This window comes from Stigmatopora nigra, chromosome 10, assembly GCF_051989575.1.
Source record: "Stigmatopora nigra isolate UIUO_SnigA chromosome 10, RoL_Snig_1.1, whole genome shotgun sequence".
Taxonomy (NCBI): domain Eukaryota; kingdom Metazoa; phylum Chordata; class Actinopteri; order Syngnathiformes; family Syngnathidae; genus Stigmatopora; species Stigmatopora nigra.
Genome location: NC_135517.1, coordinates 9,661,713 through 9,783,608, shown reverse-complemented (window position 1 = coordinate 9,783,608; position 121,896 = coordinate 9,661,713). Strand labels below are relative to the sequence as shown.

The 121,896-nt window shown below is 38.7% G+C and overlaps 7 protein-coding genes and 1 long non-coding RNA gene across 14 annotated transcripts; 6 read left to right on the top strand and 2 right to left on the bottom strand.

The window, feature by feature from the left end:
* The first annotated feature begins 2,298 nt into the window (after positions 1–2,298).
* LOC144203080 (RNA-binding protein Musashi homolog 1-like) lies at positions 2,299–23,151 on the top strand. 2 transcript variants are annotated; one of them, XM_077726337.1, is made up of 14 exons: positions 2,302–2,495; positions 2,988–3,028; positions 3,573–3,654; positions 3,773–3,857; positions 11,502–11,543; positions 12,285–12,377; positions 17,002–17,050; positions 17,815–17,897; positions 18,324–18,441; positions 18,849–18,929; positions 19,509–19,565; positions 19,917–19,973; positions 20,304–20,458; positions 20,961–23,151. In XM_077726337.1, exons 1-14 carry the CDS (start codon positions 2,431–2,433, stop codon positions 21,000–21,002), a joined length of 1,050 nt encoding a protein of 349 aa, XP_077582463.1. In that variant the 5' UTR covers positions 2,302–2,430; the 3' UTR covers positions 21,003–23,151. The 2 variants fall into 2 exon arrangements, with proteins under 2 accessions (XP_077582464.1, XP_077582463.1); XM_077726338.1 differs by lacking the exon at positions 19,509–19,565 and having other exon boundaries at positions 2,299–2,495.
* Positions 23,152–23,478: 327 nt separating this feature from the next.
* Positions 23,479–24,828, top strand: LOC144203081 (transmembrane protein 233-like). The gene is made up of 3 exons (XM_077726339.1): positions 23,479–23,658; positions 24,310–24,444; positions 24,535–24,828. Exons 1-3 carry the CDS (start codon positions 23,479–23,481, stop codon positions 24,550–24,552), a joined length of 333 nt encoding a protein of 110 aa, XP_077582465.1. The 3' UTR covers positions 24,553–24,828.
* A 2,081-nt stretch (positions 24,829–26,909) lies between these two features.
* Positions 26,910–32,845, top strand: LOC144203077 (dynein axonemal intermediate chain 1-like). 2 transcript variants are annotated; one of them, XM_077726327.1, is made up of 20 exons: positions 26,910–27,004; positions 27,376–27,414; positions 27,488–27,547; positions 27,640–27,720; positions 27,810–27,939; positions 28,106–28,137; positions 28,209–28,361; positions 28,490–28,549; positions 28,630–28,743; positions 28,898–28,982; positions 29,089–29,206; positions 29,563–29,606; positions 29,695–29,942; positions 30,381–30,461; positions 30,620–30,707; positions 31,105–31,184; positions 31,364–31,512; positions 31,855–31,954; positions 32,411–32,596; positions 32,679–32,845. In XM_077726327.1, exons 1-20 carry the CDS (start codon positions 26,990–26,992, stop codon positions 32,778–32,780), a joined length of 1,965 nt encoding a protein of 654 aa, XP_077582453.1. In that variant the 5' UTR covers positions 26,910–26,989; the 3' UTR covers positions 32,781–32,845. The 2 variants fall into 2 exon arrangements, with proteins under 2 accessions (XP_077582453.1, XP_077582454.1); XM_077726328.1 differs by lacking the exons at positions 26,910–27,004; positions 27,376–27,414; positions 27,488–27,547; positions 28,106–28,137.
* A 3,782-nt stretch (positions 32,846–36,627) lies between these two features.
* On the bottom strand, positions 36,628–43,338 carry dnai1.2 (dynein, axonemal, intermediate chain 1, paralog 2). Its single transcript, XM_077726340.1, has 20 exons — positions 43,219–43,338; positions 43,015–43,059; positions 42,816–42,908; positions 42,631–42,711; positions 41,893–42,019; positions 41,625–41,680; positions 41,338–41,490; positions 41,157–41,216; positions 40,957–41,085; positions 40,657–40,741; positions 40,449–40,566; positions 40,324–40,367; positions 39,982–40,229; positions 39,395–39,484; positions 38,924–39,011; positions 38,721–38,800; positions 38,445–38,593; positions 38,268–38,367; positions 37,286–37,471; positions 36,628–36,850 (listed from the first exon to the last, which is right to left on the bottom strand). The coding sequence occupies exons 1-20, from the start codon at positions 43,252–43,254 to the stop codon at positions 36,746–36,748; spliced, it is 2,073 nt and encodes a 690-aa protein (XP_077582466.1). The 5' UTR covers positions 43,255–43,338; the 3' UTR covers positions 36,628–36,745.
* Positions 43,339–44,039: 701 nt separating this feature from the next.
* fam219aa (family with sequence similarity 219 member Aa) lies at positions 44,040–52,561 on the top strand. 2 transcript variants are annotated; one of them, XM_077726700.1, is made up of 6 exons: positions 44,040–44,290; positions 47,150–47,246; positions 47,474–47,567; positions 48,560–48,640; positions 49,715–49,790; positions 50,172–52,561. In XM_077726700.1, the coding sequence occupies exons 1-6, from the start codon at positions 44,231–44,233 to the stop codon at positions 50,328–50,330; spliced, it is 567 nt and encodes a 188-aa protein (XP_077582826.1). In that variant the 5' UTR covers positions 44,040–44,230; the 3' UTR covers positions 50,331–52,561. The 2 variants fall into 2 exon arrangements, with proteins under 2 accessions (XP_077582826.1, XP_077582827.1); XM_077726701.1 differs by having other exon boundaries at positions 44,044–44,290; positions 49,715–49,769.
* A 382-nt stretch (positions 52,562–52,943) lies between these two features.
* Positions 52,944–57,710, top strand: LOC144203305 (BOS complex subunit ncln). The gene is made up of 16 exons (XM_077726702.1): positions 52,944–53,048; positions 53,212–53,362; positions 53,481–53,671; positions 53,789–53,933; positions 54,022–54,119; positions 54,233–54,310; positions 54,688–54,791; positions 54,870–54,958; positions 55,060–55,199; positions 55,330–55,508; positions 55,674–55,761; positions 56,013–56,051; positions 56,202–56,374; positions 56,456–56,509; positions 56,606–56,684; positions 57,112–57,710. Exons 2-16 carry the CDS (start codon positions 53,218–53,220, stop codon positions 57,166–57,168), a joined length of 1,659 nt encoding a protein of 552 aa, XP_077582828.1. The 5' UTR covers positions 52,944–53,048; positions 53,212–53,217; the 3' UTR covers positions 57,169–57,710.
* A 435-nt stretch (positions 57,711–58,145) lies between these two features.
* Positions 58,146–63,423, top strand: myorg (myogenesis regulating glycosidase). Of its 4 annotated transcripts, none has more exons than XM_077726324.1 (4): positions 58,146–58,263; positions 59,427–59,534; positions 60,936–61,300; positions 61,510–63,423. In XM_077726324.1, the coding sequence occupies exons 3-4, from the start codon at positions 61,038–61,040 to the stop codon at positions 63,299–63,301; spliced, it is 2,055 nt and encodes a 684-aa protein (XP_077582450.1). In that variant the 5' UTR covers positions 58,146–58,263; positions 59,427–59,534; positions 60,936–61,037; the 3' UTR covers positions 63,302–63,423. The 4 variants fall into 4 exon arrangements, with proteins under 4 accessions (XP_077582450.1, XP_077582449.1, XP_077582452.1 ...); XM_077726325.1 differs by lacking the exon at positions 58,146–58,263 and adding an exon at positions 58,968–59,334; XM_077726323.1 differs by lacking the exon at positions 59,427–59,534.
* A 6,896-nt stretch (positions 63,424–70,319) lies between these two features.
* Positions 70,320–79,611, bottom strand: LOC144203576 (uncharacterized). Its single transcript, XR_013327719.1, has 3 exons — positions 79,537–79,611; positions 78,611–78,743; positions 70,320–71,534 (listed from the first exon to the last, which is right to left on the bottom strand). It is a non-coding gene; the product is annotated as an uncharacterized LOC144203576 (long non-coding RNA).
* Positions 79,612–121,896: the final 42,285 nt, after the last annotated feature.

Sequence of the window (121,896 nt, the reverse complement as noted above, 5' to 3'; positions counted from 1 at the left end):
TCTCAGGAATGATGCTAATCCTCACTAAGTGTGGTTAAAAATACCAGTAAATATATCTATTGGAATGAGTTTCTGCTTTAATTAACTTGCTCGTATCCTTCTAACCTGCTCATGCCGCTCCACCACCCTGCTGACTTTCCCTCTTTCCCCCCTCTTTTTTTAATCCAGTACCATTGATCATGCATGCAGAAATTGAGCACGCCCAGCCAACAGGATAGGTTAGCTGCATGGTGCAAGGCCCTGTCCTACATACTGTTTCCTCGCTATGCTCCACCAGGCCACAGTCCCCCCCAATTTGCCTCATACACACACAAACATGCACACACTCACATATTGCAGTGGGTGCTCTGTACGGAGATGATTTTTCTCAAACATTTCTAGAGAAGTGAACAGTGCATCTGCCTTTATAATTTTTTTCTATGAATAAAATTGTGTCGAAGGCAAAATTATTTCAACATGTTTGTTTGGATTTGTTCCTAGCAGATGAGATATAAAGTAACTATGCTCAGTTGATCAAGAGGTCCCTGTTAGAGAGAGTAGCTGACGTTGAGGTAATGCTGCTAATCTTCTATTTAGCTGGTTAGGTCTGCCTGTCACATGTCACATTACTGTTTTATTTTTATTAAATTAGGCACAAACTAAGAATCAGTGTCACAACATTACACTAATATATGGCTGTATGTATAGTATATCAATACAGACCATATATCCTCAATTTCAAGTCACATGGGTCACACAATGAACCACTTTTCCAAAGAATGCTCTTTTATTCATCATTATACTAACAATTTACACCTCCACTAAGGAAGGTGGAGGTTAAGTATTCGGTTCCATATGTCTATTAACTCTTACTTTGCGATGGATTATATGTGGGTTAAATATGCAACAGCACAGGCCAAAAAGTTCCTTACAGATAAGCCCTTTCTAATCAAACCCTTGCTTAATAAAACTTGGATCAATACACAGTATTTGGTATCTGAGGTTAGCAGCAACTCCTCCCTTTAATAAGATGAGTGGGACACAGATAAGTGCACACTATAGAGAAACTCTGAAATGACAGTTCATTGCAAAAAGCAACTGAAATCCGCAAGGCAACCTCATTGGCTGATCCCAATCAGGTGGGCTGTGTCAAGTGAAAAATATGTGTCTGTTTCTATATCATAGCAGTGAAATACAAAACATTAATTATAGTTAATGTAGAATTGCACTGAGTTTTTTTCTCTTGTGAAGCTAATCCATAAAAATATAAGTATGTCATTAATGTATAAATTGTTAAATTAAGACGGTACAATAATTTTAATTAAACATAGGAGTGTTTCATCCAGTACACGTGTTAGCTGTCGTTATTAGGAAGAAGCACGTAATGTGTGTAACCAGTCAACTATTCCAGGCCAGCTGACTTTGTAAGGGACCTTGGGACAATTTAAGTCTTCAATTAACAAGGGAGGGGTGAGCAAAAAATAAAGACATAGATACAGAAACAAGGTCACTCAGAAAGTGTAGCGCTCTACCAAGCTTTTGGAGTCACTGTGTAAGAATTAGAAAACCATAACTTTCATTTTCCATAGTGGTATTGCACATTGGGGTTCATGGCATTTTCTAGCTATCTCCAAAGGCACTTATTAAAACAGCCACTGTTAACTCACATTTGTGTATATTTATATTTTTTAAATAGTTAACCAAACAGGAATGTTTTGGGAACACTAGACCCCAGTCTTTATTTATTTTAAATAAAGGTCAACATAATGGAACGCTAAACAAGGTGGAAAAAGGACTCTATCTGCCATCAATTGTAAAAAGAAAGACCCCTTTCAGTCCTCTGGACGCATAAAGGCTGACTTCATATCCCGAGCTGATGTTTTCCTTTGGCGTAATGTCGTCTTTGAGTACAAACTCCACACTGGAGAAGCATCAATCCCGTTTGTGCATGACCTTGAAATACAGGAAACCCACATTTTCCACCAATAACGCATCAAAACAAACACCTAACTGCTTCAACTGTTCTTCTGCATAGCCCCAAGATTATTTTGGCATAATGCAGTGAATGATGGCCCCTTCTTGGTGATAATGATGCACAGTTGCACGAAGAGGGAGCAAAATAGAGGCTGGGGTATTAGATAGAGGGGAAATATTCAAAAACGCCTTCATAGGCCGTCATGTGGTGAAGGACCAACCAGATGAGCGGAGGGAAACACTAGTGCGAGCGGGCCAATGGCAGCGCGAGGCCGGCTGGAGGCGAGGCTTCTCCCCCCCCTTGCTTGTGTGTGCCAGTGTGTGCGTGTGTGTGACGCTCAACCCTCCTCCCATGAAGCACCCCACCCCCAACTCCCCTCGGTTTTGCCCGCCCCTGAGTCTGGAGCTGCAAGCGGCGGAGCTTCACTGGCTCTCCTCGCCTCCTCTCAGTGCGGGAATACAGCAGCGGAGAGCGGCATGGACACGGAAGGGAGCCCGAGCAGCCTGTCGTCCGTCACGGACAACTCCCCCCACGATCCCTGGTAAAAAAAAATTCCGCCGTCTTTGCCCGGCCTTTTCGTCTCGTTTCGAGTTCACCTTGGACTTTTAAGTTGAGTTGAGTGCGGGAGCGGAGCCGAGACAAAAGACAAGCACGCCGTGTTTGTGCGTGTCTCTCCGTGTGGGATGCATCCACCAAGCGGAGGAGACGCTCGCTTTTATTTTCACATCCATCCCCCCCACCCCCATCACGGGAGGCCACATTTTGCTCCAACTTCTGCAGCAGCAGCAGCAAGGGGAAAAAAATCGCTCGCTTTTTTTTAGCCCCCCTTCTCGTCCTCTTGGGGATTATAACGGCCCCACTGGCCCATCGGTGACTTCTCAACATGGCCGATGCGTTCGTCTTACTTTAATGATGCTACGGTGCACGCACCGAGCCCACTTTTCACTCTTCATTTCGCTGCTTGTGTTGTTGTGCTTTTCCAGAACACGCGTGCTACCCTCTGTGACTTACCGCTTGTGTTTCTCCCATTCAGCAAAATGTTCATCGGGGGTCTGAGTTGGCAGACGACACAAGGTGAGCTGTCCCGCACTCTACTTTACACGCACACGCACGCGCACGCACGCACGCGATGGTATATTCCACGGAGTTGCAAATAGACTGTAAACAGTTTGAATGCATGCCTTTCTGTTCGACGAGGATCGGCTTTTAGGATTTCGTCTAGCCGAGACGCGAGGAGATTAACGCTGCACAACACATGCAGACATTCTGAGGGACTTGTGTGTCCTCTCATATCCAGAAAACAGCATCTAATATGTCATGGTCGATGGACTATGCCTTCCCAAGTTTACAGCGATGGGCACACTGGCGAGTTGTTTTGCTTGCCGCAGCTATCGGTGCACCCCCAAAGGAGCCATGCGCTCGGCACTCTTGTTTATTCCCTCTACTATGCAACCCCCCCATCTTAATATCATCACACCGATTGCGATGGTGTCCAAACAACGATTACCATCACGTGCTTGCTGTTTTGTTGGTGCTCGTCCGTCAAGAGCCACCGTAGGCCGAACGCTTACTTGAACAAATCGCCCATTTCACGAATAAAAACATGACTGTGTTACAGAGGGCCTGAAGGATTACTTCTGCAAATTTGGAGAAGTGAAGGAGTGTACAGTAATGCGTGATCCCATCACCAAGAGGTCGAGGTAAGCAGGAGGCGTGTGCTCCACAGCGTCCAATCGCTGAATGGGACCCATGCGTTTGTTGTTCTTGTACTTGAGGGGGATACAAGTCTGAGTTACGTTCTTTGTTATGCCCTCCCAGGGGGTTTGGGTTCGTCACATACGCAGACCAGGCCGGTGTGGAAAAGGTGCTGGCCCAAAACAGACATGAGCTGGACTCCAAAACAGTGAGTCCCACCCACCTCTTTTACTTACGGTGCCACTCGCAGTTGTAACTTTTCCAAATGTGTGTTGAGTGTTTTCCCCCTCATTACATCTAGCAACCCACCGTATGGCTTGTAAAGTTGAGGAGTAGGTTTTGGAGCAGAACCCCCACCACCTCTCTCCCTCCTTCTCCCCCTCCTCTTCATCCCCTCTCTCTGTGCTCATTTCCCCCTCGAAATCCTGGTTCAGACCGCCAACATGAAAGCGTTCTTTCTTGGTCTTCATTGCCATGGTTACCTGGGGGACCTGAATAGGGTCGGAGCCCCCCTGCAAACCCCTCACCGTGTTTATGCATTTTTTCTTTGCTAGAAAAGGTTTTCTTGTGGTCCTCTAAGAAGAGGGAAAAAAATAAGAAAACTGTTGTATAGAGTGACTGTTCAGCGTGACGCTCATGAATGCCTGCTAGTTGAATTTTAATTAACGACACTTCATGTAATTTCTCCTCCTACACGTTTAACATGTGGGCACTCAACAGTGTTCAGAAATATGTCTCACACACCCTACATATGTGACGCTGTGTGACACTCTCATTCAAATCACTATGTAGGTGTGAATGTTGCTTTCTTGGTCATGTAGATTTGGTGTTGTCAAGTTGTGGGCTTTCCTAACCACATGCACAAACATAACAATGGCCTGATTTGAGAGTAAAAATGAGTGGCACAGCATGGGCCTTAAGGTGGAGAAAGGTAGTGTTGGTTAGTTGCTAGAGCAAGACTGTTGCCGGGGGTGACGCCATCCACTAGAGACCGTGCTGTAAGTACACAGCCTGTTGGGAACTATGTCGCCACGACAACTTTAGAGCAATAATGTATTAATTAAAGGAAAACTCTGTGTGTGTTTGTGTCGTTTGGCTATGGATGGACAAACTGTAATTTTGGCTCTTGCTAGTGTGTGACTTAAAGATATCAAAGAAGGACAAGGTAGTTGAATTGCAATGCAAAAATAGAGATCAGGGTTTCACAGTGCTGGAGCCTATCCCAAGTGACTGCGAGGCGAAAGGCGGATGACACCTTAAACTGAAACTAACATAAAATTCAGTTGTAGGGTGCAAAAAGAAAATAGGCATTCAAGCATACAATCCAAACGCCACAGAGTGGGAATCGATACCATGCTATATACTACACTATGATGGATTTTTGTTTAGACAGAAATACATATAGAAGGCAATACAATAACTCTGTTCATGATATATATACCTAGCCTCAAAAAGCTCCGTTTGAATGAGTGAAAACACTCATTAGGTAAGGATGTTAGCTCTCAGTTTTGCCTTTATTGTAATGTTAAAATCACATTTGATTATCTGTGTTTCACCATAATCTCTAATCTGCAAATGATATTTAAATATAGTAAGTGTTACATCTCATTATAAATGTAACACTTTAAGAACAAAATTTAAAAACTACACACCATAGTAGATTATCTAGTTAACATTGTTTACAATTTTTAATCCACAGTTTTCATGTCTCAAGAGCAGCTATTTACAATGTGATGTCAAGTTTTGAGAGGTAAACATTCCTTTTTGGAATGGATGAAAAATATGTCAAGTTAGGGCATCTTTAACCAAGGCCAAACATTTAGTGCGTGAGAAAACATGTTTGTAAGGTACAAAATATGACAAGAATAGGAGATATCGTCAGGGTACCGCTTCCTTTGTAAGACAGCTTGGTTAACAGGTGCAAGGTCCGTAAAAATGCAGGCACAACCATTTGTGTCCGATATTAAACATTTACAGTTTTGTTAACATTTGACGGGCAAAATGTCTAATTCTGATTAAGAACCAAAACTGTCCCACAAAATGAGAACATAATATATAGCAGATCATCCATTTTTTTTCTTCTGTAAGCTTGTTGCTGGTTAGATTTCCTGCCAGGGCAGAAATTGGCCTCGGGGCAGTGCTGTGCTGTTTTCTGGACGCAGGAGAAGGGCACAATTTGTATTTGTTTTCTCGGGAGGAGAAGTACTTGACTGGAAGCAGTTAAGTAAAAGGAGGATTGGTGGGATAAGAATCCCCCCTACTTTTCCTTAATGTGAATTTTGTCAACACTATTTTAGAATTCATGCCCTTACTACTGATAGTCGACTTATAAAGATATATGGATGTTAAAATGGGTAACTTGTGTGAGGTTCCTGGTGCAGTTTACTCTTAATAGAAAAGTCTATATGACAAAATATATTTATTTAAAAAGAAAAATGACTAGGCCACTCAGCATCAATCATAAAAGAGCCTTAAACTTAATCTCTAAAAAGGAAGTTCTTAAGTTACATTCACACTGCAGGTCGTAAAGCCCTGTACTGATTTTGTTTTTGTAAATGTTGACATTTTTGTGTAGGAATTAATATTGCACATATGCAACTCGCAGTGTGACAACCGTCACTTGACAGGCGTGGGGACTGCGACACGAGTGACACTTCGTCACGTCGCAGTGTTAACGGAACTAAATATGATCCCTTCGGGAAGTCTCAGCTGTCTCACGCCTTGTGGCAATTTTTTAAAGATTTTATGCCACCAGATCCAACATTTATTTTTAACCTGATAGCTTCACATGCTGTATCAAGAAGGAAAATGCATTTTTCATCCAAAATGGCTTGTTCGTGTCTCTTGTTTGTTATGTTGAACCATGTCGGTGTATTTCATTTAGTAATGTCGTATAGGTCGCATGGTATTGGTGTTAAAAGTGCCAGTATCTGATATATATCTGATTTATATCCACATATGAAAAAATGGAATTTGACTCCTACTGATTGACCTGTGCTGTGATGTTAACCTTATTATGTTGCAAAAAAAAATATTGATGATTGATTTGATTGAGTTTGAAGCAAACTATATAAGTGCAAGTGACTAAAACACAGTATCATTAGCAATATGACATTTTGGACATTTAATAGACTCCGCAGTGCAAACAAAGCACTATAAATAAATACAACTTGAGCGTAAAACAATACAACATTCCGTTATTTCGAATCAAACCGAAATTGCACAGTGTAATTAAATGAATTATTGACTGAGTGAGTGAATGGACAAAGATAAATACTTTTAAATGTTAGAAACAAAAACTGCATCGGGAGTTTAGGAATAAAATTTGGTTTTCAGGCTGCTTGTTTGATGTATGAACTCACTTTAAACCAACTGTGATGCATTGTTGTTGATAATATTTTGTGCTTTTGTGCGTATGGCACAAATGCTTTCATCAGGAGCCACACACAGAAACTGCATATGCTTCAAGCAGCTGCTGTATACTGATGGCACTTCACTTGACTACTGGTCTAACACCTGGTTAGTGGAGCCTGGCTGTTGGCCTAAGTTGGAGATTAGTGGTTAATGCTGACGTAGTCAAGACTCGAACAAGGGGGATATAGAAGGTGGCAGAGAAGTGGAGGGTGGGAGGATTTCTGTAATTAGTATAGATCTGAAAAGCAACTAATCGGATTGAGGGAAACAAACTGGATTGGGCTTCCGAGGTCCATGCTCGGCCTCGGATATCTGCAGATAAAGTCTGGACCTGCTCTGTAGGCGGATCCAGCCGCTACATGTGCACGCCATCTTTTGCACGCATGCCTGATTACCAATTCCTGCAAAGCAAAGCTTTCATTGGTTTGCATTGACATAGGGGTACAATTTGCTCGATTCAGGGTGGAAGCCCTCATTAGTCAGCTTCGTTATCATTATTTACGCCATTGTCGAGGTGTGTGGGCTCAACCTTTCTGTAGCCGAACCCAGTCTCTCTCCACTTTTGTCTTATTGTGCTCATAGGTTTTTGTTGATCCCGGTGTGATAATTCCGCTGGAAGTGGTGGCTTTTGTTTGTTTACTATTTTGTTGCAAGAAGGTCTGAGTAGGTTGCTTACAATGTACTTTTGGAAGTGGAGTAATGAGCAAGTCAAAGCAAGGGTATTTATGTTAGTGTTTATGTTGGTGCTACATTATTGCGACGCTTGTGTACAGTATGTGAGGAAGTGTGTGTAACACAGGAGCCCCAGTTCCTCAATGGGCCCATCTGTTTTGTACTCTTTGTCCTGTTAATTAATGAAATCAGAGGGGCTGCCTGCTGGGACGGCCCCGCTGCACTGGACAGGCCCACTTTCTCTTGAGCTGACTTTCTTTTTCAAATCAATGCTTTCTCTTTATTTGGTACGTTTTCTTCTCTACTCTATCACCTTCTCTATTTACCTATCAAGGTATCGGATAGAAGTTGTTTTTTGTGGTGCATCGGGTATTTTGTATGTGGGTTTGACGCTCTTTGTTTTCAATTTTCTTTCAGCCTATTATGCTGGTGAACACGCTGAGCCATGTGAGGTGACTATTGGTGATAGATTAGTCTTCAAGCCAAGCTACTAAAAAAAAATCATATTGCCTTCACTTTGTTGCATAGCTGCAGCACAGGTTGGATGTTATGAAGCAGGATGTTAGTCAGACCATTACAAGAACACTCAGTTATAACTCTGGTTCAGGAAGAATTGCTTACTTCTGTCATGGCAGACAATTAGACACATTTTCACTAGTTGACTGTTACATGGTGGAGACACTTCTCAAATGTCAAGCCTCCATTGAAGATGTGAAGAGCTATTTCTGAGTGTTGCAAACAGTGACCTGGCTAAGCCATTTTACTTGTGCTTTTGTGGCCTGTCTGTCTTCCTCAAGGCTAATCCAGCAGTCTTAATAGATGCTTTAGTCTGCATTTGTCATAGCCTGCCTCTCAGTAGGACCAGTAGTAGAAATTACATGTAAGTTACATTCTGTTTTTTCGCTGAAGTGGAATGATGTTTTAACAGCATGGCATGACTGTAGCCATAGTAGCACTACAATAAGATGCATTAGGCCTAACCTAGTCATAGTTTGTAACCATCTTTATTGTAGGCTGTTTTTATGAAGTCCTTATGGTTGAAGATAGTTTCAATAGCTTGTATATTCTGCTCAAAATTAAAATCACATGGTAACAGGAGTATACATAAAAAATGTTGTTTTATTTACTTTAACTAATTCAAATGATCAGTAATTCCAATTTGGTAAATGTAGTCTAATGTTCATTTGGAATAAAATATTTAGTTTTCTTACAGTATCACAATTACATTTTAAAAAATAGACATGTCTCTTACTCCCTCTTCTTCACTTCATAGCAGCCTGTAATGAGTTCATTTTAAAATGTTAAATTTTGCACTCCGGTCACTGAAAAATATTGCCATGTGAGCTGTTCTTATTCCAATTTATGTCAGTCTTAGACACAGGTGAACAGTTTACTTATTCTGCTATTGTGTTAAAAGCTTTATGTGACCTTTGTTCTAAGTGGTTACATATTGAATTTGGGACATTTCGGTCAACCCATTCATATCGCGTAGAAGGCTTTTTATTTAGCCATAATGTCTTTTGCAATTTAAGGGTTTTTGCTGGCACCTGCACTTTATGAGATGACAATTCTTTCTTAAATATTGGATTGAAATATCGGAAAAAATACTGTGTGTCCGGTTGTCCCAATCATTTATCTTTGCACTCACCGCCGAGTCACGTGATTTTGAGAAACTGCCATCTCAAGCATTAATCGGATATTTCATCAATCAAAAAAAATAACCCAATCCAATCTAAATGTAAACTATTTCCATACTACAAAAAAAGATTACTCTTACACGACAATATTGTACCATTATATTACTATTTTGCTGCGTTATGACATTTCATAGTACAAAAACTTCCCCCCGGCAATATCTTTGTACATTTTGACTAGTCTGTTACTTTGTAGTATTAACAAATAAAAAATAAAATTGAGGGAATTAAATGCAACTTTTTTCACTCGATTCCGATCGATGGAAAATCACGTGATCGAATGAGGGACATCCCAAGGCGTGTGGTCACTTCTCGTCCCACTGCTCTCACCAATAGTGCATGACCTTGTCACCTTGGTTCACACCGTATCTAGAGTCGGACCAGCTGGAGGTGACAAGGCTTCTTGTCTTTGTCCTACTTGACGCTGCAAAGTCGCCCAGCAATCCCTCCCAAGGGCACTGCTGCTGCATGGTAGTTACCCAGCAGCCCTCTGCTCACCAAGCGGCCGCAAAGACACTTAAAGGTCCTCCAAGGATATTTTAGTCTGAAGAGTTGTCATCAGAAGCCGGAAATTATCGCGGGGGAAAGATGAATAGATTAAATGAACATTGAGGAAAAGCTTGCTCACTCTTGTGTGGTGTACATTGCTGGCTTTTCGAGTGCATGTTGCCTGGCTGTTTGATAGGCTCCCTTTGGTTGCCAATATAAATTCGACGCTTGTGTAAGACACTTGGGGTTTCTCTTCACACATCCAATTATTAGAACAAAGATGGAAGCCTAAGACCTTAATACACTACAAGGTTCTGTGACCTAAATCATCTCATGTTGGCTAGAGTGGGAATAACACAAGATTCCAGAGAAATTTAAAATGCCAGACTGGGCTTTGCATATTTAGCATTTTTACACACCAACTCATTCAAAACTCATTTATTTCTAATTTTATCTCTAACCTTGACCACTGCTCAGACATTCCATGGGGGCAAAATATGGATACATCAAATCTGGATAATCCTAAATAGAGGTTGTCTGGATTTGTTAGTGTGAGCAATCCTTTTGAAAATTTGAATGTTAGATGCGTATTCATTTACACTTGTAAAAATAATACAGACATTTAAACCAATGTATTCATCCCCCCCCCCCCCCCCCCCCCCAATGTGTATCTTGTTCACCATGCCCATGTGTTTGTATGTTTAGGGGGCTTGCAACAACAAGGGTTTACTATACTTGAGCATTAGCATATCGTCTATTTTTGGACGTGTTGCCCTTCATTTGCGCTCAGTGACTTAACTGCAGCATGATCTTAGAGAAGTGATCAGTCTTGTTGGATAAATTCATTTTCATATTTAGGCCAAATTGAAAATTTAGTTATTGTTCTTTTATTGTCCTAAAACTATATGGTTATTGTATCACATATTCAGGCACAATAGAATAGAAACGTGTAACCATTTTTGCTATATTTTTTTTATTTTATTTGTTAAGATTGTTGTAGTTGTAATTGGCAAGACATGGTAAAAAATTCAGTGAAAAGGTGTGCTAAGGTATATCTATGTGAAAAACATTTCTATTCATATGAGAACGGGATGGGAATTATTGCATTTTGTTCTTCCTGCTCATATGTATATATGTGCATATTATATACTTTTTTTTATTCACTAATGGCTCAACACACGTACTTTTGGTCCCCAAAATTATGACCTTATAAAAAAAAAAAATAGCACTAGACATAAAATGTGTAAATAGAGGTTTACAAAATAAATTATTGCTTTTAGTTATGTTTTGTAATGTTTTAAAATGATGTACACAAAGTAAGAGTAAACAAATGTTTTACAATTAGGTCACTTATAGAAATTAGTGGAAAACAATTTTATAAAGGATCACGTGGTTACTCCAATGCTCGTGTACAGAATATCACCATCAAAATATTGTCTTTTCTGCAAACATCAAATACACTAGTATGCTGCTTGATTAAAACTGTAGCTTTCATGTTTTTCTCATTAGTTAATACTACAATTAGTATTCTCACTATACATATGACTAAATGCAAACCATCTTCCTTCATGTCTCCCTTACAGATTGACCCAAAAGTTGCTTTTCCCCGCCGGGCTCAGCCTAAGGTGAGTTTACATTGAAGGAAGGAGAGTGATGTCATTCATGTGTCAACCCAGCTCTGGTTGGTCAGGATTAGTGTTGGCCACATGGCAGAAAAGGGACAGCAATCCACTTGACCAGCTTGACATTGTGGCCCTGTCACCCTGACCTTACCTATCCCAACCTGACCATAAGCTACCCCACACACACTGACTAGTTTGTGTCCTTAGACCAGGGGTCAGCAACAAGGGCTATGTTGAAAGAGCCATATTGGACAAAAAAAAATTCAAAGCATTATATATAAGCCTCATAATAAAAGCATGTATCCACTGTAAATTGTTAAGAATGTTTGTCATGTCTGTCTACAGAACCCATATTAAAACAAAATATATATTTCTGTCCCCCATTTTTGAACATTTTATAAAAAGCTCCAGGGAGCCACCAGGGCAGCACTAAAAAGCCACATGCGGCTCCAGAACCTATGGTTGCCAACCCCCGCCTAAGACAAATGGATAATCACAGCATGTGTTCACCTGCGCACGCACGCACCCACGCACGCGCACACACACACACACACACACACACACACACACACACACACACACACACACACACACACACACACACACACACACACACACACACATCTAAAATTTAAAGCCTAGTTTCAACGTGAAATACATCCCTAAGAGGTTGATAAAACAATAAATAAAGTTGGATAAACAGTGATATAAAAACTGTGCTCCGCTCCTTTTCTGTGATTCCAGTTGGTCACACGGACAAAGAAGATCTTTGTCGGAGGGCTGTCAGTCAACACCACCATTGAAGACGTGAAGCAATACTTTGACCAATTCGGAAAGGTACTAAAAATTCTTTCAAATTCCAATTTCTGTTCTGTACACCTGTGAGAGACACTGTAACATCCTTTTGTATTGTTCTGGTTCTGTGTTCAACCTTTTCTCAGTCCTACAAAACTGACAGTCATATTGAATTTCTTTGCTTCCCTCACTCGTCCATCTGTCACTAGTTGTAATAAATAGTGAGAAAGTTAGGAATCTCTTACAAAAGAGAAAGAAACCTGGCTATTAGGGGTTCTTGTAAAATGGTTTGACTGATCTTGTGCAATAATTTGCTTGTTTAAATGGAAATTTGGTGCAAGACAAACACATGCTGTGGAGACAGATGCATGGCTAGGGAGAGGAAAGACAAGAGAAACAAGCAGTGAGAGGAGGGGAAAGGGTGAGGGAGATGGCGGGGGACTGAAAGGGAAGAAGCAACCCCCCATAGAGCGAGAGGGAGGGGAACTCGGAAGGGTTGAAGGGCAGAGAAAAGGAGGAATGTTGGGATGGTAAGGAAGAAATGTGAATTTGAATGGGGGAAAACACCAACCTGATAGGCTCTAAACTTGAACATAAAAACACTTTGTAGTTGACTACAGTTGAGATGAGGTTAAGGGACAGAAACTCGTTAAGGATCTTAAGATTTTGTCTATTAACTAAGCAAGTGCAGCAGCTGCTCAGATTCAACTACCCCCCTCGGCACCAAACATGCATCATATATTACCCCAAAAAATCACCACCACAGATGCCTTGTCAATTCTCATTCACCCTCCCTATAACCGTTCGACCCCGCACACACACACACACACACACACACACACACACACACACACACACACACACACACACACACACACACACACACACACACACACACACACACACACACACACACACACACACACACACACACACACACACACACACACACACACACTCACACTCACACACACACTCATACACACACGCACACACTGATAAGGTCCCATAGCTTGTTGCTGTGGTGACCTGCTTTTGCCTATTGTCTCACAGTAATCCAGTGTTGTTTTTTTGGTTGTGTATTTGCATGAATGGAAAAAGAGATGTGTGTGACAGTGGCACAGTTTTTGCTCTGAGGAAAGGTGAGCTTGCATACATTTGTGTAGACAAAGAGGGCAGAACTGGCTGGCAGTCAGTGATTCAACAAATGGAATTGAGTTCTGTTGTCAAAGTAACTAAATATAGACATTTCTTTGTGTTAAAGGCCTAATATGATCGTCACACTTGGCCTATGAGTCAGGACACTAAGCATATTTTTTGACATTGATTTGATTCAAATTAAGTTATTTTTAGCCTATTTACCACCAAAGAGTTCTTTACAGCTAATGTCTAACCAGCAAAGTACAACTGTCTATTACTAAGTACTATTATTAACAGTAATTTAGTTTGACATTACAATTTGAGTCAGGAAAAATGTCCCTCTGCTTTGTATTACATTGTTGGTATTATATCTGTGAATTGCAATCAATGCTGGATTGCATGTGATGCATCCTTTACCCGTTTTAGAAGTGGTTGTGTTGTGCGTCATGCTTTTTGTGTACGTTCTCCAAAATTTCTGCAGTTGTGAGAAGAATTACTTTTTGCCGGTGGTTATATTCTCTCATGTGACAGACAGCTCTGACTCTACAGAATAAGGGAATATTTCAACGGTTTGGACACATGAGACTGAAGCTGTATCATGCGTAGCGCCAATCCCACAGTGCATTCCTGCTGAGCAGGAGGTATTTCTTGTTTATTATGTGAGCTTGGCTACAAGGTGCAGGTTGGGATGGAGTAGGACTCAGTGTCCTGTTTATTTTCATACCGTGGCACCGCCTCAAAACCAAAACACAGAATGCAGTGCATTTTCTGCAACGCTTTGATGCACACTAACGTTTGTTTCTTTAAGCATACTTCTGAAAGCACTTTGCTTCATCAGACTGGACGGAAATGGCTACTCACCTACTACGTCAGATGCTTTCACCAAGTCAAGGTGTGACTTGGTTTGGGGTTTTTAAACTGAACAAATGTGTCAAATTCATGTACGAGCATTAAAGGCCATGCATGTGGAGTGGGAATCCCTGGGCCTCAACTCAAAGGAGCTGAGACCACACCCCCTTCCTTTTGCCAAATGTGATTTGAGTTTAGTTGAACTAAAATTCACAAGTTAAGTAATTCTATCATTAGCGTTTTATGCAGCCCGTTGCGGTCCAAAGGAAATCCCCATTTCAGGCTTTTCATCATTCCTCTCTGAACTCTAAAGCACCGCAGAGGGGAAAGTGCCTGCTAAAATCCTTGAGTAGAAAACATAGCCACTGCTAAAGAAATACTGAACCCTGGATACGCATTAGTTATGGATGGAGAACAGAGTGGCAGAGATAAAAAAAAAAAAATGCAGCATGGACAGGGCAGACGGGAAAAGTTGGGACTCCACTCACCCATGTGAGCCAGCAATTAGGAGGCTTGACTGAACACTTTGTCTGCTGCCCTGTTTAGAGAGCTGTCCGGCGAGAGAGTGCAAGGATGAAAGCGGGAGATGTGAGGAGAGAGCGGTAGAAAAAAATGTGACCACCAACCTTTCTAATTTACTAAGTTTAATGTGTGCTTTTCACACAAATAGCCGCATGTAAAAACCTGGTTGCTTTTTAAAATCCAATGATCTCAGGTGAACTTCAGTCGGACAATGGTGGTCACATCTCTATTTTCTTCAGAATAATGACACTCTTGCTACTCTGAGTCGTTTGTTAGTAACATCGCTGCTGCTAAGTCTACCTTAGTCCTCTCACAGAAATCCAATCATATTGTCTTACAGCACCCTGGGTAGTAGACATCTGAGATCGCCATCTTATTGGGTTTGGCAAGTGTAAGAGGCCGGTGTGCGACAGCAGCGTAAGATCATACATGTGACAAGCTCATTTAACACTATCTTCCATAGGAATTTGATGCAGTGAATCTTTGTAGTCATTATAATCATGCTGTTGTTCCTTACATTGCATGCAGTACATGAAAAAAAAATTAAATGTACACGTGATGGTAACCTGGGATCAATCGTTCGGATGCTAACAGGGGCTCCAACTACTCATGTAACTCAAGTCTTGACATAACATGTTGGCTTGCAGCTGTCTACTTACTGTCCTGTTCCCTGAGCTCTTTGCTGTGTCATTGAGTTTGGAAGATTGGAGAGTCGAGGAGGACAGAATAAACTCAATGAAGGACTGCAGGAGGAGGAGGTGCTGTGTGTGTGTTCGTGTTAGTAGGGGGTGCTATATGACGAGATGGATGGGAGTCAAAAGGGTCATGGAGAGTGAATAGGCAACCTTGGTCCTCTCCATTTCTATCATCACCATATCTAGCTTTCAGTTTTTTTTTTTCCAACTTGTGTTGGGACAAACACACAGAGACATTCTCAATTAGCGAATATCTTGATCAAAAGTAAGGGTTAGAAATCATCTGGCCTGGTTATCCTAAGCTCTCTGCCACTCATGTTACATTGGTTTGAGTTTCAGTGCTGCTGCAGCATAATGAAAATAGTTATATAGTCATTCCCCACTTGTGCCACCATGTATGACAGTGTCGGGCCACGTCTTTGGATTTCACCATTTCTGTTGACACAGACCTGTAAAAACAATTCAAAACATTAATATGCTTTGAGACATGTGCCAATAGTTTCCATATACTTGGTAGGGAAGAACACTCCTCTGAGTAAAGTCACTATACATTCAAAATGTGTGTTGGCAATGTATTAGAAGCTCAAATACTATTGTCGTGGTGCCTTTTGTAATCAGTCTCGTTGGTATTTTAAAAATGGTGTTGTTTTGCTCTGGATTTTGCAAAAACAGGTAATCAATTAAAATTTGAATGTGTGCAACATGTCCTTAACTTCAGATTCCTGCCACCCTTCGAGCTTGAGCAGAAGCTTACAAACTTTCATCCTAGCAAAGGGCAGGCAGACTGGGGGAGGTGGCTTGGAGAGTTTGCTGGTGAAAAGGGGGAGGAGGAGGTGGTGGAATATGAATAGGGCAGTGGCGTGAGTGTGAATAGGAAAGTAGAAAGAGAAGAAAAGGAGTCCATGTTGACAAAGACCCTTGTTCACTTTGTTCACTGGCTTTCAAATGCAAAGTGTCAGCAGATTTTTCATGTTCAGTCAAAACTTTCTCTTCTCTTGATCACCACGTTTTTCAACATTACAGTTCCCCGTTTTTGCTCCCTTCTTCTCTTCTATTGAAATGAGCTTAGAAGAGCCTATGTTCTTCTAATTGAAATTCTTTACAACATCTCCAAGGCAATTGTAAACTTTGTGGGGAAAGACAAACAGCGATTGAATGAAAGGGAGGATAAACCAGTGAAGAATTTCCTGCAATCTCTTGCCATTATTTGTGGTTCTTCCTGATTGTCACATAAAGAGTGTGCATTTCAAGTTACTCAAACACAGCACTTATCACTTTTTGGACCTCATTCTGTCTGTGCGCCTTTGTCACCTGTCACCCCTCCGCAAGCTTCCACCCTTTCCATCTGTTTGCCCCTCTTGCGCCAATGCTTAAGAGGGACAATGGCACCCCATGCTGTGTAAAGATGTGTGTATGTGTTGATGTCGTATCCCATCCCAATCTTTGCTTTGTTCTCACAGGTCGACGATGCCATGCTTATGTTCGACAAAACAACCAACCGACACAGAGGTGCGTGCTGAGAGTATCACACATCCACACACACACACATGCACAAATTAAAGTAATTGGTGTGTGAGACCTTATGAGATGTCTTCCAGGGAGTATAGAAGGGAGAAAAAAATAGCCAGGCATATTCATGTGCCGTTTTACCCTCTACTCCCCCCGCTTCATTTATCTCTGTCCTTTACCCGCAAGGACGAGGCGTTGTGCCTGCTGAGGGTCGCAATAAAGGGTCAGAGTGGTTCCCGGAGAGGATGGAACTTAATGAGATGAACGAGGAATAAGAGGGAAGGAAAGAAGCAAGGAGTAATATACAGTAGATGTTATTATACGGTGGCTGTAATGTCAGTGGGGAAGAAGGGGGTGTTACCGGCAAAGGTTAATTCAGGTGTGGAAGAATCAACATATCCACAACAGCTGATTGACAGGGGAGCAATGTGACGATGGTTTCATGTTGCTGCCTCCCCTCCTTAGAAAAGTGCTATGATGAAGGGTGAGGACAGCTTTAATGGACGGCCGTCACTCCTGCCCAGTCTATTCCTGTCTGCATGTCATCAGCCTATAATAGTCTTGTTCCTTCTTACAATCAAAAAAATGAGCCCCATTTCTTTTACTGATTGCTTCAATCTGTTCAGCAGACCTGGGGTATATAACACTCATATTTGAGCTTCATTGTGTACATTATGTTTTACAGAAGCCTATCAAGCAGTAAAAGTCGTGTTTTCGTTTTAATAGTCAATAGGGCATTTCATGGCTGTTTTTATGTCTTTCAGGCTTTGGTTTTGTCACCTTCGAGAATGAAGATGTTGTTGAGAAAGTGTGCGAGATTCACTTTCACGAGATCAACAATAAAATGGTAGGCAAGCAGAACGACTACGTACCTAAACACTTGCATTTACACAACATTACCTGCCACTACACAAATTGACAAAAAGCCACTACTGGAACCTTAGTTCTAATTTCACCTCGTTAATAATCATTCTTGAGTTTCTTTGTTTTTAAAAAAAAAAGTGGACTGTATATTCCTCAATGTAAGTATCTGTGTTAATACTGTTCTTCTTAATTAGCTCAATAGACCCAGAACAACAGCAAACATAATTCTAACAAACATAAGCCAGACAACATCAACCAAACCTTCCCATGATTCAACACCAAAATCTAGCATATGCCAAATATTATGCTCAAAAGAGTGATTGTAATTTCTTTATTTATTGCCGTAATCAAGCTGGTTTCATCATTTTGTTTATGTAAGAGTGAACCTATCTTCCCTGTGTGCGTATAGGTAGAGTGTAAGAAAGCACAGCCAAAGGAGGTGATGACGCCAACAAGTTCAGCCAGAGGTCGATCCAGAGTGATGCCCTATGGGATGGACGCCTTCATGCTGGGCATTGGCATGCTTGGTAAGACTAACATCTTGAATTACCTTGAGTCTATTTTGCTTGTACGCCCTGAAGAGGATAAGTAGTGTACAAAATGGACGGCTGGCTCTTTTGCATTACGTTATGACCTTGTCTGATGCTAATTTTGTTGGTGCTTTATATTAATGTGCACGTTTAGTTTAACAATATGGTCTCATAATATTAATGAAGAGCATAGTCTCTTTTGCATGCTAATTTGAAAGGAAAAACAAAAACCATACAATGCACCTTGAGGTCACAAACGTGTTGTTCGACTAAAAATATTAAGCTGTTGTTTAGTTCCCTCTAGTGGAAAGTTGTAGTAGTTGTAATGCCATCCGCAATAATTGAGCAAAAGTTGGTTAGGCATAACATCTTCATCTTTACTCTGTTTCTTTTTTGGCTGACAGGCTATCCAGGCTTCCAGACTACCACCTATACCAGCCGTAGCTACTCTGGAATTACGCCTGGTTACGCCTACCAGTTCCCAGGTGAGTGTGCAGTACACTCTTTTTCTCTTTGCACAGGCGGCTAGCTGAGAAGAAAAGCCAAAAGATGCGGGTTGTGGCATGCAGTTGATTCAGCTGCGAACAGATTTGAGGTCATCAAAAGTGTTGGAACTGCAAACTACAAAGGCCATGTGCTCTCTTTCTCTCTCACATAAACATGCTCCAGTTTAATACAAACATGCCTCCAGCAGAGTTTGTGTTTTTTTTTCTCCAATATTTTGGAGCTAAAACTTTTTGCACTTTAAAAAAAGTCATTTTGTAATGGTAACTTCAAATAGGAATACCCTCATTTTGCCTGAATATGCTAAAGTCTTTAGTCACGTTTATTTTATTGACTTCTGTAACCTTATGTTGTGTTGGATAAGTGACGCCTCCTTTCCTCTATTCCCATCATCCTGCCTTTACCCCACAATAGATATTTTCATGTGAAACGTTGTACTTTGAGCTCTTGCCTTCATGTTAGTGTGCTGTTGTGGCTTAAGTCTGTTTTGTGACTTTTTAGTTTGGCTTGTGGATGGTGACTGTATTTACGGAGCGCTTTCTCTTGACCTCTGTTTCTAGAATTCCATTTAGAGAGGACCCCCCTCCTGACATCTTCCCATCCCCCTGAGCTGACAGGTCAGTAGGAACCGGATATATTCAACAACTCAAAGTCAAATCCAAACATTTGCCTTCCTGAAACGGACTTTGTCAAGAATCCCATTCCACAAAGCTTTCTATGAGAAAGAAGAATAGTCCTGTAGATCTATGCAATATGTTTAGTTTATGGTAATTTTCACGACCACCAGAATGTTACAGTGTTGTTAATGTTAGGCTGATGTTGTCTTGTTGACTTCAAGAATCTAAAGAAATATACATATATTTTGTTGCCTGATTTGACAACTTTAAATTTTTTTCATTGGGTACTAATCTGTTTGCAACTCTTATATTAAATTGTTTTTTTTTCTCCCTTTTTCTGCTTCCTTTTAGCCATTCCCCTGACTGCATATGGACCAATGGCAGCAGCGGCAGCAGCAGTTGTTAGAGGTGCGTACGTGACACACAATATGGTTGCAAAAGAAAATGTAGCAATCCTTTGGGATCGCTTGGGCCTTCATTTAAGTCACATTACTAGACAAACACATTCTACGGCATTTACACTAAAGTTTATACACAAAATGGAAGCATTTGCAGTTTAGGGTGGAAAGAGAATGATCAGATTAGACAGAAAGCATTCCCAATGGTACACATGTTTTTCTCGTAAGTGTACATTTGGAATAACATGGATGAAGGGGGGCTTCGAAAGAAATATTGTATTTGCAAATGTGTACAGTAGATTGTAACGTTCAACCTTCATTTATCTCCCCTAATACCAAGGCGCTACCCCTTCTCGCACGGCTGGGTTTTTGAGTACCACTAGCCCTGGACCAATGGCTGACTTGTATGCCGCAGCAAATCAGGACTCAGGAGTAGGCAGCTACATCACCGCGGCTAGCCCCGCCCCCAGCACAGGGTTCAGCCATGGTCTTGGGGTACGTCAATACTTCTGCACACTCTCCACACTTAGTGGACATAAAAAAAGTCTTCTGTCCAAATTCCGGGTCTAGACGATACGAAGTATAATGCGGTGGTCTTGATAAATAATATGCACTTACATGAAGTCGTGGTACTGTTAGTTTATAAACTGTATCATTCAATTGAAAACGAATGAATGTTCAAGGGAAGACCTGGTTGGTATACAATATATACGCACTTGATGTGCACACTTGTGTAACCACAATGTGGGCGTAGGTTTATTTTTACGTTTTCCCAGTAAAATATACGATATATTTCATTGGAATGTGACAGTGAACATAGTTCATCTTATTGGTAGGACAAGTCTTGATTTATCTGGGTTTCATTTTAATGTGCATTATAAAAACGGGTATTTGACCAGGCTTGTGTCAAATTTTTATATTTACTCTGCATTGATGTACGCTAATGCTTATTTGTAATGCTAAAAGGTATGTCTTCCTTGGTTATGTGTGTCCTCAGGGTCCTCTGATTGCTACTGCGTTCACTAATGGCTACCACTGAGATGACTCTAGTCATAGGTGATTTGGTGGCTTTTCTTCTGCTGTTGAGCCAATCAAATGCTGAGTGTCCATTGGCGGCACAACCTGATTGGCTGGCTGCAGCTCTGCCTGGCTGTCCTGTGGCTCTACCCACCGACGGAATATCTTTTTAAAAAACGTAAACTCTTTTTGCTGTACTAATCTCACATGAACATAATATCCCAGTGGTTCCTCACGTGGATCGTCATTAAACCCCCCAATGTCTATTGCTTTTTTCTGAAACTGAGAAAACTGCAGAAAAGACTGGTAAAAAAAACTTTGCCATTTTTGACAAAGCCACAAAGGACAATTTTTTTCAAATTTTTACCGTATCTGTCTGTTACATTGCCATCTGAAATCCCCGAGAGCTGTTTCTGATAAAACACACACTGGAGACGAAGGGCGTTTCCTTCAAAAACTCTTTTCAACATCCATACAAAGAACAAATCCAATGACAAGTCATTTTTCTAAGCATCATTGAAACATCGGGGGGAAAAATGTATATTTTGATAGACTTTAAAATAAAAACAAGCATTTGTAATATTATTAATTATGACATAATATCATAATCAATCAATGAGGTATTTTATTCTGTCATCGGTTTGAAAGCAATGTTTTTATGTCTTCCTGTAAGATATTGTACATATATGTACTTTGGGAGTCAGGTGAGGGACTACTGAACCAGCTGGCATGTTATTGGTTGGTTTGAAGAGGGTCAACTTCTATTTCACTGGAAGTCATGTACATGAAATGATATGTGGTCATTTCTCTACTTATTACATAAGAGTAATCGTAAGGCTCTTATGTATGTTTTTGGCCATTCCTCTCCTGCTTGACGCAGTGTGGCACTGTCGATGATAAGACAACTACTTCCATGAGTTTGTCTGGCATTCACCTTCTTTTACGAAGTCATATTTTTAATGTTTCTCTGGAAGCAGCAGCTGTTTTTTCCCCCATTTTTTTTTCTTTAGCTGCTCGAGAGCGACTTTCGATTAAGATGATGGAATTTGTTGATGGAGTCATTTCAAATTCAAACCGGAGAAATCAGGGCTTTATTGAGGGATTAGGCTGACATGGGTTTTATTTGATTATATATATATATATATATATATTTTATAAGACATTCACTTCTTTAATTTTGGAGAAACACTGTGAAAATACATGAAGGATGTTCTCTAAGAAACAAGGGTCGGGGGGAAAAAATGATCTGAATTTACTGTTATTTTATCAATATTCAAGGTGCATGTGAATGTGGCTCACATGTACGTGAGCGACTGTTAGTGCGCTTACATCAAAATCTACTTTTTGCAACCCGCCCAGTTTTCTGGTGGCCTGTATTTGGTACTGATATGATCTCCTCGTTCCATTTTGATTTACTCATCGCTTTTATTTTGTATCCATGGCTTTATGCTCCTCCACATAATTGTTGATTATACACAGTTGCTGCTCCGTGTAATCTTGGGTAGGGGGGATTTGGGGAGGGAACTTGAAATGTAACAGGGTCTGGTCCTAGTCGGCTCAGATAAGGGGTCTCGATGGAGAAAAACGCTGGCTGGAAGGCAAAGTCAAATGCTGAACAAATTCAGTGTGTGCAAAAAATATAAACAAGTGACCTGGATGTTCAGCCTTGTTTTATGTTGAGAGGATGAACATACACACTTGAAGATACTTCCTCAGCCAGCCAGTGGTTCCTCTGTCAGATCATCTGAGACACGGCACAAAACTACTGCTGGACACCTACACTGTAACTTTTTAACCTACAATAAAGCAATAAGTTATTTTGTACCTTGCAAATGAAAATAGTGCTGATAGTGGAAAAAAGGAGGACAATTTTGCGGCATTAAGACTTTATTTTCAGATTAAAAGAATATATTTTTCTGTGTTGAGACCTTGTTCTCCATTGTACATTGATTTCAATGAAGGTTCTTTCTTGTGTTCATGTCAAAAACAAAAGGGCCAATGCTTTGAAATGCATATGTAGCGCCTTATACATTATGGTAAAAAAACAAAAAAAATTGGGATGATCCCCACCAAGCTTTACAGCAATTTTCTTTTTTTGTGTGTCGTTTTTCAAGTCCTCCTACACCCCAAATAATTTCAAATTTAAAATCTTAATAAATTATTCTACTGTATGCCTTGGTGTGTTTTCTTCCCTCCTGCCATCGATATTTCACTTGATGCAAACCCTAAGCTAAAGTGCCATTTTGACAGTGTGAAATTGAAAAAAAAAAAGCTATAGTATGAGGGGGGGACAATTTTATTAAGATACTGCCGCTCAGTGTAAGGTCCTGCTGATTCATTTAACTGTTGGAACTAAACTGGTCAGAGGCCAAATGCCAATAGAGTTAGTGATCTCTACTAACATCATGTTACAAGATGACTCGAGTCATCAACACACGACTTGGATATGCGGATTTGAAGCTTTTCTTCTAGGGACTTACTGAAAAGTGGGTGGCAAAATGGCCTTGGGAGAACTTAACACGCAAGTGACCTGTTCGCTGAACGAGGGTAACTTTTGTGATGACATTTCTACAGAGGAAAAGGAACCTCCACTTCAAAGTTATCTTATTCTAACTATGCTTACCTGTTTTTGTCCTGCATATCCCATCAACGTTGTTGCTTTGGTCTACTCTATTATGGTATGTTTGCTGGAAAAATGTGTTAGCGTCATTAAAGCAGGTTTATTTCTGTTTTCAGTAGGAGTTGTATATTTTCGAAAGGATGTAGAGAAGTTTATTTGTGGATACAAAAGTGTCTTTGAGACAGAAATCAATTGATTTCATGGCTTTGTGTACTAAAATATGAACTTATACTAGAACCACATCTACAAAATTTACATAAAGAACCAGAAATTTAAAGTAATGCAGGATTTAGATTGCTTTTTGTTTAATAATGTTTATTCACCATTACTACTTTTTTTAAGTGACTATGCATCTATTTTGCAGACGCTCTAGAATTCGGTTGATGAGGTCCCAGGACATTAGGTTAATTATTCACATCCTGAATACTGATAGAAAAACTCAGATTATGCTTAAAGGTTGATGTTCTAAGAAAACAACAACAAGATAAAAATACAAATGTACACACATCATTCATCCTGATCAGGAAAGGCGGATTACACAAGGATTTTGTTGCCATTCAGACGCAAAACAACATACAGAGGCGGAAAATTACACACATTACTCGCCTAAATCAGCCGATTGTATCACCATACCGACAGGGATCATAGTTTATTCTTTATTTTAGATAGAATGCTGAAATATTTTAACCAAATGTTCTTTCATTCTCAGTCTAGGAACAGCTATTATAATGGTGACTATGATGGCTCAAGGCGGTTGGGCCAGAATGCTCTTTATGTTGCCATTGCTTCCATTTTTGTTGGCCTACTCGTCATCACTGTCATCTGTATTGTTCATTTTACCACGGTAAGAATTTTATTTCACTTATGTGCAATGCATGTAGATATTGTTGTTTATAAGAATAAGGTCATGTATTTCTTTGTGTTTGTGTTTTAGATAAATAATATGGTCTGAGGAAATAACAAAGAGGGACATTTCAAGATATCTGATTGTAGGATGGCCCATCATATGTGAACGTGAAGTGGAGGGAGTACAATTTCATATTTAATTTAGTTCATATTTTCTCAAATATTATTCTGTAGATTTTCATGCAAATAATGAAAGTTTTTGGTTCTCGAATTAATCACTATTTGAACATTGTTTATACTTTAAAGCTGTGCTACGAAGCTGGCAAAAAATACACAAATCCATGTTTTACATATTTTGCTATGGCCAAATATTATGGAAAAAAACACATTTAATGACTGCATACCATTATGTTTATAAATGTGCATGCGCTATATTTTCTGAAAATATATCCTGATTAAAATGGAGAGCACTTTATATTTTGTTTAAAATCTTGAAAGCAATTCAATTGTAGCAATAAGGTGGTTTCCTCATAGATGAGTGTGTGTGTATTATTTGTCAATGTTATATTTTATATATATGTATATAAAAAAAACAATTATATTCAAGCAATCTCCTTTTTTATGCATGTTGCCTCTGCTGACCTCAAGAGAGCTTTTCCCCCTCCCTCCCTTCACTTCCCACGCAATGAAGGAAAACTGATTCCTATTGAAAACTGATTCCTATTTTGCTATTTGATTAGCGTCACACATTCTGGCCAGCACAGCCCAGGGCCAAACATGCAAATTTAGCTGAGATATGTTCCGGTAGCTTGATATGTCATAATATATCCTCGACTAAATATAACCAATTTCCCATGTCCTTTATAGACCCCCCCCCCCTCTATCTCTTACACATAGCCTCTATAGTGCCATTGGTCTAAAAAAAATAGCATATTTTATTTGCAACAGCGCAAATCAGATTAGAGCAATTCCAGTACATGATGTTGAAATACTGTACTATATGTGATTGAATGAATTTCTGAGAGTATTCTGATTTGAATCTGAGAATGAAAGCCATTCGCTGTAAAACACCTGACACAGTTGCACAATAGCAAGGGTGCTGGAGCACTCAATGACTCACTGAAATAGGTCAGTCATGGCAGCTGCCTCCATTAGATCGAGCCTCCTTGCAAACATATCCAATGTCACGTCACAGACAGTTTGCAGTGTTTGCTGATACCTTTAAGGAACCATAAAAAAGGGTTTAAATAAAAAAGACATTGAAAAATTACTAGAAATTCTTACTATAGTGTTTTATGGACTCGTATATATATAATTATAAGTACATATACATATTTGCTGAAAGTAAAATTAATAAAAAGAGATACACCCTGCCTATGGCTTCAAGCAACTCTCTGAAATTGACTTTATTTTTCAAAGTAAAACATTTATTTAGGTTTGCATTGTATTGATGGCGACAAACGTCCAATAACTAATTAAATCCAAGAAGACTGGCAATGAATGCTAATCTTGGTGAATATCAATTGTGTGAGATAAATGTGTTATGAAATTAAAAAAAAATGGTCTGTAATCTATTCTTCCCTTAGTGATCATAGTTAATAAAAGGCAAAAAAAGGACTGTACTTTCAAAACTAAATTATATTATTGTCCAGAGAAGGGTAATTTCAAATGGGTCACATTTTAGCAAGACAAACTGTCCAAATTATTTCATGCTTTTTAATAGTATTTTGTTGGAGAAAAAATATTGCTCTGTTCTTAAAGTTGATACACAATTTCAATGAAAAATCAATGTTCTCGCAATGAAAGCTCTTTATTACAGTCCTTGTGTCCCCAGACTGCATGATTTGCATGGCATATTTTATTCCTCCCACTCTCTGTCAGGGGCGGCTGCCAGTTTGAATAATGATGGTCATCAACCTCTCATTATAAAAACAGTGTTTTCAACAATGATCCATTACATCATTTAAATGCAAGAAGTCTGGCTTGATTAAACTTTGAACCTCATTTATGTGCAGTGGCTTAAAATGGAATCTGTGGAGATGAAAAACTGTTGCATAATTAGCACTTATCGAATCTTTCAATGATTAAAAACGTATTGTCTTATTCTCTGAAAAAGTCAAATGATAAATCGTCAAATATGCATTTTATATTTTACTATAAATTTAAAATGGGCTTGTTTTACATAAGGTAATAGTCTCATTTTAGCTAAGCCTGAAAAAACAGTACTCAGTGATAATTTTAATGCTATATCCTTTTCTTTATTTATATAGCTATAACATATTTCAGGAAAAGAAACATTACATTTTAGGTCCTCTAATATTTGTATAATTCCTATCCTATTTATATTTTCGTATGAGAGGACTACAAATTTAACAAACATGTATTGTATGTAAAAAAACGCTGCCCTCATTATGATTACGTCAGTAATGTCATGAAAACCTTTATTATGTCATCCTAAAGAAAAGTCAATAGAAAGCAGAAGAGCACAGGATTTAGCTCACATAGGCAATAAAATCTCCATGCAGGGATACGGATAACAAAACATGAGCAAAGATCAAGTAAGTAACTAATTTGTGCCACATTTATTCAATAAATAAGGTATATGGAAACAATGATAGATCTGTCATTTAAAACATAACCTCCTGGATACTTATACATAATCTTTGGAAATTAAGGTCTATAATTAGAAGCAGTTCATTTTCTAAATTCCTCAATTTGTAACATTCAAATGGGTATTATATAGATTTTTAGCAGCCTACTTCAATTGTTTAACTAAAAATTATACCAAGATAGAAAAATCTACCCACTTGAAAGACACATGGTTTTGTAAACAAAGGACATCATGTAATGGAAATAACTTAGCACAAATATTAATTCTTATTGTGTGTGTGTGTGTGTGTGTTTTCACAACTCGCCCTCATAATTAAAGGCACCTGCCAAGCCATACAAACCTGGAAACAAGAAAAAGGTACGTTGCAATGACTGCTATAATTCTGGTTATAATATACCATATATTTTAAATAATAATTTTCTGATTTCAGGAGGATGAAGATCCGGGGAAACTTATTAAGCCTCCAGATCAACTGGAACTTTCTGAGACTGTAAGACGAACACAACCATCAATCAATCAATTCCCCCACCAAATGATTTTAGACTGTATTAAAATATTCCTACTTTGTTTCTCTAAATATAGGAACTAAAAGAAGAAATCACAAGAACTCTGACAGCGAAAAATCCACATGCTCCAGAAAATCTCGCCCACTACAAATTTAATGTAAAAGGAGTCAACCTATAACAGTAATTTTTGATCATCTTTGCATAAGAGTTTCATCACCAATATCACTTTTCTCCTCTCCCCGTCAGGATGGTGCTTATAAAGTGACCACCGAGGTAAATCACATGACAGTTCACTTCGCAATTGAGGGTTGTCTTGAACATCAAGACGTGGATGAAGATGAAAGTGAGACGCCTACTGAGGAACCCAGTGAAGAAGGTGACTGAAACTATTCAAACTGCTCAGAAATTACCAACCCATTTATGACTTATGCCTTCACTTTTTGCCCTTATGCTACACTATACATTATGGAATAGCAAAAAAACCCAAAAAATCCAAATCCAATCATCTTTGCAATCATTTAAATCACTTAATATCTGTGCAGCATCAGGAGAGGAGGGAGAAGAATCTGAGGAGGTGAGGAGAAATGTGTTTTGCTTAACAAAAGCATGATTTTTAACTTCCAACTTTGCTGGTTCTCCATGTAGGACGGCTCTGGTGATGGAGGGGAGGAAGAAGAGGCTGGAGATGATGACATACCAGACAGCGTTGCCTCCAAGGCAAACAATGGGGAACCCAAATGTACAAATCAATTCAACTTTATTGAAAGAGCCTCTCAAACCCTTAATAATCCTCCCGAGGTAGGAAAGACAAAAAAACTACAGATTATTCCACTTTAATGAATGACGCTGATTTGATTTTTCAATATATGGATGTTGGTAGAATCTATTGGACAATTACAAATGCAAGTTCCATTATTTTCTTTCAGGGTCGAGGTTGTCAGACTTTACCTCCTCCACGCTGCAACTACTATGCCACTGCTTACCAGGTAGTGTGAATAGCTCCTTTTTCTATCCATATATGTAGTGTATTAATACTTCTATGCTGACCTGCTGATTGTCTTTCAAGTGGGACATATATGATGTGTACATGGCTGAGCTGCAGAAACAAGAAATGATGAAAGGGAAACAGAAAGATAATGATGGCGATAGAACCAAGAAAATGATGCTCATTGAAACACCAGTGAGTCAATTCAATGCCAAAATTACCAAATATTCTTATCTACTGGTCAAGATATATGACTTTGGTTCTTTGGGTTTGTAGATTTATTTCATATAACTGGATTTTTCTGGTCCAACAAAATAGATGAATAAATGGCTCTGAATTTTATATGCAGAGTGACGACATCACCAAAGTATCGGCATCAGCAAAGCTGTTAGAACGGATGGTCAATCAGAACACGTTTAATGAAGTAGCACAAGGTGATTTAGGTTTATTCAGTCTCTACAGTATAATACTATGGACCTCATATTTTTGTACATTTACTATGCGACTCCCCCCTTATCTTCAATTTGTATTTCCTTTCAGATTTCAAATATTTTGAGGATGCTGCAGATGAATATAGGGAAGAGGAGGGTACTGTACTCCCCCTGTGGAAGTTCACGTACGATAAAGCCAAAATGATGTGTGTCACTGCTCTCTGCTGGTGGGTTTGCTCACAAACACACTAAATATGGCATCACAGTTACCCAGATAGTATTGATTGAACCAAGTTCCCAATTTTACATGAGAAAGAGACAAAACAGTAAGTGCAAAAATGTCAAAAGCCATTTGGTAAACACGAAATTGATGATAAGAATTGAATTCCCAATGCAATACAAATGGCAACACTGATGATGGAATGCCTTTATTGTCATTACACAAGTACAATGAGATTTAAAGCTTCACTGTTAACACATAAATAAGTAATCCTAAATAGATTTATGTACAATAAAAATGATGTGTGGTTTAAATCTGTCGAGGAGCAATGTAAAATGACTAATTATTTCCCTTATCTCACAGGAATTATATTTATCCAGATTTTTTTGGTGTGGGATTGGGTTCATGTAAGTCAACAGCAAACATTGAAAATGTCATTCATGATGAGGAGGATTGACATATGATTTGATGTGATCACTTTACAATCATCGTCAGATGACTTCAGCAAACAAGGCCGTGGGATGATTCTCTTCTACACTTTGAAGAACTCCACTTATCCCGAGTACATCTACCCAACCAGTTCAGGCGTTTTGGCCATCGATATCCATAAGAAAAATTCTTACCTGGTAGCTGTGGGTTTCTACGATGGCTGTGTCTGTGTGTACAACTTGAAGAACAAGGGACACGAGCCGGAGTACAAGAGTGCTGTTAACAATGGCAAGCACACTGACCCTGTCTGGCAGGTTAGAAAAATTAACATAAGGAGGCTACTTTTACCTATTGAGAGCTTTAATAAACAAAAAAAAACAAAAAAAAAACGGATATGTTCACATAACATAAAAAAAAACGTTATACAAAAGATTACACAATATTTTCATGATTTAATGTATGAAGCCTAAATTTGTTTCTTTTACCACACAAATTAGCTATTAAATGTTAAGTGGCTTGCACTGTAGCAGCTTTAAACTTTATAGCACAGTCAACTAACATTTGCCTGTTTCGACCTTAAAATCTCTTGTTGGAATTACAATGTTGAGAGTTTAAGAACTAGCGCGTCATCATTTTCTTGAGAGCATAAGAGTCATTGCGGTCTTCTATTTTTGTAACTAGACTTTGTAACTTCGTTTCAGCTCCGAAAACTTTGTTGTATGGTGTGTCTTGATTTCTTTTTTTCTTTGCAGGTTCGGTGGCAGAATGACAAAAGTCTTAATTTCTTTTCTTTGTCCTCTGATGGCCGTGTTGTGTCCTGGATCCTCAGTAAGGTTTGTTAAAAGCAATAATTCACAATATAGTGTTTGATATAGGCATATATTCTTGTTCAGCCACAAATCCTGGGGTTTCTTCAGTCTTGAATCACATCAAGATGATATGTCATTCATGTTCAGAAAGGTTCATCCAAATAAATGTGCAATGTCTGTAGAAAGAGCTGCTCTTCTCCGATGCTATAAGGCTGGTTTTGGATTATTCTGTGTCGGATGGACCAGAGGGGATTCAGAATCTCACTGCTGGTAAGTTTTCACTCTCCAATGTCGCTGGGACTGGATTTTTATTTATTTAATGCAATTCTTGGCGGCCATACTGACAAATGTTAGTACGTCGGCTTCTCAATTCTAGGTTCGAGGGTCCTCACTGTCCCTCACTTTGCATCTTCTCTCAGGCTTGTGTGGGTTTTCTCTTGGTATTCCTGTTTCTTTTCATATACCCTTCAAACAAAGGAATGGTAGTCTAGTTGAAAATTGTAAATTGCCCCTCGCTATTGGTGTGAGTGTGAATTGTCGTCCGTCCTTAGATAGCTAGGACCGGCTCCGGCTCCTTGCACCATCTTTGTGAAGATAAGCGTTTCGAAAAATGAATGAATAATGCAATTTTTAATATATCTCCTGCTTGTTTACTTTTTGCCTACAGCTAGTGGCACATCCTTTGACTTTCACCCACAGATTGAGGACCTCTACATAGTTGGCACTGAGGAGGGTAAAATTCATAAGGTATGATGCAAGAAATCATTCCACTACCAAAGATTTTCCTGTAAATGAGCTGTGCTGTCAATCACTTGGAATACAACAACTGCATGGCCACAATCTATAAAGTTGATTTGTTCTTGAGAGTAGGTGCCTTTTATTTCACTGAATTATCTCACAAGTGTTCCTTTTGTTTGATTCTGAAGTGCTCGAAGAATTACTCAAACCAATACCTAAAAACATTTGATGCCCACAACATGGCAGTGGATACGGTGAAGTGGAATCCATATCATCCCAAGGTTTTCATCTCTTGCAGCTCGGATTGGACAGTCAAAATTTGGGACTTGGATTACAGGTAAAACATATCATTGATTAAGATCAAAATGTACAAAGCACAATTTTGTTTTGAATATTGAAATAGCAGTAGCTTTTAAAGTTTACAATTTTTATTTTTACTGCTGTGTGACTGACATTGTTCCATCTTATTATGGCTATTAGTGTGCATTTCATTAAAACATGTTACATGACTGTTATGTGTTTTCAGTAGATTTAAGGCTTTTTTTTGGTCTTAAATAATTAACTGACATTTAACCCTAAAATATGTATTATATTTTTCCCCTCCTAAATGATTTCTTCCTATCAATAATCAACAATACTAATTTTCATTTAACTGAATGATGCTCTCTTTTCTTTCCAGCACTCCAATGTTCACATTTGAACTAAATGCATCGGTTGGCGACGTGGGCTGGGCACCGTACTCCTCTACTGTTTTTACTGCAGTAACCACTGATGGATTGGTGAGAATTAAACATAATGGGAGGGGAATCATATGTAACTAAATTTTACCCTGATCTAACTCAAAACCCCCATCCAAAACTGTTTTGACAGCCTCTTCTTTTATACCCCATCTCAACTGGCGGTTACCTAAACTCAACTAATTCTACCTCGTGGCAACATTTTACTATGGCATAACTGGATGATGTTTCCTTTTTTTAATTTTTTATCCTAAATCCAACCACCACATGAAAACACGTTTTAATACATACTATCAGTTTTTCTTTGGGGATATATGGCTTAATTTAATTTAAATAATCTTTGCTATTGAACCCCACCAGTTTCATATTCACATTCACCGAACCCTACTTTAGAAAAAAAATGAATAGTTGGGGTGCAGTTTTTAAAGATTTAACATTCCACATAAATATGCTCATTATTTGTTCAACTGACACAATACTACGGTATCATTTTTTCAGGTTCATGTTTTTGACCTTGTCATCAACAAGTTCCAGGCTATCTGCCAGCAGCCAGTGGTGAATAAAAAGAAAACCAGACTTACTCACATTGAGTTCAACCCTACCAATCCTGTCATCATTGTGGGTGATGACAGAGGTACTGTCATTAGCCTCAAACTGTCTCCTAACCTTCGAAAGAAGCCAAAAGTAAATTATCAAATTATAGTACAGATCCATTAAACAATAGTTTTTTTTTGTCATAGCTTAATCGCTGTTTGTGTATGTGCAGGGGAAGAAGGGCCGAGATTTGGTTGAAGGTCCCGAGGCAGAAGTCGCCAAGATGGAGAAGCTACTTAGTCTGCTGCGAGACCTTGAGCAAAGCCCAGTTTGAAAGTAGCTGCAGTTTGTCTTATGAGCTCTGTAAAGTATAATAAAGAATATTTGATATAAAAAACAAATTGTTCAAAAACACTTCCATACACCCAGCATATATCCAAGATATGTATTGTATGTATAAACACCACTGCGACCAGTGAGGCATCTACAATTTTTTTTGTCTGTTTTTGGAAGCCATCCATCTCATCTGTTGTGTCAGGTTAGTCACCTCCCTAGAAAGGGATCAATGATTTGAAATGGATGAGTCAGGTGGCGCTCATAGTGTAGGACTTGTCTGGCAGCGTGGGTTCAGTTCCTGTTCAGTGACAGGATGACTGAGTGTCAATGGTTGGTTTGTCTGTACGTGCCTGGAGATTGGTGATCAGCCCATGTCAATCCCGATTAGATCCAATCCCCCTGAACAAGAGAATTGAAAAGAAAAAAGAGGGTTTTTTTTGTTTGCGTGGCCAGCTTGCAACAAAAGATGGCAGTTGCATCTTCTTGTCTTTATGTGTAATAGCAGTGCGGAGATTGTGATTGTGACACAGATACTTATGTCATCAGTTTCACAGAAGACATGCTCTAACTGTGCTGAAGTTGTTTGGTCAGCCCCTCTGCACTGCAATGTGCTTGTTGGCCATAACAACACCCCCTGTGCTGCAGCAGGATCCTGATGTAATTGCATCCAAACTGTTCCCCTTTCTTTTTTTGCGCTTGATATCATGCTGACACCCACTAACTCTTAACTCAGCCCCGCATCCCCCTCTCTCCCATTCTCTCCTGCTCACTCTGTCGCTGTTTTTCTCACACGCTCTGTTGTCTCTGCTATCACAGAAGTCCTCAAGCAGTGCTGCCTCATCTTTGATTGTGTTTGATGAACAGATGGAGAGGGCGGGGGGCAACAGACACAAGTGAAAAGCTCCTGAAAGGCTAGAGAAGAGCACTTGGATTCATATGAACACAGCAGAGAGTGAAATGTCAGCAAATGGGTGAGTCTGGAACTATTATTTTGTTACATCAATGCACTTTTATGATGACAGAAGGATAAAAATGCATGATCATAGTTAGGATGTATCTTTCTTGTTTGAAAAAAAAACAGCTTCAATGCTTTTCATTGGAACAAAATACATAGTATAATGCTACAAGTATGGTTTACTTTTACAGAGTAACCTTAATAAAATCTAGAGCAAACTTTATCTCGGTCCTACTGGATGATTTTTTTACATGGCTATTTTTTGTTGATACATGCCTAGTCCATTTTATGAAATGTTTTTTTTATAACTGTGAAGGTTGCCGTAGATATCCACTACTGTGACCACTGTCCTTGAAAGGGTTAAACACCACTCCAATATAAGATGCCTTATTCAAGTACTGCTAAATAAAAGAATGCCTTTCTCTAGAGAACAAGGAAGCAGTGATAATAAACAAGGCCTTGAATCAAAACGACATGTGGTGGTGCCTAATCAGTGAAATTTACGCAGCTGTTGTTGTTTCTAAAATTAGAGTGTAATTGGACTTTGCTTTGTTTGTGTCTGGTTAATACTACTGCCAAATTAGCCATGTGGAAGTTATGGTGTAAAGTCACAAATAAAAACACCATTTCTTATCTCATATTCTGAACCGCTTTATCCTCGTTAGAGTTACGGAGGGTGCTGGAGCCTATCCCAGCTGATTTCAGGCTAGAGGCGGGTGACACCCTGAATCGGTGTGGCCAGCCAATCGCAGGGCACATGGAGACAAACAACCATTCACGTTCAGACTCCTAACTATGGGCAATTTAGAGTGGCAAATCAGCCTACCTTGCATGTCTTTAGAATGTGGGAGAAACATGGAATACCCGGAGAAAACCCACGCAAACGCCACACAGGTGTACCGACGTGGATTTCCACTTTGTCTTATGCATGTTGATAACTCATAAATTTAACTTTACACTGGTATATCAATGTCAAAATGGTGTGTTGAATAACTTTGTTAGATAAAGTGCCGTTAATTTTGCTACATTTGAGAAACACCTATATTATGAATATTTTAATATATCACTAAGGCAAACAAACAAATTACACATTGAAATTTATCATTTTTTCCTTTTCTTCATAGTTTATTATATTGAATATACAATACTTGGACATCATTTTTAAAAGTTTATTATTGTGAATAAACCAACCTATATTCTGATTTCCTTTTCTCCAGACTCAATCCTCCGTTACAGCGTTTTTTCGACGCCTCTACGGAGGAATTAATTTCACAAGGAAACATTTTCCTACATGAGGACATGTAGTTCAGCTGTTATGTGACCCCTAAAAAGCAAAAAGCCAACTTTCCTGATCGTTTAATTAACAGATCAATGCACAACGGACCCAACGAAAATCAAACTCAAAGACACTTAGCCACTCTTTGATTACTGAAGACATTATGGATTCTGCCCAAAGTTCAAACAGACACTGAAGCCTTAATATGGAGTCCGAAGAGAATGTGCCAGTACTGTCTACAGCTGCATTGGTGGCCATTGTGTGTAACACGTTTGCTGCCATCTTCCTTCTCCTCCTGTGTCTTGTTCTTTACCGAGCTTGCCGGGTTCCTTCCAGCCCAGACAGACTGATGGTTTTGACTCCCGGTAAAGGAGAGAGCACGTCTCTAAATGAGAAATACCTCCTGACTTCTTGACTGCAGCGAGAGGAACCACATGTAGCAGAGAGAAATGAAGAATTGGGACACACGAAAAGCTAAAATTATGGATGAAAATTCACACGACCATATGCTTTGAATGAAAACAACTATGATGTATGGAATCTGACATCGAATGCACAAAAAGTGAGGAAAATGAAAATTCTGTAGGTGGCTTCTAAATATAGTCTGTCATTTTATCTCGGCATATTGCTGACAACAGGGGACAAGCCTGTCCATGTACTATTGTCACTCATATATCCCAGCAATCTTTGCGCCACAAATCCTTACATAATGATCCGATAATGGCTATAATAGTATCCTCTAGAATATATAATATGTAAACAATTACGATTCCTTTCAAAAGTAACTTATTCTTCATTTTTCAATCAAGACAAGAGCATTTTTCAAAATAGATTTTCCAGTTGCAACATCTCAATTTGAATCCGTTTACTTGTTCCACACTTTAGGAGTATTTTGTTTTATAGTTTGTGATCCAAATTTTTGATTTTAACTTTTGGATTCCTAAAGGAAATGTATGCATGAGTTGGAATGCACTTCTTGATGCATGATGCCTGGCTAAAATGACTGGTAGGGTATGCTGAAAATCAGATAAACAAATACTTTGGGATCTCATTTTTTCAATGGTTAACACTACACCAAATTATTTTTTTCCCATTTTACTAAAAAATGTAAATGTTTTTTTTGTTTTGCTTTGTTCTAACATCAATGTGCCCAAGCAGAACTCCCTATAAAAACCTCAGGAGCAAAATAATGGACAGAGTGCTGCATGTGGGCACAGCAAGATGTCAGAGGGGCATTAAGTGGTACTTGACTGAACTGAAGTGTCACAACCAACTAGCAAAATCATAATTCAAAGCAAAGCCCTTCCTGTAATGTACATAGATTTCACAAATCTTGCCTCATTTCTGGCATGCAGTCCAGGACTGCAAATGCAAGTCAATTAATATCATAGGATGTTTCATCTATCAGGCTAATTTAGTTTTGCTGGTCACTTAGAAGAATGCTCCCCCACACTCAAGATCTTAATCAACTTGTATAATGCATCTAAAATTGCCTCGGTGAATCACTGCAGAAGTGCACCGCCGTCCTATTTTTGCCTGTTTACTGTGAGGAGTACAGTATGCAAATAAATGCATTTTGGAATTCAAAACGAGTAGTTTATTTGGTGACATGTTTGCATACTGTTTTTTTAGTAGAGCTCAGACCTCAGTTACATTTTACAAGGTGAGTTTTTTTCCCTTTTTTTGCAAAAACATGACAGAAGCTCTAAGCGAAAAGCTGTGAGCACGATGTCTACTTGACACTGCTTTGGTCTGAGACCCTCAGTAAACTGAGGAGCTTTTCCATTTTAGCCATTTCCACTTCAGGACCCTCGGGCAGCTCTTGACCTTTCTTCCCCTGCACATAAACACACGCATGCACAAACCATTTACGAGACGTTGGTTGGCTCAATATACAAGGAGATGTGATTACTTATACATTAAATGTATTCAAATCATCACTAAAATAATCTTGAAGATGGCCCAAGCATGTGCTTTTAAGTTTTTTTTTTAAACAACCACACATTACAGTTCATTCATTGCATTAGATTCTCCCCCCACTCATCTTTTTACCATCTTTTTCTCCCAACATGTTTTTTACAGCTAATTGTTTAAACCTAGACTGATGAAAAACATGAAACGCATATTTTTTATTAGGGGTACACACTGCTATTTGTTCATTGGCCTTAATGGGAAAAACAACACGATCAATTGGTGATTCTTATAGTGAGTATAGGAGCAGCTGTCAAGTAAAATGGAAAATGTGTGGCTAATACTACTTGAGGTTTCTTACCTTTGGTTTCTTGCGGAGGTTAGGGGACAGTTTCAGGCTGATAACAGAGCCTTTGTCATTTCCCACGATAATGATGGGATGGATGGGATTGAACTCAATGTGAGTCAGTTTGGATTTAAATTTTGCAACTACTTGTTGTTGGCAGATTGCCTGATACTTGTTCATGCTCAGGTCAAAAACATGAACCTGAAATTAAGAAAAAAAACACATCATATGCACTTGCAGAATCTATTCATAAACAATTGAAAACCCCACGCTGTATTCTCACATTATTTAAGTTATATTTTGAGAACATACATTTTCAGGATAATGCAAAAGTTGTTTCCTGTCTTGTGTTTGCAGGATCTGGAAATATCTCATAGTTTGACACAAATGACATTTGTAGTTTGAGGTTTTTTTCGCTCCAGGGATAATTTATGTAACACCACAAAACCCAAAAAGTAAATGGGATTTTTCTATTTTATTAAAGCGGCGTAAAACTGCTCTGTGACATATGACTCACTTTGATAAAAAAAAAATATTCAAATAAACAAAACATTGCTTACTTTAGAAAGGGAAGGCTGACTTTCAAAGGGAGAAATGACAGAACAAAATTAGATTTTCAGAATAATCTCTTTTAGACCAAATGATGTTTCATCTTGACGTGACAATTCTACAACTCTCAGCTCTGAAATGAAACAATTCATCCAAAAAAGAATGAAACCGAGACATTATGTGATGAATTCTTCCACACGAGTCATGTGTTAGCAGAGAGCACATTCTCAAGTCTCAGGCCAGTTATGCTGTAACTTTATGGTATATGTAGATATATATGAACATACTATATATATATATCCTTCAGTAAATCTTCAATTTTAACCTTTACATTTTTCAGTGAAACACATAACATGAAAAAAAACCTTCATTGTTATATTCATTCATTTCCTGCACCACTAAGAAATGATTGAGAGTCATTCCCATTGCTAATACTTGAGGTACTTACCAATCCTTCTATGGTGACTGCAGCAAAGACGGTGGAGGAATATGGTGCCCAGGCCACATCACCAACGGGTGCATTGAGCTCAAATGTGAGCACCGGGGTGCTGGAGAAAACATGTCAGACAATGGCTTTTAGTCATTCTCTCTCATTTTCTGAACCGCTTTTTATCATTCATCTTACTTGATGGTATGGTCCCAGATTTTGATGGTCCAGTCCGAGCTACAAGAGGAGAAGACTTTTGGGTGGTAAGGATTCCACTTTACTGAATCCACTGCCATGTTGTGGGCAAGATACGTCTCGAGGAACTGGCTTGAATAATTCTTTGAACACTAGGGGATAGTATCACAAATTCACAATTAACTTAAGGTGATGCAAAATACTCACTTGGTGTATTTCAGGGTACCGACAGTTCATTGACAGGCAAATCTTGGGTCGGTGGAATGTATTTCCACATACCTTATGTATTCTACCCTCCTCAGTTCCAACAATGAAGAGAGAATCAACCTTTTTGTGGAAATCAAAGGATCTACCTCCAACTGTAGACGAGAGGTATTTAAGCATTTGAATGAGTTTGCAATGACAAGATTGTTGTTATTTACCATATACAGTTTGTCCTCATAATTATTCAACCCACACTGATGAATGTATAAATATCTAACCAATGTTACGTTCCTGAAATCCATCTGGCCCATCAGACGCAGTATCATCCATGGTAATCTTGATAGCATCGGTGAAGACCAGCTCATTCTGCAGCCATACAAATACATTGTGAGTAACTTATGCACAGTGCTTTGCAAATGTATTAAATCACTCATCATAAAAATGAAAAGAGACCCTCTAGTGTTATAAACTGTCTTAATGTGGAATCATTCCATTTCAATGCGTAATTAGTTTTGAAATGGAGTGAGGTATTTCCAATTTAATTAACATTTTATACCCAATTTGAAATAGCACATTGGGGTACCAAGAAAAAGGAAGGCCAGAGCTTCAAACTCGCTAAAATATTATTTGAATCAAATAAAAGTTATTTCCCTTGTAATTGTCAAACTAATGAGTGTTTAAATGACTATAATCTCTGACTTATATCTAATATTTTAGACATAATAGACATAAAAAAAACTAAAAAAAACCTTAATGAGTGTCCAAGACACAACACGCCCATCAGAGGACACGGAACAGAAATAGTGATTGTTGTCCATGTCATCATTCTGCCATCGCACCTGATTCAAAAACAAAGAAACAATTACCGCTAACCAAAATACAACAATAATATAGTAGTGTGATATGCTGGTATTGTACCAATCCATTTTCAACACCTACTCATTCTTTCACACTTTAACCCCTTTTCTACAATATGCAGTAATCCCATCTCATCTCATTTTCTGAGCCAGTTTATCCTCATTATGGTCGTAGGGGGGAGACGGACAACCATGCACACTCACATCCATACCTAGGGGCAATTTAGAGTGTCCAATCAGCCTACCGTGCATGTTTTTGGAATGTGGGAGGAAACCGGAGTACCCGGAGAAAACCTACGCAGGCCTGGGAAGACCATGCAAAGTCCACACAGGTGGACCGACCTGGATTTGAACCCAGGGCCCCAGAGCTGTGAAGCCGAAGCGCTAACCACTGGCACCATGCAGAAATAAATAGATGAAAAAATGATCATACTTGGTACGAGATAATTTGTCCACTTGATGGAAAGAGAATAACTCACTTGCCACACTGGCTCTGTGTGCTTGCCAGTTTTAGCATTGCTCTTATATTCAGGGTCCAGACCTTTCTTCTTCAAGTTGTACACACACACGCAGCCATCATAGCAACCAACTGCTACTAAGTGTGAATATTGCTTATGAATGTCAAGGCTCAGGACACCAGAACTGGTCGAGAAGATGTACTCAGGGTAGGAAGAGTTTTTCAACGTGTAGAAGAGGAGCATCCCACGACCTTGTTTGCTGAAGTCATCTGGACAAAGGACATGTTTATTCATGTAGACCAATAATCATGTATGGTATCCTTCTCAGGTAATACAAAAAAAAAATTCACATCATTGACTTACAAGAACCCAATCCTACACCAAAAAGATCTGGGTATTTCTCATTCCTGCAAAAATATGAAGCAAATATTTTTCATTTTGCGCTTTTATAAATGGCCCACTTGTATTTTTTTTATGGGCGAACGTACCAGCAGAGTGCCGTGACACACATCATTTTGGCTTTGTCATACTGGAACTTCCACAAAGGAAGTAGAGTACCTTCCTGTTCCTGAAATTCATCTGCTGCATCTTCAAAATATTTGAAATCTGAAAGAGCATCCAAGGAAAGAAAATGTGTAACTATTAGTAGGACGGATTATTTCCAGAATCTGGATTTATGAAAAATAACAAACATACCTTGTGCTATGTCGTTACATGTATTCTGATTGACCATTCGTTCCAAGAGTGTGACTGCCGTTGCAATTTTAGTGATTTCATCACTCTATAGAGATAAAATTAAACTTAATTGCCAATTAAATGTGCCTGGCCAATAAAGAATGTGAGTTTTCTGTTGCAGAATGAGCAAACAGAACTTTCCAGAGAACATTTTTTTATGCTTGAGTCATATATATGTGGCTGAACATTTGAAAACCAACTTCGGTATAGTAAGAATAAGGTAGTTAAATAGAAGGCATGCAAGTAAGTAAGGTTAGGTACCGGAGTCTCGTGAAGTATTATTTTCTTTTTCTTTTTGTCACCATCTTTCTTTGGATGCAAGGCCCTCTGCTTCTCTTTTTTCAACTCTTGTTTCTGCAATTCCTCTATGTACGCATCATATATCTCCCACTGAAGACACAAAAAGATTTCCTGGCATCTGTAAGCATTTTCCTTTGCTCCGGCAGTAAAGAGTCCACTACCTGACTAGCGGTGGCCGAGTAGTTGCAGCGAGGTGGTGGTACCGTCTGACAGCTTCTGTCCTGCATGAAAACAACATTTTAAGAATGAAGAATTACCTTGTACACATTGTTTGATTCCACATATGTAATTTGAAAGGAAGGGTCTTAATTACAGGTTTTATTGACATATTTTTTTTCCTACCCTAAGTGCATTATTGAGTGTTTGGGAGGCTCTTTCGATGAAATTGAACTGGTTTGTGCATTTGGGCTCGTGATTGTTTGATTTGGATTCAACACTGTCTGGTCTATCATCTTCACCAGCATCTTCCTCCTCCCCCCCATCACCAAATGCATCCTAAATAGAAAACATCAAAACCTTTGTAGATCACACTGTTGACCCAGCAAATAAACACTGATTTCAATTTCGTCCAATTACTGCATGTGAATAAATATTTCTCAACAAATATGATCATTGAATAAAGAATTTACCAATATTTCTGATTTCTCCTCACCAGATTCTGCTCCATTCTCAAGTGTTGATGTCTCTAGGCCCAAACAAGGATCAATTAATAAACAAAAAACATTTGTTTGTTCATAACTCTCTCTATGTAATCTATTGATATGTTAGCAGTGACACTTGGTGGCAAAAAATATGAATTGCTCGAGAAGCACACAAATAAGGATGCCTGCAGTTGATATAATTCACAATCAGTTCCTGATTTTCTGTTTTAGGGACTCTGCAGGTGTCAATAAACACCTTCAGTGAGTTCTTCATTGGCTGCAAGCCTGCGAGCTTCATCCGAGTCCTGATGTACGAGGCAACCATCCAAGACAAAGTGGACAGCAAGCTGATCAACAACACTGGTCAGCTTGAATGCGCCTTCCTAGAAATGAACCACAAGAATAGTGAATGTGATTCAAGCTGCTTATTTTGACTCCAACTATTTAATCTTTTTTTTTTCTCCCCTCAATTATAGTTATTTGGATGCTTTGAGAACTATTATTGTGAAATAACTCTCTGTAATTAGTTAGGTCGTTTGCTTTTCCTCCTATTTTTCAATTTATGTTCATGTTATTGCATGTATTTTATTGTTATCTTGCCTTTTGAATGCTTGTTTTTATATTAGAGATGATTCTAGTCACTAGAATCTAGTGATATGATATGATATGATGATCTATGATTGATAGCACATCATAACAATTATACACAGTGCAAATATGCCCTTAAGAACATTAAAAAACAGTTTAAAATTCTACTCGTCATCAACCTCTCCTATCCAGTTTCCATAATCAAATTTGATCATATTTGATCTATTATTTGGACAATAAATGCATTTTGAGACAAAAATTTGATTGAAATCAATTGATTTGCCAGGGCGAAAAAGCATAAAACTTAATGTATATTTGGAAGATGAATTGCTACAATGGGTAGGTAAATATATAGGATTGTTATACAGATATCAGATATGATCATAGGGGGCTCTACTTATCTTACCTTGAAGCTGTATCGGACAATATTTTGTGCGGCATGTGGATTTTTGGCTGTCAGTATCCTTGTGACTTCCTCTTTCAGCTCCTATTATATTAAAACAGAGTTAAACACATTAAATCTCCCTGAGTAATGTAATGGTTTAACTAATGATGCATAAATGATGATTAATGATATTTCTGTTTTCTCACAGCATCAGTAAGGTCCAGCTGATCAGCAGGTTTAACAACTTTGCCATGAGCCCTTTCTTCCCAGCTATAATCAGCATAGTCATCTTCCTCATCCTGGACAGTTAAGTGCAGTTATATTGGGATATTTTGTCTTTTACAATTTCTTTAACCAAAATCATGAAAATATAAGAAACATTGGAAGCGTGTAAATGTAACTTACCTTTCTCTTATTGATATTTTTTTGCAACTTTGCACCAGGCACCTTCTAATTAATTGAGTTTGAGAGACAAGCAAAAATATAGAGTATTTGGATGTTACATTTATGCAAAGTATTAACCCAAAAACTTTGGTATAATCATAAACAGTACTAGTTGTAACCAATTGTTCATTAACTTTGCATGACAGCTATTTTGATCTATTTTACCTTTTTTCCAGGTGCTGCAACATGATTGGTTGGCATCGCCAAAAGAGTCAACCTTTGAACAAAACTTCAAAGGAAAGGTAAAGCATGTAAAAATAGGGTTGTCGTGCCTGTTGTGTACCGGTTGCCCTGACAACCACCAGTCAGTCCTAAAAGAGCTTCCTCGATTCTCTGTCTGGCAGCTTTCAAACAAACTTGGTGTGCAGTACTGCCACCAGTGGATAGTACTTCTAGTAGTACTTATCTGAAGCTAGTATCCTAAAATTACCACAATTCCATTAGGCATATGTCAGTTTTGGTCCCATTTATCCCAAGTAGTAAGGATGATTCATTGATTAAGTAGAAAATTAAATTTCAACAATTCATATTTTATTATTAATTGCTTTTTTCATTTAATTATTTGGGGTCGGGGTGTCAAACTAAAATGGGTTTATGGGCCAAATTCAAGGCAAATAGATATGAAGTGAGCTCTAACCGGACTAGTATATTTTTGGCCTCGTGGTTACAGATAACAAAAAATATTTCCACATGGATTCTTTTCAACATTTTTTTCACAATTAAACTTTCATTCATTCATTTTCTGAACCGCTTATCCTCACAAGGATCGCTCGGGGTGCTGGAGCCTACCCCAGCTAACTAAGAACACCCTGAATCGTACAACCATTCCAGCAAACATTGCTGTTATAGTAAATATATCTAATTGAGCTTTGTTAGATTTGAAAAAAAGGTTCCAGAATGATTTTTTTCCAGTAAATATGTCAATATAAGAAGCACGCTTTTTGCTTCAGTGCACAGTGGCGAGTGATGTTGCCCCTGATAGGAGGAGATCCTCATAAATATTTAATGAACCAGGAAGTTAGGCGGTGCTGCTGTTTTGCTGTCGAGTCACCTCTGTTGGGATGAAAGAAAAAGAACTGCCATAATGCTGGAACGGAACATCTCAAATCGGGACACTTAGACGAAATCGCGATTTATTTTCTCAGTACCGAGCCGTTGCATTAACGTTGTGTTAAAAATGATGGAAGAAATCGACAGGTTCCAAGTGCCTCCAGTCAACGGAGAGACGCAACCTTTGGTAAGCGAGCGCACGTACTATATGCTAATCGGCCCATTGACTACGATTGGAAATACTGTTTTATACTTTTTATCATTTGTCTTAGCCACTCGAGGGCATTGGTGTTTATCTGTCGTGGTGATATATGGGATGGGAGAAAGGATGATAACGTCAGATTGATAAACGAATAAGAGCATCTCTGCCAAATCTCGCCCCTCCTAGGATGAGAGCGAGCTGGTAAACAACGCATTATCCGAGCCCTAGGACTAAATCACGCCCTTTTAAAAACCAACGCTAGTTACCCAGTTACTACATTTAACGCAACTTGCCCCTCACTTTCACATTTTGTCATTTTGAGACGGATTACATATGGGTGCAACCCTACATAATGAAGAGGAGCGCCGGTCTCCTAGTCTGCTGCAACCCTGTGGAGGCTTCTATATATTTTTTAAATGTCATAATCAGAAATAGCATCAGGAAGTCACGAGAATATGAACACTTACAGGACAACATTTCCTAACATTTACTGAGCAAAAGCTTTGCACACAAGAGAATAATCTGCCCAAAATGGTGGGTATAATGGTCGTTACACTGCCTTCTTCCATCTAGTTGAATGGCTCTGCATGACAGATTTACAATACTATTTTATTTAGAGGTAATTCAATTTAGGACCAAGTAGGAGAAGAAAAACTTCCCAGTCACACCCGAGGACACGTCATGGTTTAATGTTCTGAAATCAATGGTTTGGAGCTCATCATCTAATAGTCATTTCCTGTATACAAGCCCTGGCCAAATTTTGGATGAGGACACCCAACAAATTATTTAATTATGCAGTAAATGTCTACGGTTGAGTGAGTGCTTATTGTGAATATTTTACTGGAACGTAACCTCAATAGCTGAACCCTCCATTTTCAGTTTTTAGGGAGCTTCATTTAGACTATGTTTCCACCATATGGGACCATATGCATGTAGACTGTTTACAAGTGAACAGTAGTGAGATATTTTTCTTGTTGATTGTGTATAGTTCGGATGATAAATATTGGAATTACATCCATGTGTGAAAAAGGCTTAGGTCGGATTTGAAAATGTCAGCATATGGGCAGATGAAGTCGGATTTGACCTGCAGTGTTAAAAGTAGTCCCTATTCTTAGGCATCATAAAACAGTAATAACAAAACAAATATTTTAGGTAAGTATCAATTTTCAGACCTTACATTATATTATACACGGGCAGAAGCTGTTTAGCTTTCAAGTATCAGTGTTTTTGTCATTTTATTGGGGTGGTCACTCACTTTTACCCTTTCTACATTCTCTATGTTAGTGACGCATATGGCAAGGCCTTTGTAATGCTAACCACTTCGAATTAATTAACATGACACCTGCCCCCTCTTCCTTACCCCCACACACCGAGTACAACCTCAGTGTATGTTGCTATTATGGCACTACGCCAAGCAATAGAAAAAAATAAAAAGATTTTAAACTTTAAGATGGAGGCTGCATCCTTATCATTTGAATAGAAAGAACCGCATTGCTCGAATTCAGATCCCTTTTGGATAGATTCGGGTGTCGATTGTCGTGGGTAATGTAAAAGAACAGTTGCTATTTTCATTCATGGCACCCGATTAGTCAGGCCTCACTGCTATTGGCCGCAGGGAAGCCATGAAGACATGATGTGTAATCCGGCTTCTAGCGCTGTAGACTCCATGCTGCGTCAGCAGCCTCGTGGCGCTGGCATCATCAGAGAATGCAATAAAGGAGGATCAGGATAATGAAACAGATACATTGGGAGATTGTGTTAAAGTGGGTGTTCAATAGGATCTGCAATATTTCAATACCGATGGCGTCAGGCTGTATTTTATTTTCATTTCATCTATATATAGAATGTTTATTCTATATGTAGTATGCATATGTACTATACATCTTGTACATAATGTTATAAATATAGCTTTCTTGGGCAATGCATGCAATATTTCATTGCAGTTTGTATTTTAATTTGTCAAAATTGCATAATTCATACATTTGTATGATACAGGATAAATTCTCTTTAAGAAACCAAAGGGACTTGTTATTAATTACTTGTAATAATTGTCATTTAGTATTCAAGACTACATTTTATGCATAGAGGGTTAAGTATTCGGCCATAACTCTAATACTAATTAAATTACAAGTATAATTTATGGGTTGATTGAATGACGCTGATGACAATTTATTTATTTTCTATCACAAATGTTTCCATTGGAATTTTTGTGGCTACACTTTGTAGAATGTGCTTGATTTCTGTACTTCTCTCATTCCCTCAGTCTCACAATAAGCCAATTTATTTTTTTCCAAAGAAGATAATCTTGTACTAGGTCATTTCTTGACACATCAATCAATCACCAAGGTAAAGGTTGTGTATTTTCTTGCCAACTGCCTGGCAGTCTCCATCCATGTGCCCTGTGATGTCACTCCTCTCCTGTCTGCAACAGTGGAGGGCCTTAGAATGAACATAATGTGTAACTCTCTTAGTAGGGCAGGCCAAGCCCGACCGACCCTGCTCCCCTCTCGTCAATCTGTTGACGCCCAAGCTAGAACAGGAGCCCCCTCTGTTCTCCCACGGCCTCCTTTCTATGCCATCAGCGATCGCGCCGAATGAACCAGAGCCAGGAGCGTATATGCAGAACACTCGAACCTATTGACGTTGCACACCACCGCGTCATAGTTTTCCGCCGGCAATTACTGCTGGCGTGTTGGACATGAATAGCATCTAAAGATTGTTGATTTTGCAGGGTTTTTGTCTTTCGGGCAAAGTTTGTCACTTTAAGTGTGTACCAGGATGAATGACAATTGTGGGTCCTAGTACAATTAACCAAAATGACTAACTTTGCTGTCATTTTTCCAGGATCCAGCAGCCTCTTCCAACTCAGAAGCTGACCCAGATGCCAAAGGAGAGACAGTAGCTGTAAACTACAAGCCCTCCCCACTGCAAGTCCAAATAGGTATCACCACCTACACAGTACAAGTCATTTGAAATCATTACAGTGCTTAGATTTGCCAAGTAAGCAGTTTCCAGGGAAATGTAAATACAATTGGACAGTTGAAAAAGGTGCTAAAAGTTGTGGGATTTTTTAATTTTTTTTATCATTGTGATTTATAACACAAAGCCATTCATCACAATCAGTCATGTTGCAGTTTACTGATGATCTCACATCCTGTGGTTACCCAGAGAAACAGAGGGATCTTGCCAGGAAAGGATCAGTGAAGAATGGCACTGTGGGTAGTCCTGTCAATCAGCAACCTAAGAAGAATGCTAGGACAAGGTAACGAGTTCCTTTCAGTATCGGTGTTGAAGTCTCCCTTGAATACAGATTACACCATTTATGCTTGAAAGACATTCACAAACGTATAATAGATTTGCATCTAGCCTATTGGAGAGATGTCTTCTGACTTTGTAGTGCTACAAAGACAATAGTGCAATAACAAAGGTGTTTTTTGTGTTCTGTGTGAGTGAATGGCAACACACACTACGCATAAAGCTGGTGTAACACACAGTACTGACAACAGGCTCTGTGTAATTCCACCCACTCCATGCTGGATTAGTAGAAATATATGGAAGGCTACCGAGTGGTTTGATGACACTCGAAGGCAGACTGATAATCCTAGACTTCTGCAGTTTTACGTTTACAGATTTATCCCACTTTTTCCTCCTAGAATTTCCAGATACCGCAAATAACAATTCTTTTACACCCCTTACGAGCAGCTGTTTGGAAAAACAATCTACGGTAATGTGTTTGCATTCAGACTTTCCTTGCCATCAAATATCCGACATCTTCTGTATGGTATGCATAATGGGTAAGAGTATTTACAGGATATTAAGGGAAGTTTTCGTTACTGTATTTTCCTCTGACTGTGAGTAACTTTGATCCCTATTTTCACCAACGCTTCTCATAGCATGGAAACAATACTATAATTTGTATACTGAATATGGCATTATTCATCTATAGACTTAAATGGAAGATGTTCCCTAATTCAAATTAAGTTTATTTATTGATTAGATTGCAGGGCAATTCCGTTTCCATTCATAACTTATCTTTATCTTTGATTTGAATTTTTTTTTTACAATCCTAAGCATTAAATGAAAAAAAAACATGCAAGAATTAAGAATTTGACATGTGAGCAAATAGTATTCCATGCCAATGTATATTGTTACGTATGGACTAGACTGACAGTATTGCCACTGATGCAGAAGGCCTACATATAACAAACAAATTGTTAAAATGACTTCTACATATTGTTCTTTGATTGTGTCCAGGTTGGTTGTGCCAAATAAAGGCTATTCTTCTTTAGACCAGAGCCCAGATGAGAAGCCCCTTGTAGCACTGGACACCGACAGGTATGAACAAATTCCTCAACTCCAGAAATTCATCCGAAAATAAAAAAAACCCTCTGTTAGAACAATCATGAACTAAGAGATGCGTGAGGGATTTGTTGCGTCACCTAGTTACATTAATCCGTGAATCCACTTGAGAGAGTTGGAACAGTAAGGTTCCAAAAAGGGGGCAAAGCCTCTCCTGGGGTGTGGGATTTGAGGATAGTGGGGTATTGATTTGGAGAGAAAAAAGCAGCTCTGATGGAGCAATGACTTTTGGAAATTGTTTTTGTTGGACAAATATATGTCCCAATGGATGATCGTTCACTAAATCAAGCCTAGCAGCAGATTTCATACAGGTCTGTCAAACAGGATAGTGTAAAAAAGTTTACTGTATGAAATTATAAAGTCTACATCACCTATGCAAGGGAATGCATCTACAAGGGACAGAGTGGTTACTGAAATATAGATTAAAAATGCGATTAAAGAAGTCTATGATGTGTTATCGTAATGTGAAAATTGCATATCATCAATGTAACAACATGAAGACATCTAGAAGATTGAAGACAAGGTAAAGTAATCTATGAATTCACAAATAATTATTTTATTTAAACCGCTGTTTGAGTTTACTGCATTGTACAATTTTAATCCAGCAACCTGACTGACCATTGTTTCATGCCACTACTGTTTTGTTTACCCAATACTGTATGCAATATATACAATGCCAATCCTGTATACGGTCTTCCCTAAATTATGGTGACTTCACTTATCGCAAATTCACTTCTTCGCGTTTTTTCCTGTTATTAATTATTGATTATTTTTAAGTTCATAAATATGTGAAAATACACACTGAAACCTGTAAGCAGAAGCCCCTCTTGCTACTCAAACTCGGCACTGAAGAAACAAAAAAACGGTAGTTATAATAGGTGTGACTCTAATTCGCGATTTTTGTATTATCGGGGCCATGTTTGGTCTACATTAACCGTGATATTCGAGGGATTACTGTACAAACGAGCAAATAAATAAATATCTATCTGAATGACACTGTGGATAAAGAGTGAAAACCCAGATCTTCTAAGCTGTCTGTCTGATTTGCAGTGACGATGACTTCGACATGTCCAGGTACTCATCATCAGGATACTCCTCAGCCGAGGTGAGATGTCTGAGGGACCAGGTATCTATACAAACATTATATTTAAGTTCATGTATTGTCACACCCGCATCACCTGGTGAACAAGCATCACCTCCTGGCCATCAATATCCCATCATCTTTTTAGTCCTTGACCAGAATGACGCTGACCGTACCATTTGCCTAATCGGCTGTGGATGGGCTTGGAGTGGTGGGATACCTGCACATTGTGTTTGTCTACCGCTTTTCATTTCTAGTTATCAATTCCTTTCAACACACTTTCTTACTACTGTCTAATGTTACCATTGTATTGTACATTTCTATGGAAATATGCCAAATTGCCTTTAAAAAATCTCTGCAAAATGTGAATATTCCCCCATTTTTATCGAAGGTCATGATTCAATTCCTAATTCCTTTTTACTGCAGCAAATCAACCAGGACCTCAACATCCAGCTCCTGAAGGATGGTTACCGACTTGATGAGATTCCAGATGATGAAGACCTGGATTTGATTCCCCCCAAAGCGGTTAATCCAACCTGCATGTGCTGCCAAGCTTCTCCTTCCACGGCGTGTCACATCCAGTAGCACTGCCCTCCTCTTTACAAAAGGGAAAAAAAGTCCCAAGGCCACAATGAGAGTGGATGAAATAGTTTTTGCGCCTTTAGAGAAGACAAAGGGGTCTGTAAATGTCAGAAAGTCAATGACAGAGGTAGGTAATATTAATGAATCATGTGCACACTCCTCCTATGGTTGGATGTGTGCACCCTCTGCATTGTATGGTGAACTAGAACAACAATGATGGCACTGCTTGAAGGAGAACCTATAACATCTTGTCTTCACCGTTACAGTGATTTTTTTTCAATATTTTTTTTTAATGCTTACATGGTCAATAGAGGACTTTTGATTAGAAACAACATTGGACAAAAGGCCAAGCTAAACTGCTCTCACAGGGATAATGAATCGTTGGAATTATTCTGTTCTTTGTCAAAGAGGGGAATTTTGGATGATCATCCCAGGCCAGACTGCTTTGTCTTTTGTGTGTCCATCATAAAAATTGACATGTATGTGTAAGTATATACTGAGAGAAGTAGCCGTCAATCATCAAGCTTCTCACCATAATATACTCAAGGTTGTTGAAATTTTAATTTTGTAATGTAATGTCGGTTTTATCATTGCAGGGAAAAAAGTGAAAACTTACTTTTGCATGCTGCCTGTTAAAACTGTCTTAAGGCCAACTAGAGCAGATGGCGGCAACCTCTCATTGATCCCTTCATGTTTCTGTCAGATGCCATTCACAGGTACTTTTTGTTTTTGTTTTTTGGAGCTTCTAAGAGATGTGTTTAGAGCAGTAGGTTTGCAAATTTCTACCCATGCAGAAATATGAAGGGAACATCTTGTAATGAGAATTTAGCAGGAAATGGTACAAAATGTTATAGTATAATCTAAAAAAAATTAGCAATAGTGCATGCGTGAGCTCTGTGTGCATGCGATAGATCTCCACAAAACCGAAGTTCTTTCAAAGAATAATTTGAATAAAAAAGGATTGTTGTTCAAAGAAACTAAACATGTACGAGTTTCTACAAGTGGACGAACATTACTTTTTGTACCAGATCCTACTTACGTATTTCTCATGAGACCTGCCATTTTTTTGGAACGCGTTTTATGTGCAATTTATTAAACCTGCTGTGAATTTTGACATATGATTTCAAACTGTCTTCAATGGAAAACATTTTTATTTATTCTTTATTTCTGTGTTTCTGTTTAAGTGAAAAATAGATTTGAGTTCTTCAGTTATATTTCAAGTTTAATTTTGTTGTTGTTTTGTACATATCCATCCTGAATAGTATATATTTTTGGACAATATCCATAAATCCTGCTACAACTTTGTATTGTCACTGCCAATGGCCTTTTCTCTCTCTCTCTCTCTATTTTTTTGTGTCTACTACACTTTTTGCACTCAGTGAAAATCATTTCCTGTTTGCTAGCAATAGTTTGTGATTTTGTTCTGATAAGTGACCCTAAAAGACCAAGGCTCGTTTCCCCCAAACAATGTCATTTTGTTACACTTCCTGTGCGCCAACTTAGTTAGCTGATATAAAACAAATATAACATCACAAACTAAGCCATGCTAAATGACTTGGATACCCCCCATGTGTATGTGTGCACTTAACACTGATGGAATTACAGCATTCTTAATATTTTGACAATTTACACAACAATACACTAAATTTCAACCTTATTTTTTATGTATTTATTACAGCATATGAAGTCAAACCTTGTTTTAATGCTTCAAAGCCTGGGTATCTTATTTACATTTTTCTTTTAATACTAAATTATTTTGGGGCATGTAGTATCCCTAAGTGCTGTTGCATTTCAATTTGGCTGCATATGAAATCATGTTTTATTTTCCTCAAAGGGACAGATTGTACTTGGTGCAATGGTGTATGATGAGGATTCCCCATTTAACAAAAACAACACAATTAATGTGCCAGTTGAATTGCTTCAAGTTTGTCTACAGAAAATATTCAGGTTGTTCAGATGGAGGATGCTTAATTGTGTGTCACTTCTCTTACAAGTGACACAATTCTGACTTGTCATCTAATATAGGTTTACTTTCTACATTTTGTTCTAATGCATTACCAATATTTATTTGCAGTTGTACATTTTCCAGCTAAATATATTTTCATTCAATTAATGTTTTGTTTTGTCAGACATTAATGATGACTGTAAAAATGGTTCCATTTAGACATACCAGTGTTCAAGTTCTGTGTATAGTGCAACAAGTCCCAAAAAAATAAATGGCTATCTGAAACATGTATTGTTTTGCTTGTTGTTAATGACAGTAAATAATTAAAACGTTTTGTTCTCTCCATAAAAAAAGCAGATGTTTCTTCAAAGTGTTAAAAAAGATTTATATCAGTCTGTATAATTAATGAATCTCTGGGAAAGCTAAACTTTAAATCCACATGAATGGAAACATCATGATGGTGAAGTTAAAATATTTCAATGCCTGTAAGACCAGTTATAAAAATCACAAACTTTGTGCATCCATAAAAAAAATAAAGATAAATAAATGGGGATATTTCATCCCATGTTGATGTGGGATAGATATAAAGAATAAAATACTGTAGCACATGTCCATGTTGAGGGGTTGGGTTTTCTGTGATTAGCCAGAAGCTGATCCCTTGGGAGCAGATGGTGAATGGTGACTTACCTCGACGCCCGGAGTCTGAAGAGGTAGTTTGTATTTAGCAGTACAGTGCATTCGACTTGGAAGACCTTCAGAATATCAATATATTACAGGTAAGTGATAAAAATGTGATTTTCGTCTTTAAAGTAGAGCGCTGTTTACTGTGCAACTTTTATCATATAACTCTTGTAGGTTGTGAAAATGGAATTTTATTATGTGTCTGCGTATGTGAAACCAAGACTTGTATAAAGCTTACTGTCTGTTTTTTTTATGTAGATCATCATGTACCTGCAAGACTTGCGCTTTGCAGTCATTGTGTTGCTGCTCTGTGTCAACTCTTTGCATGGTGCTATTCTGTCTTCTGCATCTTCCTATGAGTTCACGGCATATAGGATGCAACAGTACAACTTAGAAAAAAAGGTACATGGTAAGTTTTCAGCATCACATGACTATTTGCCCCACACTTACCTAAGCCTTTGCAGAAAAAGATGGATTGCAAAGCTTATATTTTGACACCGGTTATTAGCATTTCTCTGTTTTTTTAGGTTGCCGAGGTGCCATCGTTGTGGCCGAGGCTCGGTCTTCGGATGAGCCAATGCTGACCCGCCGCTGTGTCATCATGAGGGTGGTGGACTTCACCACCAAATCATACACTGAGGCTCAAAGACAAAATGCTGCTGCCATTCTGATTCTTCTTCCCAGAAATGTGTCAAGTATTTCACCTGAAGAAATAGAGGTAGCAGTTTAATCTTGATTCAATGATTACAAAAATAAGATAATTAGGTTAGAATTATTAGAGGAACCCAATATTGCAATATATCCGTAACACTTGAACCGAATTTGTGCTTTTCAGTCCTTCATGATGAGTGAGAGCCAAGCCTTGATGAAGGAGACTCTCATGCCAGTGTATGTGGCTCCTGAGGATGAACAGCTCCTCTACATGTATGAAGAAGTGAAGAAGGCTGCATCAACTAGGACCTCGTCTATATTCATTCGAGGTAAAAACCAAAGTATAATATACGCTAAATGAACCCAATCACTTTAAAATTGCTACTTTAAAAATGCCTGTGCTTTATTCCGTGACAGTCTTTCGAAGTATGGTAACGGCGACTGCCTTTCAGATCTTAGTGAGCAACAATGCCCCCATCAAGGCCATTACAGACACCACACTGGTTACATTGGAAGTAAGTTGTTTTTTCCTTTACCATTACTTATAGCTTATTTATTTATCTATTTCCCCCCCTTTATCATGCGTTGTATTGTATGTAAATGCAAATCTTGAAATTGTGCGTTTAAGGGTGTGCTTCCTGGAGTCGGTGAGGACGTACCCACCATTGTGATCACTGCCCATTATGATTCATATGGACTGGCACCAGTGAGTTATTGACCGTAAATATGAACAAAAAAAACCCCACAAAATCAAGAGAAATTTTACACACACTAGATTCCAACCAACCAGTTTGTAACCAAAATTGTATTTCTCTTACCTGTTGGTAATATCACACATTATTTTGAAGTACAAAGACAAATAGTTAGTATTTGAGAATGTATTTATTTACAAATTAAGCTAAAACATTCCTTATATCAAAATATAAACACCTATATATCATCCTGCCACAGACAATTGTAACTGTAGAAAAAAAGCAGTAGGAAAGGACAGTGACATTGTGAAGTATGTGGCAATGATACAAGGATCAACAATAAAATTCAAAGTCACTGTGTTTATATTTTCTGTGTGTTTCTATTACACAGTGGTTGTCCTATGGAGCTGACTCTAATGGAAGTGGCGTAGTCATCTTGCTTGAATTGGCACGTCTCTTCCAGATTCTTTATAGTAGCCCAAGATCTAGGCCACGGTTGGTCACACTTCAAAACATTGTAGTTCTTTTCTTCGACTCTAAGTCTCATTGCTTTCTTTATGTTGTATCATTTAGCTATCATTTGATGTTCTCCCTCACTGGTGGAGGAAAGCACAATTTCCAAGGCACCAAGAAGTGGATAGAAGAGAACCTGGACCATGCTGGTGAGTTCTGGTAAACTTTGGACCCTCTCAATGACTTTTGCTTCCACTTTAATGACATCCTATTTATTGTTGGCTTTTTTTCAAAATCATTTTATCACCAGAATCGAGCCTTCTTCATGATAATGTGGCATTTGTCTTGTGTTTGGATACATTGGCCCATGGCGATGAGCTGTACATGCACGTGTCGCGTCCACCCAAACCAGACACTCCCATGTATGCATTCTTTCAACATTTGAACAAGGTAAACAACTACAGTACATAATGTATTGGTCTTTTGAAATTTACAGTACTATCTATGATTAAAATAGGTAGCACGGACACCCCCTATTACATTTGTGGATCCTAATGCGAAATGTCTCACTTTTACTCAGGTGGTTTCCTCCAGATTTCCTTGGATGAAGACAGAAGTGGTCCATAAAAAGATCAACCTTGTGGATTCCACTATTTCTTGGGAACACGAGCGCTACAGCCTTCGCAAGATACCAGGGTTCACTCTGTCTCACCTGGAAGACCCTAAATCTGAGCTGCGGGGTTCCGTACTCGACACTGTGTTAGTTTAACTCACTCATTTTTGTGACATTTTCTTTAGCAAATACATGTGTGCAGTGACACAAATGCAGTTTCAAGAATTAGGAAATTTAGTTCCGGGAAATTATTATTAGAAGAGTAGCAGGTAGTGTCCTATATTCCTAATTTTGCAAATGTGTTTTAACAGTTCCCAAGTGGACCTCCGGAAAATGAAGCGGAACGGGATCATCATAGCAGAGGCTTTGGCTCGGTATATTTACCATTTATCTGATAAGGTGAGGAAAACTATCTCTAGACCTTAAGTATGGATCGTCAATTTTGGTGCTATTATTCAGCATTCTAGGACTATTTTGAGGGTTTAACTTAATCTAAGCAGAACAAAAGGGGTGGAAGAATATGCTTATGGCTGTCTTTTTAGTGTGAGCAAATATTGTTCACATTATTATAGAGACATAACGTTGGACTGATTAAAAAAGAAGTATTTATCACATACCCTCTACATCTGTTATTCTTGTCTTATTCTTAGGATTCACCAAAGGATGTTCAGCTCTTTAAAGGCCAGTTGGTAAGCATCTCAATGACTGTATGAGTGAAATAGTGCCCACTAGTGTGATCAAGTCAAAATACAGACTTTTTATGATTTTTGTGGCATTTTTTTGTTCTTGGTGGCTGCACACACTGTGTATGAAATGAGATATTGATTGTGTGACTGCAGGACTTTCATGACAGTAGAATATCCAGTCTCATGTCCTTCCTCACGTCAGCGCCTCGTGCTACACAATTGATGGATAAAGAGCCTGCTCACATTCAGCTAATGAACTCGCTTGAGCATGAGTTCAAGCAAAACTTGCAGCAAGTCCACAAGCACATTTTTAGACAGGACAGAAGGTAATATTTCATGCAAAAAGCAATCATTGTCCTTTTCTGCTTTGTCATTTCACTCACTCAAATGTAACCTTTTCCACACAGGGACCCTGACATTACCTTTTTTGATCAAATGAGACAGACGATGGTGATGTACAGGTACACACACACACACAGGCACACACAGACACACCTGCACACACACACGTGTAAAACATAAAAACTAGCAAGACACTCAATGCTTGTTCCTTATAGGGTGAAACCGGCTGCTTTTGATCTCTTCCTGGGTGGCTGCATCATGGCATATTTGGCAATTGTTTACTTTATTATACAGGTATGGTCATATTTTAATTTCATACTGCATAATGGCATATTTGGCCATTGTTTACTTTATTATACAGGTATGGTCATATTTTAATTTCATACCGCATAATGGCATATTTGGCCATTGTTTACTTTATTATACCGGTACGGTCATATTTTAATTTTAAATTTTTTTTATGTAAACATTGCTGAATACAACATGGGGTACAGTTTAATCAGTCCATGTAGGTTACAAGAAATCATTAAGGGATGTGCATGTATAATCATTTGTAGTAATTACAGTATATTTAGTAGTATGTACTTGGCTTTTTTTTTACAGTTTCAATAAAATCTTTGTAAAGAGGGAATTTTTGACATAGCTCAATTGAAACTCTTCTTCTTTAATAGATATTTGTGTAGCTTTTTTTAAAAATTATTCTTTCTCTTATCTCTTGCAGAACTTTGGTTATGTCTATACAAAAGTAAAGGCGGCTGTAAAACCAAAGCACCACTAAAATGACCTGGAATTTTTGAGGAACACTTTTGACTTTGCTGAGATTTTTCCCTCATCCTCATGCTGAAAAAACACTTTCCATTGATCACTTTCACTGCTACATCAACTTTGTATTACATCTCTGAGATAATGAAGCATCAAATAACATTTAATGAAATATATCAATACACAAATCACCTTGGGAAGATTGATGTATGCTGAGAGAAAATAAAGGTGAGCACAGGTGTTGGGATGGTTCCAAAAGTCATTTTCCCTTGTGCAGATGCAGCAGACCTAATCATGTTTGAGGCAGTTAATAGAAGGCATTTAAACAACCATGGGCAGTTTAATGTGTGTGTTTAGTGTCAGTTAGTAGACCATGACAGTGACCCACGGATAAGAGTGTTAAAGCAGTATTTTTTTAATGGAGGGTTAAAAGTTATGTGCATCACAGAATAAAATGAATGACACACAAATTAGGCTGAAAAGGAGAATACAATATTTGGAATGACAGGTTGCAGCAACCAATTGGATGGTGGGAGAATGTTTTCCTTGGTAACAATAACTGCTTTTCACAGGTATCAATGGAAAACAATAAAACATGTAAGCAAACAGTTTTATGTTTGAAATATTATATGAAGAGCTATGCCTTTGGAAATTTCAATATTAAGGGACGATTAACAAAGGGGGAGATGAGCAATTCACAAGATATTTTTGAGAAAATACTTCCATGTTTTGGAAACTAAGATTAATGATTAATTATAATTTGGAGAGTTAAAAACAGCACAAGCCAAAGCCTAAAATATCTGTTCATAGTGCTATTTTCTTTGCAAAAAAAAACACACCCTGCAACCAGCCTATGATGCATGTTTTTTTTGGAATGTGGGAAAAAACCGGACTACTCAGAGAAAACCCTCACATGCAAACATGCAAAGTCCACAAAGGAGGAAAACAGATCTGAACTGTCAATGACTCCAACTCCCACGATTCAACGCGTGTGAAGTAGGAGGATTCGCTGCATGTCTCCAAACTTTTCTCGGAGTGCGTGTGCGTTTTCTACAGCGACTTCGAGTGCGTGGCAAATCAAGTCGATCCAGGGTCGTTTCTTCAGCTTTTGGTAAGAAAAAAAATATATTTAATTGTGATTTGTTTAAAGTAAATGTTAATACTATAGAATGGTGGGTTTGTATGTGTTTCAATGTTATTTCGGGTCCGTTATGTTTTGAGGCACGTTATCCTGAAAACACGCACGCTCTAATGTTAATAACTGCATCGAGAGAAGTCGTGCATATAAGTCACTTTTGGAAATATATTGATTTGTTAGATATCTGCATTATGTCCATTTTCATGTCCAAGCTGTTGTAATTATCCAGATGACGTCAAAATGATCGTGGCCGTCTCGTTATTTGACTCACGTGTGTGTTATGATTCCATCAGCATGTTTTGTGTTTATTGTTAGTTTCACGGTCGATGGGAATGCCGATTTTGATCTTTCTCAAGGCTCCCTATCAACAAAGAGGGAATGCATTTCAATGCAATTAAAGGACAATGACATATTAGTGATAAATAGTCTAAAATAGAAAATATTCCGCAGCCAAATCAAATGCATGTGTTAAATGTCAGTGCAAAAATAAACGCAGTTCATGACATTGTTTTTCTTTCAGGTGAATCAGTCTATGATTTATGAGTTATTTTTTGTTTGCTGACTGAGCCGTGTTTAAGATAACAATGTTCTAGTGAACAATAGCTGATCAATGAAACCCCCAAATGAATGATTTTGTTTGATTTTTGTTTATGCATCAGCTGAAATGTTTATTAAAATGTCATTTTAAACATGACAGCATTCATGCACTCTAACATCTTTTTATCCAATGTCTCCTCTAAGCTTTTTTTTTTATGACACTGGCGAAATATTGCCGGAATTTGTATGTTGAAAACCGTCTGATTTATTTAGCGGTTCGAGGTCTTTGGCCACAAAAGACGGATGCCTAATTTTCATTGGTTTCCTCTCACCATTTCTATGTTTGTGAGTTTTATTTCTTTTCCATTGTGTTTTTATTTTCGTTTTGGCAAGGACCAAAACCACAATTCCTTAAATGCACATTTCCTGGGTACCACAATGACCTTATTTAAACTACCAAAACAACTATTTTGATGATAACGCGGTCGTAAGGAGTCTCTGCAACAAGTGAGCATTTTATCAAGGATCATTTTACCAAGGATCATTTTGAAAAAGCAGAAGCAACAGAGCTTCATGTGTTCATTTATGCTGGGTGATAGGACAATTTCCCACGTCTTTTTCGCCACAACTCCAACTGGTCTTCATCAGCAGGAGATACCGCTGTCGTCAGCTCACCGGTCAGCCATGACATCTACACAACAATGGGTGTAAGTTAAAGTTTGCACTTTTTATAGAAATATTTAGGCATCAGTTTATTGTTGTGCAGGTATATTACACTGTTTTATTTATCATACTACAGATAGAAATTTGCCTTTTAAAACGGGTGATGTCAGAAATGCACGGGCATCAATTAATTTAAACGTCGGCTCGGACACGCCTACAGAATTCGAGCACTGACAGCACAAGCCATTTTAAAAGCCTTATTTCATGCATTTTTTTTTTAATCTGTCAAATTTGTCATAGTTGTTAACGGCAGTCTTTATTTTCGCCCAGTCCAACAATTTATTCATTTTAATTTGATCTTCCAGGGCCTTTAATCACTTTTAAATGAAGTAATTGGATGGCAAAGACATTGTGCATAAATATATCCACGCCATCTAAATGAAATGTTAAAAAAATTGTAATTTTTATGACAATTATCATGTTACTACTTTCTTATCACTGCCCTTTGTATGGTGTTTACTTGTCCATAATCACATCCTGGTTGTGGATGTTCAGTATATGTTAAGACTATCTGATAATTCTCAGAAATTTTCAAAAAGCGCTAATTGTAGTCAGAATGAACAAAACCACACTTTGTTCATTAGAACTTTTAGTTTGTCTGTTTGTTTTGCTTTCTGCCTTCAAATGGCACGCAGAGAGGAGCCAGCTTTCAGTGCTAAGTTAATTAATGATGGCTTTATCTTATCACTTGTGTTGCTTGGGGGAAATCCATAATGGTGGTAGTTGAACACAGAATCCGTCAATTTTGTTAGTAATCAATAGTAAGGGGAATTAGACAGCACTGGCTTACCTTTTATCTGATGTGCTTTAGAATCTACAATTAATTCCCTCTAACTGAATTGAGAATGTAGATGTATATTGTTCTATTTTCCAAGTTTTAAAACTGGCCAAAAGCAGTCAATTCACACCATCTTGACTTTGTTTTGCCCGATGTAGCAAACAAAATGTTTAGTATGCTTGCCACGGCTTCCTTCGCCCGGCACAGCTCTTCAGGCAAAAACCCGCCTTTTCCGCTCAACTTTCCCCAGATAAAAAGAATTAAGTTCAACTAGTATGTTTGAAATTCAGCTAGGAAAGTCTCCCTGATTCACATGTGGGTAATTGGCAGTGCTGTGGAGTCACATGAAGTATGAATACAAATTATGTGAGACATTGTTGCGAATTGGACGGTGACAAATACGGTAATCTGGATATATGGTGAAATATGTTGCAAAAATGAATGAATGTCTACCTTTTTATTTGATGTCTGTACTTGATAAAGAGAAGTGATGTGGAGTGCACAGGCAGTTTTTTCTAACATAATTGTAAATAATCATAAGTAATAATTCTAAATACATTCTGTAATGTGACTGTAGACCTCACAAAAGGTTTCTCTTTAATGACAGACAGACTACTGAATTGGAGAGCAACAAGGAAGATTCTTTGAGAACAATTCCATGATCTATTCAGTCTTAAGCCAGGGATTTGTCCAGTGAACAGCACCAGCCATGTACCAAGTTGTACCCGGGGGAGCTGGTGGCACAATAACGGATGTTATTCCCAAGCAAAAACACAGCAAGGACACCAGACCACTAGTTGGAGCGGGAGTTCTTGGCCTGATGTTGGTCATTGCAGCAGTATCTGCGTGGTCTTATTACATAGCCTCGCTTCGAAAAGCTGAGCTACTGAAAACTCAGCTGCTGGATCTAAATAAAGATGGCTATATCATTCGCAACCAGGGGGGAGCTATTGTTTTCCGAATGGATTTTAGGTGAGTAATCTTTGGTCAACTTAAGAAACGTATCGTTGCATTGTGCTAAAATCAGCCAAAAGTACCATTGCAATGTCATTGAGTGCACCAACACACAATCTTAATTTGCAATTAATAAAATATTTTACTTAATATGCGACTTGTGATTTGATTTTTGTTGATGAACTTGAGAGGCCTCATAACCCTCGAATGTGCTTACATGCTGGCAGGTCAGGGACATTGGATTTGGACTCTTGCACCAAAGAAGGAGAACTTCTCAGCTGTGGACGCACTACTGATAGAAGCCTCAACTTTTTCATTGAGACAGTGCGTCCCAAAGGCACAGTGCAGTGCTACCGTGTGCGTTGGGAGGAACTTGTTCCTGACATTTCTGTCGAACATGCAATGACTTACAAGTTTGCTCACTGGTACGGTGGTGCAGTGTCAGCTATTCAGCATTGGCCTATATCTATCTCTGGGCAGCAGTCTCCCAAACCCTTCGTAACAAGTGACATCTACTCCAATCGGAACGAGTTTGGAGGAATTTTGGAGAGCTATTGGCTTTCTTCTAATGCGACGGCCATCAAAATTAATAATTCTGTGCCTTTCCACTTAGGCTGGAATGACACAGAAAAGACCATGTACTTCCAAGCAAGGTACAACGATAGTCCCTTCAAACCAACCCCAGGAGAGGCTGCATGTGCTGAACTTAGCTACAGAGTCTGTGTTGGTTTGGATGTGTCCTCTATCCACAAGTACATGGTCCGTCGATACTTCAACAAACCCAACAAAGTTCCTGCCAAAGCCATGTTTGAGCACCCAATCTGGTCTACATGGGCGCTTCATAAGACAGACATTGACCAAGAAAAACTCCTGGCATATGCTGCAAACATCCGGAAATATAACTTTAACTGCAGCCACCTGGAGCTAGATGACCGCTATACACCCCGCTATGGAGAATTTGAATTTGACCCTATAAAATTCCCCAATGCCTCATCCATGTTTCAAAAGCTCAAGTCAGACGGATTTCTTGTGTCGCTCTGGATACACCCTTTTGTGAACTACAATTCGGACAACTTCCATACTTGTGTCGAAAGAGACCTGTTTGTCCGCGAGCCTACAGGACAGCTGCCTGCTTTGGTCCGCTGGTGGAATGGCATTGGTGGAATTGTGGACTTCACAAACCCAGAAGCTCGTGACTGGTTTGCTTCCCAGCTCCGTTCCCTTCGATCTAGGTATGGCGTGTCTTCTTTCAAGTTTGACGCCGGTGAGACCAACTACTTACCGTGGAAGTTTAGCACCAAAATGCCCATTCGAGATCCAAGTTTTTTCACAAGGCGCTACACGGAGATGGCCATTCCCTACAATGACAGAGCAGAGCTACGAAGTGGCTACCAATCACAGAACATTTCCTGCTTCTTCAGGCCTATCGATAGGGACTCTGTGTGGGGCTACGAGTTGGGGCTCAAATCCCTTATCCCCACCGTGCTTACCATCAGCATTCTGGGTTATCAGTTCATTCTTCCTGACATGATTGGAGGAAATGCCTATCTGAACCACACTGATGGAAATCAAGCATTACCGGACCGAGAACTCTACATCCGCTGGCTAGAGCTGTCTGCGTTCATGCCGTCCATGCAATTTTCCATCCCACCGTGGGCTTATGACAACGAAGTTGTAGAGATTGCTCGCAAATACACCGCTCTTCATCAGAGTATCGTAGCACCCCGTGTCTTGGAACTTGCTAGTGAGGTGGTGGACACCGGAGACCCAATTATACGGCCATTGTGGTGGATTGCCACAGGGGACGAGACTGCCTATAAAATAGACTCTCAATTCCTGATTGGAGATGATCTCATGGTTGCACCTGTTTTAGAGCCCGGAAAGCAAGAACGGGATATTTATCTACCAGCTGGTCGTTGGAAAAGCTATAAAGGGGAGCGGTTTGATATCAAAGAGCCACTGCATCTCACTGATTATCCCATAGACCTGGATGAAATTGCCTACTTTGTTTGGGTTTGAAAAGAAGTTGATCCTTGGCAAGCTAAACAACTTTACTCAAGAAGTTCTGAATTTTTTTGTTTTTATTTTTGAAGCTCCAAGTCTGGTAAAAACTGGTCACAAATAAAATTTTAGAACCTTTATTTCCAAGATGCTTTTTTAAACCAATGAGTTAATGATGCCAAGGTCATTTTATTCATCGTAAGTGCATGCCAAGATCTTTTTAAAACAAAACTGTGAATGAGTGTCAAACCTCTGCAGTAATAAACCCGTAAATAATGTGAAAGCTGCCATTATGTGAAAGAAATAGATTCAATTTTTATCACATTTTCACCTATCGGATATACAGTTGCATCCGAAATTCTTGTAGTTTGTAAAGTTTACAAACTTGCAGTAATTTGTAATTAAACAAAACTCAAAAATTTACTTTGAATATACACCTAATATACTTGTACTCCTTAATTAAATGTTAATGTATGCATCTTCCGCTAAAAAAGGTGAGTCCCATAAATGTTTTCAATTTATAGAATATAATCTACACATTACCATTGAACAATTTTGCCTGGAAATATTATTGGTTTAAGATATTTGTTCTAACACAGCAATCTTCAATTTTATATTGTTTCAAAATAGACATACATTAACTTTTATTTTTATTGTTGTTGCACAGTACTCAACAATTAGTACTCTTTCTCAGGTATAAATCCTCAGGCTCAGTTTGAAGTGACTCATATTTTACTAATGCCTTTAATGAATCAAAATGGAGCCTTTTTTGTGTTTGCTTGTCAATCAGAACTATCCTAACCATATTGTGAATGGTTCATTTTGTCTTTATGAATTATACTTTGCATCCTGAAATATAAATGATTTTTTTGCGGTATCTTTCTCCAGCTAATACAGTGAAAACTGGGTAGTACAACTGCCTCACAGTACAGGGATCAAGGGTTCAAGATGTTTTTCTATATAGTACATTTTGTGTTTTGCCATTGGCTGGCAACCATTTCAGTCTGTACCCTGCCTCTTGCCCAAAGTCGCCCATCTGAGATAGACTCTAGCAACCCCACGATCCCTGGGAGTAGAAGTGTCTAGAGATAATGGAAGATTGATGTATTGCTCTAATTTTACTGTGTTGGCTTACTTGCTAGTGCAAAGCACAGACAGCAGAGTCCTGACTGCTCCTCAAACTCCTGAGAGCTATTATTTTCCAAATTTTCACAGGCCACATTATGTCTGGCACTTGTTCTCTTCACAACTTTTATTTCAATATAATTTATATATTTATTATGATATGTACTGCATGAAATGGTGTTCAAGTATCATTTTTTTTCAATGTTCTTCCTAAAGGGATGTTGGATCAGGCTACCTCCGCAAATAGATATATACTAATTCTCCATATTGGATTTTTTCCTTTTCTTTTTGGTGTGCCTTAGTACAGACAGTGGACTTTGACTTGTAGCTTACACATTAACCTCTGTGTGTACCCCTGACATAGTTTCATCCTCACAGTGCTGCCTATATATAGAAGTTCTCACCCATTTGCTATTTCTGTCATAGACGGTCTTGCCTTGTGACAAGAACTATTTGAGACTGAATGTTGCTTGGCTTATTGCATTTTGATCATGTCATACAGTGCCTAGGTCAACTAATGACCATTTCATTGCATATTTTCATATTCTGTTTGAATGCAAATAAAGAAAGCAAAATGTTTTAACTTGTAGTCTGCACTGCAAAAGTATTTTAAAAAATCTTCTGGAATATATTTAGGCATTCATCGCCAGTGTTTGGTACTAATTTACAGTTTTGCTGCAGAAAAATAATGGTAAATGAACCAAATTCAGGTTAGTCATAAGGCAATGTGATAAATGGTCCCATTAAAAAAATAACGACAGCATTCATAGGTCTGCAATGTATAAAAACAATCTTGTGCCTTTTCAGTTTAGTATTGGAAGATTTGCCCTTGAGAGACTTTTCAAACTGTTAGACACCCGACTCATCATGCGGTGATAATGGTGATGCGATGAAACAATTATGCAGCTTCTTTGGAGACGGTTCAGATCAATAAATCATCTGGCGGTTCATGGTGTGAGGTCAAAGAGTGAAAGAGTATGGCTGGATACTGAGATTTAAGAACATTACAGAAATGGCCATTTTGTGACTCTAATAACAGACCTTATATTTCTTACACCTTTAGTTGTTCTTTGGATTGTTTTGCTTCATTTTCCCCATTGGACAGCATGGAAATATGTATCAGAACTGTTTCACTTGATTTTTTTTTAATGAAAAATTTCCCCCCAAATTGACCTCATCGTGAAGCCTGTGTCGGGAGGGTATGCATTTATTGATGAGCTGTCTCTGCCTCGTAAGGATCAAAGTAGTTTGTCAGTTTCTGCAATCGTGTAGTTTGTAGCTTGGTGTGGAGACACAATTTATGGTAGTCTGAGGACATTTCTGTAAAAACAGTAAGACAAAGATTTTGAAGTCTGCTAGTCACTGTCATTTACAGTAGTTTGGAGTTGGATAAGAAAATACATAGAAATTTGTGAATATACTTTCTCATAGGTAGAGATGGTTTTGTTGTGCGGTGCAATAAACATCCATGAGGGTGCAGTGTAGCTTCATTGATGAGCACTCTCTTTACCATGCCTGTGGAGGATGGTCCAGATGTTTTGAGGGCACAATGCACTAACATCACACTAGTAATGTACGAAACTGGCAGTGCTCCACCCCCTTCTTTCTCCACCTGTGATCCCACCTGTGTGTCCATCTGCCAAACAGAGCAACACTTGAGCCGGTGTCTCTGAAGTGCCTTCACCTATTCTCTTCCTTTTCATTATCACTGAATGGCAATGTGTGGGTGTTAAGTAATTTCAAAGTCTTTAAAATGTTTTGTGATTACATGTGTTTATTCTAAAAGTTTTTAAAATAAATTAAGAGCAGTTTTTTTAAACATTCAAAGGTCTTTAGTCGCGTCCCAACAAGTCAGCTTCTGTATTTTTTCCCCCCAAATCTGAAATAATCAGCTTTTCTTTCAACGTGCAGCCTATATTGTGATTTATAGCACAGGGTTTATTATTGTGAGACTCAATCCCTATTGATTGGTCTCGTCCACTGCAGTTTTTTTTTCTTGTATGAAAATAAGTTCTTCGTATTTTAGTTTCAAAGGAATTACAAGGCAGCTGTATTAATGCAGCACATTTCATAAACAAGTCAAAGCAATGAGATTTAAGTATATATAACTAAGGCATTTTTTCCCAAAGCACATTTATTTAAAGTCAATGATTTTTCTTACACTGGAAAAATGAAAAATTTTGATTGTTTGCTTTGAAATTTGTAGACAACTTGTTTATTGCAGTCAAATTTGTTTAAAGAAAATTAAGGAATGAAATGTCCCTTAACTGGTCAACCTTACCACAATAATCAAAGCTTTTGATTAAGTCCTGATAGACATTTTCAATTCTTATTTTCGTTATTGTGGTTGGATGGTCACTCCACCAAAGTAGCCTGCCTCATTGTAAATTTGTCTTTTGGAAAGTAAGAGAAATCTGATTGATAGGTAGGGTTACTGAACCGCTCACCCGGTCAAACAATTGCGAAATGAAACAGTGTCAGTAAAACATTAGCTTAAAATAAGTGAAAGCAGTTGATTTGACAGGAAAATGATAAAGCAGACAAAAAGGACTAAGGTATGAGCAAGGCACTTTCACATTGTTTTTGTAGTGTCAAAAGGTGGAGCAAAAAGTCAAGAAGCAAGGGAAACATTGCGCCTTGGCACGCTTGATTGATACCATTTTCACTAACTCTCATTCCTACATACTCGCAGGGGTTACCTGAGGAGAGAAAACAAGGCAGGGCGAGGGTGTCAGGGTTGCTCATCTGGGTTTCGAAGGAAAATTGGTGTCATCCATCAAACACTGCATATAAGAGAAGCTAACGCAGGTCTGGTCAACAAAGGCGAAATCAAACGGCATAAAGCAAAGGGGGAACATGTGAGGTGCGGCGAGTGGTGAGGGTCAATCAATCAGCCGGCCGGCTCCTTTATTTAACAAGCGAGGACCACAGACCCCAAAGGCCACACTCCATATTCTGGCTGGTTAAGCTTGCTGTCTTTTCTAGGAGAGGTAAGAAAAGGGGAAGGAGTTGAGAGAGAATTAAAAAAAAAAAGGAATGGGAATAGGGAGAGAGGAGGATTGTGGTTGGTGATGGAGGTTGCAAAAAGGTTTGGCCTGTGTCCCCCTGGCATGCCATTGTGCTTCATCTTCTCAGTGCAAGGACCTGGAACTGGTGCTTGATGGGATTTTCAGCCCGTTGGTCTAGGCTGTCCCAGCATCCATCTGGAGGGCTGCACAGGAGAGAGCCAGCCACTCAGCGACATGGCCATAAAGAGTAACCCGTGGGCGGGCCAATGCCAGTGATCTGAGGCTCCCGGCTCTGTTCAGTGGACATGCCAACATTCAGTGACACATTCCTGTCAGGGACACGGACTGAACCCCAAGCTACTGTGTGTGCTCAGTGGAACAGACTGCATGCTCTGCAAGGCAGCCCCCATCCAACTGCTGACCGCTTCAAAGCTTTAGAAATTGGAACCCAACTTAATGCACTTAACTATTCAGAGTCTTCAATGGTGAATTCTTTTCCACTGCATTCAGTGGAAAATGGGATAGTCACATTTGAATTTTCTTGCTGTATTTAGGAGACAGGATGGTACAATTGTAGAATAGGAAGGTATTGTTTAAATCTCATTTCAGACAATGGAATTTTGAGTGCTGAGTTGAGATATTCATCCTTTTGCTTGTGTAGTTTCTTTCCAGTTGTAGCAAACACACCAGGTTTTTCAAAATATTAGGCATTTTTTATGGTCCTACGATCCTTAGGAGGATTAGTGGAATGAAAAATGACTGAATGAAAGAGTAATTTGCTTGATTGAGTGTCAGGTACAGAATTTATAGTATTGATTAGCCTTTTTTATTCTTCATATTTTGATGATTTGTGTACAAAATGGGAAGCCATCAATGCACTAACAGGGAAGAGGAGACAGATTTACTTCCAGTCTTTCCTTCTCTATTATACAAACAGAACAAAAACACATTGAGTTCCTTCCGATTATTTGTTGTTTTCATGCACAATTGAATATGTTGCGCACATTCCGCAACCTGTGACCCTGAGCAGCTGTCCGCCAATTTGGATGTAAGCACTGCAATACCACGCTGGAAAGTTCCTGCTTGACAACAATCTTGTTCTTCTATTGCAGGGGTGGAAAAACCTTTCCACAAAGGGCCACAGTGGGTGCAAGTTTTCATTCCAACCCATAAAGAGGACACCTTCTCACCCATCTGGTGTGCTACAAGTGCAATCATTGGATCACAATCAGGTACTTTTTGTTTTCCGCAGAAATCTCATTGGTTTAAGTGTCTTTGCTGGATTGGTTGAAACAAAAAGTTGCACCCACAGCGGCCCTCGAGGACCGGTTTGCCCACCCCTGTTCTATTGCATGTTCATTCTGCTACTGCAGAGGATTGCAATTAAATGGAATGGTATCCAGAACAATAATATTAGAACTATATAATTGAAAATCAGGACCAAATATGCAAAGGCACTCATTACAGCATCCCATTATTGGATCCCATTTGTATACCCCCCGGAGATAGAGTAGAAAGTAATAGACTATAGGGAGCAATATTAGCTGAAAGATTCAGCCAGATAAAAAGTGACGTGACCATGGAAAGTTTAGATTGAAAAATACTTTTGCCTCCCCCTCTGCGATGTGCCACATTATTAGCATATTTTTCTCTCTTGCTTGCCGACTGTAAATTCAGTAAATGTAGCTCTGCGGTGGTAAGGTGGGCAGACGGCAGACTGTATAAATAAACAGTGCCTGTCTGAGGGCAGCACCGTGGCCCCCACCTGCCTGACATCAATCAGTATTACAGCAGCCAGTGGCAGGCCAATCACCCTTTTATAGGCTTGTGAAATGATCAAACATCTGCTCATAACCATACTTAATGTAAACATGTTTCAAACATACAATGCCACTCACGCACAGTAATTTGTAATATGGGACAAAACTGTATTTAAGCTAAAACTCTGCAGTGAGACTTTGTTGTTGGAGTATGCTTCTGCCTTTAGACAGGTCACGTTTGTTACAGGATCAGCTATGGATTTTTAAAAGTCCGAAGCCGATGGGGGCTGAAAGGCTTTTTGACACTTTCTTTTTAAACATGCTTTCTATAAAAACGAAGGACTTGCTACATATTGATTGATGCAAGAAGGGCAAGAAAATGGATGTTAGATGCTAGGTGAGAGTGGAATTTGTGAGGCAGTTAAGAGAACAACCTCAAGTCGCTTGTAACTCTTGAAGTGATCGATCATTTTCAGATCCATGTTCATAGAAGAGCTCTCATCTGAATTCTTTTAGCTTTTGTCAAAAGTCAGTCTTCGAGGTTGCAACATTCACCATCAGCTCTTGAAGAATAAAAAAAAAACTATTGTGTAAGATGAAGGTGTATCCATCATTGAATTTGTTGAAAAATGACTTTTATCAAAAATTAAACTAAAAAAGCAGCAGAATTTCACGTGTCAAGGTGGTACTGAAAATTCTTTTTTTTAAATCCAGTACAGTTAGAGAAAAAAAATGTACTGCACATAAAATGCATAACTTGGTCTTTAAGATAGAAATAGTACGCTTTCATTTACTACAAAGTAGTTGACTGCATGTAATTTGTGGTCTGCACGTGTACCTAAATGAATCATTTCATTCACTTTCATGATTTTATAATTGACAAACTATAGCAACTTTTTATCATAAGTTCCCAAAAGAGGGAGGGCATTCAGTCAAGCCAAGGAGAGTTCTAGTGTGTGTTAATGTGATTCCTTTGGTTGTCTTAATTTGCAGTCATTTCACAGTTTTACTATAGCATCACACACACATATCGTCCATTTCCACTAAAATGACATCAAGATCATATGACTAGATTTCCTCAATCAGTGCTTAGAAGTCAGTTTTTTTTAAATGTTATGTTAGTTTTTTTTAATGAAAGTTCAGCAAGTGCAACGAAAGTTGAGGCCAGTAAGTAGTTTGGCAGCTGTAGCAAAGGTAACAAAGGCCCCGTCCATAGAGGAAGGAAACGAATCCAAGTGGTCCAAGGTTAATGGTGGCTTAGAACAAAATGGATTCAGTGCCAGGGGTGTACTGACAGGTGATTTGACAATAGCGAAGGCGGTCCATCAATCTCACGTTGGCCTCCTTGACCCTTTCGGACCCGGCCATAGCAGCTAGGGGGCGACAGGTGTCACAGTGCCCTGACCTGGACAGGTCTCCAGACAACCCACCTGCTGTCATCCTAACGGTGCCCCTATGGCCAACGGATACACCACCACTTCATGCTCGGCTGGCATAATGAAACTGTGATTGGAAGATAGTGAACTGTGACAGGCATAGCTAGCCTCAAATTCATCGGGCTAAAATCAAACGCCTCGCTTCAGGTATCCTTTTTTTCTCCTTTTTTTTACTGCTTGATTTTCCTTTTAAAATGCCCTGACAATTTAATGGTGCAAAAAAAAAAAGATGATCTGCCAGGCAAGCTCCATAGCGTATCCTTACTGCATACAATCTTTTCTACTGTAAGAAACCCTATAAGTCATTCAAACTGAGAGCAAAGATCAGGAAAAGTGTGCATTATGACCACCATTATGTGCACATGGATCTTCCTATATGTACTTGCTCTTCCTCCTAACTAGTCAAGTCTCCCTCGGGCGGCTCGGTTTCATGTTTAAACCTGACGTAAATTCGCTCTCTCAGTTCCCTGGAGCAACATGGCCTGGAGGTAAAAAAAAGCAAATATTTCTGTTCCTGATTTTGGCCATTCTCTTTTACCTTCCTCACCTATTTGCACCCTACTCTCAACCTACCCTAGCACCACCAACCAGCCATTTGTCACAAAGTAATTATAGAATTATCGATTGGCAAGCAATTAACAGTTTTTTTCTTTCTTTTTCCACCATCATCACTGCACACACCCCACGCTTCACCCCATCATTTAATTTGAACTTGAAGGGGCTAAGGAAAAAGGGGGTTGATGTGGGAGTAACACATTTAATCCTGCTGGCATTTCCTAGTTCTCTTCAAATTAATAGGGCGACAGGGACAAAATGGCTTTTCTTTTTCCGCCTGGGTTTTTCCTCTCCTTGTCTTGTGCACTGATCGTTACTTGACAGACGGTGAGCGGCTTCATAGCCCTTCAATTTGGCCTGTATCCACCTGAAAATATTACAGACAAGATGCCTCAGAATACACATCTTATGATCACATTTTTCTCTCTCTCGCTCGTTTTTTTTTTTTTTTTTTAAATATTTCATTTACCCCTTGTCTTTCTGCATTTTACCCACTTGCAATGATTGCATAGCTATCATAGAACATCACTTTAAGGACATTATGGATAAGCCGGACAGGCATGCTAACTTTTCCCAATTTGTGGTAACATTTTCCGAATATTTCCACTATGCCTTTGTCCACTGAGACTTATTATTGAAACACTCTATTATTTTCTATTAAGTATGCAAATGAAAATATACTCTTTCTCTCAGCTCTGAGAATGTGCATGTGTTTTTTTTAAACAGTGATTCACATCCCAAAATTGGGTCACGACTGTGCTTTTAGTGTGTTCCCATAAAGTAAAAGTACCAATAAATATTAATGAGTCCGTATCGTAAGATATGACACTAAATATCTAATTTGGGACCTACACTAAAAAAAAGAACCTTGGTTTTATACAGATTTAATTCCGTTCTGGTTTCTAAAGTAAAGTACACTTTAAATTATAATTCTTGTCACAAATCCTGCAGATGAGTCACTGATGCCACCCACCACATCCATTCGTGCAAAATTAGTCATATTGATAATGCAAATGATATAATAATTTGTGCCATGATTTTCGACATGAGGAAGGCTACTTTTTTCTTTAGATAACGACTTTCAATTTAAACTTGTATACTACTGAGTTGAATGGGAAGGTTGTGAACTTTGTGGAAATGAAGAACACCTAGAAAATGGATCACATTCAATTTCACAGCTTCTTCTCTCAAAAGGATGAAACACTTTTGTGAGTGGGCCTCATTTTGCACAAATGCAGGGACAATTTGAGGTCATTGAGGGGCAGTTTCTTCCATGCTGAAATGTCGATCAATACGTCTTCTTGGAACAAACATACAGCAATACTCTTGCTTGAAAAACACTGTGGTATTGACCTGTTTTTCTTGCCCTGCAGCCCTTCCTATTTCTCAAAGAAGTGGTAACTCCCTCCTGGGTTACCACTTCTTTGAGAAACAGAATTTGCTTTGGCTTTATGGCTCCAAACAGTGACGTTGTTACCATCACATCAAAGCCTGCTTGAACTTATGCAATGCATTTTGTGAAGTTGACATCGAAGATACTTTGAGAAATCACAGGATGATTTTTGTGGATTTATCTGCAGTTATGATGTTTGAATTGTTGTAATTTGTATAAAAAAGTATGGGTAGTATCAAATTGGAAATTTATTTTTATTATGAGGAGTGTAAAATATATTTTTGACTAAAGTTGTCCAAGAATAGCAGATTGACTGTCAATATTGGTGTTTTCATGTATCTGCGTACTCAGCAATTGCTTGAAGTAGTACTTTGGCAAGGGTGGCAAAATGTAAGCCCAGCAAACAATATATTGCTGCAGCAAGTGTCAGCTACCCGTCCCTGACTTTGATGAGCCATTGCTGCATTAACGCTTTTTATCACACTGCCCATTTTAGTTGCTCCTTGAAAAAGTGTAATGGTGTTGGTGAAGCTATCTTTCTTTCACTGACCAACCCATTATCATTTTTCAACTGACACAATTCGCTCATCACATACACGTTTTGTCATTCTGTCATGAAATGTTACACTGGCAGTTTCAGTGCATAGTTCTTGCAAAGACATTTTTTTCCCACGTTTTGACCCATGCACATGGTTTATATTGTGAACCGATTTTAATGATTTTCTTAATCAGATAAATGAGGTTCTGCATTCTGAATGGAAACATCAGATTTATAGTTATACTTATAGTTTTACTTTTATTTATTACAAATGCGTTATTATTGCGTTTAGTATCTTTTTATTTCTCGAAGATTTAAACCAATCTTTCCGTAAACTGATGGTTTGTGTGGGTCATCTGCAGATTATAGTTACATGCGGCTAATACCCATTTGTCAATGTGTGATATCTGGCAGCTGGGTTCATTCTAAAATTCATTTTGGCATTTTAAAATATTTTTTCATGATAATGAGCTGTATGCTTTTTGGTTGAAGTATTCCATAATACAATGCGGCTAATACAAGTCTTACAAGTGGCTTATATGTGAGCCAAAATGTTTAAAAAATAATTTTGTGGTTGGCCTATTATTACAGTAGTTATACATTTTAGAACTTGATCATATCTGCTCTATATATGACAGTGACAAAGCTGTAAGCTTAGTAGCAATTAGCTGTAACGTGACGCTTCACCCTCAGTGCTGCTGATCAGTCTGCCACCTCTATAACTGCTGTGTTGGCTTTGTACGGTATAATTCCAACCGCTTTACATAATTGACAGATGGGGAATACTAGATTACATTGACCAGACAGGTAGGTCAGAATATCATTTATCCTCTTTATAACATCATAATGACTTAATGAATTAGTGTCTTGAGGAACTGCTACACGAGGTTGTGGAGGGGCCGGTGGAGACTCAGCTTGGCTGGCCTTCCCGAGTGGGTGTGACGAAATACAGAATAGAGTTGTGGGCTTCCTAGGTGGCGAGGGGGGCTTGCTGGCAAAACCTGGCGGAACACGGTGCTTCTCTTGTTCCCAACTGAGGCGGGGACCTGCGAGCAAAATTGCGAGCCCCCTTTCGCACCCCTACAGTTGCCATCCAAGCTCTCATTTTCCACATGATTAGCTTGCCACCTGTCCTCCTATTGGCCCTTGCCCTCCAAGTCATTGACGTCACAGCAGCGTTAAGCCCTGGCAAGCATTTCACTGAGATGTGCATAATTACTTTAGAAGCCATTAAGATAGTTTGTTTATTAATTTTAAAGCTTAGAGAAATTATTTTATGACGCAAAAGTCTCAATGGGCCACCTATATTGGCTAAGTCTGATCTGACTAAGAGCTCATCAAGCGCCATTTTTTTTCTACCAGGCATGACCTAAACGTCAATGTTTTAAAATAGGCGTATAACATATTTATTATTGAAAATTACTGTAAAGATACAATGTTCTTTTAAAAAAAAATATTTCTGAATAAATAAATAACTGAGTTTAAATGTATTTCATTAATTCTACACGTATTGTAATAATGACTTAAAATGTCATAAAACAATTCTTTAAAATGTAATGCAAACTTTGGAAAATGTATTATTGGGTTTGCTTGGATGGCACATTGGAAATATGATAAATCTTGTTTATATGTTCAACTGAAGCCTGAAAATTAGCCTGAAATTCACTCTACTATGCCAAATATATTTAGTGACAGAAATAAGAATGCAATATTCCTCTGCTAGATGGAAAAAAGGGACATCATTAACCTGCGTGCCCACTATTTGGGCCGCATTTCTTTTTTTTTTTGGTTTGATGTAAAATGTGTTCTTTGGCTCAATACAATAGGGACTCAATGATGTAGTTCTAGCATAAATCACCGGAAGGCACTGTTTACTACCAAATACTGTGGGCCTTTGCAAAGTGCTGCACTGCTATCAAATGAGTGGATTCTGAACAATATCACAAATCTTAACATATTAAGAATTCATACGCTGTGGACTGTTGAGCAACAACTGGAAATACATTAACATGACAAGATTAGATGCACCAAGACAGTGACTGTCTTCCATGCTTTTTTTTTGTTTTGTTTCCTGCTACAAGGTTTGCAAGGTGTGCTTGTTTGCATAATGGAAAAATTGTATCTAGATGTGTCCAGATTGTGTACTTTTGTATCCAGAGAATGTACCGTTATAAAAACCTCTTTTATATTCTTCTCGGAATAGATTTTCCACCTGTTTGAACCTGTTGTGTGATACACAATGGCACCATGTGACACGCCACGTTATCCTTTGGTAGCACTTCACACTACTGATACATTTGCGCTCCGTCAGAGCAAAGGATTGGCTGTGACCCATGTTGGCCGCTCTTCTAATGTTGCTGCCTTTGGACAACAGGGAAATGCAGCAGTTTACTAAAGAGAGATGGAGGTCAGAGTGTGAAAAGAAACAATCGGCCAACAGTTAAAAGGATGACAGCCTTCACTGTCCATGTCCATTGTTACTCTTGCATGAATCTACATTATGACCCAATGAAATTTGATTAGGCCAGTTTGCATTACCTGACTGGTTTTTATGAATATGTGATGGAGTCACTTCTGGTTTGCCTTTTAAAGAAGTTTCATCGGTTACAAACTTGTGCTTTAGCAAACTGTGGGACAATGTTGTGATAGCTCAGATAATGAGCTGGTGGATTCCCAGAAAAAATGACAAGTGTATCTTGTTGTTAGATATTGCCAAACCACATGCTTTTTGGGTTTTAAGGTCACACTGCCATGTCTGAATAATTTGTGGGAAGAATACTTACCACAGTTTCAAAATCAACCTGCTCAATACAAATTCAGGCGTAATTGTGCACAGATTGGAGTTTTGTCTCAAAGGGAGCGTGAGAGGGCTTGAGGGAGGGGGACAGAGGAGTGCGTCAGACTGAGTAAAGTTTTTCAGGTCTTTGTCCCTCCTCAATTTGCATGCCTAATGAAGCTGAGCAGGAGTTAATAGTGGGTGTAATGACTTCTGACTGGCTAGGTTGTGGGCTGCAGGAACAGGATAGGCCCTTCAAATGGTTAACTGTGGGGCAATGTGGGCAAAGGACATGCTGGGAGGCAATTTCAACATGAAGTTGGGTTTGCCTAGGACAAACTAACATTTCATTTACAATGTATGTTTAAACACATTGTGTTTTACTGGACTGGAAAAAAAGACTTACTCTTTGCTCAATTACTCTGGCCAGTTCAATATTGTTCATTCATCCAAATGAGTTGTCAAATATGCCACATGAAATCTTTCAGTGTCATTGACAATGATAGATAACCAATCGTGTGGCTCTTTTCAACCTTCTACTGTGAATTGGAATGAGTTTGTCACATGTAGACATCCCATCCATTTCAAGTGGGAGGGATGGCAGTATATGAACGTCCTTCAATGTCAATGGCAGCCAATGAGTTACTGTATATATTTAAATGTACTTCATTTTGCCTTTGCTTTGTAAATGAATGACTAATCAGAAGAGGCATTTTTTTAAACAAATGACTACTTGTACATATTGACTACTTACACCAGAGGTGCCCAATACGTCGATTGCGAGCAACTAATGGGATTTCAAAGATAGTGTCAATTAATCAGGTCCTCGTTTGTGAAAAGAAAAAAAGGTCAGAAGTTTTTCTGTACTTGTAATGGATTTTATCTTTTAATATATACATACAGATTAACCAATCAAGCTTTAGCAAAGGAGCCAACATTACATATAAAAAAATCAAAAGCTGCAATGTATTATTGATAGAATAAAAACCAAAATGAACACTTTACTGAAATACATACCCACAAAAAGATCAAATCAGAGAAAATGATAAAATAACAACGGCCTCTTATTTCCCTCCTTGGGATTTAGAGTAGATTTTATATGGAGCAGAGAGGAACACAAGTATGTTTTGACTTAGTTGAAGTTTGACAGCAAATATTTTCACAGGTGTCTATCTCCTTTTTTTTTTTGCATCTTCAAGCTGATGTGTTTTGCAGCATTTTTGGCACATCTCACAGAGAATTTCAGTTGGCACCATCACCCACACTCACAACACTGTGCCAAAATTTCGGCTACTCCTGACCAAAGGACACACACATATCCCCTCACTACCCACACACAAAGTCCTCATGGCTACAGATGTAGCCTCGACCAACTCATATCCACCAGGTGTTGCTTTATAACCGTGTCACTTTGAGCCTGACTCCATCTGCCACACTCAGGAGCAAAAAAAAAAAAAAAAAAGAAGGAATGAATTCCACACTCCATGCATGGTCTTGTACACAATTACAGTCGATGTAGTCCTTGTCATAGCTGTAATTTGTTGGCCATATATGAAACCGTTTAAGTACATAATTACAATGCCGCTTTAACATTGAAGCATCGCAATTTGTCATAAATATGAATTACCTATGGACAATAAAAATGCCATCTATATAGCTACAAAGTCTAGATATCTTTATTTCAAAAACATCTTTATATATTATAGTATCAGCCTCTATTTTAACACCTCCATTTTTTCCATCTATTATTTGGTTTGGCAACCATTATTCTATAATTTATTTTTGTTTGTGAACTACTCCAAGCTTAAATTCTCGGTTTAGTGTCACCTTTATTTATCATACCATCAGATTGAAGTGGAAGGCAATATTTCTCCGATATTTTTGTTGTTTCTCTCCCTTTTTCTTTTTCTCTTTTTCAAGACCAGAGTGCTTTCTGAGGTGTTTAAATGTCATTGCTGTTTTATGATCATTCGACTGCAATCATTATTAATCATTTATCTTTGTGACATTCGTTTACCTGCAAACTCAAACCTGGGATCTCAATTGTGGGCTCCCTATCTTTATTTAGGGTTAGTGATCCATTGTCGCAACAACAGGTAATATGATAGTCCAGGAAACAGGCAGCACAATTAGATTGGTGTTGAACAGTGAGGCGTGTTTTTTTTTTTTTTTTTTTACCCCATGCTCAGATATTTAATCAGAGTTCTATTTTGGAAGTAAAACACCAGCCACGGGTTGAGTTGCCACAGTCTGTAGCCATGCAAAAGGTCGAGCCCCTCCATTATATGAGATGAAGATTCTAATCATTAACTCGCAGGGTTGGCAAAGCTTTTTTCCGCAATAGCTATGCATGACTTTTTGTTAACATGTTGGACACCCTGGCTTTAGATGGAAGAACTCATTAGTTTTAATTAGCAGCAATTCGCTTTGCATGACCCCTTAATTTTTTTTTTACAGTCAGTGTTATTATGCTTAAATTTCCTCTTTGAAAGTGGACATCAGTTAAAAAATAATGTTAAGTTGCTCTTCAGTTATCATCTCTTTAGAATAATAAATATACATATAGAAAACCTTAGTAGCTGGATAAGGTAAGCTGGGACATTGATCAAAGTTAAATAAATAAATACTAGCTAAAACTTTGTGGCCATTGGCGCTTTAACAGTTGATCTGTTACTTGGCCTTTTCTGGCATCTCTTTTAACATTAGAATGTTCTGTATCCTTGACTAACTTCCTACCTTTATTTGCCTGCTGTTGGTGTCTTCATGCCTTCCTACTATCTTCCGCTTCAACCAAACACCACCTTCCACCGTCGCTGGTAGATGAATAGTGTGCTGTCACTTGCCAGCCTCTTCAGAGGGCCGGCACTCTCTATGAGAAAAGTGCCAGTCATTACCAGGAGAGGTAGGAGGGGGCGAGGCAGGATGAAAAATGAGTTCATTTACAGGCAAGTCCTGTGAGCTGCGTAACGTCAGCAACAACCAACACCCATCACCCTCTCCTCCCTTTCTTTCTACCATCACTTGCCTATGGTGTGAGGGGTGAGGAGATAAAAGTTTCTCAGCACATTTCTAGAAACGTTTAAAGAAAAAAAATGTATGGGAAAGTATAGCCTTTGAGCGAGCACATACACGAGATTAGAGTGTGCGGGTAAATCTGGGGCGGTGACACAATAGAAAAGTGAGCAGGTGTTTGCAGGTGGGAGATTAGACATCAAGTCATCATTCACACTGAATGGGTTCAGGTTGATTTTTTTTTTTTTTGGTGAGGAATTTTACTTCTGGTCACAGCTTTATTGTGTAGAAAATGTTACAACTAAATGTCAAGTCACACTTTTGTTGCTAAACTTTCATAGGAGAGTTGTTATTGGTCAAAGGCTTTAAAAGTACATTTATTCTAAGTAATGTTTCAAACAGAACTAAAGTATAACTGGAGGTTGTGAACTATTTTGTGCAGTAGTTTTTAGACTTTTCACACATGGCAGGAGGAAGGAATTCTTAATTAATGCCTCATCTTCAATCAAACAATTCATTGGGCCCAGAATTATCTCATTTTGTGATGAAATGGACCATTTCTGCCGGAAATAGTAGTGTCAGAGCCCAATCTCTCCAGAATTGTTCACTGACACTATCTACACACATAGTCTGGTACTGTTGTTTCACACCTGGGTGCTGGGACTGCCTTCAGGATGGCTTGTAAAGGCTGGATGACACAATGCACACACAACCGGAGGCTCCAGTCACCGGCGCGTGCTCCTGTCCCTGTAGCACAATCGCCATTGTCTGTTTACACGGAGAACTCTCGCGTTTGTATCTCTAAAATTCCATACTGATATTTGTACAATATCTGTGTGGAAAGGAGACAAAGGGAGCTGTGTCGCAGAATACTTTAATGAGCCTCCTTGTCGTAAACACACAAGTCACAAAAAACAGAAACCAGACCTCAGTGTGGAGGCTGTGTCCCAATTCACTTCAATTTTCATTGTTAGCTTTGGTAAATTTGCTCTTGTAAACAATGTTCATTTTGAGAAAGCATTTGTCAATATTGCGGCTACTTATGTAATTACAATTAACAAAAAAAACACAACAATATCATGATGTTACCATGATGTAAAGTTCAATAAGGTCACTAAGAGTTTGTTTTCATAAGCTCAGTCAGCATGGATAGACTAATGTCAAAATATATGGAAAATTAATTCCACAAAGCATTGAACAACGATTTTATTCAAACATTTCAGTCGCATTTACAGTCATCAACCAGCTTTAAAATGTTTTAACCGGTCATTCTGAGCTTATGCTTTATTAAGATTGCCCTCGCCTTTAAGCCTGCCTCTTTAATCACTTTTATTTCCGGTAGGCAAGTGAAGGCAACAATGTTTATTATGTCGGGGCGACACTGTCACAGTTTATACCAAACACAAGCAATTTGTCACTGTCAGCTCAGTATATGAAAGGAAGGTTGGGCTCATCGTAAACTCAAGACTTTGGAAGTCAAGATTATGCCCGGTCTTTCTTTCGAGTGCTTAACCACGTCGTACAGTAAACAAAGGTGATGGATGTGGATGTCTAGTTGTTGAGGGATTTGCCATTGGCAGCCAGAGTCAAATGTGGAAGGAATGGCTCCAAAACCTCAGCACTAATAGAACCACAAAAGGGGCCAACAACTGATTACAGTGTAACAATGATGTTTTATGATGGGTACTTTTTATCACTTGGCAGCGTGGACATTTTTGTAAATTATTTATCAGTGATGCCTTGGTAATGTAAACAACAGATGAGGGACAACAGATAAAGCTGGGATGTAGAATTGATTAGTACAAGTGCGTGCAATCAATGACGGATTAAAATGCTGATTTGAGAATGATTCCAGGATTTTTATGAATCTCCCCCCAGTTTTGACTGCATTGGTATGGTGACCTCTACCAAAAAAATCAAACAAAGCCATTGCTAAGAGCAAATCTCATTTTTTTGTCGTTTACCTGACGAATTTAAAGTTCCATTTACAAAAGATATTCATTGCAGTGCTCTTATTAGTCAGACTAGCGAGCCAACTATCTAACAACCCTTCTGTCTCTCTTCAGAATTACCCAATGGCCATTAGACTGCTTTACTCGGTGACGCTCTGACCAAATCAACAGAAAACGACCCATTAAAGGTTTGTGTGCACACTCGAACGCTGCCACAATTTTGCATGAAAACGATGGGCTATTCATGTCATGCAAAAGGGAGCAGTAACGTTTTCAATGCCACAACTAATACCCCCTTATGCACCCACGCATACACACACACGCCAAAATATCTTCTTCAGCTGGCCTGTCAATAAAACTGACATATAAGCAATAGCCATAGATAAACCCCAAAGTTCATCAGAGGTAGTTATTTCTCTCTAAAGCTTCATGTATACCCTTCACACTGTAAACTTAAACACATTTGGAAGTGTACTAAGATTTATGAACAATATCTTCGCGCTGTATTTGCAGTGAACTGTGGCTGACCTTGTGGTCCATACCCCCTGCGAGCAAAGAGAAGAAAGCCGATTTCTCAACAGGGAGCAATATAGTCTTGCATCATTATTTTTTCGGAGTTGCAAGTGGCAGTCTTAACTGCTTGCACTGCTGAATATCCTTTGAAAACAAGGTGAGTACTCTGGATGATTCCACCAAACGATACACATGCAAAAACTTTTGTGTAGCAGTATTTTTCTCTGTTTCAATATCATGCAAACAACCGATTCCAAAAAGTATCAAGAATGTGATTGTTTCACATATGTTTGATATATCAATTGAAACCATATAATTTGTTTTCCCATGGGTGACGAAATACAAGTGCATGGATAACATTACACAGTTAAATTGAATGCTTTTCTTGTCATTATACCAGTATAATGAGATTTCAAGCTTTCACCACATAGTGCTCAAATAGCATCAACAAACAGACAAATAAATAACAATAAATAAGGAATAAATAAATTAGTAGACCAAGTGGCATCAGCAGAGTGGAGTGGCCAAACAAACAAAAGCATAATCAATATATAGTGATAATGAATAATCATTATATTATAATGATAAATAAATAATCAATAAACAGTAATAAATGGAAAAGTGGTCAACATAATACATTAGTAGTATAAGTAGCAGTAATAAGTCTTGATTAGGTCCTAGGTGCAGAACTCGAGCTGAGTATGATGATAGCCCTTTGGAAGAAACTGTACTTGAGTCTGTTGGTATTTCTGCATACTTTGGTCATACATTGTGGTGTGATCTTCAACAAGATCCAAATTAAAATTCCGGCCTTAAATGCATTACTCAATTTTCAACGTTGTGAAATGCCGATAGTGAGCTAGTTCCGTATCTTGCATCTGAATCACGCTGTGGTAATTGCACAAGCCATCGCTTCAAATCGGCCAAACTACTGAAAGCAATTATGAATGCTTCATGTTGCCTGACTAATAGCACTAAGTTTTTTGACAATAGTCTTAAGTGCTTCATAGATCTTCCCATTTATCACTGGTCGGTTCAGAATGATTTTTTTTCCTTCTTGCCAACGACGAGCTAATACGCTGCCTCCTGCAGGAATGAACGTGTGTTTATGAGTGAATTCCTCCCCTGGGTCTCCACCGTTAGGAGGTGCTGATTTCCTTCAGCGCTGTTTAATTTCAGGCTCCAATCGGAGGTACACATTAAAAACTAATAGGCAAGCTAGATATTGATTTGGAATAAAACACATAAGCCAGCTTTTGTTTTTTCCCCCCATCCTTCCTGGTTACAGCATACTGTTCTTTAGCCCCTTTAATTTGAACGGATCATCATGGATCTTCAGCATTTTATTTCATTATTTCCCAGCTACAGCAGCAAAATAGGCCCGCTGCGAAGACAATACCCCGTCCCCCCCATGCTTTGAGGCGACATGTGCATTGTGGCTGATGCAGCTGCGTCTCGCGCTGCTGGCGAGACCCAGTGGTGTGTCAGGCAACGGAGCTGGGGAAACGGTGGGATAAATGATTATTTATGATCTGCCACCTCCCATCCTCTCAGCCATCCCCAGGCCCCATTCATTACAGCTGCAGGCTGCCGCTGAGCAGGAGAGTATGGAACCCCCCCCCCCCCACACACACCAAACACAAATACTGAGCCAAATGTGCATACACACGCCCATAGATGCAGTAGTCCAACAAACTACTTTTTTCTCCCAATATCTTGCCTTCCCAGTAAAGAGGAGTACATCCCAGGCTCGCAGGTTAATGTCATTTTCAATCCCATGCACATTTAAAAGGGCTCTTGCAACTTGCCAAAGTTTCTCCCACTGGCATGTTTGTCTTCTGAGAAGACGATAATATATCATCTCATTTGCTGCCGTTATGAGCTACACTTCTAATGATCTTCGTTTGGCACCAAGTGACGTTTGTGTGTGTGGCCGAGGAATCTCTGTAGTATTCAGCTCTTTCTGTGAATGATTTGCATTATGGAAAACCTATCAAGTTGTTGGAGTCACTACATCCTTGGAAAACCACCAATCTCATGGTACTCTAAATATTTGATAATAATTCAGTCTGGGAATCAGATATGGTCTTTGAATGTGATATTTTTTTAAAAGCCACACTGGCATTTATAAGAGAGATTTGACATGTGCACAAATGATCTTATCTTGACTTCCCTTCTCCAAAATTATAATTTGTTCTCCCCCAAATAGTTATACAGGTTATAGATTAATTTAATAGGGGATCTTATATTGGTGGGACTGCAGTCAAATTGTACACCAGCCTTTAATAGGCTCAAGTATCTCCATTGCCCTTGTGAGGATAAGTGATAGAGGTAACGGAAAGTTACTACTGTCATTATGTTTATATCACAAAAACCTGGCGGCAAGGGTGTGTAGACTTTGAAAATCCACTGTACTATATTTGCAGGGTATTTCCATCAGTCTTTTAATGGGAATAGTCGTGGCAAGGCAGCTTTGGCGTGTCAGTGAGATGGGCAGCCAGGTTCACAGAACACAGGCTATTTCATGTTTTAAAACCCCTTTGTGACGGTTTGTCTATAAAGTCGAGAGTTAGGGTGTGCTTTAAATGTAATATACATCACATATATCAAGAACTTATTAACAGGATGTATAAATAACTCCCTAGGCTCAAGCAATATATTACCTTATGTCCATTTAGCTGAAAATACATTGTTGGAAATTGGACAGTGTAATTGTCTGCTGGGCATTGGATGCTTTAGAGTCTACTGAGCCAATAGGTGGGAGCATTCAATGATAACTCACTCAAACAATCCACAGTTGACCGTTAAACTGGGCGGCTAACAGGATGAGAGTGAATCTTAGTGTGGTGACAATGGACAGTGAATCAATATATTGGTTTACAATGTATGAATGTGAGAATATGCTGTATGACTCCCCCAGGAGGATAGAGGGGTTACTGGTGGATAAAAGCTCAGAAAGTCAGTGACTATCCTGCCTCTTAAGTGGTAGATACCACTAATAAGCTTTCCCAGATCTAAGTTTCTAAACTTTTAAGAACCTTTCTGACTTGGAAAAAAAACGTCCTGTTCTTCAATGCTGTTTACAGGACTTTTTCAATCAATTGTATTGGTTGCAAATATGATATTCTCAATGGATGTTGTTAAGCAACACCAAATATAATGCTGGGTAAAAACTATACTGTGTCCAGACACATTTTGGGGAGAATTACTAAACTTAGGATGCCTAGACACTCCTTAACTTTAGACAGTAAACTTAACACAGTCAATATCCTGGCATTGTTTTGCTCTTTTCTGTCAAGATTTGGTGATGACATAACATTAACATTTTACTCTCACCTCCCGGTGACCAATGAATAATGGTTAGAGGTTCTTCACCTTTCCGGTTTTATCTGGCATTCAAATTTAAAAATGTTCGACTTTTGTCTAACGGACTCATTTACATGGGACCAAAATCTTTGACTTTGCACTGACTTTGGATGTGATTTCACTTCAAGATATAACCCTATTCTCTCTATGCAAAATGAGGCCTCAGTGCGCATTTTGCGAAGACATTTCCACAATTGCCAAAACAATTGCTCCTTTCTAGTTGTCTATGAACGCAACTGTACTCCTCCCTGTGTTGAGAACACCTTGCAGTGAGTGATAAAGAAAAGCAAAAGGCTTCAGGAGAAAAGCCTCATTGTTACCTTTCCTTGTTTGTATCCTCTTTATTTTCAGGACGACCCATCAATAATTGCAAGCAAAATCCCTCTGGCTTCAAATCAGTCTCGCTCTCCCTCTACCTTCTCATTTTCCATCTCGCCTTTGATTTTTTTCCCCCCCTTTGCATGTCAACACAGTCAAGTCCCTTGGTAGTGACATAGCTATCCTCTGTCACATCCACCCCCTCCGCGCAACCCATTACAATGACAATAACAGATAAGAATATTTATTATGTTAGCTCGCCACTCCCCATTCCTCCAAACATCTCTTGGGGGAGCCGCACCTCGCTATCACCCTCCAAAGCCTTATTCAGTTAACAGAGAAAAGAAAAAAAACATATCCACCCCTGGCCTTGATGCCTGCCTTTATCAGTCCTATGAAAGACGAGCTGGTGCATGAAGGCGTCTCATCTCCTCTGCTTCTTTTCATCTCTCTCCACTCTTCTCCCTCTTGCTTTTAATTTTCATCTCTCCTTTCCCACTCATTTTGGAGAAAAGGGACGGAAGGGAGGGGGGGAGGAGGCACGGCAAATGAGAGCGGGACGTCGGCTTGTGATAACTGCCATGCAGAATGGACATCTCCCTTGTTTATTGGCTTTTGAAATTCAATCCATTGTCTGGGATGGGAAGTGATAAAGGGAGTGGAAATACAGAGGCTCTTATCATGCCAGCTTCCTGAAAGAAAGTTTTTTTTTTTTTTCCGCCCTCCCTCCTCCAGATGCTTTCGTTTGTTGAGGAGCACGGTTGTTGTGCGCTTCGCCACATCCGAATAATGGTTTGTGAAAAATGCATTCATTCAACTGATTATTCGGATTCAGCCGTGCCACTGACTGGAGTGAGCAGTCACCACATTTAGAGGAGGCACACTATTGAGAACAGTCTTGGCTTTTTTGGGATGTATTTTTCCAAAATTCAGTGATGGTATGACACCCTCTGGTCACTACACAGTTCTAAAGCGCATATTTTAATTACCATCACCATCATCCTCCTTACATTTTCAGTGATGAATTTTTTTCGGCAGTTTGATGTATTGAGCTCATTCAAAAATTAACAAATAGATGATGCATTACTTTATATATTATGTTAAAAAATCAGCATGTACATTGTCATTTCAAAAAACAACAGTAAACAACAATAGCCAATGGGTATTGCAGATGAGACTTTATTTTCAACTACCTTACTTGGATGAATACATGTTAAAAGAATACTTAAATGAAAAGCCTCATCTTAGCCTTCTCTGTTTGAATATAAGACACGCAAATTTTGATCCCTTAGCAAATTGGTAGTCAATATATACACAGACAAAACACCGATTTGATCATTTCCACTATAGAAGTGCTCTTTCTGCATGAATGTTGCTCATTTGTGTGTGTGTGTCTCCAGCCTTGTGCATTTGCACATTTATATAATCTCCCGTTAAATGTTCCCTGTATATGAACAGTGGGAAAGTTTCGAGCAAAGCACAGAAAATGGCAAAAGAAAAGAGCCCAGATTCCTCCATCAGCCTCCTGCCAGCCGTGCAAAGCAGATCATTATGGTCTTGCATGCTGCAGTCACCCAAAGCTCTTCCAGCTTAATTGATTAGCTTTGAAGGTTTTGCATTGACGTCGCAGTTTAATCACCGCCACGAGAATCCAAGTTGACATTTTTGACATTCCCACATACATATAAGATATCTTAATTATCTTATTAGAGGGCCATTTTAATTAATCTTTCAGAGAAGAAATGATTGATTTTCAGAGGACAGATTGGAGGTTTCCCAGTCGTTACCTTGACATATTGTAATAAGGCTTATGTGCAGACAAACGGAGACGATATATTTGTTCTGGGTTTTTTGAAAAAAAATAAATATAACAATCGGAATTAATGCACACCAAAAAAAAAGCTAAATTGCTGGTATACACAGACCTTTGAAACAGTATTTTTCACTTTCTCTATTTAATCTTCTTTCCAATTATCAAAAGAATCATTGCCAGTCTTTGATAATGAGCAATTTCAGCTGTAGCAGTTGGGGGTGGTCCAAACAGTCATTTGGTACATTTTTGGAATTTGGGAACTTGTTTAGAAATATGTGTAGTTTGCAGAACACTGGTTCTGTTTGTGTGTGTGAAACAATAACAACAAATTACCAACAAACCCAAAAAGATACTTTTAACAATAATATAAGTCTACTGTAAAACATACAGAGATGAGTGGTGTACTTTTTATGAAAGAAACATGAAAGTTGGGCTTTTACACGCAGAAACAACCTACTGGACTTAGTTGCTGATAAAACATTGCAAGATTAATGCTTCGTTGTCAAATACTGTATATTCCAATAGACATAGGGTTTAGCACTAATTCAGCATGTTTTTCAATTTGGCACTCACTGGTCCCAACAGAGTGAAGGGTGCAACCCAGAATCTCAGTATCATCCCTCATGTCTGTTTAATGAAAAATGTAGTCGTTGGGATCACTTTGGAACAAATATATCACCTTTGTATATGCCCTCTCTGTGGACTCATTACCTGCTATTCCCTCACTGTCTGCTGTGGGGCTCTGTCGCACAGGAAATCAGCTTTCCCCACTCTCTCTCTCTCACTACACACCATTCCTTTGATGCATTCTCAACCAGCCCCAATAATATTTAGTCCTTGACATGTCAAATTTTGTCTCCGATATTGAATAAGGGATGGCCAGACTATGAAACGTGATGGTGGTATTGAAATAAACACTAGCAATTCAGTTTTGCTGCCTCTTGTTTACCCTTCGTAATAGTCACACTGATGATGTTCTCCAAGCAACAATTGCATCATTGTGACTATGTTTGCTGCCGTTGCGAAATCTCAGAGTTTAATTTATTATTAAGTTACCACAAGTTTAGCGCGGACATTAACGTCTCCACTTTTGTCATCCTCTCTTACCACAATAGCAGCTAGAAAACTTGATCTATATTTGATTTAAGCCCCTTACCCAAACAACATGTCCAGAAAACAGTGCAAACAGGCAAATACTCTATAAGTGTTGATGAGCTTTTTAATTGGATAGTTAAGAGGAGATTTGTTTAAAAATCCCTGGACACCCTTTGTGGCCACAAGGTTTTCACAAGACTTAAGTATTAATCACACAATTAAACACACAGGATTCACTGTTGAGTTGGACATCCTCTTGTGTTGTACCAGGCCGTGAATTCAGAGAGGGGGGGGGGCTCATTAATCCCCTCATTTTCCACGTCACCATAGGCACATCAAAAAGAAGAGGAAAAATCCATTCAGGTGTTAATTATATCAAATGTGCGAATGTGTGTGTGTCCATGGCAGCACAGGAACAAGTCGAGGAACGGAATATCCATTCAGGTGTTAATTACAATATATTTGTGTGTGCCTGTGCTGAAGAGGTCATTTGTATCATAGATGACACCGCCACTGAAACACATTAATCAATTAGTGGCTGCTGATAAAACCATAAGACTTATTGTCACGTCCCGTGTGGAATTTTTAGATTCCAATGATCCTTGTGTCTGTCTAACTACCAAGTTGGCAGATACAGACACTGACACACACGCACCCCCAATTAAAAGCATTGTTGTGAATAGGTCTGATTCTATATCGGTGTACTAGTTAACAATCCATCGTGGATAGCTAATGAGCTGCTACTGTTGCTGAGAGACTTGGAATCTTAAATTCCCTACATAGGCCGGACTGCTACTCATGTTTCTTCATGGATGCTTCAGTGGCAATGGAGGCTTTAGACGACAGGAATTTGGATTAAGCATGATGAGAAGTGAAATACCGTCAACGCCTTTTACACAGCGGGTGATGTGTGATTTAGTTTTATGATACTTAAAGAGTTGTGCGACAAAGAACACTGCAATTTCAGAAATACTGTAAGTTGTTACTTTGATTATCTGCACATTAAGATGGTACGATCCACCCATTCGCATGAGTGCATCAACTATAAAAATTCATGATGCGACTGGCTCAATTAAAAGGGAGTGGGCTGAGTATGATTTGAGATGAACTTGGGATGCATTTCAACAGCTTTATCCCCATAAATGGTTTTTAGACTCCTGTCCACAGATAGCCATCCAAGCCAAATCTTAGTTAAACTTTTAGATATTTTTAAACTGTGAGGTAGGAATAGTCAAGACATAAATCTGATAAGTTACTATTTTTCACATCTTTACCACACTGTTTGGTTCAGGAATTCAACCATGATTCACAGTACCTCTTAAGAGTTTACCATTTTAAGTGTACAGACAATCTTACAACACACAATGTTTTCTGTTTTAATTATCAATCACACTGTTCTCTTTACCCATTCATACCAAAAGTCCACTGTAATATTTAGTATATGTCACAATCCAAATTTCCTACACTCTTTTTGAGTAGTCTTTGCTTTCCCATGCACGATTCTTACTTCACCTAAACTAACCCAAACTGCAGTATTTTGTGATCAGTTAGTTTGGCATGCAGGTCTTATTTAGCATTCACATCTACTCAAAGCAACCACATCAGATTATGTTGACCTGTAGTTTCGCCTGATAAAAAATTACCATAGTTTGATATACAGGTTGCTCAACTCATTTTAGGCACAATCACTGAATTATAAAACAAAACCACACATGCAATAGCACCTGTACTTGATTAAAACACACTCTTGTTTTGAAGTTGCATTTTCTTAAATCACTGAGTGTAGATATACATTTTAGCCAACATGTGCTCAAGGCTTAGAGAAACTGTCAAGAGATAGTTTGCAGCAGATGAATGTGTAAACAGCCTTTTAGTGTCAAAATGTCATCCCACACAGTAGTGCACCTCCATTTACTGTCTCTTTCATGATGATAAGTGCAATACGTATTGAACGGAAGCATCAGCTATTATGTGTCACTAATAAGTAAACAGAGTGAATGGTCAGTAATGTTTGTAGGTGTCGGTTTTTATTATATGGCTTGAGGCTCATGTGTGGGTGCAAATTGAGCCATACACCCACAATGAGCTGTCAATATCCATGTTGATTAAACATCTGGAAGATGGGGTAAACATTTCTTTGAATAGATTCTCTAATGTTGCCTGTGTCGTCTTAACGATGACACACAAACAGTACTTGGAAAAAGCGTGAATTTCGTGTATTTACTGAAAATGGCTTTGGATGTTTTTCCACAATCGTCTTTTTGCCCTACGCATTTTATTGTTTGCTGTCACTGTGATTTTTGTATAATATTTCTCGAGCCCTACTGAGAGAATGAGATTTCCCTTGGTAATAAATGATGATGATGATGATGATGATGATGATGATGGCACTGCTGGGGGAAAGTTTTTTTTCATATTCAATTATATTATCAATTCAGCTTAATCTCCACAAAGGTGATTAAATTGGGACCAGTTACACAATTATGGCTGAAACTTTTCCCTGACGAATAGGCACAGAAGGGAGATGAGAAACAATTCAAAATATTGAAGCATGGCTAAGTAATATTTCAGGGATATAACCCGAGACCTTGTATTTTACTAATTCTTTGCCTTGTTCATTCAACTCATTTGTCAGAGACAAATACATGGTTGTAAAATCAACTCATTCATGAAGAAAATGTCAGTGTATGCTGTAAGAGATTTCGTTTCCTCTCGGTGAGCCTTGAGTGACCTAGCTTGGATTGATTGGAGAGAATTCTCTGTCAGACTATTGACAGCAGGGTTGTAAGGAAACAGGAAAATAAGGATGGACAATCTCACCCTGTCTGTTGGTGGAGATAAAAAAAAAAAAACCTGCAACTCAGGCTCTGTGTGCCATTCCTCCTCTTTTAACATATTTTCCTCTCTGCGCCTGTCGAAAAAGCAAGGCCACTTTGATCAGAGTGTTATCTGCACCGCTGCGGCCTAATCCGTGTATTTGCTCCGAGTCTTAGCTGGATCACCGCGCTCAAATCAAAGCAGTAAAGAGTCAGAACAGGCGAGGGCATAAACGTGTGGGAACACTCAGTCATACGGTTGGCACTGCACACTTTCAAACCCACTTTGAAAACTCGGCATCAAGACCGTTTGGCGACTTCAGACGCGCTATTTCCAACCCACTGAGTATGATCAAGATCAAGTTGGCTATACAGTATGAACGTTAATGGCATGTATTTCATGCATATGCATGCACTGATCAGGTAGACTAATTGCATTTTTAATACTTGCTGACGTCTAAAACTGATATCACATATTTAATATGAATTATTTGAATTTGTAACTTGAATATAATATGGACTCTTGTGACACATTCCTTATGATGTTTGGGTATCTCTATGTTAGTGTTTTACATAATTTTGTGATCTATCCTTATATATGTGATACCTATTTGGCGGACCACAATGTACTTAATTATGGTATGATGGTTTTGCAGTAAATCTAAATGCAACAGTTTTAAGACCTGATGTGAGAATTTTATTTTCACAATACCACATTGGTCTTTTGGACGTGAGAAAAGCAAGTTTAAACAAGGTCAATCGTAAGAGTTCAAAACCCCATGTGTATTACTCTAGTCAGTGCTCACAAAATGTTAAACAGCCACCTTTCATTCACCTTGGTGCAACAATCAAAACAAACAAATTTAGTAAAAATGGATTCATAAATCAGATGTGGCTGCTGAGATTATTACAGATCCAACTCTTTGACTGTGGCATCAAATTCAGAATGCCCTCTCGTTATTAGGTAATTTAATGCCATTCTTATGGCTTCCCAGAGGAAGCAATACTCATATGGAGATAGAAAAACAAAGCACAAAAAGGCAACACAGGGCTTGTGCTATAATGAAATAACTTATGGAGATGGCTCTCTCTCGAAAGCTGAGGAGGGTGAGCGTCTGTTGGCTCATATTATCTCCAGCTCTGTTTGGACTGACTGTTTACCTTATTCTATTGGGCACAGCATAGTGGATAAATAAATCCACATTTTTTTGTCTCCCATTTCAGTTTAATAAATGTTGAACTTTCAAATGTTTTTAATCCAAGAAAACTTTTTTACATTTGTTATTCAGTTTCATTACCTTGATTATAGGGATGTATGGCCACAACTACTGAAAAACATTGAATATAATTAGACCTTTTATCATAATGCAATCCTCGCTGTGGTGACCCTAAATCATCTGAATTTACTGAGGCGACTGTTACTGTTGAGATTTGTTAAAATAATTCATTTTGATGCAGTAAAATACATGCTTTCTACTTAGTTTTATTTTACTATCTGCATTTTCCTGAACTTTTTTTTGGATTCAGGGTTGATCAGGAGGTTTTGGTCTCTATATTTTATTCTTCTCTTGAGAGTAAGGAGTTTGCATTGTCATAAAAAAACAAATATTAATATGCAATTGTAAATAAATACTAATTGTTCCTGAACTACATTTTGATGAAAACTTCAAGTGTTTTTTGTGGGTGTCCAAACTTTGAAGTTGCACTCCCTGATCCTAGTTAGACTTTCGTGACCATAAACCAGATCCTCCTGCACACCAATACTTTCTTAACCCTATGTATTATGAATGAGTTTTAAAGAGAACAAAACTGAAAAGGGGGAAATTACCTAGCCACACATAAGTGGCAGAATCCAATCTGGGTTCCATTAGTGCAAGACAAACCCCATACAGTGAGAAGGGTTTCTATATGATCCACGAGGGAACACATAAAGAAAGCTATTATGTAAATCAAAGAGGACAAATTGCATGATAGGGATCGCCTTGTTATGAAGAAACAAAATCTTGGTGCAGTATAGGTTAGACAGGGTAACCAAAGTTTGTGAAGGACAAAATAAAATTATAATCTTCCATTCATCTCATCTTGTCTTCAGAAAGAAATAATTTTGCTCTTCTACAATTCAGTAAATCCTATGTTATCATGGTGTGTTGCTCATTTGACTGACTTTTCCCTTTTCCTTTCAGGGGTCGCCAGAAGTGAAACAGTCGATCCGTATGATGGATTCACCAGAAGTTTTACGGCAGATGCATTTCCTGCCACAACTCACACAAGCGTTAAGCAGACCAGCTACGATAAGTAAATATTCACATTTTTTCTATATGTATAGCTTGCAATGTGTACTTTAAGAGCAGTACAGACACATGAAAATACTCTATGCAAGGAATAACATTAATTTGTTACTAAGAGCACACCCCCAAACCCTTCTCTGCCCCCGACACCTCAAAATCCCCCTGGTCTTTAGGTGATCAAGAATTGGCTCTTTTCCCCCCTTTGCCTTTTGCCCACTTCCACCTGAAATACTACGATTCAAAGGCATTTGATTATATGCCTAGCCTTTATCACTTTGCTCCGCTCAACAACTAAGAACTCGTAAGTAGCCTGGAAGTCACAACAAGGTTATTTGCGAAGACAATTTGCCTGTGTTTTCCAATGTGTTAGCATCCCCTGCCAGCATATGCTCCATCACTGTAGATACAGATCCTTACAAACAATCTCCCTAATGCTAATTGAGGTAATTAAAGCTGCAGCATACAGGTACAGGTGGAAGGCATTACTCATGTCTTCTTGCCCTTGGAGGTAACCCTCTCAATCTAACGAGGTAAACAAGACACAGTAGTCATTTTTCACTGTTGTCTATGCAAAGGTGAGTGAACAGGAAGCCATATTTCCCCTGTGATCGGAGAGTGACATTGCTATTGTGTGTCTGTGTGTGAAAACAATCAAGATACCCTTCCTGTCTTATGAATCACATTTGACTTTGTGCACAAACTTCATCAACATAAAGGCAATTTTTTTTTCTAGGAAAATATGCAAAATCCACTGATTGGCTTGTTTTGCATGAAGCCTACATCAAACCACATGTTTTATATTTAGTTGCATGGTAACTTAATTAAGAAAATGAAAAATGGATCCAAAAACAGCCTTCAATATTTGAATGAAAATGCCACAGTAGCAAATGCCACAGATTCACATGGGTAGTGATGGCAGCGTCTAAGACCTTGTTTTTAATCAGACAGTGATTAGATTAATACTAATTAAAGAATATTTGCATTTGGATCACCCTCACCCAAAGCAACAGGAGACAATGAAATTAAAAATAGGAAACAATAGGCTCCCTCCCACCCTGTTAGTGCTTGACTAACCCAGATATGCATATGTATTTATATATATCTATATTTCTTGATAAAAGTTTATTCATATTCTGAATGTGCAGGATATGGTTTACCTAAAATTTACTAATATATTTTACTATAAGTCTCTCATTGTACAATGTGCCCTTTTGCTTTATAGTCCAGTGCGGCTTATGCGCTCAATTCAATTATGGTATGTGCAGCATATGGTCAGATGCACTTTATAGTCCAAAAATACAGTACTTTTCTAATGTACAATGTTGTATGAATGACAATTGAATAATGCATCTGGGTCTACAATATTAGCATTTGTCCTCTTCCTTCTAGTATACTGGATGACCTCTTTCATTTCCACATCTTGGCCATCAACATTACTTTAAAACTGTTCCCCTATGGTAATTTTTGGTGTGTGTTTAAAGATTTCTCAATAATTAGCCAATTTGTATGTGATCCTCATGTGTCCTTCCTTCTCTTGAGATCATTGGGAACGATGATCTTAGTAATTAGTGCTTGGAAAGTCACCGCTGCCTTTGTGACGCTACTACTTTGGCTGTCATTATAAGCGAATGTATGCATGACATCTTTTTGAGTCATTTTAAGCACCGTTTGGTGCTCTATTAGCTATGGGTTATCATCGTTAGGATGAAAGGGGCATACTTTACTAGGCCTGAGTATGCCCAAAAGGGACAAACTTCAGAGAGTTGAAGAGGGAGAGAAACTGTGCATTGGCGGGGCAGCTCTAATTATGCCTGTCATAAAGGTTTAACTTCCCTTTGCAAATGAAGAGGTGCAACTCTGATCTCGTGTGTCTAGAAAGAGGAAGCAACATCCTCCTCTCACCCACCTCCACTAGGGAGTCCTGGGAACAGTTCAGGACAAAGCTAACCCTCTAAAACAGTTTATTGTTGAGGCGATACTTGTAGGTCTCCATCATTCCAAGTCTTGGTTGTTTTCCTCTTGTAGAAGTTAGTGATCATCTCTGCTATCTGTCTGTATTCATCGCTGTGGTTACTCTTTTAATCTCTGCTGCCCATATTCCAGCATTAAAAAAGACAGTAGAAGCACAAAAGAAAATTAAAAAGCTAGAATGCATAACTGCCTTATGACTTAAATATATTGAGGAGGTTAATAGGAGTGTGATTTTTACCTTTAATTTTGCTCAATCTTTATTTAAAAACATCTGTATGATTTATTGGAATATTGACTTGAGTGGTATTTAATGTAAATGCAATTCTATTGTTCATATCGTTTTTAAAAATCTTGCAGTTGTAATTTTTTTGATTTGCTGCTCAGTGATAGTTTTCATTAGGGAGTGTGTTGTCGATTGATGTTAATATTGTATTTTAGAAGTGTGGTGGAGGTTTCTTGTACTTGTTTCTTTCTTTTTTCTCTGGTAAAGTGCTGTCTTGGATCAATATGCTCTTAACACAATGTCCATATTCACTTGAGTGCAGGGGCCTTTAAAAAAGCTGTTAAAAAGCAATAATCGCTTAAAAGACACAGGTGACCAACCTCAATGTGTCTTCGAAGCTTTTTTTTCAAATCCTTCAAGTAATGGACTAAGTTCAGATTCTAGCTCTATGCGATCACTAACTTGAAAAATTCCAAATCCCATGAAACGGCACCATTTCTGTCGAAATAACGGCTTGCGTCTAAGGTTGGGTGGACTGCTTCTCCAAGCTTGCTAGAAGTTCCATTTCCACACAGGCAATTATTTCTTTTTCCCCATCCAAGGGTGTATTAGGTTGAAACCGGCTCAGGTTGTTTCCAATAGTCATTAGAGCTGACCACTGGCCTATGTGTCAAGACTTGCCCGTTCTGTTGACAGGCCCAACATCATCTGTCCATCTTTTGCTACACTTCAATCTCACCTGCACTAGTTTCATACAAAAAAAAAATCTAGAATCCAGAGACTGGTTAAAAATGCTAACAATGTGTAGAACGTCTGCTGCCTCTTTTCTTGGATGACATTTGCACAAAGCTTTCTGCTGCTACTGACAAGGAAGGCAAATGTTAGGGGTGCAGGGCGCTATAGGTGTGTGTCTTGGCCATAAGTACCCTGGTTTAATTCAAAGCATGAATTCCACTCTAAGTCCTCTCTGCACAAACCACCTCTTGTTAAAAACACAAGCACTGAGAGTGACTTTTTGTGTGCAACCATACTCTGAAATCAATGAAGAAAACCTTTCATTTATGTTCTGGCCAACCTCTTTAGAGTCCTATTGATTTTTACACAAATGCAGATTTAACTACCCAACATTGTGTTCTTTGACTGAACCCCCACTACTATGGAAAATAGCATTTTTAATTGGCATGAATGATTTAATAACGCAACTGTACTCCAATTCGGATATGGGGCAAGCAGACGGCACATTTTAAATAATGTGTGTGATACTGCAACCAGACATGCAAAGACAAAGACATGATAAGGCATAGCACACTTAAATAACTCTGTTTTGCCTAAATCAACAGCAGAGAGGTATAATTTGCCAGAAGGGCAAACAAAGTACACAAATGATGGTGTAGTAACATTTCATTTCTATATGATAATGCCAAGATTCGACAGGAACTACATTTTATTGTGTAAAAGTATATGCATTATACATAGCTTTTCAGGTATTTAAATGAATACTAGATCCTCTGATTTCTAATGCAAGTGGTTCCGTACTTGCTGAAGCAACTCCACCATAATTAGCAGAATTCAGGATGAGTTTTTAATGGTCTTTTGTTCCACTGTCACCTCTCTTTCTTGCTCCCTTTGTCTTCTTCACAGTGTTTTCTTCTGAACTGCCGCCAAGCTCTGTTTGCCTCTGTAATTATGAGCCATAAGCATGCTTTCAAAAGTCCATTTTGAAAACAGCACATGCCCCAATGGTTTATTGATAACTCTGCTGCAGTTTTGTATGGAGATGTACTCCAAGCTCCTCGGGCCTTTTCAGGTGGCCTACTCTCATTGAAATAACAGATTGCTATATTAATTATATTCCATCCCAGTTGCGAGGATTATGCTGGTATACCGGTACTTTTTTTGTCGGAGTGAAAACAACAAATGATTAAAAAAAATAAAATAGCACCATCAATAGACTTTGACTTAGGCTGAAAACTGTTAATGTAACTTCCAAACAATATTTTTGGTCTAGTACTCATTAAATTAAATACATCAACTTTATCATTGGTTTAATCATATTATTTAAAACAAAACCACAATAATGAAACACGAAAACTCTGATCAAATGATTGAACTGACCCGAACGGCTGTCTCCCAGAGCACTTAATATATATATAGATTTTTACCGCGATCCTGGTGCTCGTGTACGCCTATTGTGCTTCTCGAGCGGCCACAATAGCTGTGCAGACAAACAGAGAGGTAGCCTGATTAAATGTCATTGTTTTTCAACCAGCCATGCTGGAAAACAACAATAATGGGTGCCATATATATAGTATAGTATAGTAGCGTTCCAACAGCTTCACATTCTCTGTCCCTGTCTAACTGTGTCTTGGCAATTTCACATTAGGTTGCCCTCGTTCCTTAGCAACTGACGCAGACTTCGATAATCCGTGCGACGTCCGAGTTAGTGTGATGTAGGCCTGGTAGCATTAATGGTCTCGTTTTAGGACAATGTGAAGAGTGAGCATTGCTTCAGTTTGTTAGTTGAATTCCCATCACTATCTAGCAAAAGACTTTTGATCAGCTTTGCATATCAGCAACTTTTGCAGTATTATCTGAGTCTATACAACAACATGGGAATACTATGAATTCTAGAAATGAGTGTCCTGCTCCATTTGGACTAATTAAAAGAGTCAGAGTAGTTTTTTTGTTGCAAATCTAATGTATTATAGAGTTTTCAAAAGAGGAAAATAACATCATTTGAAGCTCCTGGCTAATTTCCATGCTTTCATTGTTAGTATTCCTTAAAATTGTGCTTCCTCCAGCCTTTTTTTGCACTGCAGGTTTGTTGTAATGGTAATGATTGTAGTTGAAGTAATGGCAAATTATTCATACAGCACAACACTACTTTATTTTACATAGATTTCTTCAGTAAATAGAACTTACCATATAAAATAGTTTATCTCTGTAGTATTGCACATGAACATGCTTTTGTGGAGAGAAAATGGCTGATGGCTGTCTTGCAAATATACGCTTAATATTGCCTCTTAGCTTTGTTTTTCAGCTCCCTTTTAATCCTGAGGGAAATATTAGCTTTTAGAAGCCGAATAATGCAATATGCTCCGTACATAACACGGTACAAAAGATTCTTTGAAATCTTCAACGATCCTATAAAGACAGCTGCCAAATGATACCAGAAATTGGGTTCTTCAGACAATGCTGAAGAGTTTTTGTTGACCAGAACCCTTCTGGCAGTATTTCAGAGATATGATAGAGCTCTCTAATAATTGCCACGCAACAGCAGTTGTGTCATGTGATTTTTTTTTCTTCTCAATTCCACATGACACTTAATTATGCCACAAAAATTAACGCATAGTTGATAAATAAAGGATTCTCCTTCTTTAATTGCATCATCCAATGTACGTTCCATTTGGCCAAAGTGTTTACTGCTACCAAATAGTTGCATTTCACAGTTGAATCACATCAACAAGCCATATACACACATCTATATATGTGTATCAAAGTCCTCCTAATGAGGTGTTGAAGTGACAGACCTTATTCATAACTTTTTGAAGTGTTTACAGGTTAGAAGCAAGCTGAAGATTGGGTTGTTTTGCTTTTGACTCAAGTGAGAAAAGGGGGGGAAGAAACAGATTGCCATCCTTCATGATCATAATCTCCTCAGCACTCCTTATAGCACACCTCAATATCCAAGGCAACACAAGTAAGGATGTAGCTTGTGACGAGTATAGATGGCATTACAGCAGCTGGTAAATCTTCAACCCGTAGGCACATTACCATATCTCTTTCTAATTAAAATTGTTTACAGCCTCTATAGAATTTTTCTTTTGTCATTCACGTTTCAGGAGAATGTTAATGTGGTTTGGTAAATTTGTCCTCTTGTGTACAGACCCAACAAAGGTACCAAGCTGGAAAATTGTTTCCTTCATTGTGTCAATGTTGGAACAATTTAGGGAAGGCCCTCTCTGTGATAGTATATGACTCATATCCTTCTACTCTACAGTTCTTTCTTGCGTAATATGTCGTATATGCTCCTTATCAATTAAGTGGCCTGTGCTTAAAGTGAAAAAAAAATCTGAAAACTCACTTTAACCCAATCACTGTTGGGGTGCTCAATAATAATATAGGAAGTGCTGCAATGAAAGTCTAATCTTCATTTTTTTCCCCCCTCTGGTTTGTAATAACACAGTGTGCAAAATCCATTTTCCATGCAGAAGGCTGGAGCTATTACCTAAAATTTACTTTTTAATGGTTTGTATACAAAGAGTTGGGTTCCAGGAATAGCTGCCATCACCCACGTTGTGGCATTAAACAAGCAACTAAATGTTCTATTATGTACAATTTATGAAGCAGACTAGCTAAGCATTCACTCAGGTGTTGAATTTCACACTTGATGAGTGGCGAAGCACACTGGAGACCTGAATTTTGTTATGACTGTTTTTATGCACAAACTTTAAATAATGAAAGCTTATGAAAGTAAAAAGTTTGACAAACTGAGTTATATATGATACTAAGTACTTTACAACGTGCCCTTCTATTGATTGTATATATATAATGATATATAATATTGATATTATTATGATATAACATAATATTGATAGTCCACAGTTAGAGATCATTTTCTGCAGTTAGATGTTCACCCGCTAGGTTCATTCTTTTGTGAGGAAGTTGCCAATTATCATGTTACTACAATGAATAATTTAACAACAATCATTAATGTTCTTTTAAAAAATAAAGGTTAGCAACATTTATGGGGCTCTACAAATCTTAATGAAGAATAAGCCCTGCAATAATTGGAAAAAGTAAAATTTGATCTTTTATAGCACTTTTTTTTAAAGCACACAAGTTGCTGTAAAAGAATGAAAGATTGGCACAAATGAAGCAATCAAATTAATTAAGGTTTAATGAGAGAAAAGCTGTGAATTTAGCTCCAAGGACAGCATGAGTGATTGAATACACACGCTGGGATGTTTTACTTGTGTGCTGTGCTTGTAGAGCAAATGCCATCCCAAGCTTCATCTTTATTATCTAAAATGTCTCTTCTGCGTAAGATCCCATGGTCTTGGACCTTTCAATACATTTCCTTAAAAGAATCACCTAAAGACTGTTTTGCTAAAGAACTGCACTGTGAACCTACCATTTTTTTCGTTCTTGGTTCTACTGGAAGTGAAAGGCGGTTTTAACCTTGCTCTGACCTTCGGGCATGAATAGGGATTAGGCTGTACGGGCTGTGGAAAGATATAAAGCAGATATGTCAAGACAGGGCATTCCTAGTGCATGGCTCGGGAAGAACATCATCTTGGAACCGGCATGTGTTTTTGGTGTGGCAATTGTAAAGTAAACTGGTAATGGCTAAGGTTATTTCGGGTAAAACCCGATTCATTTTTTTCCTTTATCTAAATCTCTCCCTCGGATAATCTATCCATCCTACTGCTGAACAGGAGCACTGAGATTGTGCAAAATGATAAAACTCAAGGGAGGAGCGTTTCAGAGTGAGAAATGAAGGGGCAAGGGGTGAGCTGGAGACTTGATAGATTCAATTTTATGGCCAAGAGGAATTTGAAAACCCATCACACATAGGCTAGAGATCATTGCAAACCAGGCTTCTCTCCACGTTTCCCCCTCTTCATTCAAACAAATAGTAGGGAATATGACACAAAACCCCACCCCTCCATAAAGACACCTATTTATGCCTGGATTTGGTTCTTAAAGCACATTTACCCACTGGATTAGGATTCTCATCTTTTTCCTTCTTATCTGCAAGCATTATGAGATGAGAGCTGGAAATAAAAAGCCTGACATGCACTGCAAGTTGATAATAATATCAAGCAATTTAGGTAGCACTGTTAGATTTGGAACAGCAATGCATGGCTAAGTAGAAGGCTACCAAACTTGACTAAATCACCAAAATTTATTGCTCTGATCATTTTGGTTTGGCTGGAAATCAAACATGATGAGACATTTTGTTTAACTCATGTGAAAGGCCCCTCTTACAGAATATTGTATTTGAAGCTTGAGACTTGAGATATACTGGACTTCAATTGAACTCTTTCACGAAAGCCTCTGTGAGACTTCTTTTAGCTGCCGCTATGTCACCATGGAGATTTGATGTGTTATCAAAACATCTTCACTCATCTGGTCTGTCAATTGCAAGCTGCTTGACTAAGTTCGGTTCCGTTTTCTTAGAACGTATTCCTGCCTTCTGGTCATTTGCAGTAGTTTGATTCACATGATCATTCATACTATTCAGCACCATTCTTTGAAATTCTTGGCACGTTCAAAATTGGACTCTGTTTCCTTTCACGGGAGTCTTTGTAGTGTGCACGTCTTGCGTGGCTCAGGCAAAGTATGAGCAAGTGCTTGCTTTCATAGCTCCCCAGAGTATTCCACCTCCATGGTAATGACGAATGAGTCAGTCCATCACTTTTCGGGCATTTATTAAACATTATTATCCAGCAATACAATAGCATTTGTCTTCACGTGACCACCGCCAAAGAAATATTACACTCTAGCAGGCTTGCTTTGTTTCACTGCTTTGACGAGATCATCGTGCAATCTCAAAATTGCTGTGGCTATTAATACTTTAGAAGCTGTGTGTAATTAACACTCTTACCTGGTGTTCATGCTGCAATAGTAGTGCAAGGGCATGCATCCTGTCACAAAACCTTGTATATGAGAGCCCACTGTCAGCTTTTGATGCATCTCTGCAAAACCCAGACACTCAGCACTTATTCTTGTCATGTAAAGATGAGATGTAGCAGGTGTTTTAGGACAGTATGATACAGTGGTGCCCAGGGGTGCTGCTTCTGTTGATTGGCTCACATGCATAATGAAGTACACCTCCAGATGGGAAATGTATGTTAAAGTCTGGTGGATGACAAAACTGAAAATGCATTGTTTGTTAATAAATTTACATTTGAAAGAAAAAGTATGGCAACGCTTGGGGAATTCACTGGTGTTCTGGAGGATAGTCATTAATATGATATAATTTTCATCAAGGTCCCTACCCGCTGCACAGGGAATCTGCTTAGATTTTTAGCACCATGTAAATTTTACAATGCATGGAGAAAATGTGTGAGAGGGTGTTGGTTTACCATAATTTTTCCATTGTTAATTGGTTTGAGCTTTGAAGGTGTTGGTTAAAGATGCCCTTGCCTGTTAAAACAAATGTATGTTTTGAGTTTCGCATTATTTGGAAGTAATGTTCAGTATAAAAGTGCAAAGGAACAAAAGCATAGTGCAGCATTTGGCACTGCTTTGCAGACGATTTTCAAACAGACATTGAATTAAACATATGAATTAATGTGTATGATAGATATTACTATGTGCCATTCAGTATATTATTTCACTTTTGATTCAAAGTTGACATTGTTTCAAAAGTATAGTAAGCATTCATTCATTTTGGCAGGTCATGATTATGACATGTCCAATCTTATCACACAGGCATAAGAAGGATATTGTTTAAGGAATCACCAACAATATAGTTAAATCGCAAACTTCTAGAAGTTTACCTTTTCAGTGCAGACCACGTAGTCAACCAGTAGATCTCCAAAGATATCCTGCGATATTAAAAAGTAAGACTTGTGACTGGTTTGCCATGACAACCTGCCTGCATGCAATACTATAAGCATTTGGCAGTCTAGACATCAAGATAGAAGGGATGACAGAGATGCAGTGGATCCCGTAAGAATCCTTCCAAGAGTACGATAGAATTCAGGGAGATTACTCACAGACTTCTAGATTTGATTTTGAAATAAATCTTTTGTGAAACCATTGCTGGAACCTTTCTGGCACACCTCAAACATCCCCTTTATTGCTGACTTATGTCTGTAAGGGTGCTTAGGGATTTGCATTCATATTTTGTTGATGATAATTATCATGCTACTCAACAAGATTATCCGCAAGAGTGCAGTGAAAACAGAAGGGGCAAATATATTCTCCATGTGTGTTCATGCACATAGCAGGGAATATTTGTCCCTTGAAATGTTTTCTGAATTCTGCCATGGGGGACATTGGTGGTCATGGTGCTTGTGTGTGTAGGTGTGTGTGTGTGTTGCCATAAAGGTAGGCATTTAGTAGTCAATTGGCCTACTCTAACCCATTTGACCCAGTATGATCCAAGTAGCCAACAGTTCCATCTTTCTGTCATTGCTGTCTCACGGAAGCTTTTCTTTACAAACCACTATTCCTGGAAAAAGTTACTTTCCCACTGCACATTGCTATTTTTCTCCTCATCTTTAGTGTTTTAAGGGCGGTTAACAACATTGCTTAATATATTCTGTGTCTATTCACTGACATATTCAGATCTTACTGTCATGTTTAATTCATCTGTTGCAATTTGTTCTGAGTGCAAACACATACTCACGCACACCCACACTCACTATACCCCAAGTGCCATTCCCGCTAAATTGTTTGTGTAACATGTTTAGATAGCTTGCAACATTTAGTGCCGCAAAGCTACATTTTATATCTCACATTTATAGAAATGTTGATTATTACCGCAAAGGACCTTAACATTTATTGGTCCTTTATGAAGGTATTATTCTGGGAGGTAGAGTGGAGATGAATGTAAAAGCTGTATACTACAGCAAAGTAGCAGTTTTATGACAGTTGGTCCCACGTCTGCTACTTGCTGCATGACTCAGTGTGCAGATGGTGCGTTTTTAGTGTCGGTCAACCTCCAGGACTGAACATTCAAGACTCCAAATATTACATAAAAATGCTTTTCATCTTTAGTCTATTCAAAAGTTGCAATTTATTCAACTGACTGACTGTAGTCTAATTTTGCTGCACTGAAAGACACAATTAAGCCCAATACATAAATTCATTAAAGTCAAACACATTCTTTATTTTGAAGTGTGCTGCATTCACCAACAGTGCACACATACATTTGTGCTAAAATGGGGCGTGTGCGCATTCCCATTTTTGACACAAATCTGGGATTCATCTATCTGTTTTGATTTGAATTCGTGCATACTCTTTGACGTGAAATCGTAACCCCAGGATGCACAAGGTATGCAAATGCTATCCTTGAAAAAAGAGATTAAGTAACAGGAAAAGCATTCTTCTATAAATGGATTCCAATATTTAGATTTTCACTGTGACCCATTCAGTTCTAAGGCAGAAAATTGCGCCGAATGTTGAATTTATTTTTTATTCCCCACTTGCGAGTATAATTTTTGTTTCCGACTTTTTATGAGGCCAAATTAGTTATGTTTCTTGATTCTGTGAAGCTTCTTTCATAAACTCCTTTCACTGAGACTTGGAGAAGTTGCTGTTTTGCTAAATGTTGGATTGTGCGTGGGAACAGCATGAAGATGGGGGAAGGGTGAGAAGGTTAGGCTGTTTATATGTGTGTACGTGAGTGTTTTTTGCTCCTGGGTTGGTTGCTGGTGGGACCTGCCTCTCAGTGTAATTGAAAAATGTGACCTGGAAAATGTTTGCCCAGTGGAGCATGAAAGTTACCTCCACATCGGTGCTAGTGTGCTACGAGACAGCTCACCTGCCCCTTGACAGCAAGAGCCTTGTACTGGGTAGGGGCTCACGTGAAGAGCCATTTTAGAGCCCCAGCATAGGCAGAAAAATTAATTATTTAGAAAGAAGTCGAAAGGGACTCGAAAAATGCAAAATAATTCATGCATAATATCCACAAGATTGACCTCAACAGAGACTTCTGGTGTGCTTGTCCAATCTGCGTATGTGTATATCTAGTATGCATATTTCAAGTAATCCTCACAGAAAAATAATCACACTCACATTGTAAACACGCTACTTGTTGTGGTCCACCTTGGGAACAGTTACTGAGAAATACAAGTAGTACACTGTACTTTGTATGCTGGCGAGAAAAAGGTGACACAGAATCCTATTCCTTTGTTTTTTCAGTGGTGATGCAATAAAATCACAAACATTAACTCCAAACCATTGTTTAACTAAACACATCTTTAGCTTGTTACACAAATAGGGCCACAAATGAGCATTATGTAGGCCCAAAAGATAAATACATAGAAGTACGTAATCAGCATAAGATGATAAAATTACACGCTACTTTCTTATTAAGAAACCGTTCAATGGCTCTATCCTTGAATAGTCATAAAGAATGAATGGAATATGTCAAGGATGTTTTACTGTATCAAGCATGTGAAATGGAATCTTGTGGACATGAAACATTTACTATTTTTGAGGTAGAAACACTAATAAATACACCATCGTTGGTAAAAACAATCGCATGTATTAAACCACACTTGACTGTCTGGTCATTCACTCGCTTCTAACGAGTTTACTTGATGAAAACACAATAATAGACAGAAAGTTGGCCCGTCACTAATCACGCAAATTCATTTTTACCATCTTAACCCAGTAAACAACACATACTATAAGTATCATATCGGGCATTATAAGAATTGCAACACAAATGAGCTTATAGAGTGTGAATCTAATTAAAAGATAATGTCAACCAATTGGTTGAACGTCTCCTGCAATGGCATGCCATCAACACCGGCAGCCCCCACTATCTGTTGAGCTCTATTGCTCTCGAGCTGGAAGCTTTATCTTTACTTAGGCTGCTATCTCCGCTCCTTCACTGTGGACTTCCTGACCTGACTTGGTGGCATTTATGCCAGCCATCGCGCTCTTCCAGGCTGTTGCACTATTTGCCCCTTCGAAATATCATAAATCTTTTTGGCTTCCTGCATTGCTTACGATTCTAAATTGTCAAGAGGCTAGTGGAATTAATCATTGAATAAATGGTAAAACATATGGACATATTTTGTAACATGGAGAGTTTGTTTAAAGGACTTTATTTCCATTTCAAGAAAAACCTATACTTGTCTTGCTACTTGCTCATTTTATATACATGCAATATCTTCTTGACTGCTAACGTCTTACAGCAGAACTGCACTTTCAGAATGAACATTATGCCAGAGATTGGTCAAGGAAATGAAACTTGACAGTATAAGAGTGAGGAGTAATGACACGTGAGTCTAGAGATCTCAATCTTTGCAGATAGTCATCTTGATCATCAAAGAATCTATGTGGAAAATAAATGGCAGAAAAACCTAGGCAGGCAGTGCCCATTTTTTTAATTTTTAAAGTTGATGCTCCATCAAGAAGTGAGGAGGCTTTTTTTCCACACGGCATCGTGGATTTAATTTGTTTATATATATATATTATTATTGAAACTAAAGCTCACATTTTTATTGGTTTGACGTACTATGTATGAGATCTGCATTTTCATCAAAAACCTCAGATGTTATTACACGTGGTAGCAGTGGATAACGCTTTTGATTCCTGTGGTTCTGAGGAAATCCTGCACAGAAAACCTGCTCCAAAGGCACGTTGTTTATTTACCAAGATACATATTAATCCAATCAATTTGCCCCACTTGTGCCTTGTGCTAAATTTCAATGGAGAACAGGGAGGCAGGATATTTATTTATTTAGTAAAAAACTTTACCACCCTCAGGCTAACTTCAGATAAATTTAAAAGCAAAAATGATTTAATATTTAAAAATTTAGGTTACTTGCCACTTTATGGGATGGCAATGATTTTCTAGGATTGCTTGCTGTTAACTACAATAAAGTTGAACATTCTGAAAAAGGGCAACGTTAATGTTTTGAAGTAATTTAGTCAACTAGATAAGCGGTGCAGATGGGGAAAATGTCAACATTTTCTTGTATGCAATTTTCTCCCTGTCCACCTTCACTGAAGGTCAATTAAACAATTACAAACACGATGAAAATCACTTGGACGGAATATTGTGTAACCTTTTCAGTCGCATTTCCATCTTATATTTACTGCCTTCTCTCACACTAAAGTCACTCTTAAAATCACTGCTGGTGTATTCATTTTTTTTTTTACTCCATAAAATATCAAGCCCCAGGACATGGTCTTACAGTCTTGTTTGAGAGAGAGCGAGAGAGAGAGATGAAGAGAGAGAGAGAGAGAGAGAGAGAGAGTGGGGGTGGTATGGTTGGGCAAAACGTCTTTGTGTGAGGCCAAGTGCGACCGCATGTGTGTATGTGTGTGCTTAAGTGTGTGTACTTGCCTATGTCGCAGTGTTATCCCTCCCTGGAAAATGACTTATTAAAATAAAATTACGCAGTGCCCTGACCCAAGGCAAATGGCGTGAGCCTCAATTTGTCTAGCAGTTGGGCTGTGAATAAAATCATATTGGCAATAATTTGACTTTGTTGTTGAGGTAGCATCCCCTCCTCGCCATCTTTTCTTTGCCCCCCTCCTTCCGCACACCTCCTGCACCATATCATAGTGGTGTTGATCTAAGGGTGAAATATTACTAATCTACTGACGTAGGGTCAGTGAAAAGAGCACTGTGATGGCGATAAGTGGCTGGTTGTGAGTTTTAAGAAGGCCTATATAAAGCTAAGAAGGATGATGTCAATGTGAAATGCCAAAAGAGATGACTGGATTACATAAAAAGTGATTGATTTAATGTATAGGGGCTGCTCATTTTCTTTGGGAAAGCTGACCATAGTACACCATCCTATTTAGCCAGTTTTCATATACACAGTCTTTTCCGTTATTGGACAATCCTTCTTTTGTGCCCCCTCAATTCATTTTCTATTGGAGACAGTAAACTTGAAATTCCTTTCAGAGCTAATAGAAATTTAACTCTGGCCTTAACTCCATTGTGTTCTGGCGTTACAAACATAAGGCAGGACCCTGGAGGAAATAGCTTCAAATGTCATTTTCTTAACTCTTCTTATCTTTTTCATTTTTTGCTCTTCCCTGCTGCCATATCTTTTCATGATGTTTTGGTTATTGGCAGCCACTTGAGTGGCTCTGTCTCTGAAATATTGATTTTTCACCTCCCCTTTGCCCCTCATGCCATCTTAAAAATTCCCACCTTGTTTTCGCGTTGTATCTTAGGCTGAGGTTTGATGCAAACAGAGTCCAAAGAGCGTGTGAGTCTTTTTTTCCTTAATTTATTTTTCATCAATAATGGGATGGCCTTTTTCAAAATTCTAAAGTTATGCATTCTACAGCTTTTCCCAAAGATACTGAGCTGTAGTGGTTTGACATAATCAATGAATTATAAAAGGGACTCAAAGGGGTTTTTCTATTACTTGTCGCCACAAGACGCATGATGGGAAAAAATGGTTGCTTGTCTCATAGTTAAATTAAGTTGGTGTCTTTTAAACCCCCTAAAACTAGTCCAGCAGCGGTCAAGTGTGAGACTTAGATAAAGTGATAATGACATGACATTCATTTGTGGTGTGTGTATGAGAAGATAGATTAAAGTTCATACTTGCATACATTCTATTGTTCTGATCACAGAGGGCCTCGGGAAGGAGTTTCTGACATGGAAAAAAGACAAAAGTATTTTCTTAAACGCCATGTATGTTCTTATATAATGTTGTCTCTGCTGGCCTACTGCATTCCCACACTGCTGCTTGCTGGTGGGTGGCCGTTTGGCTTTCTCTTCGCTCCGTCGACGATAAGATGCTTCTCCTTGCGTTCACCAATACGCGTTGGCATTAGGTCGTTAACTTCTGTAGACATGGAGTACATCAGGACAAAGTTCCATTCCAATTGTTATGGCGCTTGGAGGGGATAGTTTTACTTGGTTTCGATTTCAAAACTAGTTCATTCAATTTGAGCTGTTTGTATTTTTTGGGCAGAACAACATGCTGAGTTGCTAATAATAATCAGAACTATTGGCCCCTAGAGCGTCATTGTTTGTCTTCCAGGACATCAAAGTCGTCCTTCCTTACTGGCCCAAGAGGGGAAAGTGTTGTGATCAACCAGTATTATCATCTATAGTAATCAAGTATGTGACACATTTGGAATATTATCTGAAAAGCCTGACTGGAGCATTGAGACTAGACATGGCGTAGATAGAGGTGTCAATCACACTTCTATGCCCCACAGTCAGTTAGTCAGTCAGTCCGGAGTCTTGAGCATTGCATCTTCAATTACACTTTTTGATTCTAATCTTCATCTCATCTTGACCTGTACACCAGTTCTGATGTTAAACAAGTGGCATCGTCACATTCTCTATGGGATGACAAAATCATTCCATTTCAAACAAGCTCTTTCAACACAGTTTTCCTTGGATTTGTCATCCACTGATACAGTCTGTAAAAGGCTGATTTGATTAGAAATGCAAGCTTGTGATGTGTAGCTGCATTGCTATCTTGAAGATATGTCTTGGCTCTTTGTTCCCGGTGAAGAGAGATGATGCCCAGATAAGACATTGAGAAATACACTCTTCATGGGAGCACCCGGAGAATTAAAGGTGTCCTCTCCATCTAAAAAAATATGGTTGCTGCACCTGACACCACGCAGCACCTTTACTCAAGATAAGACCTAATCTGGACTTGCTTATATCTTTCTCCATTTGAGTCAAGGTTATAAGCACTCATGGTCCAGAACATCCTGTCCCCCTTTCAATCAAACATGTCAACACTGAGTTGGGGAAAAAAACTTAAAGCTTAAATAATAATACTGTAATTAAAAAAACATCTAAACTCCCGACACTTGAGGAAGTATTTGGTTCTACAGTAGCCCCAAATTTTCTTCAGGACCTAAACGACTTCTGCATTCGTTGTCAAATCAAGCCAGACAGAAGCATATCTTGCGAATTTTAATGAACATCTTCAAGTAAAGCCCGAACCTTTTGACAACCCTGGCATGGCTCATCTGTTAGTGTTTGACAGCCTTGCAAAGTCAATTTATTGTATAGTAGAGGAATGAGAAAATTGCACATTCAGTATAGCATAATCCAAGTTATAACCTGACTGCTTGGTCATTAAGTACAATAGTCAGTTGATTGCATTAATTGTGTATTCTCAAAAGAAAAATACAAGGGCAAACATCATCATGACTGAACAACTTTTACCCCCTGCATTATTCTTTGTAAGTGCATGTTTTGTTTACAATATGTCCTTCAGTACTGCGTAAACTAATAAGGATTTCCAAAGGCATGGCAATGTTTCAACATAAAAAAACTGAAAATTCCAAAATTCCACATTTTGTAGGAGCTCACATTTCCCAATGAAAGTAATATTCATCAAGCTTTTATCTTCAGGGTGACTGAACAGCATCTGCCAACCATTTTTAATGACTTTTGCCCCAAAACACAAATGATCTTCATGTGTTTGGTTTGACACAGTTAATGATGCCAGCTGTCTACAAGAATACATGTATTCCACCTGGTAACAATACACATTAACCAAAATGGCCCAAGTGATGCTTTACCTTTTCTCTCACTGATTCGCTCCTTAGAAAACAATGGCTTGTTACATGCCACAGTGATGACAGTGTATCTAAATTCTCAAGGATTGTTTCTATAACCTTTCTTCTCAACTGAGTCATAACAGAGATGTAATCCCGACACCACTGCTCTTTCGATTGCTCCCTTGCTGTCACTTGACACAAATAAAACAGTGACGCCTGGGATGTGGCATCACTTACCTCACCAGTGAGTGGAGAAATATGCCATCTTTTGACCTCCTGATGCATTTTAGAAAAGGTCAATCTGACAAATGTCATTTCATCAAACTGTTGTTGTGATTTTGTCAGTCTTCCAGTGGGACCCTCCTGAGGTGGGGTGCTGGGTGTAATGTGGTTTTAGGAAGAAAAAAAAAATCAACATTTTGATTCTCCACCACCCACCAATTGCATGCCTTAGAGGGTTGGACTAAGGAGGGGGGTGACCTTCGCAGCTACCTTATCTTGTGGAAAGGTTACAGTGAGGCCTCTTGAAAACCAGAGGGGTGGGGAGGATCGATCTGGAGGCTTCTTTTATTTATCTCGGTGGACATGCTGCTCCTGGTGTTCTTCCAGGCCAATGGTGAGGAGGCAAGATAACGATCTATTAGTGTTGCAGATATCCTCATCCTTACTGCTCTCTACGCCTTGTCTCTCAGTCTCCCTCCTAGATTCCCTATGACTAAAGCCTGGTCCTGGGCCAGGAGCTCTTAGAGTAAAGAAACTTGAAGGTCATCAGAATGGGATGGGTGACATCCTAGGGTCAATACAATCCCGCCATGTTATAGGTTAATGTTGTGTTTATACAGTTGAGAAATAGGGTTGTCTTGATAGAAGGTAAGAAGCTATTAGGACTCCAGTACCAAAAGGCAAGAGATCATCAAAAGTGCACATATAGTTGTCTCGGCGTCCTCATCGACTTCTAGAATTCAGTGTATACAGTATAAAGGCTAGCTCTATCTTTCAAACTGTGCAGGAAGTGATTGGACGAGTTAACGATAACACTGATAAAATAGTCGCGTCATCCTGTGAGTTGTTGCAGATAATTAGTAATTGAATTACTATAAATGTAATGAGTTTTGTTCTATATTTGAAGTTTAGAGCAACATTTAAGAAATGGAAAGAATTACTCACAGGCCAAGATGCTGACTCGCATATAGTCTCTTAATACTGGCTATATTGGTTCAGCAAAACTGTGCAGCCTATGTAAATGTATTCATACATACAGAATGATAAGTCTACATTACAAACAACAAAAACATACCTGACACACTTGCAAATATCACTTCCGCATGTTGTAAAATCGCTTGCTTGTGAGCCCACCCAAGCTTGTTACAAATATTTCTCTATTACTCTGCCAACGTGGTCAATTAGGCTGCACCTTTTATCTCCTTAACCAGGGTCCTCATCTACTACTTGTGTCACAGAACCTACACATAAATAATTCAGGAGAAAGGGGAATAATTTACAGTCCCCGTCTTACATAGTCAGACTGTAAATTCTCCATGAGGGGGAAATGGGAGAATATAGTTGGGGGTGAGAAAAGGTAGATGGTGTAGAGGGGTTGTGGGGAAATGCTCCCAAGGGGCCCATAGTCTCACACAGGCAACATCATAAAGTAGCCATTAGAATGTTGTATTTATAACGGAGGGTTTCCCCAAGGCTGTGCCTGTGATGCCAAATTTTAAAACACACACACACACTTGCTGTCTCTTCCACTTGAAGCACACTATAGTACTATATTCATACAGTACACATAAGAATGTAGCATGACATTTGCCATGTCCACATAATCATGCCTTTAGCCACCCACCCCACCCCCAAGTATAAGGATAATTTCCACATGAAAACACACTGTGTTGTTCTCTTGGCACTACTGTCCCTGTATGGCAGTCAGCAGGGCTCCCACATCGCAAAATATCAATGGCTTAATGAGGCGAGTGCTCTTTCTGATGTACGCAACATTGCTTCGTTGGGGGGAATACGAAGAGTGAAACGGCTTTGCGAAGCGATAACAACGCCCCCCAATGGACTGCTTTTCAGCGTGGAGCATGCTCAGGAGTGCCTGTTAGAAAGATGCCTGAAATTCAAACTGGTAGCTTTCCAGTAATCCTTTTACATTTTAGTATTTTCTTCCTAATATAGTTCCAATTTCCAGACATAATTTATCATAAAACAACCCTGTGCCTTTTTGATTAAAATATTGATTCTTTTATTGCATTTTTCTGGTTTTCCTTTTTCATAATATCTCTCAGATATTGTTAGACATTGCATTGGTTGAATGGGGTGATTCAGTCGGTGAAGAGGGTAGTCTAGGGGTTCAAAGGTCAGTGATCCCGGGCTTGGAACTGCAGTTGGTTGTGTGATTGGGTGTATGCTGGAGATGTTGGCCGTATGCTTCATGTTCGTCTAGATATGTTTTTTTTTTGTCAAGGTTTAAAGTCAAATATTCTTCTCTTGGCCGAAGCCACGTGGGCTGTGGGTCAAGTAGGATAAAAAATTAAGGTACAGCATAGTGTATTGCTCTTATACTCTAATTATGGCAATTTATAAAGGTGTCCACATAATTAAAAAAAAATAGAAACCTTCAATAATATGTTGCATCTGTTATACACTATGTGAGTCATGCAAAACATATGACACATCTTCCATTGGTCCATGAAGCTCAAGAACATGCAGAAGAATCCCTAGAGCCTTTTCAGACATTGTCAAAAAGCAATAAGAGGAGCTGCAGTCCCCTTTGTTTATCCGCTCCACTCATGCGTTTATTGTCAAATCTTGTTTGAAAATATAATTTCCCTTTAACTGGCCTTTTGCCTTCCTGGCACTCATGTCAGAGCCCGCTACAGTGGCGCCCGTGCATTGGAATAAACTCCTTTTATTTAAAGCTAGCCAGAGGGGTCGGGGAGCCTGATCTGTCATTGGCAGTGTAATAAACAGAGAAAGAGAGTTCCACATAAACACCTCCAACCAATATGAACAGCCCACTACAGGAAATGAAAATGTGGCCACAGGATGTTAACCCTTTTCACGGCTGGGGCTTGTTGAAAGGCGGAGTCGCAAACTTGCAGTGTTTAAGCGGATGCCTCGTCTCCTTTGTGTGGGTTATTTTAAGGGGGGCATTGCCCGAGGGTGTCTGAACATGCATTAATTGGTTGTCATGGAGAGATACGACTAAATGCGGACAGGGTGGCGGTGTCGAATCCCATTTAATGAGAGAATAAAATGGCCTCCTATCGAAGGCAGATAGGGAGAATCATATTGACCCGTGTTGGTGCTCGTGAATAACTAGTTGTCTCCCTCAATCGATCATGGCACAATGAGACACAACAAGGAAGGAAGGGTGTCGTGATTTGTGAATGACACGCAAGGTTAAAACATGTGCATGTTGCCGCGATCCTTTCCTTCTTTGCCATTCATCAGTAATTTTGTTTTTGATCCCACGCGCACGCCCAATCGCTCTGGCTTGGTCCTGTCTGCCACATCATCCCAGCCTTCACCTCTCACCCGCGTATGGTCATTAAGCTCAAGTCCGCAATTCCCGGGAAGGAAGAGCCAGAAGCAGAGTTGACCCTTCAAGGGCGCCAGTCCGACTTGTTACTCCATCTCCTTTGTCTTTCCTCCATTCTGCCTCATCTTATTCCCCACAGTATGCCTGTCAGAGGGCCCAAGCTTTGACTGCTTGTTGCGCATGCTAACTTTTGAAAATGTGAACGATGGTACTGAGGGGAAGCGGAAGACAGACAGACTGCTAAAGCTACAGTCTTGAACTAGAGACACACTTTGAGAGTTGAGTGAATAAATGCCCTGTCTACTCGGGACTGGGTGCACTCACTCTCAAAACCCGGTACGCATGCATAAAATCCTCAGGGTCGGGGGCTAGGGAGTGGAAAGATTCTCTGCAGAGATTGATCACGCCCCCTGCTTCAAACGACGGACAATCCGAGTGAGCCCATGAGACTTTTAAAAACCCAGATGAATTGTGGCTGTAGATGGGTCAAGGGCAAAATGGGTGATGGGTGGGCGAAGGAGGTTTTCTTATCAATCAGGGAGTCATGAGGAGAATGCAAGAAGACAACGGCCAAGCTGGGATCGTTTGGAAGAAATTATGGGAGCAGGATAAAGCTCCTTTGGTAGTTGTGAAATATACAAACAGATGCAGACAAGCCAGAGGAGCATTTAAGATTGGGGATGGTAAAAACTTGAGGCTACACAAGCTCACACATTTTTGCCAGGTGCGTGCTGTCAGGCAGGTGTGCTTGCTGTAGTTGTCAGAGAAGCAGGATATGAAAATGGCACTTTTCCGTCTAAAGCTCGGGCCTGTGATTTATTGCATGGTGGCTAGTTTTGCAGTCGTTCCAGAAGCATTTTGACACTTTGTGTCTAATACATGAAATAGGTACATTTTAAACAAAAAACACTTAAAAATGACTTCCCTTTTGAGAAGTACAATAGGCTGCGTAACTGCTTGTTTTGACTTTTATGGATGCCATTTTTGTATCGAATTTACCAGTTGCGGCAGTGATAAAATGCCTCATTTTGACAGCAATGAAGAATTAGTTTTTCTTCAATGCTCAGTTGTTCGAATAGGATGAGACTCATGACCTAAACAATAATGATGCAGTATTTTATAATCTTTACCGGACATCCAGACAAGATGAATTACTCAAAATGTAAAAAGTGACCTGAATCAACTTGATTGGAAATGATGTCCTCTATTCAAAGAACACCCAAGAAAAATAACAGGTGGGAAGGTCTTTCATAATGGCAAATCAATATAAAGAATTTACAGCAGAGATCAGCCTAAATGCCACCCCATCCTTTGGCCTCTTATCAGTATGCAATCACAGCCAATCAAGCTCTTTAGAAGACAGATTTAACCCTGTACAGCCCTAAACTGGATGAACCTAATAAACACACACTTACATTCACACACACATACATTCACACACACATACATTCACACACACATACATTCACACACACACATACATACACACACATACATTCACACACACACACGACGCTGTCTGCAATACCGCAACAGAGATTAAAGCCACATGAAAGGTTAGAGACAAAGGTGACGTCTCCTCTTTTCAAATGGCAAGAGCGTAGTTTGACATGAAGCGAGTGGGTGAGTGCCTGGGTGAACAAAAGGCTGGCTCCATGTGAGAGAAAGGGCAGAGGCGGCAGTGGTGGGGGGCATGCCTTTAATTAAAAGGATTATATTGAGGTGCACTGTGCTGCAAAGGAGCTGTCCACTGGGTCCAGATTGACTACAGTAATGAAAACGATCCCTGTCAGAGAAGGGATTTGAGAGTGATGGGCTTGGAATGTAACTCTGGTTCCGTATCCAGAAATGATTCAATAATTTATATAGAAAATATAAACTTGAAGAAGAAATGCTCATCAAGCTGCTTTGGAAGCTTAAAGTGATAAATAAATATACAAGGTCATAAAGAATAATAACAACGGGTCAACTATGGCATTAAATTAGAAGTTCTTGTAGATTAAAGCCATTACTGATATGCTTCTAGCCAAGTGAGTTTCCCTCTTTAATGTAAATGAATGCTAAGTTTGGCATATCCATCCAGTGCCTCTGCTTCTCATTATTTTTTATCTCTGCAGTTATAATGAAGTCATAATAGCAGGGGGTCTGATGAGTTGTCAATTAGAAACTTGAACTATCCTTGTCCTGGGAAAAAAAGAAAAAAAAAAGCCTCAGAGGGACGGTCATTGATACTGACCTGTCTTTAACACAGTGGTAAACATCACCTGTCATCTTGTACTTGTTTATGTATTCGTGTTTGTCCTTCATTCACACCAGGAAGCTGTCAATGACATGTTTATGTGATGCGGAATGCATGATGACACTTTTAAGGAGAAATTCTTTACATTACGCCCTCTATAAATCAGTTGCTTCCAGAGTTCGATCCACTGTATTTAGTGTCTGACATAAGTGTTCAATAGAGGCAGCGTTATAGACAAGAAATGTATTTTCACACATTGCCACTTGCAAAGTTTCCTCAGTGGAGATAAATCCACTGTGTCTGCTTCTGACTATATTTATGTTATCATCTCAATCCGTTGTGTTGTGAGGAACTGCATGGTTTCCCACCGCTGCTGACCAAGATTAACATTATCTCTGACCAGCCTGCCAGAAAACCCGACTCTACAGTAAATGAATTAGATAGAGGGAGGACAGAAATGCTGTAACTTTTGCCACCTACTGTCTCCCCATTTCAATGGTTCGGCATTTTCATTCAGGACGTATGTATCTATTATGTGCAAAACTGTCTCTTTAAGTACAAGGCACAAGCGTTCATTGGTCAATAGGAAAAACACCCAATGACATTAAATGTGGCTCAATAAGAGATCAATCAAAAATTCATACTTTTTCAAACAGAAGCTGACCATTACCTTTTTTTTTTAGATATCAGTTTCTATGCCCTCTCAGTTAACCCTGCTCTAAATCGACAAATAAACAATACCGCTCCTTTTTTAATCCGACAGTAAACAGTATGTATAATTCTCACTTTGACCTGGCAATGCAGAATAGCAAATCAAACCAATGTTTTTCTTTCAAAACTTACATAGAGGATATTTTTCTTAAAGTATATGGGTCGGATTACACTCTACTAATCATGCTTTGTCTGAGATAATATCACTTCATGTCATTTGAATTCATAAAGGTCATTTGGAGAAAGGCAAAGCTGTCACAGACAATTTCATATTTCCTAATAAAAAGCATGACTACATTTCAAGGTGCACTGTATTCAAGGACATACCATTTGTTATAACACATACTTTTTACAGATTTACTGTTGCTCAGCTGTCAACTTTTTGTTACCACTAAATGGCTGGCAACCAGACGTCTGACTTTGATGCTATGTGACTGTTAAACTCACTCAAATCTGCTAAACATGTTCAGTGTTACGGAAGGATGGATATTAAATGGCTATTTAAATGTTAATTTGGCTCCACATTAATACAGACATACATTTATTCCTTTCTTACCATAGATACTAAAAACATTTGCAAATATTTGTAGATGCACAGAATTGGCAACAAAATTTGTTTTATTAAACCAATAAGTGTAACATAATTGATTTAAGTTGATCAAACCTTACCATTGCCACTAATTAGTACAAAGAAAAAGTCAATGAAAAAATAAAATATTCATTCAGCCGCCTCGCGGTGTAGAGGTTCGCTCCCCCGACTTTCAGTGCGGGCAGGTGCGGGCTCAATTCCCGCTGGTGGAGGTATAATTGGGGTTGCGGATGGTTGTTTGTGTCGCTGTGTTCTCTATGGCTGGCTGGTGGCCAGTTTAGGGTGTATTTTAATTCATTTATTGAAATGAATCGAAACCAAAAAGATAAAAATTCCATCTGTAGTTTAAAATTAAAATTAAAATGCATCCGAATATCATTTGGCAACAACAAAATATGAAAAAGGAGTATTGAACAAGTGGAGGCTTTATTCGCACAAAAATCCACAGAGATGTTACTGAAGCAATTGAATTGTGACTAACTTTCGGCACGCCTAACTGCCTGATTTAAGTCATGTTTGGATCAATTAAATTTTCATGAGAGCTAATGTGTCAATCGATCAAGCCTGTCCTTTAAAACTTACTTCTATGTGCCTTCACTTTTGCGTAAAGCCATTGACTCTGGTTGAAGAGGTATGAAATGAATTTCATACCTCCTTCCCTCCCTCATTTCCCTGACATTTTGGCTGGTGACCTCTATTCAAGCTATGTGTCCCACTATTACAGAGCTAATCCATCCATGACAATGTTCAATTTGCTCTGGGGTATATTCACTGTGTGGTCTATCCACAAAGTGTTAATGACATTATACTCATCTCCAAGAGCCACAGTTTTGTTTGATATGAAACATCTTTGAGAATGTGAATGGCCCACAAATTAACACAGTTGATAGAGACCAAACATTTAATCAAAAAATAAAATGCTACTTTTAAAACAAATTCGGCATCAGGTTAAAGCATTAAAATATCCAGTGCTTGTTTAAGCAATTTATTTGTTGTATATACATAGCTGTTTAAAAATATGGTGATGAATTTTAATTTAGAAATTTGAAGTACAGAAGAATAATGGTGCAATCATTACGATAAAAAATAAGCAAAGAGAAATAATCCATAATCGGCAGCCAGAAAATAAAATAGCTGCCACTTTACAAATACCGTGGCACAAAGCATGGTATAAGCTGACATGATGCAGATAAACTTTCTTAAATCTTTTAACTTGGAAACCAATCAAAATTTTGCTCCACACAGTAGAAAATACCACATATATCTCAGTCATCATGTTGAATAAAAATGGATATTGTTCTGGAAAACATATTGTCAGTCAGTTGGACAATGTAATGGTAGATTCTGTATCTGTTCGCATATCTTTTATTTTTGTTACATTTCTGTTGTTACTTCCAACCCCAGCAACTGTGATTCTTGTGCTAAGTACAATATTGACAGAACAATCATTCTACAATCACTCCCATCAGCATCTTTAATACTTATCCCTGACCCCATCATCACTACCTCCTGGCCACCCCACAAAGACATCAGCTGTCATGAGTGAGAGAAAAAGAAAGAATCTTGTGTGAAAGAGCGGCTGCAAATCTGTCAGCTCTCTAATGAGCTGATTTACTGCTACGTTTGAGACGGCTAAGTCGGTGACCTACAGGTGGCAATTAAATGTCAAGACATTTGGATTCCAATTCTGATCTGCTGCTCAGATGCATAAATCAGATGGTAAATCCAGACTTGCGTGTCCGTATAGGCCTCCCATTGCACCACCTGCGGTATTTGTCACATAGTATCTGTACTGTATGTTAGGCTGACATTTCACTAAACTTAAACATGTTATTTTAGTTGGATGAGTAGTTAGCATGTCAGCCTCACAGTCATGGGTTCGTGGGTTTGATCCCAGGTGTGGTTAGTGGTTATCTACTTGCTCCATTGAATTTTAATCGACATAATTACTTGAGCACATCACCAAGAAGAGAAAAAGAAAACATTATTATTTTTTTAGATCCATAAAATAGTGGGTGGTTTAAATCATTGCTGTGTAACCTTTTAACTGGATCATGTTCCTATCACAGTGATTAAATTTCACTGTTTTCTTAAAGCCCCGTGCAGGCTTTCCTCACCCATCTAACAACTGCTCGCCTTCATTTAAATACAAGTTTGGGACTTTTTCCTCATTCATTGCTTAAATATATGCCCATTAACCCAACTAATTCAAAATCCTAGAATGAAATATTTTATTCATGACACTGACTGTCTAAAATGAGTTTAACATACAAAACAGCATCATTATTCAAAAATATTAATTACATTTTGTTAGGTATTGTTACAATTTCTTTAGAAATTAATACTATTCCAGGATATTATCAGATGTTTATTCTTGGTACTGCAGTTTAGCACCATTAATTCAATCTCTTCCCAACAAAGTGATAGTGGGGCATAAAAATGGATGCAAAATATCATTCAGATATCGATATTGTGTATTCCTCCATTCTCATCACATTTCATATGTATGGTGATGGAGTTGCATGTGGAATGTCAATGAGCATAAGGGAGACATACTGACATCCAAAGCATGTCCAAGGTCAGCTCTACATTTCATTCAGTAAATATCAAACTCCTTTTGGCGATTTGTTTTTCATTGTTTCTGTCTAGTAAATCACCTTTGAATCAATTGCATTTGTTATTCAAACCTTACCTTAACGTACCTTGTTTCAAGCGGAATTATGTTAATACTTTGTAGCGAGTGGTGTAACCAATACTAAAAATATGCAGTTTGACAAGTGGAAATGGTAACATCTCACTTTTGCGCAATCGGGCATCGGTGTGCCCAGCAATGTCGCCAATGATAGGCTGCAGCAACCTGACTAGGATAAGTGGTGTTGAAAATAAATGAATACTACATCAAATAATGGTAAAAGGAAATCTTGCCACTTTTACTATTGTTGCATTTAATTACTTTAATATAAGGCCTGGGGTCTTGCTCAGCCTCTACAATTTTCCCAGAATAAAACACTACCGAAAAAGAGATTATAAAGTCAGTCAATAGCTGGTAAAGGTGCTTGATTCGCCAGAATAATGGAGGGAAATGTGCTTCCTGGCAGCTCCATCTCATTAGAGTACAACACCAGGATTATGTGTGATATAAAACGCATTAGGTTTCAACAGAGTCATTTGTGATGTACAGTAAGTTGGTTGGGAACTTTAAGGCCTGCCTTTTGGGACCTGGTTGAGAATAAATCGAATTCATGTTTGCATACATTACTGCTGTAAAGTTTTAATGGCCAAGAGCTGAGCTGATTACACACCAGCTCCCTACAGGAGACCAGCTATTAGCATTGTTGTGCAGCTGTCAGGAACTCTTATCCAAAAGCCAGTCGTCATGGCGAACGTTAGGCCCGAGGAGAGCCATAAGAAACAACATAACTGTTTACTGGAAGTCATTGAACGTGTGGCACGTGGCTTATATTACTTGTTCTTAACATATGCTTTGGATTCAATTGGTTAATCGGTTGCAAACGATCTTATGTAAATGCTACATTTTAAGAAACAACACTCAGCATTTTATGACACCGATGCTCCTTAAGGATGTTTACTGTATAGAGTATCACCATGAAATATATCAGTAGTGTTGACAAATAATTTCTTAATTCCTACTATTGACCCACCTCAAATGATTAAAAAAAGCTTTGACCTTGATTTATACTCCCCCACTCTGGAGAAATTTCTTGTTTTTGTTTCGTACACTCAACTCAAGGATTTACTGCAGGGCCAAAGAGTAACTGTGCATATAATGTCAAGGACTGTTGTCAGTATTCATACATCATGCCCATGTATGTAATACAGAGTTGTTAAATATACATGCACCCATGAAATAAACATGACCATTATTTATACAACACTCATAGCCAGGGTAGGAGTGCTAAGAAACCCCAGCATGAAATACATATATCCCACAGGTGCTTCTCCATCTGTTGTGCTATCTATCTCTTTTATTCAGTACCGGACAACATTAGCGTGTTGGACATTGCCTGAAAAAATGCAAATGCTATGATAAATAATTTGGTTATACAACAAAATGCCACAACGGTAACCACGATTCTTTTGCAGGGGACTAAATTCAATTTCAAAATTAAACTACAACACTATGAAGCCGGATTGTGGGTCCAAGAGACAAACGATGCTGATTTACTCTTTTTGTAGTTATTGATTTAACCTACATTTGATATTAATCATGCCTTTCAGTAGGTTCAAATGGAATGGATAATCACAGCATGTTAAAATAAAAAGATGTTTTGCCACTTTTGTCTTGAAAACATAACATAAATAGAGATATTCTTTGATGTGTCCACTTTTAATGAAACAAAAACAAGCTTCTTATTAAGA

Excerpts from the sequence above, each read along its gene's own strand:
- LOC144203080 (XM_077726337.1), top strand. The coding sequence starts at position 2,431 with ATGGACACGGAAGGGAGCCCGAGCAGCCTGTCGTCCGTCACGGACAAC. Across the intron at positions 11,544-12,284 it reads CCCGCCGGGCTCAGCCTAAG|TTGGTCACACGGACAAAGAA; the intron begins GTGAGTTTACAT and ends CTGTGATTCCAG. Across the intron at positions 18,442-18,848 it reads GCTGGGCATTGGCATGCTTG|GCTATCCAGGCTTCCAGACT; the intron begins GTAAGACTAACA and ends TTTGGCTGACAG.
- LOC144203081 (XM_077726339.1), top strand. The coding sequence starts at position 23,479 with ATGGCCTTGGGAGAACTTAACACGCAAGTGACCTGTTCGCTGAACGAG. Across the intron at positions 23,659-24,309 it reads CTTTGGTCTACTCTATTATG|TCTAGGAACAGCTATTATAA; the intron begins GTATGTTTGCTG and ends TTTCATTCTCAG.
- LOC144203077 (XM_077726327.1), top strand. Across the intron at positions 27,548-27,639 it reads AACTGGAACTTTCTGAGACT|GAACTAAAAGAAGAAATCAC; the intron begins GTAAGACGAACA and ends CTCTAAATATAG. Across the intron at positions 28,362-28,489 it reads CCCTTAATAATCCTCCCGAG|GGTCGAGGTTGTCAGACTTT; the intron begins GTAGGAAAGACA and ends ATTTTCTTTCAG.
- dnai1.2 (XM_077726340.1), bottom strand. The coding sequence starts at position 43,254 with ATGCCAACCAATCATGTTGCAGCACCTGGAAAAAAG. Across the intron at positions 42,712-42,815 it reads AGCTGGACCTTACTGATGCT|GAGCTGAAAGAGGAAGTCAC; the intron begins GTGAGAAAACAG and ends TTAATATAATAG. Across the intron at positions 38,801-38,923 it reads ATTTCAGGAACGTAACATTG|TTGGAGGTAGATCCTTTGAT; the intron begins GTTAGATATTTA and ends TCTCGTCTACAG.
- fam219aa (XM_077726700.1), top strand. The coding sequence starts at position 44,231 with ATGATGGAAGAAATCGACAGGTTCCAAGTGCCTCCAGTCAACGGAGAG. Across the intron at positions 44,291-47,149 it reads ACGGAGAGACGCAACCTTTG|GATCCAGCAGCCTCTTCCAA; the intron begins GTAAGCGAGCGC and ends TCATTTTTCCAG. Across the intron at positions 47,568-48,559 it reads AAGAAGAATGCTAGGACAAG|GTTGGTTGTGCCAAATAAAG; the intron begins GTAACGAGTTCC and ends GATTGTGTCCAG.
- LOC144203305 (XM_077726702.1), top strand. The coding sequence starts at position 53,218 with ATGTACCTGCAAGACTTGCGCTTTGCAGTCATTGTGTTGCTGCTCTGT. Across the intron at positions 56,052-56,201 it reads AGCTCTTTAAAGGCCAGTTG|GACTTTCATGACAGTAGAAT; the intron begins GTAAGCATCTCA and ends GTGTGACTGCAG. Across the intron at positions 56,375-56,455 it reads ATTTTTAGACAGGACAGAAG|GGACCCTGACATTACCTTTT; the intron begins GTAATATTTCAT and ends TTTTCCACACAG.
- myorg (XM_077726323.1), top strand. The coding sequence starts at position 61,038 with ATGTACCAAGTTGTACCCGGGGGAGCTGGTGGCACAATAACGGATGTT. Across the intron at positions 61,301-61,509 it reads GTTTTCCGAATGGATTTTAG|GTCAGGGACATTGGATTTGG; the intron begins GTGAGTAATCTT and ends ACATGCTGGCAG.